The 144,179-nt window shown below is 40.0% G+C and overlaps 4 protein-coding genes and 1 long non-coding RNA gene across 5 annotated transcripts; 3 read left to right on the plus strand and 2 right to left on the minus strand.

The window, feature by feature from the left end:
• Positions 1-6,791: 6,791 nt before the first annotated feature.
• LOC121865656 (ecdysone-induced protein 78C-like) lies at positions 6,792-56,618 on the plus strand. The gene is made up of 9 exons (XM_042365182.1): positions 6,792-7,813; positions 48,233-48,372; positions 48,666-48,807; positions 49,615-49,820; positions 51,078-51,225; positions 51,811-51,974; positions 54,358-54,537; positions 54,989-55,194; positions 56,478-56,618. Exons 1-8 carry the CDS (start codon positions 7,387-7,389, stop codon positions 55,178-55,180), a joined length of 1,599 nt encoding a protein of 532 aa, XP_042221116.1. The 5' UTR covers positions 6,792-7,386; the 3' UTR covers positions 55,181-55,194; positions 56,478-56,618.
• A 5,437-nt stretch (positions 56,619-62,055) lies between these two features.
• LOC121865661 (cubilin-like) lies at positions 62,056-64,765 on the minus strand. Its single transcript, XM_042365186.1, has 5 exons — positions 64,588-64,765; positions 64,128-64,228; positions 63,623-63,758; positions 62,971-63,066; positions 62,056-62,538 (listed from the first exon to the last, which is right to left on the minus strand). The coding sequence occupies exons 1-5, from the start codon at positions 64,735-64,737 to the stop codon at positions 62,296-62,298; spliced, it is 726 nt and encodes a 241-aa protein (XP_042221120.1). The 5' UTR covers positions 64,738-64,765; the 3' UTR covers positions 62,056-62,295.
• Positions 64,766-82,112: 17,347 nt separating this feature from the next.
• LOC121865659 (protein SpAN-like) lies at positions 82,113-94,708 on the plus strand. The gene is made up of 7 exons (XM_042365185.1): positions 82,113-82,181; positions 84,094-84,280; positions 84,730-84,920; positions 85,072-85,275; positions 85,395-85,521; positions 85,745-85,879; positions 94,569-94,708. Exons 1-7 carry the CDS (start codon positions 82,113-82,115, stop codon positions 94,706-94,708), a joined length of 1,053 nt encoding a protein of 350 aa, XP_042221119.1.
• Positions 94,709-95,408: 700 nt separating this feature from the next.
• On the plus strand, positions 95,409-97,357 carry LOC121865658. The gene is made up of 2 exons (XR_006088785.1): positions 95,409-95,482; positions 96,445-97,357. It is a non-coding gene; the product is annotated as an uncharacterized LOC121865658 (long non-coding RNA).
• A 622-nt stretch (positions 97,358-97,979) lies between these two features.
• On the minus strand, positions 97,980-108,275 carry LOC121865657 (Y+L amino acid transporter 2-like). Its single transcript, XM_042365184.1, has 10 exons — positions 107,588-108,275; positions 105,032-105,253; positions 104,326-104,551; positions 103,563-103,607; positions 103,017-103,140; positions 101,961-102,161; positions 101,460-101,609; positions 100,938-101,115; positions 100,547-100,614; positions 97,980-99,798 (listed from the first exon to the last, which is right to left on the minus strand). The coding sequence occupies exons 1-9, from the start codon at positions 108,270-108,272 to the stop codon at positions 100,553-100,555; spliced, it is 1,893 nt and encodes a 630-aa protein (XP_042221118.1). The 5' UTR covers positions 108,273-108,275; the 3' UTR covers positions 97,980-99,798; positions 100,547-100,552.
• Positions 108,276-144,179: the final 35,904 nt, after the last annotated feature.

A 144,179-nucleotide genomic window follows, 5' to 3' on the forward strand; every position in this document is an offset into this window, starting at 1 on the left:
TGTAGAGGACGGTCTGTAGAGGGCGGGTGTAAAGGGCGGGCTGTAGAGGGCGGTCTGTAGAAGGACGGTTTGTATTGAGTATTTATGAGGCGAAAAGAAGTTGTCTCGCTGGGCTATAATTGTCATGTTAGGCCATTTGTTCCCAGATGGAGGGAGGGAGGCAGGTGAAGGAGGGAGGGAGGCAGGTGAAGGAGGGAGGGAGGCAGGTGAAGGAGGGAGGAAGGCAGGTGAAGGAGGGAGGAAGGCAGGTGAAGGAGAGAGGAAGGCAGGTAAAGGAGGGAGGAAGGCAGTGAGGAGCTGGGATGGATGGAGGGGGGGGTGATTGGGGTGGGATGTAGGGAGGGAGAGAAGAGATGGAGGGAGGGAGGGAGGGATGATTGCAGGGATGATTAATAGTTTGAAAGTCTTGGAATGCAGGAGAGGGCGAGGAAGAGGGAGGAAGAATTGCTTTAAGGGTGATATTGGTAGAGGGAGATGGTGGTAGGGGTGAGAGGATGATGGTGGTTACGAGGTTAGAATGGGATGATAGGATGGAACGGGGTGATAGAGAGGGATGATAGGATGGTATGGGGCTTGGGCGGTAAAGGATGGTAGTATGGTAATAGTGATGGATGGTTGTCTTGGGTGATGATATAATATGGCAGGGATAGGCGGGGATAGGAGTGGGGAGGTAGGGATAGGAATAGAAAGGCGGGGAAAGGGGTGTGGAGGTAGGGACATGTGTGGGACAACAGGTAAAGTGGTGGGGAGAGAATTAAGGAGTGTAACAAAAGTGTGGGAAGACCCGTATGGTTGATAAAGAGAAAAAACAAAGGAAGGAGATCACAGACAGATGTAGACAGAGGAGATAAATGATGAACGTAGATAGATGGAGAGAAAGGAGAGATAAACGGGAAATAGAAAAAAGAGGAGAAGTAAGGGAAGAAGAGAGCTAATTAAAGAATGCCTAATAATATTTAAAGGCTATTCTATTACCCTTTTATGTATAGTACAAAATGAACAGGTTCTTATTAAGTATATATCATGCTATTTTTTTCTCCTTATTCTGGGGATTTTATTGTATATTGTGTCTATTAAAATTGAAATTCAACTTCCTCAACCATAGGACCTGAATTTACTGTCTCAAGATTTACCTATATCCCGCCACACACATTATCGGACAGAGAGAGAGAGAGAGTAAATCGACAATTAATATCACCAAAAAACATATCTCAGTCAAATAATTCACACACACACACACACACACACACAGACAGATCACATCCTCCAAGGGTTTGTACTCAAGCGCCTTGAGGCACTCCCCCTCCACACCCAAGTCGAGAGTGACGCCCTTGCCATCAAATCACTGTCAATCATTCAATCGAGTTTATTCCCTCCACGACACGCGTCACTCAGCTCGCTTGGTGACGTCATCGATTTCAAGAATTGCATCTAACTTTCTAAAACTTGTTCTCTGGTTTTCCCGATACACCTGTGACTGTTTTATACACCTGTGACTGTTTTATACACCTGTGACTGTTTTATACACCTGTGAGTCTCTTATACACCTGTGTGGTTCTTTATACTTCTGTGGCTCTTTTATACACCTGTGACTGTTTTATACATCTGTGACTGTTTTATACACCTGTGGCTGTTTTATACACCTTTGTGGTTCTTTATACACCTGTGACTGTTTTATACATCTGTGACTGTTTTATACACCTGTGGTTCTTTTTTATTAGTGTCAATAGGACTGAGATCTATTAGGACTCAAATCCACGAAGTTCCGAATCCTTATTTTAATGATTAGGTTAGTTTAGGTTGGGCTAAATTGAGGTTAGGTTAGGTTAGGTGAGGCTAGGTTGAGTTGGGTGAGGCTAGGTGAGTTAGGTGAGGCTAGGTGAGGTTAGGTGAAACTAGGTTGGGTTAGGTGAGGCTAGGTTGGGTTAGGTGAAGCTGGGTTGGGTTGGGTGAGGCTGAGTTGGGTTAAGTGAGGCTAGGATTGGGTTAGGTGAGGCTAGGTTAGGTTAGGTGAGGCTAGGCTAGGTTAGGTGAGGCTAGGTGAGGTTAGGTGAAGCTAGGTTGGGTTCAGGTGAGGCTAGGTTGGGTTGGTGAGGCTAGGTTAGATTAGGTGAGGCTAGGTGAGGTTAGGTGAGGCTGGAGTTGGGTTAGGTGAGGCTGGGTTGAGTTGGGTGAGGCTAGGTGAGGTTAGGTTAGGTGAGGCTAGGTTAGGTTAGGTGAGGCTAGGTTAGGTTAGGTGAGGCTAGGTGAGGTTAGGTGAAGCTAGGTTAGGTTAGGTGAGGCTAGGCTAGGTTAGGTGAAGCTAAGTGAGGTTAGGTTAGGTTTGGTGACTATACTATGCCATTTTAATTTACTTTATATTACCTCTTCCTCTCCTGCATTATTATCATTTCTCACATTCTATTCTACTATCTTATTTAATCTCCATTGAGTCACTTTGGCTCAATCGTCTCACAAGAGTATGATTCTACAGTTATTTATAGCATGAAACATATTAAACTTCTCTATATTGCTCTGTCACGGCACTTACAGATATTGCAATGGTGTGTGTTGTGTGTGTGTGTGTGTGTGCGTGCGTGCGTGTGTGTGTGTGTGTGTGATTAGCATCTTGTTACAGGTTACCTAAATATTCACTAAAACAATAACACACACACACACACACACACAAACAAACACACACACACACACACACACACACACTATTTTAATATGATTGCAACAAGTTTAGAGCCTTTTGGGATGGAAGTACACCAAGTAGGAGAGTCTAGGAGTCTAAGGATGGATTACTAAAGACTCCCGTTCGCCGGAATATCCATCATGCAGAAAAAACGAAATATCATCACGGGGAAGAACCGAAATATCCATCATGAGGACGAACCGAAATATCCATCATGGGGAAGAACCGAAATATCCAACATGCGGAAGAAACGATATCCGCTTTTAAAAATACCCCCACACGACACGGATGTTTTTTTCCACGGGCGGATTCTCGTATTAACCAGGAAATCAACGGGTCGGTGGATAATTCACGTATTGTTATGTAGATTGACCCTTGACCCGGTAAATACATAATTGAGGAAGTGTACTTAACCCCTGTTGTATTAGTACCCGCAACCACTACCGACCTCTCTATGATGAACAGCTCGCTTCTCTTTTCAGCTTTGTCAGTCCCGTTACTGTGATTCCCTGCAATGATGTCTTACCCACCCACCCACCCAACCCACCCCTCCACCCACCCTCCACCCACCTATACATGATGAACTGCTTAGGACGTTAACCGCGTTATAGCGATTACCCCAGTCACCTTTTGTCACCATGGTTACTGTTTAGATAATAAATAACAATAATACTTTGAAGAAAATGAAGATAATGCAGAATGAAGGAAGTGGAAACTGAAGTAAATAAGAACTTGAAGAAAATGGCAACTCGGGACCAAAGGGTAAGTCTTAAAGAAATGATGAATGGAGAATAGAGCAAAGTGAAGAAAACGAAGTATGAATTATAATATAAAGACTAGAAATATGGAGAATGATGCAAATAGGAGACTAAAAAAAGGAAGAAACTCGAAAGAAAATGGAAACAAGAAACGGAAACTTAGAAGAAAACGGAAATACGCCGATGGGCAAAGGGGAAACTCCTCTATGTCAAGTGGAAGGTCAACAACCCTAGACATAAATGAATTTAAAACAATGGATCACTACCTAACATTATATTCATGTTTCCTTTATGACAGTGATCCTAATATCGTGGAAAATTGCGGCTATTTGGGCCATATGCATTAATAACATTGTGTAAGTGACTAATTATCCGGATGTGTAACCATGAAGTCCTGTTAAACGATTTTTATGTGCGAAATATATTCAGTTAACAGACTTTGTACGTCACTCACACATCCGGTTAGCTACTGATAATTATCCAGTTCCATTATTTAACTGGTGAATTAGTACCTATTAACCGGTTCTACTTATCCATTAAAAACAGTTAAATTTACTTCGGTTGATAATTATCCGTTTAACTGCCACGAATTATTCAACTGGAGACCTGTTCACCGAATTACTAACTACCGTTACCTGGCTCTCTTAACCATAGAATTCTGTTAACCGACTAGTCTTTGTACCGAAAATATTAGTATGTCACTTTGGATTCCACTGATAATGTAAGCTGGATTAGAGTACAGTAATAGTACAGCAGTGGTATTGAATTCCACAAGTTCTATGAGATATTTTTTGGGGATTTCACCGATAATATGAATTAGTTTGGATTCCTCTGATAATTCAGTTATTAATTTGGTTTTTCCCAGCAATATGACCCTTATTTTGGATTCCACTTCCGTTACAAGGTACAATCGTATCGGTTTCAGGTTCTGGTTGGTACTGAGACAGTTTCAAACATCTGAAGCAGACTGTGTAGCAACAGAATTCCATTAAAATATAGCCTTTACTTTGAATACTACCCATACTGACGCTGCTACAGAAAGTTTGGATTCAACAAATACTATACTTTACACTGATAATTAGGCATCCACTCATGATATGGGTTTGTGCCATTGGATTCTACAATATATAGAAGTTGTTTTGAATTCCACTCGTAGTCTTGGAAAACGCCTTCTCTAGTTTAAATGGATTCAGATATTATTATTATTATTATTATTATTATTATTATTATTATTATTATTATTATATGCATTTAGATAAGGTCTTGTTGCATAAAGTGACTTGTAACAAAATTAACATACGATCTTATTGTAGAAGTATTCTTAAGAACATATCACAAAATTAACTTACGATTTTTTTGTTCAATGGATCCTAGGAACAGTGTTGAAAAATTGCATTATGAACATCGTGCACGTTTATGTGGTAGAACAATTTGATGAACATATTGCAAAAGTATCAAATGAAAATATTGCTTAATTATCTTACGTACAGATTGCAGATTTATTTTACGGAGACATTGCATCGTTATAAATATATTTCAAATTATTCTTTATTTAATATAAGTAAATGAAAACAAATTATCAACATCTTGTATAAAATGTAGAATGAAAAAAAAATTACATCTTATTTTATACATAATTTTTACTTTTTTTGTATATATTTTTTTTTCCACTAAAGCTACACTACATATATACATCAGCCGCCCAGGGAGAGAGATCGGATAAATGAAACGCTATAATATTTTTAGCTGAGACTTTTCTCCTTTAGCTTGAGAAAGACTGAAGGTGTTTGATGTTGGGTGTTGTCGCTGAACGCTTTGATAATTTTTTGACAGAAATATAAACTGACAATAAGGAAACAAACATTGTGGGTGGGCACGTTGTTTATAATATTACTGAGGGTTTGGTGAGGTGAGGTGAGGTTAGGTTAGGTTAGGTTAGGTTAGGTTAGGTTAAGTTAGGCCCCGCTCGGCTCAAAAATACTCGTGAAATGGCAATATTCAGAAGGTTGTCTTGCGGTTGGCACAATATTTTGTTAATTATGTCTACGAACACACAGTCAGTAGTTAGTTAAATCTACAAGCATATTGTAACTCGTTCTCCGTATCTACAAGCGTACAGTGACTGGCTCTTTGTCGCCCCACACACACAGCACACATTACCAATACTTGCAATGGCTACAGCACACAGTAACTGGATCATGGTTACAAGCACATAAGGACTGGTTTCGTGGCTACAAGAACTCATTAGCTGGTATTGTGACTTAAAGCACATACTTACAGTACTGGTCGTATGGTCAGAAGCACACTGTGACTAAATACCTTTGGCCACAAGCATCGATTGACTGGTCTCTGTCTACTAGCACTCAGTAACTGGTTCCCTATGGCTGCTAGCACCCAGTAACTGGTTCCCTGTGGCTATTAGCACCCAGTAACTGGTTCCCTTTGGCCTCCAGCGCTCGCTAACTGGAGCCATGGTTACAAGCACATGGTCAGTCATTCAGTTCAGACACAAGCGATATACAGTTATATTCTTATCTAGGACCTAACGGACAACTCTCCCATAGTTTAATGTGTCGGACAAAAATATCTTCCGGCAATTTTTGGTTAAATGTATAAATGGAAAGAAACCGAAAGTGTTGTAACTCCTTGAGGAACTGTGTACCTCCTAACTCGTGGCACAGGTAACGGTGGAGGTGACACGGCGGCGGTCTTTCCTCCTTCAGCAGCAAGCAATGAAGGAACCGTCGTCTAAGTGTTCCTGTGACCCAATTGAGCGTTGTAAGTGTTTTCACTTATGAATTACGGTAGTAGTGCGACAGGCGTGACGTCACTTGAGAAGTGTGTCGTGATTGGCTGAGATGTTGGCTCAGGTGTGGACCCCCCTCTTCCCCTCCCTTCTCCTCCTCTTCCTCCTCCTCCCCACCCCCCTCCTATCTAGTGCCCGTCTCCCCCCTCTCTCCCTCAGCGAACGGGTGTGAGGTGCTGGGAGGGGGTGGGGGGCGGGGGCGGGAGGGAAGGAGGCGATGGGTACCTTCCCGATTTTTAAGATGTATTTAAACATTGTCCAGAGATTAAATCTAAAATATCTATCAATTAATAAACGACACCTGAGACAAGGAAGTAACAGGTGAGGTGCCCCGAGGTGAGAGATCTCCGTGAGTTAGTCCCCCCTCGTCCCGTTCATTGACCCAAGAACTAGGGAGGTGGAGGTAAAAGTGGGAGGGAGGGAGGAGGAGGGTAGGGGGGTGAATCTGCCTCCTTCCCGCCGCCCCTCCTCCTCCTCTACTACCGCCCCCCCAGCCAACGGGACTTGGTAAAAACTTCAGGTGTGTCTCGACGATGCGGATCGTCAGTCGGTAGTGTAGTGTGGACGAGCACGAACGTCCGACGGTGTGTGTGTTGTCGTCGCCGCTGTGGTGAACTTTGTGGCAAGACGCGTCTCTGCTCACGCTGCCGCTGCTGCCCCCCCAACACCCGGCTGGGCATTCTCTTGACGACCTGCCGCGCGGAATACTGAGCAGGCGCTGTAGCAGGACCAACAAAAAGAAACCCATGACGTGTTTGTGTCTCTAAGCTTGTTAAAAAAAAGATACAATTCTCTCGGTTCTGTCTAGTAAAGACTATTTGTTTAGTCGTTGTGCAGTGGATAAAGATGGATACGTCCAGTGGCTAGGGCTTGGTAGACAGACACTGCTGTGGCCCATGTTGTCCGGCTACCTGAGGACGACGCTGAAGGTGGTGTGACCAGTGTTGGCTCTCCGACGACCCAGGACTCAGGCATGACACAAAACACAAGGTGATAATTTTACTGCGGGGGCATTCACACTCCCCACCATCAGGAGGTCATATACTATACTCAGACGCTGAAGGAGACGCTGACGAAGTACAACCAGGAAAGGAAAGGTGAAAAACACACTGAAAGACCCGAGGGCAAACTTCGGCTCCGTCAACATGGATGTCTTCAAGATCGACCAGAGTCTGGGGAATTTAGGTTCAGGCGTTGCCGAGGTTAAGGTCACGAATCCTGAGGTCACTTTCGACACCAACACAGACTTTAACCTCTCGTTCTTTGACGCCTCGACGTCTCCATCTCCCGTAGTCATCAAGAAGGAGGAGTTCGATGAGCGGACATTCGATTCAGTGGCTCCCGACTCCCTCTTCTCTCCGTCGGCTGAGTACTCGCCCTTCACCACCGAGGAGTCCAAGTACACATCTTTCTCAGACACGGCGCAGCCCTACGCCCAGGACTCTACCAGTAGCCTCAGCCCGGCCTCCACGCCCACCCTCATCTCCCCTCTGCCCTCGCCCTCACCCGGCCTCATGCACGCCCACAACACCACCACACAGCTACTCAAGGCACCCATCGTTATAAAGACAGGTACAATTTGTTTCACTGGTGCAGTTTCATCAATCATGGTCCTTCCTGCTTCTTTCTTTATTGTCTTCCAAGAACTGTTATTCATTTCCCTCACTGTTATCACCTCTTACGTCATTCTATCTTTTCTATTGTCTCTCCTTATCTCCCACTTATCATTTCTTTCTCTATGCTTCTTACACCTCTCGCTATCATTTCAATTGCTTATTCTATCTTCAGTAACCATACATCTCCTGACCTTAGACCATTAATATAAGCTTTATATTGTTTTTTTAAGCTGTAGTCCACTAACTCCGGGGCGTCCTGCACACCTGCCTCTTAAAATAGGTTCTCCTTTATGTTGTGTTGTTTACAGATATATAATTACAAAGGAACCTGAGTGTTGTAAGGCATTAGAAAGTAGTAATTACTATCGTGGGTATAAATATATTAATCTAATTACATTGTGTACCTTGACATGGTAATTTTTTTCAATGTATATAAATGCATATGTTGTTATCAGTGTTTCTGTGTTAACATTTCATTACGGCATTTCTTCTGGTAATCATTACAAAGAAAAGATAATGAATGTTTCTTTTTTTCTTTTTCATTTCATGATGAAATTAAACATGAACTGTTAATGCAAAATCAAATTGTTTGTTTGTTCATTATTCCTTCATTAGCAAGGACGTGAAAAAAATTGTTTCGTCAAGAAAAAAAAATGCGAATCATGGTTCCTCACAGTTCCCTCATTTATTTTCTCTCTCTCTCACGGCAATCCACCAAATAGCTTAGAACATGTTTCTGGTCAGAGCTGGTCATAACCCACACGGTAAGTACGAGTGATATCCCCAGCTGATGCCAAGGTCTGTTTCGTCCATAAAGCCTGTCTTAGTTAGGCTATTAATCGCCTCACCTATTAACGTTTGCTTAAGTATGGTACGTGCAGGGGTGTATTTTGGCATTTTTCACTGTTTCAAAATATTTCATGGCATTTCATTGACTATCGTACACATACCTTCTCCCTGTTTCAATCCTCGTCAATATACCCTTTTTTTTAATATACTGTATTATAATCTTGATCGAATACTATTGCAAGTGATTGTTGTGTTTGTGTTCGATTTGGTTTGTTTATGGTAAGTGTTCGGTGTTGTGGGTATTTTTCGAACGCTCATACCAATACCAACCCCCTATGGTTCACTCGTCGGGATGGCTGACTGCATGCTCGACTCTATCCCCCTGTATTTTCGTCTAACATATCTCACTATTGTAATAAAATAAAACAATAAAAAAAAACTACCCCTATAAACTAATCCTCAAAAAATCTAATAAAAAATATAAGAAAAAAATAAGGATAATTCGTATAAAATAAAAGATATATTACATGTAAAAAAAGAAAATAAAAGATATTTAAATCCCCAATTGGCAACTGAACGGTACAGCATTCGAGCACCGACGTACTCAACAAAACACAGGCTTAACGAAACTGAAAGTGACGTCGCTATTTTCACCCCTCTGATTTCGTTACACAAGGGTGGTTCTCGTCTAGCGATTACGTTACACTAGGGTTGCTTCTCGTGTAAATATGTTTCCAGGTGGTAGGAGGGAGGGAGGGATGAAGGGGTAGGAGGGGTAGAGAGGTAGGATGCATTTGTTGTTTCTGAAGATAGTCAGTAAAGGAGGGAAAGGCTTAAGAGAACGTGCATTGTGGTCCCTCCCTAAATCGATAGGTTGTAGATATATCTCCTTCCTGTTCTCTCTTCATTGCTTTTGTGTTTTTTCTTTTACGTATAGAGCGAGCTTCTGCATGAGAAATAGAGAGATATATTTAAAGAGAATGAAATGAGAGAGAGATTACGAGATGATATGTATTTTTTTTAAGATAGATTAATTCAAAGGAGGAAAATGAGAGAGAAAGAGAGATTAACTAACGACAGGAGATGCCAGCTTTTTTTGTTAGTGAGAGAGAGGGAGAGAAAGAGAGAGAGAGAGAGAGTCTCTTGTGTAAGGAGGAGAGATAATATCAAGTTTTTGTCTTGGATGTATTTTACGTGAAGTCAATGGCCCCCACTGCTCTCCCTCCCTGCCCGGCTGACTCGTCCACTCTTAGTACTGTTGCCTGGTAGACTGGTATTAGAGCCTGGTAGACTGGTATTGGAGCCTGGTAGACTGGTCCTTATTAGAGCCTGATAGACTAGTATTAGAGCCTGGTAGACTGGTACTAGAGCCTGGTAGACTGATATTAGAGCCTGGTAGACTGATATTAGAGCCTGGTAGACTGGTCGTATTAGAGCCTGGTGGACTAGTATTAAAGCCTGGTAGACTGGTACTAGAGCCTGGTAGACTGATATTAGAGCCTGGTAGACTGGTAGAATGACAGCATGGTCGACTGGTAGAATGACAACCTGGTCGACCGGTAGAATGACAGCATGGTCGACTGGTAGAATGACAACCTGGTCGACCGGTAGTACTACATCACAAGACACTCATGATTCCCTAGCACTCTGCAACCTCTAGCCAACAGTAGCCCCAAGCACACAGTAGCCCCAAGCACTCAGTAGCCCTTAGCGCTCAGTAACCCCAAGCACTCGGTGTCCCCAAGCATGCGATAACCTCCAGCGCTCAATAGCCCCCAGCACACATTAGCTCCAGCATTCAGTCGCTCCTAATACTATATAGCCCCAAGCTCTAAGTAGCCCCAAGCAATAAGTAACCCCAGCACTCAGTAGCCTCAAACAGTAAGTAACCCCAGCACCTAGTAGCCTCAAGCAGTAAGTAACCCCAGCACTTAGTAGCCCCAAGCAGTAAGTAACCCCTGCACCTAGTAGCCCCAAGCAGTAAGTAACCCCAGCAAACAGTAGCCCCTATCACTCAAGAGCCTCCACCATTTAGTAGTCCTAAGTTCGCAGTAGCCCCCAGAACATCTCATTATTACTGAGTAGCAGCCCTGGGAATGAAGCTTGAATGGTGGTCAAACGGCCCCAAGCCCCTATAGTCCCAAAGTCAGTCCCTAACAGAACTTTATCTACACCGACTCTGCTTTTACTAATCCAACCTAACCTTAACCTAACTTAACCAAATCTAACCGAATCTAGCCTTTGTCAATCTATTCTAACCAACCCTTACCTAACCATGTGCATTTAGGTTCATTATTATGTTGTTTCAGACCTTAGGGGGATTTCAGGTTAAGTTAGGTTAGATTTGGTTACATTAGGTTAGAGTTTTAAGGTATAGTGGGTTAGGTTAGGTTAGGTTAGGTTAAATAAAGTTAGGATTTGAGGTGCTATGTCAGGTCAGGTCAGATCAAGTTGGGATATGTGGATTACGTTATATTAGGAGAGGTTAAGTTTGGAGCCTAATTGAACGTATCCTTAATGGGGTCTAATTGGACGTATTCGTACTGAGGCCCTAGCTGGATGTATTCGTATTGGGACCTATGAAAACTGGGGCCCCATTTGACCATGCAACCCAAACCTTATAAGTTCCCTGGTCATGATGTACCAAGACACTGCTAGCGAGGAAGTGTGGGCATGTCAGGTCAACCCCAGGGGACACGTACCCAACCCTTCTCATCCCATCCCCTACCCCTCACCTCCTCCTGTCCCCTCCCCTTAACCCTCACCTCTCTCCTATTGCCCTCACCACCATCAACCCCCCATCATCCCCCCCCTCCTTAGTCCTCCAATACCCCTTCCCCCAACCTCAAATCCATAAGAAAAGCCTCCCCTACCCCTTCCCCCTATACCTCCATGCCTACCTTTGAATCTTACCTGAGTTTGTGGTCAGGATATGGGATGGAAAGAGCTAGTCGTTGATTGATTAATATCTATTTTCTCTACGTCTTGTTTACGCTGGTGAGGGGGGAGAGTGGCAGCGTGTGTTTATGTCAGTGGTTGATCTTCGTATGTTAATGGCGCAGTGAGGTGATGCTCATCCTGGTGTGTCTGTATGTGAATTGATGTTATGTTTAATTCGGACTACACACACACACACGCACACATACACACACACACACACACACACACACACACACACACACACACACACACACACACACACACACACACACGCTTACAGAGGCCGACACAGTGGCCCGCGACCACACACACACACACACACACACACACACACACTCACGAACACAAACCTTACTTAACAAGACTAGGAACACGACTACTAACATGCACTATATTTACACACACACACACACACACACACACACGACACAATATCTCCTGTATCTCTGCCTAATCAGTCACTCCCATACGTGTGGCTCTGATAAAGGTCTACTTGAACCAACACAACCACCATCACCACAACCCACCTCAGTTCCGGCTTAAAACTTGGACAGGAAAAATAGAACTCTTACCTGTACTCGTTAAAATCAAAACAAGGGCTAAGTTCACTGTTTTCTAAGACCTTCCCTACTTAAAATTCTATCAACGTAAAATAGGCCACATTAATAGAGGAAATAACGCCCAGAATTCCGTATATCTAATAAGCCTCAAAGAAATAGATTTAGCTGTTAATACTATCCCAATATAGCTCATATTACCAGTGCGAATAAGGACTAAAATTAAAACAAAAAGTGTTAAAGCCAAAGAGAAAATATACTAAATTCACCCAAATCAGTGGAGGAAATTAGGGTCAAAATCCTTAATTGTTCTCTAAAGGTGTTCTGAGACTCGACTGGGAGTTCCAACCAGGTGTACCAGATCTGTCGCCGTCTCTGTTATAGGTGAACGTCAGGTAAATGGTCCTCTGGGTATGCGTACGGTGGGGATCTGGCAACACTTTGGGGGAGAAGCAAGGTATTATTAACTGCTGTATTGGCAACTATGTGAGAATAGGATGAATTGGTATGTTTACAAATGTTTTACCATATTTTTTAGTGTTTATAAAGAAATATCTGATGGCATGAATTATCTGATATTGATTCATATAATTAGTTGGGATTTTTGGCAATGATGTTAAGTTCGTATGTTTGCATTTGGTTCCGGTAACACTGAATTATTGAAATAACATAAGGAAAACTAGCGATTAATTTTCAACATTGAGAATAACGAAATAATAAACACAAAATAAAAAGTAATGGAAATATATTTAACGAGTGACAGAGACTAAGATAGATGATGCGATTTAATACGACAGAAATAAGCAACTGGTTCAATGTTTCGTTTATCGTTATATATCGCTCAAATCCATCTTCATTTTGATAATTATATACGTAAGAGTTTAATCACATATATCGTATTATTATATCAATTAAATGTTATAAGTCGGTTCGTATATGCATCTACGGACTTAATTATGAGAGGTAAAGGTGTGTTGAGGTGATGATTTAATTTGCTTTGATATTTATACTGTTTATATGTGTGTCTTGTTCTGGTGTTTAAGACCTAACATTAATTCTGGATTTTTAGTCACACACCATACACACACACACACAAATACACACACACACACACACAAATACACACACACACACACAAATACACACACAAATACACACACACACACACACACACACACACACACACACACACACACACACACACACACACGGGTTCGAAAAACAGTATTGTGGCAACTTCGAACCTCAGATCTGACCTCTGATTGTATTTACATGGTTCAACTACTAGGGCCTTAAAGCACCATTCACTGAGTCAGAGTTACTACACAAAATAAAACCTTTTTAGAATCTTAGGAAAAGTATCATTATTTTTGTGTGTGGTGTATAGAGGTATTTCAACGACTAGAATCTTAAAGTATCGTTCACTGAGTCAAATTTTCTGTACAAGACTAACAACTTTCACAAATTATGAAAGACGTTTCCTACTGTGTTTGTTACGGGGAATCCACTCTTTTTATATCTTGCCATTAGGGAACATTGTACCGTCCCTAGAGGTAAGGAACATCATTCATTGGAGGTATTCACACGGGGTAAATATTTATATATATATATATATATACACATACACACAAGTTTGAGCAATGCAATACTGGTTTGGAAAAGAATTGAGTAATTTTTTCCTTGGGAGGGATTTTGGATAAATGGAATTGTTTATTTTTGTTTAATATTTCATGTTTGTCTTCACAGAGATATAATTACATTCGAGGATTTAGAAAGGTGTGTGTGTGTGTGTGTGTGTGTGTGTGTGTGTGTGTGTGTGTGTGTGTGTGATAGATCAAAAAATTCTAGGAGGAAAATACTCGATAATCTAAAACTCGTGTCAGCATTCCATAACAAATTATATATTTCATCACAAATACACACGTACAACTTTCCCAGATATAGAGAACTAACATCGCTATTCACTACGGTAAAATAATTCACTATCTTCATTGTTATTCACGTAGTAATAAAAACGTGCAAATAAATTACTTTAAAGAGAACTAAAACGAAGATTATAGCACAGATTTCCTATCACTGTAATGGCATATGAATGTGTGTGTCACAAAAAGGGGGAAAATCATTGAAGAAAAAATCAAAAATTTTTCCAAGGACGACAATTTTTGCCATCTCAGGTAAAAACATTTATTGCCCCTCGTATGTGTGAGAAAGGTGGGAGGAGAGACGTGATCGCCGGACAACGATACGGGCGCTAAGTACACGACCACCGGATATATAAACCGACATAATAATACCTGGGTGTTTAGCACCTTCTTGCTCCAGCTCGTTTTACAAATGGCTAGGAAGGGGGTGTCCAACGATGTAATTTATGAATTTTTATTACCTCTGTTTTATGAGTCTGAATTCCAGATTTGCAATGTATTTTAAGAATTAGGAAAAAATTAAGGAAATTTGAGTTTTTCTTCGTTCCTAATCATGGGGAAAATATCTCCTTAAGGTCATAGAAAAGACCTTTGTTTGTTGCAGGTCTTTCAAGAGGTTGGTTGGTCTGTGGGATATTTGGTTGTTGGTAACTGAAGGAGGTAGAGTTTCCAGCTACCTTTTAATCTTCGCCTCAGGGCAGAGCATATCCTCCATGAATACCAAGTGTGTACACCTCCTCTCTCTCTCTCTCTCTCTCTCTCTCTCTCTCGGTCTTTATAAATATGTCTATTATGTTTATCTATGTCTCTTTATTTATCTCCATCCCTCGTTTTCTCTTTCTACCTTAAACTCTTTATCTCTGTCAGTCCGTCTATTTTCCGTCTATTTTAGGACTACCTGTCTCTGTTCGTTTGTTTCTCTGTCTGTTTCTCTCTTATAATATATCTTTATTTCTTTATTTTACGTTACTTTTACTGAAAATAATTTGTCGAAGCAATTTGTTGAGTTTTGTACAAATACTCAGTCGGCATGGAAGATATTGTGTGTGTGTGTGTGTGTGTGTGTGTGTGTGTGTGTGTGTGTGTGTGTGTGTGTGTGTGTGTGTGTGTTATTTTTCCCACTCACTCCATCTTCTATCTATCTATCTATCTATCTATCTATCTATCTAAATACCCTAACGCTACCTGGGGGTTAGATTAGATTAGGTTAAGCTATGTTAGGTTGACGTTTGGATGGTTATTCTTAAGGTGAAATAAGCTGGGTAACTTTATATCCCGAACCGTTCATGTTGTTTTTATTAAAATCCGTAATTGTTTTTCTTTATACATTTTAAACAACTTTTCTGAAACCTGATCCATTCCTTCTAACGCAGTATGGTTCTATTTATTCATTTATAATTCTACTTATTTTATTATTGTTTTAGTTTTCTTTTCACGTATGTATTTGATTATCATTTTTATTTAGATTTCTCTTGATTATTTTTTTTTACTTATATTCTCATTTAATTCGTGGTTATATTTTATTTTATTGTGTACATTTGTGAGATTATTTTTAAAGGATTTTTTGGGTATGTTAATGTATTACAATGGGTAGTATAACGGACAGTACAACAGTAGAACGGACAGTATAACAGTAGAACGGACAGTACAACAGTAGAACGGACAGTATAACAGTAGAACGGACAGTACAACAGTAGAACGGACAGTACAACAGTAGAACGGACAGTACAACAGTAGAACGGACAGTACAACAGTATAACAGACAGTACAACAGTAGAATGGACAGTATAACAGTAGAATGGACAGTATAACGGACAGTACAGTATAACAGTAGAATGGACAGTATAACGGACAGTACAACAGTAGAATGGACAGTATAACGGACAGTACAACAGTAGAATGGACAGTATAACAGAGACTGACAATATCCTAGACGGACGGTTCTCGATAGACGTGGTGAATGACCTCCACAGCTCACACACACACACACACACACATACACACAGACATATACACATACACACACGTTCGCACCTGTACTTATACGTCAAACACACACACACACACACACACACACACACACACGGATATCCATACACAGACTTTACATATTCAAACACGCATGTATACACTTTGGTCTAACAAATACTTTCAATACAGAAATTAACATATACAAACTCTCTCTCTCATACATCACTAAAAATAGTTACCAGAATAGAAGAAAAACAGACATGTGAAGAATCTTATTATTACAACACAAGAAATATGCAACACAGTTTTACATACGAGTTGAAATGCAGTCAGGTGTGTCGGGATAAACGTGTAGAGTCATTTATCACTTAATTTATTCTCTTGTACTCGCACGTAAGGTAAAAAAAAACACCATCTCATTCTGCGTTTTTTTTCCTTCTTCTTTCTGGTCGTGAATATAATGTGAAGAATATTTACTCGTACTTGTTGCTGTAATTTTCATAGAATGTACTCTGAAGAATTATATAGTGGTGCAGTGGTCGATGATATATTGGTACAGTGGTCGATGATATAGTGTTACAGTGGTCGATGATATAGTGTTACAGTGGTCGATGATATAGTGTTACAGTGGTTGGTGATATAGTGGTACAGTGGTCGATGATATAGTGTTACAGTGGTCGATGATATAGTGTTACAGTGATCGATTATATAGTGTTACAGTGGTCGATGATATAGTGGTACAGTGGTCGATGATATAGTGTTACAGTGGTCGATGATATAGTGTTACAGTGGTCGATGATATAGTGTTACAGTGGTCGATGATATAGTGGTACAGTGGTCGATGGTATAGTGTTATATTAGTTGGTGTTACTTTACAATAACTCATTATACAACGGTACATATAATATACACAGAGTATCATATATGTAGGTGTGGGTTTCTGTGATCGTATGTCTATTTCTCTAGATATGTTTGTGTACTTGTGTGCGTATTTATTTGTACGTGTGTCTCTTCAGTAAATAAATGTATGAATGTATTGTGTATGTATATATTTGTCTCGAAATGCCTGTGTCTGTGTGTTCCTGCAGGTACCCAGACACACACACACACACACTATAATAATGGCCCAATTAGACATAGTGTGAAGGAACCCAAAGAGGGATTCTGGCATGGCACTGAGCTGGTCGCCTAGTGGCTGGAGAAGGTCCAGGCAGCCCAGGTGCTTGAGGGCTTCCTGCGCCCCGACTACCATGCTAAAAAGTGGTTTGTCAAGGGTTTATTTTTCCCCTGAGAAAGGAAGTGCAGTGACGGTATCGTTTATTTTAGTCTTATGACGATAGCTTGTGAGGTATGCACACAGTGATTTTTTTTCTCCTCACCCAAACGAAAGTCTCTTGAAAATGCTATTAATTAATTTGTGGGTTTTTTCTCGTGTAAATAGAATGTTTTATTAACATGAAGATAAAGAGAAGTGCGATAATTAGTCCAGCAAGTTTTTTTTATAAACCTCATAACTCACAATATCATACGACAGAATGATCTTGTGTTGACTTATTAAAATAAAGAATAGTACTACAGCAACAACAGCACATCTGGCGTTAAGAAGTAGTGACACTAGAGTCGAGTACACAAGGTGGCTGCAGTGGGACTCACAACCATGAGCTCCTTGACAGTGAAGTCGAGTGTTGGCTGGTGCTGGCTGGTCTCAGGGAACTTCAACTCTCTCAAGTAGTTATCCAGCGCTGAGCAAGACGACATTCTTCACAATCCTCTCCCCTGTGCTTGTTTGTTGACCACAATGAGTCTCTTTAACGTGTGGAATGGTTATCAGCTGTTACTCTTCTGATTTAGCTAGTTCATGCACCGTAGGAATCATTTGAATAAATTACGAAATAGGACTCAGATAGGTCGACATTCCTCGCAGATGAGTCGAGCGTTTGGTGATCATTTTAAGTCTCGGTTATCTCTAGAATGATTAGAATGATTAATAAGCTACACGTGTAAATTGTCAATTAAGTAACATAATCAGGTTTTAAAAAAGTCGACATTCTTCTCAATCCAGTTATTTTTCCTCCCCACACTGACCATTCTACTTACGATGAACTTGAATTCATATTATGTTTTAACAGCAAATGTGGAGTAGGAATACTTACCATAAACATGAATATATGGATAAAAATACCCTGAAAGGCCACTGGAACCATTATCTCAGGGTTCAGTAGCCAGGACCCGGGTACCGAGTAACCTGTGGTACTACTTTATTATAACCTGTAATTATATCACTGAAACCAACCAACACACACTTCGATAATATAAACCTTTTCTAAACAACTGTGATAAACTATATTTTTAAACCTAAACTTAAAATACCTATATCCTTTAGGTATTTCTATAGTATATTATTTATTGACGTTGTGTTGTTAGGTATTGATATATAGTTAGATATATATATAACAGATGTGTTGTACCAGACTTTTAAACGGTATTATCATGCATGGTTAACTAACTCTCTCTCTCTATCTCTCTCTCTCTCTACTGTTGCAGGTATGTGAGTGAGTGGAGCCCAAGGGGTATTTTTTTTTGGCGAGTCTTAATCAGAATCCGGTTTGAGTGAGTATACTTTTGTTTGTTCTCTCTTTCGTAGCTTTTATTTGATTATCATTATTTTCTTTCGTCAAATAATACACCTTTTTTATAGAACATAGATGACAGAACGACCGAGATGACTAAATAGCAGTACATATAAAAAGAAGGAAGTTAAATTTGCATGTATAGAAAAATTATTAAAAGGAACTGTTGAAATTGATAATAATAATACACTTTTGGATTATAATTGAGATAATTTATGTAATCTTAAGAAAATTATATATCATTACATGTAAAAAACAACAACAAAAAAACCGCTCGTTATATGGAAGTAAAAGCAATTCCTCCCAGACAGATTGAATGTGTTTACGATGCTAGTTACTTGAAGTAAATATTATATCACTTGACTGTACCATTAATGAAGTTACATCAAGAACAAGTACCGTTGAAGATAGTCTTTTGTGTGTGTTTTCTCTTCATTATCTTCAACACTTCTATCAGTTAATTCTATTTATTTTTCTTGCGTCACTAAAACGCTCCAAACAAACGGTATTTAATTCTACCTGATGTGAAGCTTGTTGACGTCTTCTATTGCTGTCTTAACATTTTGTTCACACACACACACACACACACACACACACACACACACACACACACACACACACACACACACACACACACACACACACACACACACACACACACACACACACACACACACACACACACACACACACACACACACTAATACACGCTAATACACACAAATGTTAATGATAATTAAAACTACTTAGAATTTACTTATGAAAAAACATATTTTCAGATAGTTTGAAGCACAAAAAGTATATAAACTCGTCAAAAATATGGGTATTAAATATTTTCCAAGATTACCCTACTTAAGTCAAAATACTACTTTGATGACTTTCAATATTACTCCGAACTGCACGATTTTCCCAACAATCTGACTGACAACATTTTCGTATGGGGGAGTTTTTTTTTTTTATCTCACTATGCTCTGCGGGTGTATGACTGGCCCCTTGGTTAAGCTGCTTTGATTTATTGTTTGTCGTCGTTGCTATTTCGATATCTAGAAAAATACCAAGACTTAGTGAACGGTGCTTCATAACCCTGGTAGATGAAGCACTTAAACCGAAGACCTAGTGAACGGTGTTTAATAAACCCTGGTAGATGAAGAATTTAAACCTACGACCTAGTGAACGGTGCTTAATAAACCCTGGTAGATGAAGCACTTAAAACTAAGACCTAGTGAACGGTGCTTAATAAACCCTGGTAGATGAAGCACTTAAAACTAAGACCTAGTGAACGGTGCTTAATAAACCATGGTAGATGAAGCACTTAAAACTAAGACCTAGTGAACGGTGCTTAATAAACCCTGGTAGATGAAGCACTAAATCAATAGACCAAAGCAACTGTGACTATTATTACCCCTTTAAGCCCCTCAGAGCGGATTCTTAGAGCTGTTGTGTTTAACATGATGACATTACAAGCAGATACCAGCATGAGTCAGTCATTCTAAACACAAGGTAAACGAGGCTTATTTTCATTATTACTGAGCACTAGCGCCTCCACGTAGCTCTCAGCTCTCTGCCCTTTTCGAAGTCAATGCACTCAGATTTAGCTGGAACGTAACAGTTATAAAATAGCTTTCATTCATGGTCAGTATATCTAGATTTTAGACTTAGCTGAACCATACGTGTCATAAATTAGACTTTCAATAATTTTTTATATATTTTCCAATCAGTTTATCTAGATTTTAGACTTAGCTGAAACATACGTGTGGTAAATTAAACTTTCGGTGTAATTTTTTTTCTCATAGTTGATGTATATAAAATAGATTATATTATCTCTTCTTAGACCCTCCAAGACATTGCAGTTAACATTTAAGTGTAGATTAGACAACAAATAAAAAATATCACGCTTCATTAAATGTTTCTTATAGGCAGGATATTAAGATTTAGTTGAGGATTTAAAAACATTGATAAATAACCTTTAGATTTCGCTATAATTTGGGTACGACGCTTCCCTTCTCTCCCTTCTCCCTCCCCCCCCCCCTTCTCCGTCTCTCTCTCTCTTGTTGAAGTGCCGGACGTGCAAGAGAGTTGTGCAATGATCCCTGCAATGAATTGTGTTCACATTTACCAATACTCATAGAGAGAGTTAAAGATATATTCATTTTTCTTATTTTTTTTTCTCTCTCTCTCTCTGTATTTCCTCTTTCTCTCTCTCCTAGTTATATTTATTATCATCCATTCTTTTTTTTCCCTTCTTTCCTTAAACAAACAGTACCTTGTGGTAGGTCCCTGTTAGGCAGTGATTCTCTCCTCCTCCTCCTCCTCTTGCTCCTCCCGACACACAAAGGACTTCACTGCCGGGTGTCACTGAACTCCGCTTCAAAGACTTATGACTTGAGGCATCTGGCTCCACAGCCTTGTGTCTAGCCCGAGCGACCCAGGAGGACATACTCAAGTTACTCTCTCTCTCTCTCTCTCTCTCTCTCTCTCTCTCTCGTACATTAATCATTATCTCGATTATCCTAATTACCATTTTTACCTTCATATTTCCATTTTTTTTATTATGGTCTGTACTCTTTTTTTTTCTTTATAAGTTTCCTCTTGAATTTATGGTGCATCTGACCCTTGAGGCGCCACAGGATCTATTCTGGAATCCTGGACAAGAGTTACTGACGCTCATGAGGATATTGGTAGTGATTTATGAACTCTGGATTTTGAGATGAAGGAGGAGATGGATAACGATGGAGGGAGGGAAGAAGGAAGAGGGAGGAGAGAAAGGGAGGGGAGAAGGGAGGCTGGGCGGTGTTGATGGGGTGGAGGAAGGAAGAAGGAGGGGAGAAGGATGGCGATGTGAACGAAGGATGGTGATGGGGAAGGGAAGAAGGAGGGATGGTGCATGAAGATGGATAAAGAAGGAAGAAGGAGGGAGAGAGGAATGGTGACGAGGATGAGGGAAAATGGTGAAGGAAGAGGAGTGACTAAAATAAGGAAGGAAGACTAGAAAACTTTTGAATATTGGGAGAATGAGGAAGGAAGAGAGAGAGAGAGAGAGAGAGTAAAAAAAACTATTTCACCCTCGGAGATTTAACGTTCACTTACATAACGTGTGAGACCAACGGGACACTAAATCAAACGAAAAAAAAAGGGACGGACAGGAAGACGTAAAAAAATAAAGATTAACTTAAGAATTTAATTTAGTAATCCTGAATAGACGACAAGATGGTATAAAGGATAAGATATGATAGGAAGGTTGATAAAATTTGTTGTTGTTGATATATAATAATAATGATGATAATAATAATAATAATAATAATAATAATAATAATAATAATAATAATAATAATAATAGTAATAAAAGAAGAAGAAATATTTATAATGAGAAGAAGAAAAACTCAAGGAAAAACTCATCCACGTCTCGGAAACACACGTGGGCAGTGAGAGTGGATCATTGTCTTCACGATCAAGAATAAATTCCTCAGGTTTTCCCCCCTCAAGCTTTAGAGAGAGAAACAACCAACTCCCCCCAAAAATAAACTTATGCAAAAAGTTTATTCTCATTAAAAAAAATCATCTTAACACACAAATCAACTTAAGGAATAAAAAACAAAAATATTTCAAGTTTAGGTTAGATCAAAAAATCATCTAAGAAATAAGTCAAATTGCGGGAAAAAAATCGTCATTGGAGTTTTATCTTACGCGTAAAAACAACTTTTTTTTCTCACCCACTGCTGACTTGACTAGTAGATGCCTTAACCACAGGATCAATTCTCCTTCACCTTTGTTATAATTTTATGTTACGTTGGTGTTTTTGTGAAAGTCAAAATGTCACTTAATAATAAACAAAATAAATCGATTTATTTTTGTTGGGTTAAAAGGAAATAAATACGAAGACTTTTAATTGGCGAGAAAATGTTTATGAATGTGAAAGTTGATCCGTTGGGTATGACTGATGCTCTTTGGTTATGCTTGGCGCACTTGGTAACACTGCATCACTACCCATGATTTCCTGAGTACTTTGGTAACACTGTAACATTCTACCCTTGATTCCTGAGTACGTTGGTAACACTGCAGCATTCTACCCATGATTTCCTGAGTACTTTGGTAACACTGCAGCATTGTACCGATGATTTCTGAGTACTTTGTTAACGCTGGAGCCTTGTACCCATGATTTCTGAAGACTTTGGTAACACTGCACTATTGTAGTCATGATTCCTGAGTATTCTGGGAACACTGTAAAGCTATGCTCCTTAGTCATTAGTACTTGGTATCACTGCTGATCTCCCAGCTGGCAACACTGTAGTAAGATACCTCTCTCATTTAAGCACTTGATAAAACCACACGTTTGCTAATCCCCGTAACGAGATGAAGTGGTTGGTATTATTGCATTCTTGGTATCACTGCAACGAGATACCAGAGCATTGGGTTTTATTGTCTACTTGGCATTACTGCAACCACATACCACAGAACTAGTTATCATTGCAAATTTGGCACCACTGCAAAGAAATCAAATATTATTGGGTATGTTCCCTACTTGGCATCACTGAAACATTCCCCTGCTTCTTACACATCTGGCATCACTGCAAGAAAAGTACCAAAATACCTGGTTAAAACTGCAACATAATCCTTCTTCTTAAATATCTGGCATCACTGCAAGAAAAGTACTAAAATACCTGGTGTCACTGCAACATAATCCTTCTTCTTAAACATCTGGCATCACTGCAAGAAAAGTACTAAAATACCTGGTGTCACTGCAACATAATCCTTCTACCTTAAACATCTGGCATCACTGCAACAAAACCTTATTTTTCACCGCTGACACACCTGACCTTTTGAGACTTTCACTCTAAGCAGCGATGGAGTAATGAAGGATGTCTTATAATCTTCCTCTTGCTCTTACGTGTACTGCTGATCTTACGTGTTGTATAAAATCTTACTAATCTTACGAGGTGTATTGTATAGAATATTCTTGTATATAGTAGAGTTGTGTGTTGTATGGAATCTGGTTGTATTTGGTATTTTTTTTATATGGTATGAATTCTTGATAATCTTACGAGTTAACTAATCGCATCAAATCTTACTAGTCGTAGGTATATGTAGCAAAGTATATAATATTTTATAACTTTCATTTGTTGATATTTGTATTTTTTTTTACAGAACCTTTCAGATATAAAGCGTTGCACAATACACCTAATCTTACAGGTGTAAAGTGATGGTGTTTGGAATCTTGCAATTTTACATTCGAATATTACATAGACTCTTGCATAGTTTAAGTGCATCGTTCACTGAAAATTCTTGCATACCTGTGGAACTTTGCATAGACCGAGACATAGATAGGAAACTAAAGAGTTGGGTATATGCATAGATAATTTTTTTTTAGATAGACAGCTTGATAGATAAATAGGTAGAACGGTAGTAGATAAACAGGTGGATAGAGAGAGAGAGAGAGAGAGAGAGAGAGAGAGAGAGAGAGAGAGAGAGAGAGAGAGAGGAATTTATCAGAAACGGTCGGTGTCTTGAGTGAATTCTGCTATCAAGACCTACTGAACGGTGCTTAATAAACCTGGGGGCAGTCGACGTCTTCACTTAACCTAACACAACAACAGTTAGTTCAGTGGGTTAGGGCAATGTACGCTTAAGCTACAGTACATTTGAGTGCGTTTAAGAGCGTTCAATTTTGTATTATTAATCTCGGCCTTGTCACTTATGTCAGTATTAGGAGTTAGTATGTGTGTATAAGGGGTTATCACTAAGTCGGGGATTAGGATGTGTGTGTGTGTGTGTGTGTGTGTGTGTATGTGTGTGTGTGTGTGTGTGTGTGTGTGCAAGCGTTCGAATATGTTCATGTTTTAAAAAATTATAATAGAACACACAGTTCAAATTCGTGTATAAGTACAGTAAATATCAGTCACTTGGGGTATTATAAAATCTTGTGTAAGGTATTTTAAGCAGTTCAGATATGCGTATAAGTGAATATCAGCTAGTGTAGGTGTTAGGAATATCAACCTAAGCGAGTATGAGGGAGTGTATAAAATTAAAATATGTGTATAAGTATTAGGAATTTCAGTTTAAGTGAGTATGAGTGAGTGTATCTTTGTTGTGAATACAGGATATATCTTCGTGACCCGTCAACCACAACTGAGTCTCCCCGGATCACCGAACAGTTTTACAATCCTGCGAAAATTATAGTCCCTGAAAGCCATGAACAGACATTTTCTCTTTTATTTCTTGTTACGGACTTGATGTTGGATTCTTAATGATTCGTAAGTTGGGAAGAACCTAACAGTCTGGCTTAGCATTATACCCAAATACAAAATCCATATAAGGAATTCACTTATCAATATACTCAACAAATTCTTCTAATCTTAAGTAAACATATTACAAACAGTATTTTTTCACCCATCTTTGCATATACCTTCTATAACCTTACCTATTATTGACGTACTTTGGAAAAATGTTATGTTAGGATATATTCAGGACGAAATCTCCTTTAAGAGGAATGCTGTATGCTCGAGACGTTTACCTTAGTTACGGCCGCTTTCCTTTTCTCCCCAAATAAAGAATTGGCTTCCCATTTCACAACCTTGCCACGTGTGTGTGTGTGTGTGTGTGTGTGTGTGTGTGTGTGTGTGTGTGTGTGTGTCTGTGTGTGTGTGTGTGTGTGTGTCACCCTTCAGTGGTGCCGATGTTATCACTATCATCCATCCACCTCCTTGATACCAATATATCATTATAATTTATTTGCAGTGTCTCGTGTTGCTGGGTTTGAGAGAGAGAGAGAGAATGTGATTTTTTTTTTGTCTGTGGAGTTGATGATACTTCTGAAGTTGAATTCATTGCCGGGTGTTTCCATGCGTCTAAAAAACGTATCGTCTTTAATGCACAAGCGTATATTTGGCGTCATTATTACGAACATTTAGAAGTTAAGGTTCATATTGCATTGTGTTACTATATTTGACGTATAATTGCAAATTGTTTTCGTGGCTTTTAAGTTGGTTTTGTGCCTGTGTCTTGCATGCAGTTGGTGCTTGAGGGAATTCTACAGAAGTGTACAACTAAATGTAAATAGAAAATTAAGAGTATATTTGACTGGAATATTGCAGTTTGTTTACATAGAAGCGTATTTATATATTATTTCTGAGTATATTGACGATAGGATGCGTAGTAATATAGGCGTTTTATTATATATTATGGCTATATGTCTTAAGATAATTAAAAACCTCACTACTTTTTACGTCTTAGGTGATGAATGACGTATAGCACTTTATATCCACGTAATCATGTTGGTATATCTTATTTCTAAGCATGGAAGGAAGATAAGGAGCGTATTGATGTTTCGTGTGTTGAGTAAAGTATCGTAGTGAAGTTAAGTATCGTAGTGAAGTTAAGTATCGTAGTTCACTTATAAAGAACCGTGTATTGTTATGTGTTATTTCTAAGTGTTTTGAGGTGCTAAGGCGGGTGTTGATGTTCTGTGTGTTGGTGTCGGTGTAATAAATATTTAGTTAGGGTGGTGGTCCAGAACATCTACCTACGTGTGGGTCTGTATAGGTTCGTTGTGTTGTGACAGACGATCCATCTTGAAGGAGGCGGTGAAGGGTGACTCTCTCTCTCTCTCTCTCTCTCTCTCTCACATATTTCTTGCACGTGTGTCTACCACCCAATTTGTTTCTATTTTAATGCTTTCTTTCTTCACCTGTGTGTCTCTCTCTCTCTTTCTCTTTCTCTTCACGCCATCATAGCTTCAAGTTCCACTCTTCCTTCATGATCAACAAAAGGTCGCACTTCAAAGCTCCTACTTGACCAAGATAACTGAGACTTGTCCACTGCTAAGAGCTCACGAACGGCCGAGATAAACACAGGTATCCCTTGAGGAACGTCCAAGACACTCACACACGTTCACAATGGCCACCCACCCTCCCTCCCTCCCAAAAACACACACACGCTCGTCTTTTGTTTATGACGTCACGCTCGTTGAACGCCCGCCCGCCCGACCATTAATTTTCGTATTTTTTTATACCTTTACCTGTCATTAAGCTTAACTCTATTACTTTATGGTCTTACCTGTGAGATGGAATCCGCTAATGGTAAGTGTAAGAGATATTTCATATTATATTTTTGGCGAGAAAGTTTATTTGCGAATTATCTTTCATAACACGTGTGAAGAAAAAACTTGAAGTAAATATTTTATGAAAGTTAGTATAACTTTCAAGTATAATTTGTTAATGGTGTGTTTAAGAGTATATCATTATCTTAAAATCTTATTTAATTATTTTCTCTTGAACATAATTGTAAAATGGGTTTTGCTTATGGTGTATAAATTGATTTTGTTTATATAAATTATCTTTTTTTTATGAAAGTAATGGCTTGTATTTTTTATCTGCTCTCTCTCTCTCTCTCTCTCTCTCTCTCTCTCTCTCTCTCTCTCTCTCTCTCTTCGGTATTCTAATAAGGTTATTCCTGTTACGTACGAAAAATTCCATGGAAACGAAACATTAAAGGGAACCAGTTTTTGCTGAGTATCTATTTTTTTACTTATTTTTTTTACTTCTGTTAGAAAGCCGGAAAGTTCAGCGGTGGTGAATGTTGTCTTATTAACTGATGTCCGGGAAGGTATCCATGTACTCTCTCTCTCTCTCTGTTTTAAGTACAGTAAATAAACTCCAATTTCTTTTTTCATTTATATATTTCATTTACTTTTTTTTTTGGAGGAAGGAAGGGAAAGGGACTTAATGTTACTCCAATTATTTTTGAAGGTTTTTTTTTTTATATGTTTGGGGAGGATTAGGTAGTGTTGTTTTTATTTGTAGGGAAAGGTTAGGTTAGGTTAGGTTTTTTTATATTGTACAGTATTGTATATTTTGGAGAGATGGCTATGTGGTGTTTATATTTTGTAGGTTCATAATTTTTTATTGGAGGAGTGGATTAAAATATTATTATTATTATTATTATTATTATTATTATTATTATTATTATTATTAGTGCTAATCTTTGTAGGTTTCTTATAGTTTTTTGAAGGTTGAATTAAATGTTCTTATTCTTATGTATTTGTTCTTTTAATATTTTTTTTCAGGGGAGAGTAATGGGTTCTATAATTTTTTTTTTAATTCAATCGGTCAAAATTAATATCTAAATTAACAATCAAAAGAGATATCAACTTCAGTATCAAAGTAAAAAAAAGATTAGATAATAAAAATTCGAATTCCATGTTAAAATCAATGTATATTTAATAACCAAAGGCATTCAAAATCAAAGTCAAATTCATTGTTGTAGTTATAGGTATTCAAAGTCTAAATCAAAGTGAAATTCAGTATGAGAGCTAAAGAGAAAGAGAGACAAGAGAAAGAGAGGAAAAATAAGAGAAAAAGAGAAAAAAAGTGATAGAAAAGAAGAGAGAATAAGAAAAGGAATTATGAAGGAAGAGTAACTTTAGACACATGTTGAAACTAACACGTGAAAAAACCGTGAAAAAATAACACCGTTGATGGAATGATATCTGTGGAGTGTGACTGGCTGAATGACTGGCTGACTGGCTGACTGTGTAGTTGCTTGATTGGCTGGCTGTCTGGCTGGCTAAGTGGCTGTATGGTTGAATAGTTGAATGGCTGAGTGACTGTATGATTGGTTGACTGTGTTGGTGACTGACTGGTTAGCTGGCTGGCTGACTGGCTGCTGGTGACCCACTTCTGAGTTACCGTTGGTGCTCTGTCACTCCCCTCCCGTTCCTCACTCCCTCCCTCCCTCCGTTCGTTACTCCCTCTTCTCGCCCCTCCCTATCGCTTGTCACTCCCCAGCAACCTCTCCCATCACCCTCCCTCGCACCATTCCATCCTTCCTTTTCCGGCCTCCTATCACACACATTCACACCTTCATTTACTCACCAGTCCCCTCCCTCTCCCCCTCCCCTTTCTCTCACCCCTGCCTCTCCCCTTTCTCTCACCACTCCCTCTCCCCTTTCTCTCACCCCTGCCTTTCTCCTTCCTTCTCTCTCTCTTCCCTCATCTGTTTCCATTTTCTCATTTACGAGTGGATTTTTGTTTTGTTTTAGTTTCTCAATGCTATGATGATGATGATGATGATGATGATGATGATGATGATGATGATGATGACGATGACGCGGCCTATGTTAGTAATAATAATAATAATAATAATAATAATAATAATAAAATAATAGTACTCATAATCATAAAACTTACGGTTTATTTACGAAAATTGTGTGTGTGTGTGTGTGTGTGTGTGTGTGTGTGTGTGTGTGTGGGTGTGACTGCCAGCAAACAGTCTGGCTAACGTTGTCTACAGCTAGCGGCCGCCAGAAGGTGCGTAATACTTGTGGTTTCAGAAGGGGGAGGAGGAGGAGGAGGAGGAGGAAGCGCGGGGAGGTGAAGTAAAGGGAGGAGGAAGAGAGGAGAGGGAGGCAGGGAGGGAGGGAGGTGACTGCAAGCACAAACTGGCCTACATTTGACTTGGGCGTCATGCATGCATACGTCAACGGCACTACACTTGTTGCATTGTTCCCGACAGAGTTAGAGGTAACCTTGATGTATGTATTATCTATGGTTAGTCATATAAATATATACTAATTACTAATGTTCACTCTACCTGTTTACCTTTTGTTTAGGTAAAATAATTACTTGATATATTGAGTCTAAATATTATGTCATGCAGTAAACAGAATAGTCTGCTGTTGGGACTCGTAATATACAACATGTTCAATTATTATCTTTTTCGTCAACCAAGTTTCAAGTTTATTTTAAAGTGATGAAACTGTTGATTAAATCTTAATGTTAATTATAATGGAGTACCTCAGGGGATTCGTCTGTACATTTCAGCTCTAGTCGTGGTGTTTACATTATCCGCATAGTTGCCAGATTTTCACTTGAATAAATTAACTAAGTAAAGTTTTGAAATATAGTTGAAATTTAAATCGAGTTTCATTTGATTTCTTCTCCATCACAGTTTCTAAACCTTCTTTGGGCCTCTCTAAAGTATCACCTGAAACACGTCTCAGGTTTCTCCCCCCAGTTGGCCGCTTATCAGATGAATCTTTGTCTAAAAACTTGACGAACGTTTGTCCCGGATTTCATTTGTATCTTTTTCTTTTCGTCAAATAAGCCTCTAAAGTGTGTTCTACTATGTTCACATTATTATTGCTGTCAAAACCTGTCTCAAATCTCAATTCAGCCTTGCCCCCAGATCATCTCCTAAAGTTTCGGACCATTTAACAAAAGAAGCTTCGATTCTCGGCATAATACTACACTCACATACCACTTCTGTCTTTTTTAGAATCACCAAAAAACTCGAAATCTTTCCAGGAAGAATATTTTCAAAGTTACTCGGAATCTCACTCGAATCCTTAGAATTTCTTCATGACGTGTGAGTGTGTGTGTGAGTGTGTCTTCCGAGTATTACTTCATGACTCGTGGCTCACATGTTCTCACCGCCTCCTCTCTCTCTCTCTCTTCCTAATCACTCTGAGGATCTCTGGCAAGTTAGAGCTTCGAACCTCCGTGTACAATTAGAGTTGCCAATAACTAGTCGTTTGTGGTCGGCTGGGGCGTGCATGTAGTGATCTTGGGGTGACCGTGACCTAGAAACTCTCCTCCTCCCGGTCCTCCCCCTCCCTCCTCCCGCTCCTCCACCCCCCGTTCATGGCAACACTTCCTACAACCATAAAAAAAATCAAATAATTATCGACTGGCAAACAGAAAATAAAAATAAAAATGACAAAGAAAAATGTATTGAATATTTTAGTTGCCGATGTCATCTTGTGCAATTAATGTTACTTGTTTTTATTCTCAAAATGTTTTAATTGATTTTAAAATTTTTGTTACGTAAGCGTTTTCACCTCACTTAAAGACGCTCTTGCCTCAATAAAATTTTTATGTTCCAAGCGCTTTAAAGTATTGTATGACTTGAAATTACTTAAAATGCTCTACCTTAATTAACATCATACAACAAAAACGTTCAACTTTCTATATGAAAATCATCTATAACATTCAACCTCACTCAAACATTACTCAAAAACATTCTTACCTTCAATAAACATTTCCTCACTTTAAACATTCAATACTACCTCAGATGAAGTCACTCAACTTATACACTACTCTTATAGATTATATCCACCAGCACTCGACACACACACACACACACACACACACACACACACACACACACACACACACACACACACACACACACACACACACACACACACAGACACAGACACACACACACACACACCCACACACACACACACACACACACACACACACACACACACACACACACGTCCATCGCCTGTCCAGAATCTTAAGCCACCGCTAGCTAAAACGGCGATCCTTATCTCACACCTCCGTTACTAAGGAGGGGGAGGAAGAGAAGAGGAGGCGAAGGAGGAGAAGGAGAAAATGCTGCTATTACGTCTCTATCTCTTTTTTTCACATAATCCACAAATTATTCCATATTTTTAATCTCCGCTGTAGAGTCCCGGTATCCATTTGACCTAACCTAACCTAACCTAAAATACACGCGTGATTGATTACCAAGATATACATATGACCTGTAGAACTAACCTGCCTCAAGTTAGGGCAGGTTAGACACCCTCCCCCCCCTCCCTTCCTCTTTGAACCACCATCACCACCAATGCCTCCTCTCCTCCCTTCTTCTCCTCCTCCTCCTCCTCCCAGAGAATTTAACACAGCTGGATAAATATTCGTAATAGCCCCATTAGACCTCGAACATCTTTTAATTTATTTCCCCTAACCTCACCCAACCGTAACTACCCGTATAAGGAAAAGCCATTAAGATAACTTCACAATTTGTCGCATTTCACATAATTCGTCTTATTCAGTGATCAGGCTCAGAGGAACAGGTCGAGGGGTGATTACCTCAGTGGGGAATAAACTTGTAATTGAGCTTTTCACTAGAGTTCACTCAATTATTTTACCTTTGGTGTAGGTCAGAACTTCCTGCCGGCTATAAATTATGATTATGTTGCTGACAAAACAGATTTTTTTTTTTTGGTGCGTGTGTGTGTGATTTTCAGTGAAGTAATCTTGTAAAGAGATTGACTTTTATTTTACTTGATATGTAATGGATATATTTTTTATTATATGTTTATATTTTTCTATATATGATTTTTTTATGTAAGTTCTAATATGTGTACAAATACGAAGATATACAACAACAACAACAACAGCCACAACAACAACAGGAAATATATTTTTTTAGAAACCTAGAAACACACATGTCAGTTTGGTTAAGTTTCCATTATTAAATATGTCGAAAATTTCTTACTTTCGGGGTTTTGGTTTTTAATGACCAAAGAAAACATTGAAAACCTAAACTAACATAACATGACCTAATCTAACCTAACGTAACCCAACCTAAGATAACCTAACCTAACCTAACCTAACCTAACCTAACCAAACCTAACTCATTCCTAACCTAACTGCCTAAAATTCTTTTCTTTTTATTACTTTACTTGTTTTATTACTTTACTTGTGACTGTTTTCGTGTGCCTTTGTTTTTCCCTTGTGGCTATTATCCCGTTCATCACCTTTATACATTCTTATTATTTATTCCACTAAAGGTTACTGTACTGTAGGAATAAATGATTCAATATCTAGCTTTGGGGATTCTTGGAAGACAAACAAAAGACGATCACAAAAACAACAACAACACAACAATATCACCACAACAACAACATCACAACAACATCACCACCACAACAACAACAACAACAACAACAACAACAACAACAACAACAACACCACCAACCACCACCACCACCACAACAACAACAACAACAACAATAACAACAGCTCAGCACTCAACACCACCACAACAACATCTCAGCCTCCACCATCTTAACTGGAACATTTCCCTTACACCGTCTACCTGTCTACCGTCTACCGTCTACCTGTCTGCCGTTACTGTCAGAATTTTCCCTTTTCCTCGGCATGTTTCACCTTCTCGCGTACGATTGTGAACGAAATGTATTGAACTATTTCTTTATTAACCCCTGGACGTGTTTATTCAATCCAGTTTATAAATAGATTTCCATTTTTTCGTGTGTGTGTGTGTGTGTGTGTGTGTGTGTGTGTGTGTGTGTGTCATTGGTCTATTAATATATACTGTGTGAGAGGTGTGTGTGCATGCAGTAACATATTTAAGGAACTAGGAGGAGGTTGAACACTGTCGGACCGATCCCGTTACCTGAGACCGGGAATCAAGAGTTGCCGATAAAGCTGTTTTTAAAGCACATAACCCGTACTCTTAACACATGCCCCTCCCCCTCCCTCCCCCAAAAAAAAAGAATATACCCAGACGCTTTCACATATTTTCCTTTGTTATCATAAAGTACCAACGAGGTGAATGACCCGTTTTGTTTTTACAGGTAATATGTATAGAAATATTAGGTATCTTCTTGAAATACTTAGATGATGCCTTACCTGCTCGTCATCAACCAATGAGAACCCATGGTATTAATGTCTCGTAATTCAGAGTGGTTATGTAGGTATGGTAGAGTATTTAAGAGAGTCTGAGGGAAGGAAGTTCTATCATCACGGTGGAATGTTAATTTTTTTTTTACGATATATTTCCCGCGTTTCACCAATAAGGATCGTTGTAAGCAAGTTTTCCAGGTACTAGTCATCAACAGGTAATGATTAAGATAATTAAACCTGTCGTGGTATTATGATCATTATAATACATAATATATCATGACGCAATATCTCAAAACCAGAAATATCAATAAAAAATAAATAAACACCGATTGGTTCTTCATTAATACTCAAAATTTAAGATGAATAATATAAATGTTTTCTAAGTTCATAGTTATGCTAAACTTATTGTAACAGTGACTGACATGAGTTGTGCTGGTGACGTGAGAGTGATAAAGAGGTGTGGTGTTGCTAGGTAACAACTAATGACACCTTGTACAGTATGATCACTGATAGAGTGAGGAGGAAGGGGTCGATTCAGGAGTGGAGGAAGGAGGGGGTCGATTCAGGAGCGGGGGAGGAGGGGGTCGATTCAGGAGTGGAGGAGGAGGGTCGATTCAGTGGAGGAGGTCGATTCAGGGAGGAAGGAGGTCGATTCAGGGTGGAGAAAGGAGGGTCGATTCAGGAGTGGAGGAAGGAGGGGTCGATTCAGGAGTAGAGGGAGGAGGGTCGATTCAGGAGTGGAGGAAGGAGGGGGTCGATTCAGGAGTGGAGGAAGGAGGGGGTCGATTCAGGAGTGGAAGAGGAAGTGGGTCGATTCAGAAATGGAGGAGGGGCGTCAATTCAGGTAAGATAACTTCTAATTCATGACACCTGGTTTTTGTCTCACTTGTTGCTGTGTTGAGGTAACAGGTGAACCGCTTCCTTAATAAAGTTGCCAAGGTTGGGTTAAGTTAGGTTAATATTTAATTCAAGAGGTCTTCGTTAGATTATGATTCCATAGTGATCATCGTTATAGATCACCTGAAGAATTTCCACTCCAGTTTATTTCACCTGAAGATTAACCACCCTAAAGCTAACCTAACCTAACCTAACCTAACCACCCTAAAGCTAACCTAACCTAACCTAACCTAACCTAACCTCTCGTGACCTCACCGTACCCCACTTGACAGGTCTACTACCCTCGTGATAAATAAACAATGGAATGATTTATCGAATTTAACTTCAGTTTGTGACTTACATCTGATAGTAATAACAACTAAATATAATTATATTTACTGTATATATGATAGTCAATGTTTTCCAGAGTTTTTAATTAAATAAGGAATTAAGTCTTCAACTCTCTAAATAAATACAAGCTTTAGTATTTCGTTTGCAATTATAATATCAGTTTTTGTTGTAATTTAACTTAAGCTTCAACACGTAAATACCAGTAATTACATTCCTTAGACAAAAGACAATTGGTCTTTAAAATTAACACATCTCTCCCTGTTAATGTAATACCAACAATAGTTTTTTAATAGTTAACGGTGCCATCGACGTGATATAGTATTCTGATCTTAATTTCTTTTAACCACAAAGTAGAAACTCGTACAGGGGGTAAAAGAGTGACCTCATTCTTACACACGACAGTTAATACTTCAGACACGGACCAAACATTTCAATACTTGTCACAGGCAATTTTTTCCCGTATTTACTGATACGAGATTTCCTTTTGTGTCTCGCTGACCACCTCACCTAAGCTACGATATAAACTCAAAGACGAAAATTTTCACAGATATCTTAAAGGGACATATTTCTGATGAGACACGTGGGACTAAGAAGAAAAAGATTTACTCTTTATAGAAGTTGTGGTTCTGTACTTCTGACAGTTAATGATCTAGAATTTCCATGTTATACCGTCCTTATTTTTTTTAATGTTTTGTCCAATCTGTCTTATTATGGCAACTGAGACAGACTTTTCATTTCATGTTTTAGAAGTTTATGTTGTTTAAACCTGATAGCTGGACCTCAGTACTGACAAGTGTTGCTCCCAGGTAAAATAAGTTCATAATGGACCTCCAGTACTCACCTGGATATTCGGCACCCCAACTTAACTCACCTGAAAGTTAGCCACCAATATTCACTCAGTTTATTTCTTTAACTGTAGACGAAAGAACATATCTGTTAGTAAGAATGAAGTTCAAATGGTCACAAAATCACACTTTATCGTCAAACATACCGGTCTGAAGGCAGTAGGAGCGGAGGGAGACAGAAAAGAAGACGGGAAGACATTTCACACCAACATGTAAAGGAGACGGGTGTGGAGGAGACGGGAGAGGACGCATAAGACGAGGAACGTGGGGGGAACGTACAGGCAATCCTAAAGCAAGACGGGGGAGGGTGTGGGGGGGGGATGGGGGTGGCGTGAGGTGGGGGCGGGGTAGGTAGGGGCAGCACGCGTCAACAACACAAACAGCAGCACACGGTTCTCCCTCCACTGACCCAATGGACGGATGGAGTTATAACGGTGGTGGCGGCTGCAGCTCCTACTGGCGACAGCTGCCTCCTGACGCCGCCGTCTTAATAGGAAGGTTGACCATTCACACACTCAGGTCTCCACACCGAAGTGTTAGGTCTCGGCGGCCAGATTACTGTCTAAAAAAATATTTCGGATGACCAGAAGATTAGACACCCTATCTTATTTTACCTGATAGTTAAATAAGCTCTCTCTCTCTCTCTCTCTCTCTCTCTCTCTCTCTCTCTCTCTCTCTCTCTCTCTCTCTCTCTCTCTCTCTCCATCATGGTTTAGGATGACTCTGGATGACTTAAGGAAAACTTTAGACTTTAACCTCAGCTAACCAAATGTTGTCAGTCCGAGGTGCACATCATACCAACACCGCCCCTCACCTTTCCCCTCCCCCGTCCCCGCCCTCCTCCCCCGTCCCCGCCCCCCTCCCCTTCCCCCTCCCCCTCACAGTCTGTCATCAATAATCAGCTGGGGGGGGAGTAATCATGCTAGCAGCGGGCCCGTTACTGAGCGTTACTAAGTATTAGGGCTCTGGGAGGGGGGGGGGGGTGGTTGTGACCCGTTATCAAGCGTAACCAAAGAGGTGTGTATTACATACGTGTACAGTTAATATCTAAAGAGCTTCATACGCGTGTGTGTGTGTGTCATGGTTGCTTATACAAAAACAGGAAAAATACTGTATATATATATAAAGGTAGCTGCGTGTCGTGTTGGTGACGTCACGCAGAATGGAGGCACGAAGAGGGTAGCTTTGTATAGTAATTTCACAGTAGATTATTAATTAAAGAAGATGAGCCTTTGATGTTCGCTCCGTGGGAATTAGAGAGTGATGGATGCTGGTCTTACTGTGTGCTAATTAGATAATGATAAATATTTAGCTGCTTCTTCCTGCGGCCGGCGAGTTTAAAGGTGTGTGTGTGTGTGTGTGTGTGTGTGTGTATTTATTAATTTATTTGTTTAATACACCATTAATGCTGTTGGTTTAAAGGGAAACAAGATATTTCTCTCTCTCTCTCTCTCTCTCTCTCTCTCTCTCTCTCTCTCTCTCTCTCTCTCTCTCTCTCTCTCTCTCTCTGCCTCATTCTCTTATCGTGTCTGTCTGTCTTTCAACCTTTCTTCTCTCATCTCCCTATCTCTCCATCACCATTTTCTTATTCATTCTTTCGTATTCCTCTAGTCATCGCCCTTCTCTCATTTTCACTCTGAGTTATCTCCATTTCTACCGATCCTTCCATCTCTCTATCTCCTTATATTTATTATTGCTTGATTACTATTGGTTAACGACAGTTGCGTGACACTCAAAGATAATGACACAAGCATAGAATAAACACTAGCTCATTATGTAACTAATTCTGCATAAATTTGCATATATTAGCATACATAAACCCAATCACACATGCACACACGCAATCACATATACAAACACATACCTGCCTGCCTACCTGCCTGCCTGCCTGCCTACATACATACATACATACATACATACATACATACATACATACATACATACATACGCCACCACTCCAGTGCAAACTCCAGCAGTCACAGTGGGTGCCCATCCTCTCCAGTTAGTGCAGTCTGCCAAACTCCTGGGTGTAACTATAGACCACAAACTGGACTGGAAGGCCTATGTAAACAACACAATCAAGGCAGCCTCGTACCGACTCTACATGCTACGACGACTCAGGTCACTTGGGGCACCCACGCCAGAGTTGATGATTATCTACAACGCCTTTATTCTCCACTAACTAACGTATGCGTCACCAGCCTTGTCGTCTTCTCTCAACTCTACCCAACAACGCCAGCTCGAGAAGGTACAGAAAAGGGCCTGCAGAATCATGCTCGGCGCAGACTACTCTGGCTACAACAACGCTCTCTCCACCCTGGAAATGCCATCCCTCAGTGACCTCCACCACCAAGCACTAGCAAGGTTTGGCAGGGGACTACTGCACCATCCTCGCCATCGCCACCTCCTGCCACCGACAGTCCCCAGTCCACCTCGCACAGCCTGCCACTGCAACAAAATTCAGCCCATAAGAGCCCGCACTGATAGATATAAAAATAGCACCATCCCATCTATTGTTAAAATAATAAACAACTCCTGATTTATGTACGGTACAGCCCTGTAAATGTATTCAACGCATATTATATCATTGTGTCTAAATCAAATGTAAGTTTGTATATTTTCAGCCACCGGCTGCAACTCTATTAATAAACCGTTTATTATTATTATTATTATTATTATTATTATTATTATTATTATTATTATAACCAAAGCTACATTTTATTACATTCCATCCCTTCGTCAGCCCCACCGTCAGTAACACACCCTCCTCCTTCTCTCGATAACACACTTTTGCTTCCCAATGGACGGGCAACGGAACCTCCCAGCACTACCGTTGTCCATTTACGGTCCCTCTTCGCTCAGCTGACCGTCGAATGTATCGTAGTTTTGCGGGTTGGAGCGGATGTGCTTCCCTGAGCTAGACACACACGCACCTGTTGTGTTTGTTAACGGGACGCGCCGAGAACTGGGTGAAGAGGGGGAAGACTGGCTGGCTGGCTCGCGGGGTGTGGCTCTCAGCTCAATTGTATTTCTTAAGAAGTTGTTGACACTGGCATGAACGGATGTGATGAAGAGTAGCTGCGTGAAGTGAATTGAGGAATTTTTTTTTTTATTTCTTTACTGACGTTTCTGGATAACAAACTTGTGTAGATTAATCAAAGTTACGTCGATTTTTTTTTCATTTATTGTTGAGGATTGCATACGTCTGTAAGGCCTGAGTCTCTTCTTCACCATTAAAAGCGTACTGTAGCTGTCATGTATTTCTCAACACCGCCATTCAACGTGTACTCTAGCCGTCATGTATGCCCCAACACTGCCGTTCAACGTGTACTCTAGCCGTCATGTATGCCCCAACACTGCCGTTCAAAGTTTACTCTAGCTGTCATGTATGCCCCAACACTGCTATTCAACGTGTACTCTAGCCGTCATGTATGCCCCAACACTGCTATTCAACGTGTACTCTAGCCGCCATGTATGCCCCAACACTGCCATTCAACGTGTACTCTAGCCGTCATGTATGCCCCAACACTGCCATTCAACGTATACTCTAGCTGTCATGTATGCCCCAACACTGCCATTCAACGTGTACTCTAGCCGCCATGCATGCCTGTACCAGCTTGTCCATGCGGTAAGGATGACGTGTCAGAACTCGTTTGATAATCTTGGCCCTCGAAGACAGGAAAGGAAGAGGGGGGGGGAGGACATCACACCGTCGTTATATGAAAGCCTTCTAAGTTCTCTCTCTCTCTCTCCTCTCTCTCTCTCTCTCTCTCTCTCTCTCTCTCTCTCTCTCTCTCTCTCTCTCTCTCTCTCTCTCTCTCTCTCTTCCCTCTCCTTCCCTTCCCTCCCTCCCTCCCTCCTTCCCCACTCCCTCACACGAGAAGGATGAATTCTGAGGTGAGTAAACGAGCTGGAGATAAACGCCCAGTTACGGAACACAATGTTTTTTTTTACTTCAAAAGTCTTCGTTAACCGCTACGTAACCGCGATGGGACCTTTACAGTGTTGTAAAATTACCATACCATCATTCTTCTTCTTCCCTGAAACAGTTTCCTTCTTATAAAATTGGTTTAATATAAGTCAACCCTTTATTGAATACATAATTTTAATTCCACACTTCATTATTACATTTACAGTCACTTGGTAAAGAATGTTGTTGAACTTTAAAAAGACGACAAGAAATTAACGAAAAATCTATTACGGGCCAATGGAAGAGAGAGAGAGAGAGAGAGAGAGAGAGAGAGAGACGATGTTCTATTAGCTAAGAGAAAATAAATGAACCGAAGGAAAGAAAGTATTTGTGTGGACAAAAACTCGTCGAGCAGAAAACATTAAGTTCTCGCCTTCCTTCTTGTCCTCCTCCCCCCCCTCAGTTACCACACACCACCACGAACAATAAACCTTCGTTATTAGAGACGTACTCAAGATAAACACAGCTTCTTGTACCCTACGAAACAACGACGAGTTTGCCTCTTACTTTTACACCCAACCAAGGGGGGTCTAACCACGCTCAGCGATCTCCTCAAAACCACTCAGGGAAAAAACCCGAATACGTAATTTGTTTTCGCTCCTTCATTGGCTCAACCACGTCCAGGTGTTTCCTTAAATGAAGTGTAAAAATAATATTAGATTTTCATTATTATAAAACTACGTGATTAACTACGTCAACTAACCTATACTCAATTCCATACGAAATCCTAATATTCAACTACGTTTTCAAATACAGGAAGCGTTTTCTTTTTCCTGTAACCACGGCTATAGCGATTTCTTTATTATGCAACTACGTGTTCAATTTCATTCACGGGATGGTTGATATATATATATATTAAACTACGAACCAATGTTTCCTATCCATCCCACTAACAATCTATTTTTTTATTTTTTCTATAATTAACTACGGCTATGATCAACCACGCCCACGTCCTACCCTACCCAAATCCAACAACGTCTACACCCACATCCAAACAAAGCTTACATTAGTTCTCAAATACGCCCACACCCAACCACGCCCATCAGTGACTTTCTCAAACACATAAAAATTGCGATTGAATGTCTAATATATTCCACAGTAAATTGCTTCACAGTTGGTTATCTCTCTCTCTCTCTCTCTCTCTCTCTCTCTCTCTCTCTCTCTCTCTCTCTACCCTCTCTTTTTCTCGTTCTCTAAAATGAACAAAGAATACTTATGGATCAAGGTGTGCAGAGACCTTAACGCAGAGGGGGGGGGGGACAGGTAAAAGGTAAAAGAGAAGATGCCACAGCTACTTAACAAAACAAAACGATAGGGTAATGTTGAGACAAGTTGAGATATATGGCAAATATTATAAGGCAATTATCTATCTATCTTGTTTCTCTCTCTTGTCTATGGATTGGATTAAGGGGTAAGAGAAACATTTAACGATGGAGGGAAACGACAGGAATGGACGGAATATACCTATTATTATTATTAGTAGTAGTAGTAGTAGTAGTAGTATTAGTATGTTACTATTAGTTGTAGTTTAGTATTTCCTTTAATAACGTTACATTTTCGGGGGAGATTTTCCAATTACATAAAACAAAATTAACATACAGTATATCCAAAGTTTACCAAAGTAACGTCAATCTAACATCATTTTCACACAGTGTTTTTCATCGTCAAAGTTTTGTGTATTTATTTTAATGGCTTCTCGTTGCCAAACATTTACCAACTAGTAGAATAATCTGTCGTTTCATTTATGGCAACTGTTTACACTTCTTTAACCGAGGCTTCTGATGTTTACACCGTGATGGTATGATACAGTATTTTATTCCCTAACTGTAAATGAATCTGGTGTGGTGACCAATACAGTACAGGGTGTATCAAGACGCTACGTGTGTTTAGGAAATATTATTATTATTATTAGTGAAACCTACATTACTACAACACACAGCTATTTATGGGTCGTAGTATATTATATTTATTACTAGTTTATGTATATATGGTATACAGAGAATAAAAAATGCATAAATAACTAGGAGACAGGGGAGTGGAAACAGAATCATGCAGAGAACAGAAAAGAACTTAAGGTGCTTTGGCCATATTGAGAGAATGTGAAATGTAAGATTATTTAAAACTGTTTTGTAACTCAGGTGGGCGGTGGGAGTTGGTGCATCTAGTAAGCAGCGGTGTGAGTGATTGAGAAGATAGCTTGATGGCAAGTGATTTATGGGAATGGGCGTGTTGGTATTGGATGGTGCTGGCTTGTGTGTAGAAATGGAGGTAATTACTATGGTTATTTAGGTGTGTGTTTGTACTTGATTCTGGTTACCGTGCATCATCATCATCATCATCATCATCATCATCATCATCATCATTATTATTCACCACCGAATGTGATACAATTTACCATTAAAACGATACTGAAGATATAACTGCTGATATGAATAAGAAATATCTAATAATTATAACAGTAATAGATAATACAGTGAATAACCCAGTCTCTATGTACTGTACGTGTGTACCTTAAGAATGCTGTGTGCGCGCGCGTGTGTGTGTGTGTGTGTGTGTGTACCTCAGCACCTACAGTAGCCTGCCGACCGGTTCCATTCCATGCCACATCAGTACTCTGGGCTGGGATCGGGAGTCGTCTATGGAATTAGGAAAAACCAAGAATCCCAAAGCTATGGCTATGAACCTTTACTAATAACGGCCACCAACCCCTCCTATTAAAAAAAAAAAGCTGTGGCCGAGAATTATTGTGTTTTTTTGCTTTTGTTTTTTTTTAATTGAGAAATGTGTGACTGGTGGGGAGATTAAGACGTGGTGAACGGTACTTTAAACCTCTGGTCTTTGGTCTTTACTTCAATATATCAGTGTTGTTTAGTCTAGAAAGGTATAGTGTTTCAACTGTGTCTGAATTAGTCGTTAAATATGATAAACTTTTACGAAGAATAGGGATGATTTTCAGTTGTTAACCTCGTAGTCGGTAATTAACACAAGCAGGTGAGGTGCGTTTGACGTCATAACTACATAATTAGTGATTAAGTTAAAAGTTGGTAATTAGCAAAGGTGTAAAGACGCTTGTGATTATTTTATGTTTTCTTGAGAATTTCATTAAGGATTTTTTTTCTTACCGGTGGCCGCGTTTACCAGGTGTGGAGGGGGGTGGGGGCAGGTACTGTGTGTGTGTGTAATGTCAGGTTTCTTGATCAAAGTTTCCCTCAATAAAACAATTAATTTATCGAGGTTAGTTGATGTGGGCTGTTTTATAATAAGCCTCAAACGATTTAAGCAATCACGTTCTAAAAAAAAAAATGCAGTACTGAATACACACACACACACACCAGCTTCAGTTCACCTCACAAGATAGTCAGTTAAATATGTACTGAACTTCTTTGGGATCTTTGAACAATATTTACGAATCTGTTTTTCTCTTTTCTTCCTCATGTCTCACCTCCGTCTCGTTGTTTCTCTTGTGTGATATACGTCCATTTAACCCTCAACTACGGTCTGTATCCCGGCCCAATGGTGGATGAGGCAGAACTAATCACAGCATCTTACACCTGGCAGCGACAACCGAGCAACACAGCCCTGCGTGGAAGTTATCATACATGACATTTCCGAAGAAGATTTGATTAACCCACTAGAGGTAGAAACTGCAAGGTCGACACTCCTGTGGTACACGTGGCGACTCTAGCCTTTACGTCTTGCCAATGAAAGTTGAATGACCGGAGGTAACGGGATGCCTGCTCACGTTGCCGGATGTACGAGCGTTGTACAATTCCTATCATCCTTGATTGGTTACACCGATTACTGCAAGATCCTTCCCTAGCGTGCCATTATTATTTTTTTTATTATTTCTCCGACTGACTCGCTCTAAGACTATATAATGAACTGTAAACATTCAGTATATAGACACAATATAATAGAACAGAGAGAGAGATAAGCTAGCTTGGTCAGTGCGTGCGTACATACAGGGGCAATGAGCGGTCGAGTCAGCACCTTCCTCAGGAGTACTACTGAACGTATGAACCAAACCATGGTCAAGAAGTGAACCTTCTCAGCCTCTACTAACACACCATCATAGACCATGAAAGACTCTTGAGTCTATGTTGACAGCCAAAACAGATCAGGTATCCGAACGGTTGAGTAAGGAGGGGGAGGGAGGGTGGTAGGGAGGTTGGGGCGAATGGCACCCTGGATCCGGATTCTTCAAAGATTCTTTCGTTAATTCTTTCCTCATGACTGTGGGTAAGAGAAAGCACACAGTGGAATTTTAAAGTCATTATAATCTCCGTTCTTGTTTCGTAACGTAAATATTCGAATAATTTTTTTTTCTTCATATTTTCAAGTACTTGGAGGGAAATTTTTACTCACGAACTTTTAAAAATCCGGGACCGGGTATCAAAACGGGATAAAAACAAACAACACACCAAATACGGATTCTTCAGTCATTTATAGAGGATTAATTGTACCAACTAGAGTCTCGGAGTGATTTTGACGCCATAATGGTCATCAACTTAAGTGAATGAGCTTAGATGAGAGGTTCCATGTTGACTCAGGATAGGGGACAACTTAAGGCTTTGAGAGTAAGGTGGCCGAGGAATCTTTACTTCAAATAAAAATGACGCAGTGTGAAATTACAGAACGAATTAGAACGATAATTCTCAACTGATTTATTGGATCACCTGAAGATTAGCCCTTCAATTGATTTATCCTGAAGATTCGGTTAGATTAGGATAAGGCTGATCAATCGTCAGGTGAAATAAGCTGGGATGTCTAATCTTCAGGTGAGCCAAGAATCAATTACATGTTGTGCCTTTATTATCATCAAGAGTTAATACAGGTAATTATCATCACTATTTGGCTCACAACTCAAACAGGATATAGTTAAGATATATTACATATATTAAGTATAGGATATAGAACACATATGTAAACATTTTATATATTGTAGTCTCTTACTTACACTTGCGGAGTTAATTGTTGTAATCTCCCAGTAAATCTTTTCACTTTTTTACTCTGATTTCCTGGTCAGATTATGTAAGAGAATGACCTTTATCTCTCTCTCTCTCTCTCTCTCTCTCTCTCTCTCTCTCTCTCTCTCTCTCTCTCTCTCTGTGTCTGTGGCTCTCCCTGGCAGTGTTGCAGCGCCCAGGGTGGGTCTTCTTACTCTGACCTCCAGCCAATTCCCAAGGGCGTTCTCTTTCTCTCTCTTTCACTTGTTTTCTCTCCTCTCATTTGTTTATCCACTCCCCCCCCCCTTTCTGTCTCTTTATTTATGTCTGTCTGTCTGTCTCTTTCTGTTTCTCTCAGTTTATTTCGGGTTCTCTCTCTCTCTCTCTCTCTCTCTCTCTCTCTCTCTCTCTCTCTCTCTAGTTTGCTTCCTTATATATTCTTTATTTCCCTCATCTCCCTCTTCCTGGTTCACATTGTTTATCTTCCTCTTTCACTCGTCTTATCCTCCGTTACATTCTTATCTATCTCATTCGTTCCTCATTTTCTCTGTTGTTTATCCATGTCTTTCTATTGGCTTTCTTATTTTTCTATCCGCTTTCTTTCATCCTCTCTCATCTCTTTCTCTCGCTTTCTCTCCTGCTTATCCACAATGGTCTTACAAAGAGGTGAATAGTACTGGGATTTGGACTAGGATACCATGGTCTCTTTCTCATTCTATCTATCTATTTTCTATCTATCTATCTATCTATCTAACTGTCTAAATCCGACCAATTTTTCACCATACACTACCTGTATATACTACATATACAGTGATACATTGCTGCAGTAACTTGCTGTAAATTCATCAAAAGATTTAATATAATTTAGTACATTGGGGGTATATTAGTGTGGTTTCATTTCTGTTTTAGAAGGGAAGCGTCAAAAGGTTTGGGGTATGAGGAGATATTAACCAAGTCCATGTTGAAACTGTAGAAGAAAACGGGAGTGAAAAAAATGCCCATTTTCTATATTATTGGGTAACTAAAATAATAAGTTTTGTCTTTTTTGCCTTTAGTTTAGATACTCAGTTTTTCCCATTATGCGTAGTGTCTTTGGTAAATCAACTTTTTCCGGATAGATAGATAGATAGGTATAAGATAGATAGATAGATAGATAGATAAATAGATAGATATTCAGTAAAATCCTCACGTAAATTCACAATAGTTCAACATTTACATAGACGGTGTATGCATATTAACAGTGGTGAAAGAGGAACTCGATTCAACCATTTGACATAAAAAAAAATAATCCGCCGGAAGGGTTCACTGCATCTCATCATGAATACTGTATGCCGTAATGCATAACTTCACTCTGCCATCCGTTAACATTCACGGTGTATGTATATCATGCAGCGGTGACCTTTAGCCTCGGGGTATACTGTAAAGTCAACTAATTCTCATTCTGATAACAAAAATAAGAAAATCAGACCAGAAGGAGTAAATATCTCGTTGGAAAACCTTTACATCTATGATGAAGAGGTATAGAAATTCGTTAATCTAATTATAATACGAAGAATGAGATTATAAAGAGGGAATTGAATAGATAATAAAGGAGGTACACAATAACAGGAGGGGAATAAGATGCATTAATAATAGTAGGAGATGAGGCAGAAGGAGACCAGGGAAACAGTAATATCCTGTCCTGTTAACAGATTCACTAGAGGTAGTAACAGCTGTAGCTAACGGGGAAAGGGATAAACATCACGTCGGATGACAACGCGTATCATTATCAACAACAGAACCACCAATGGCAATGACTGAATGTTAATAGGGATGACAGTGAGACACAGAGAGACTCCAGCTGAATCAGAGGCGACAAGGAGGTAAAAATCCCACCATTGGTCAACAGTTGTGTCGATGGAAATACTCACAGCCAATGAAAAGCACTAATAACATCACCATATAAAGACAATATTGAAACAGGTGATGACAACCATAGAGGAGCACCATCCCCTCCCCTCCCTTCCCTTCCCTTCCCTCCCCTCCCTCCTCCTCCCTTCCTTCCCTTCCCTTCCCCTTCCCCTCCCTCCCTCCCTCCCTCCCCTCCCCCTCCTCTCCTCGTCAAGAACAAGACCACCAGCTGGCAACGTTCCTCCTTCAGGTAAAAACAAAACAAAAAACAAACGATATAATGTTACGTAGGCTGAGGTGTTATCAAACGTTCCTCGACAGCTGTCTGCTACCAGCCAGGATCACATTTATATCCTTCCCTCCCACCCATTGTATTGTAATCTCCCTGGAGAGTGTTGTGAGGGAGGGAAGGTGTCGAGAGGAAAGGAAGGTGGTGTTGAGATCTCGCTGAAGGAACAGTGTTTAGAAGGGGGGGGAGGGGATAAACGTTGCACCACGACCCAACTCTTCGGCTCAATGCACCTTAGTATATACCACACACACTGGGACCGCAACGTGGGTATTGTGCAGTTCCCCGCTTTGGTTCATGAGGATTTTTGGAGACGCTTTACACAACTATGCTACACCTGGACATTTTTTTTTATTTGGGCATATGACATAATCTTACGGTTAGGGAAATATATTGTTTTCTCCTGTGTGTGTGCGTGTGCGTATATGTGTGTGTGTGTGTGTGTGTGTGTGTACGTGTGTGCGTGTGGTCGGGGTGGGGGGGTGAGTTACACAGTATACCATTAGAAAGTTGTATAGACGTAAGGGTCTTTGTTTCAGGCCTTTTCACCTGTTCTATATCAGTCTTAAGCAACACCTCATCTTCACACACTTGTTTTAGCGACTCAAGTATCCCGACTAACACAAATTCGTCCAGTAGTATTTCCTTCTCTGGAACTGTGAATAAGAACATATGTATTGACAACGATAAAGTCTCAATTTCGACGTGATTTGAAAGGCTATATTCGTGTCTTAGAGTGAACCAGCCAGATGTGTTTTTATGTCTTCATTTAATAGGAAATCCTATCAGGGCCAGGTCAGGTCAAATCTGCCTGGTCAGCATTTTAATCAGGGCACTTACTGAGATACATGCTTTGTGCTGAATATATATATATATATATATATATATATATATATATATATATATATATATATATATATATATATATATATATATATATATATATATATATATATATATAGGTTTTTTTCATATTTTCGCAATTTTTGCCTTTTTTGTAAGAAGTAAAAAGAGAAAAATTTAGGAAAGCGAAGAAATGAGGGTTGGGGAGAGAAGGAGAGGGAGAGAGAGAGAGAGGCAGGGGTAGAGAATGTTGCAAGACCAGTGTAGAAAGCGACAGGAAAAAGTTAGTATAGCTGAAACAACAAGTGTAGAAATGCTTACACACACACACACATACACACACACACGCACACACACACTGAGAGTACCAACATGACTACGATGACTTAACTCACTGAATGCCTTGTCAGTTTATTTGAGGAAATAGGTCATTGTACTCAATGGGTGAAGACATCACTCAAAAGATTAGATCGTACTCAGAGGGTTGACATCGTATAGAAGGTTAAGATATGGTACACAAGGGGTTAAGATATTGTACACAAGGGGTTAAGATATGATACACAAGGGGTTAAGATATGGTACACAAGGGGTTAAGATATTGTACACAAGGGGTTAAGATATGATACACAAGGGGTTAAGATATCGTACACAAGGAGTTAAGATATCGTACACAAGGGGTTAAGATATCGTACACAAGGGGTTAAGATATCGTACACAAGGGGTTAAGATATTGTACACAAGGGGTTAAGATATCCAGTGGCACAACTCTTTCCTATCGTGATATCTAATAATCGCGGCATAGAGCTCAGGATATCTCCTCCTCCTCTTCGTCTTGGTTGGCTGGTTGTCTCCAATCAACCAGTTTTCACCTGCGGTCCTTTAATATATTTCAGCATATTCAAAGTTCACAAGACACATTGGAGGAGAATTATCTTCCACCACCACGAGAGAGAGAGAGAGAGAGAGAGAGAGAGAGAGAGCTCTTACATTACTTTTATTATTATTATTATTTATTATTATTATTATTATTATTATTATTATTATTATTATTATTATTATTACTACAGAACTTTTCATTCACTCAGTAACAATGAACCACCTAACTGTGTCGTCTTACCTTACAGAACAGAGTTACCAGGCAGCGGATAGCACGCCCACACCCACCACAGCCACGCCCACCAACAAGAACTTTGTCCCGTGTAAAGTATGTGGTGACAAGGCCTCAGGGTACCACTACGGCGTCACGTCTTGCGAGGGGTGTAAGGTAGGTGAGAGAGAGAGAGAGAGAGAGAGAGCCTTAATAAGTGTAGTATTTGTGTATGCTCGTAGCTCCATACTTTATGCCAATGTAATTAAAGAAAATATTGTATTACTTCTTTTCGTTTTACAAAAAAAAATATTTATGATATAGTTTTTTGTTATAATCTGCAATGTATATATAATAATTAGATAACTAATTACTGGTTATATATGATATCAATTTATTTGTGATTTTTCTGATATTGGTGACTAATAATAATCATTCTGTAATAATACTAATACAAAACATCTTCACAGGGGTTCTTCCGGCGGAGTATTCAGAAACAGATCGAGTACAGATGCCTAAGGGACGGAAAGTGTTTGGTGATCAGACTGAATAGGAACAGGTGTCAGTACTGTCGATTCAAGAAGTGTTTGGCTGTCGGCATGTCCAGAGATTGTAAGTACCGGGATGTTTTAAGTTAATGGTGACTAACATAGAGGATTGTATTACATTATTCATTATTGTAATTTTAATTGTTGATAGAAAATAATGCCGTGATGTTTGGGGAATATATACTTATTATTGATGTTTAAATGCATCGATAATTTAATAAGTAATGTAGTTAGAGTTTAGAAAAATGAAATGAGAAAATAGACAGATTTTGCTAAATGTTAGAATGGCTTAAGGGGAATGATGGTATCGTTGGTTTGTGGGTTTTAAATTAAGGGGTTTGGAGGTTCATAGAAATTTATTTTATATTTTTTGTGGATTTTGAAGAAGGATTTGACTGATACCGTGAATCATCTCCTCTGACCTGACACTCCATATGACCTGCCCTGACTTGAAGCCTTACATAACCTTCCTGACCTGTCACTCACCCATGACCTGATACCTAAACCCTCCTGACCTGACGCTCCCCATGACCTGATACCTACCTAACCCTCCTGAGCTGATACTCCACATGACCTGCCCTGACCTGATACTTTACGTGACCTTCCTTGACTTGACACTCCACATGATCTGCCCTGACCTGATACCTTATATAACCTTCCTTGACCTGACACTCCACATGACCTGACCTGAAACCCTATATTCCCTTCTGACCTGACACGCCATATGACCTGTCCTGACCTGGTAACTTACACAACCCTATTTTACCCAACACTCTACATGACCTACCCTGACCTGAAACCTCACAAATAACTTTACTCTGACCTGATCTCCAAATGAAATTTCCCTAATGATGACCTCATTTACCAACAGCTGTACGGTATGGTCGAGTTCCGAAACGGTCTCGAGAACGAGAGGGAGATGGACGGGGCGAGGGATCTGAGGTGGTGTCGAGGGAGGTGGAGAACAAACAGCTCGCCATTTACGACATCATACTCACCATCTCACAGGCTCACCACGCCAACTGCGCCTTTACTGAGGAGAAAACTCGAGCACTTGTCAGGAAACCCATAATTTTTGTGAGTAGGATGAACGTGTGTGTGTGTGTGTGTGTGCGTGTGCGTGTGCGTGTGCGTGCGTGCGTGCATGCGTGCGTGTGTGTGTCCTGCTTACCCAGCAGGTCCCTCAGTATTCAGAGCTGACCCATTTCAGCTATCCTCCATTTCTGGATGAGTTAGCTACTGCCATCAAACAGATGGAAAATAACAAAGCCTCAAGGCCTGATGATATCCTAGCCGAAGTGTTTAAAGCAGGAGGACTTCTGTTTACCAGCCGTCTCCACTCTCTCCTGGATAATATATGGAAATAGGAGGAAGTCTCCCAAGCTCCTAAAGACGCCTCCATTGTCAATATTTATAAGAACACAAGGGAAGATAAACGGGGAACGGCTCCCACCTGTCCATCACCGCGGACATCGACGAAGATATTCAACATTGGATCAGATGTGCATCTCGAGCCTTTGGTAGACTCCATACCCACGTATATCGAGCAGTGGTCCTCCCCACCCTGCTATATGGTAGCGAGACATGGGTCACATACAGGAGGTACCTCTAGGCACTTGAAAACTTTCACCAACGTAGTCTATATTTCATCCTCCGAGTTCGCTGGGAAGACAAGAGAACATGCCAGTATTCTCTCTGACACCAACTGTAGGAGCATCGAGGCTACCATTATCCATGATCAACTACGTTGGACAGGCCAGTGGCCATGTTACCCATATGGACGATAGTAGACTGCCAAAGCAGCTAGTTTACAGTCACCTAACGAATAGTAAACATAACGCTGGGAGACGATTACTCCACACTGTAACACTTGGAGGAGCACCACACGAGAAGGTGTCAATACTTTTGCGTTAGCCCAACTGAAAACAGAGGCAAACAAGCACCAACGCCGGAAAGACGCTGCCGCCGCCCCTCCCGCACTAGATGTAGCCCTCCACATGTGCAACATCTGTGAACTACTCTGCTGGTCCAGTATCGGCCTCTCTAGTCACCTCAGAACTCACCAAGGAAGGTGACATCCATAATAACTCATATAATTTTATCATAGCCATATGATCGTCATACTCGATTCTGAGTGACAGCAAAGTAGTGTGTGTACTGTTGTATCTCTGTGTGTGTTTCATGTATTCTGGTACAGATGATGTATGGATGAGTGGAATATTAAAGTATGATCTATATGGATGCTAGTGAAAAAATTATGAAGATATGACAAATCACATTTTCTCCCTTAACTACCACTTGACCTGAATTGACCTCTTCCTTGACCCTCGGCAGAATACGTCCGAGGTGACCAGTGACCCTGAGGCGGCCTCCTCAACTATGGATGCGTTGGAGCAGCAGAAGATCAGTATGTGGCAGACCTTCGCTGTGTTCATGACACCTTCAATACAACGCGTCGTCGAGTTTGCTAAGAGAGTTCCAGGTGAGAGAGAGAGAGAAAGAGAGAGGTGACGCTAATCTAACCTAGCTTAACCAACTCCTTAGTATACATATAAAGTATAGATCTATCTCAACCTGTTTAAGATATATGACACCAAAAGACCCACAAGGCTGTTGGCATCATGGCTTGACTTGTAAATATTCCCCTGTATATTAGGAGAGGCTAACTTGTTAAGAGAAGAATAGGTCACACTGTCAAGCTTCACTGTTTTGTATTATATCCCTTCTGTGGTCTATTTTCATGTATAAAAAAATAACTGGTTTTTACTTATTGTATTTTTGCATCACTTATCTCATGTGTCACTGTAATCTTTGCTTCACTGACCTCATGTACTCCTGTATTCTTGCAGCACTGATTTCATGTATACTATTTTATCCTTGTATCATTGACCTTTTGTATACTTGTACTCTTGCAATACTGAATTTGTGTACTCATGTATCTTCTCATCAGTGATATCATGCACTGCTGTATCTTTGCATCACTGACTTTATATATATCACCCCCTCAATATCCTCACTCACCACCTTGCATAAACCAGTATCTTTACATTGGTGTTCACCTTTCCAGGATTCTCGGAGCTGTCGCAGGATGACCAACTAATCCTGATCAAGGTGGGATTCCTGGAGCTTTGGCTGACCCACGTGAGCAGGATGGTCAGCTCCTTAGACAACACCCTGACCTTCAGCGATGGCTCCTACGTCACCAGGACACAGATGGAGATGATGTTCGATGTGAGTGCTGGGCTAAAGTCTCCCTGGCTACTTCGGGTGTGAAGGGGAATTGAATTTGAATTTTGCCACAGACAGCAGCTAGTTTATTGTGCACCCCATACTCACCCTGTGAGCGGTAGCACGAAAAGGATTACAGAGTACAGGCCACAAAGGGATGTTTATCAGACCCCAGTGATTTTGATATCATGACAATGAATGTTACAGAGAATTTCCTGTACATTGTTTGTTTAAACTGGTACATAGAATTTTGATTAGGTACTAGATGCGAAGTGTGGATACAGCCTTAGTATATCAGCTATATTGTCATCAAAGATAAAGTGCTGTGCCATTGCATACACAGCGTGCTTGGATCTATCTCTATAAGGTTTTATTTTTTCACAGTCTAAGACATAGTGTTGGAGTGCGTGGCCATATGTCTGGCCACATATTTTACATTTAGTTTTGTTCACATCTGCCTGTGGGGCATACTGCTAGAGGTACTTATATCCTAACCTTAGTCTCGCAGCAACAACGTTTTATAATCTAGTGATCTTGTTACTTGCTCCATATACATGTTTTATTTAATACATTTCATCATGATAAACAATGGATTGGCTAGTGCCTGTTTGCACTGTCTATGGGCTTGGAGCGAGCACGTGTTGTTGCCAACTTGAGCCCGCTGCCAGTGCAGCAACCCACGCCTCCAGTCTCTCAGGAGGCGTGGGTTCGAATCCCACCGCTGCCACCAATGTGAGGGCGCGTGTTTCCACTGTATCTACGCCACCCTCATACTTACTTACTTCTCTTGGTTCTGTCACCTATTCTTTTGGTAGCATGGACATTCTTTTGGTAGCATGGTCGAGGGTCTAGGCACATGGGTATGGTAATTCTGGTATCAAGTCACTTGGACAGAAAGAAAGGTAAAATACTGTGGGAGAAATGAATACTCCTAAAATACTCTAAGAACAAATTTATTAATATGAAATCAAAGGGGAAAAGATATAGTATTATTCATATAACTACCAGGCTCAATTCCTGGGCTTATTGCAGACTCAGTACTTTCTTCTTTACTTATTTTCTTATTTACTTATTTTCTTATTTCTTTACTCAACAGTAATTACTCAGATCTTACATTCTTAATGCACACAACATTACTGGTGTTACATTACCTGGCATAATAGGACCAGTTCCTTGGCCCTACACACAATACATAGTACATGGCACTCATTGTAGATTACTTTACTCAACATCCTCGTTAATAATGACACTAGCATATGCAGGGGTCCACTACCCAACATGAGATAATCATTTCCAACTAATTATCCCTAACATACATGTTACAACCCTCTCTGTGGACATATACTTCCAAGGAATAACCCAGGGTAGAGCACTAGGGCTCACGACGGTTGTGTGGTCGGTAGTAGCCAGACACATGGCGAGTCTGGGGTCTGACCCAACGAGGCAGTGAAGCACATTAATCAGGCCGCATCGGTGCCATGGTTTCATATATGGTCCCTGCTGGGTATCTACTACATCCGGGGCCGTTGTTGAACGATGCAAGAATCACAATGGGATCTGGAGAAACATTGGAGCAGCGTCAGGGAACGGACTGGGAAGCATGACAACACAAACAACTCTCTTGTCTAGACGACAGACATGTTTACGTTATATTACCTCTTACACTGGGTGAATGACAATTCAACTGTCAAAGCATGAACACTGATGAACACTGATATTCACTACAATTGACCGAATTAACTGAATGGCTACACATAAACAGACCTGGAGAAACATTGGAGCAGCGTCAGGGAACGCTTTCCCTGGCGATGCACGGGTATAAATACCCCCGAGTTGCCAGTGATCGCTACTCACGCAATGACAATAATTACAAACAAACTAACTGTTACTCATTCAAAGATGACCCTCGGTTGACAAAGGTCTGGCGAATTACTTGAGTTGATTACACAGACTAATTCAAGATTGAGCTTCCCAGGAGAAAGTGGAATAACAACACATTGATAACTGTCTTCACAAAGGCGGGACTCTGGGAGGGAACACAAGTGTAGCGTCTATGGGGAAAAACACGTCTTCTCAGGGATCGCTAACTCACTCATGTTTTGCAGTCGTGGAGTTTAATAAGAATCATTGGTTAATTAGATCAGCAGTCAGCGTGACCATGACAGTGACTCTGATTGCAGCCATCCTTCTCAAACTCCTCCTAGTCCCTTTCACCCCCTCCAAGTACCTCCAAAACAAATATTTTCTCAACACCTGTTTCCTCCCCACCTCCAACAATCCCCCAAGTCTTAAGTCAGGTTTAACTCTCACCCCTTATTTCCCCAACACTTGTACTTTCCCCAACTCCCCAATCTCTCATGTTCCTCCTCGTCTCTCCCCATAACAGCAAGACTTCGTGTCCACTATATTCAACTTCGCGCTGACATTTAACAACCTAAACCTCAACGACACGGAGCTGGCACTCTTCACGGCGGTGGTGCTACTGACGGCTGACAGACCGGGTATTACCGACAGCAAGGTCATTGAACAGCAGCAAGATAAGATAATTGAAGCTCTCAGGGTTCAGGTGAGGTCGACTGTTATCATGTAAAAAGTAGCAGAGTTGGTAAAGTAGAAATAAAAGATTGTTGAATATACCTATAAAAAAGCAGCAATGTTGGTATAGAGAAAGTATCATCCATAAAAAGTAGCAATGTTGGTATAGAGAAAGTATCATCCATAAAAAGTAGCAATGTTGGTATTGAGAAAGTATCATCCTTAAAAAAAGTAGTAATGTTGGTATAGAGAAAGTATCATCCTTCCTGATTTTCCCTTTGCCAATGTTTACATTATTTTTCTCCTTGACAACCAATAATCTCTCTCTCTTTTCTAAATACAGGTAATTATATCCCATTTTCTCCCTGATAAAACAAAAATGCTTACACCTTTCTCCCTTTTGAATAGTTACTTCACCTTTTTCCCTTAATTAGGATCTATTACTTCACCAATCACTAATATTCTCTTTCCTTCCCCTGCAGGTGGGACGAAACCACGCCAGCGAGACTCACCTCTTCCCCAATGTGGTGATGAAGATGCCAGAGCTGCGACAGATTGGCGCCAAACACCACGAACACCTCAACTGGTTCCGCTCAAACTGGTCCAGACTTAAGCTGCCGCCGCTCTTTGCTGAAATCTTCGACATTCCCAAGTGTGAAGAGGATCTTTTATGAGCAGTGTATAGTAGGTGAGTGAGTGGGTGAGGGAGGGAGAGAAGGAGGTGGGTGAGAAGGGGAGGGAAGGAGGTGTGTGGGTAGGAGCGAGGGAGGGCGAGAAGGGGAGGGAAGGAAGTGGGTGAGGAGGAGCGAGGGAGGGCGAGAAGGGGAGGGAAGGAGGTGGGTGAGAATGGGAGGGAAGGAGGTGGGTGAAAAGGGGAGGGAAGGAGGTGAGTGAGGAGGAGCGAGGGAGGGAAAGAGGTGGGTGAGAAGGGGATGGAAGGAAGTGGTTGAGAAAGGGAGGGAAGGATGTGAGTGAGGAGAAGTAAGGTGAGGGAAGGGCATGAGGATTGGAAAGAGGGGGAGAGAGAGAGAGAGGTAACTAACTTTGGGAGGGTAGAAGAAGGGCAATGGTAGTAGAAAAGGGTAAGAATAGAGCATTGGAAGAAAGTAGGGAAGATAGGTGAGGGGGTTAGGAGAGTAGGTGGGAAAGAAAGTAAGAGGAGAAAGTAGCAGAGGGAGGAAGAATACATGACTTCTCTAGTTTATTGGTGTGTTGCTGCCTTTCCATTTTCTATCTTTCTTTTATGTCTTTTTCTGATATTATTCTCATTCTCTATAAGTGATCTTTCCAACTCTTTTTTATTTGTAGTCTTTCTCTTTTCAGTTTATTGGTCTCTTTCTCCATATTCTCAACCTATATATGTAGTATTTTCTCTCTAATTTTCTACTTTATATCCCTGTCTCTCTTTTTCCCCTTTTTTACTCTTGTTATGTTTTTCCTTATTCCTTCTCTCTTCTCTTACTTTATGGCCTTGTTCCCTCTCCCCTCTTTTTTTTCTCTCTGGTTCAAGGTTGGTTTAAATACTTTTCTCCTCATAATGAATTTGTAACATGACTAATTTTTTTCTCTTCTCTGCTAAATAATCAAAAAACTAATTTTATCAATATTTAAACATTTATATTTAGTTTTCCTGTAAACGTTCAATTAAATTAGTTTATTTCTTCCTTCTATTGCTGTTTATTCCTTAATGGGAGTAGAAATTCAATTAAATATATTACAAAACAAACTAATAAATGCTTCGTTGATAATTTTTTTTGGGGGGGGCCATAGATACTGTCCCAAACTTTAAATGTATTTGTTTTGTGTATCTGAAAAATCTCATTTCTATTGACTATTCATTTGGTAATCTTAGAAAATAAATTAATTATTAAAAACTAGATAGATAAATTGGTAAATGACTAATGCATAATTTGTATTTACTAGAAAATGAAAACATTCCCACGTACTATAATTTATGTTTTCATCTTTCAGGAGAGTAAATTATTCGCGGTAGTGTGACAGACCCCCATTCCGGTGGACCAAGTGTGTGGACCCCCAGCCTCATCTTAGCTATGCTCACAGCCACCGCCAAGCACTACAGTCGCCACTCAGTCAGCAGCTGCCTCTCACAAGTAGCAGCAGCAGCTCATCGTAACCTAGAAACTGCATCTCACAACTAGGGACTGTTTGTCATAGCCAGCAGTTGCAGTACATAAGCAAACATTGCCACTCACAACCAGCAAACCAGTAGCTGCCACTCACAACACGCAGCAGGAATTCACAATAGCGGCTGGAACTTTAACAACATCACACCAACACATATAACCAGGCTGTGACCAGGAGACTCTCAAGTGACCTGGGTCAGAGGTAAAGCAGTTCTGTGTCATCAGGAGCACTGCAAGTCTTCACCTTTAAGGACCTTTGTAGTTCTCTGTCGTCTGTGGTTCTGCAGTTCTGATTCTGTCACTTGGAGTTCTACAGAGCTGTGTCATTCGGTGAAGCGCAACTGTGTCATGTCACCAGACTCTTTGATGTCACCTGGACTTATCTGCATGGCCAGTGACAAATCTCGACACATCTACATCCAGACACTAGCCTCCTTCATCCACCTCCCCAATGACTGCCAAATGGTTTATGGAAGTCTACAGGACTCAAAACTTCAAGAGTTGAAGTTTTGGATTTCCAGGGACTTTGGTGAGTACGTAGTTAATAACTTTAATGGACTGCATTAAGCTTCAGACGGATTCAAGAGGAGACGTAGATGACGAAAGTTGGTCCTCAAGTGACTTCCAAATAAAACTGAAGACCAGGAGATAAACTCTGAACCTCACCAATGGGCCAAGATATTTCAAGGTGGAGCCTGAAATGTTTCGGCAGACCTGATCATTCAGAATGGATCTTTGTTGCACCTGGAGAGTTTCTGAGTCTTACGGTTACCTCTAGTGCCGCCAGAGGGAAAAAACTGGGTTTCGATTGAATCCCTTCTGGCTCTGTGGTCGAGGGAGTTCTCCTGAAAACGGAGTTTCCACTGCTATGCTGCTCCACGCCTCATCTTCCTGGAAGAGGATGTAATTTTCACCCATTTGATTGTGTTACCAATATTCATTGTATTTTTTGTGTTCTTGGTGGCGTCTAGTGTGTATCTAGATACCAAGACAAGTGGCAAGACGGAGTGGGATGGCGATAAAGCAAAGTCAAGCCAGGATAAATTGTCCTCTTTATTAGTTTTGACGACAAAGTCAGTAAGGAGATGGTTGAATTTTTCAAGGACCATCAAAGTTTGCGCTTTAATGGTGGTATATGAGAAATTATCATACATCCCCTCAATATTTTAGCTTTTATCCTCACAGTCAGTCAGCAAGACTGCAGCTGATGAAGACTATCACAGGATGCCTCTAGAGGTTCACAAAACACTATGGTTCATATAAAAATTTTTACGATGGTGGTGCTGGACACTATATGAGGCTTGGTGTGTAGTGGCGTAGTGAAGAAGCTCAGAATGTTACCGCAGCTGCTACTGGTACTTTTGTTGATAGTGTTATTGCTCCTAATACTAGCTCTGTTGCCACTCGTGCTAATGTCTCATTAGCCATCCTGACGCTAAGTTAACGTGCTACTTTATTCTCTATACCTCCCGTTCTCGCTGCCTCACGTCTGGAAAATGATAACTGTTTACAAGGGTTCTTGCGGGCAACTTACCTCAAGCAGCAGTTCAGCACAAATGTCTACAAGGACGCCCAACAAATTATGAATACTTTCACCACCATGCTCTGTGTTCCATTTCCATTCAGTGAGGTTAAGAATTTTTTTTTATTTTTTGTGAATACTATATATATATATATATATATATATATATATATATATATATATATATATATATACACGCACACACACTTTGCCTTTGTTATCAAGAGTAGTACCAGACAGCCGAGGAAGCGTAGAGAAGCACTCACCCTGTGGAGTATATTGTGTAGGTGCACAGGTTAGTGATGAATTCTAAAACCTCAACTAAGGTCTTAGTCACACTCGTTCACCACTTAAGGGCTTTCTCGAATGTCCAAGTTTGGCAGATAAACCAAACCTATGTATGTAACAGGCCTTTTTCTTGAGAGCATTTAGAGAATATTGCTTAAACATGAATATTACCCGCAGTACAAGGCAACACAAGAGCACATACAGTAGACAGGTTAGCTTACCACCTGCCCCAAGGGTGCGGGTGTCCATGTCGCAAAGACACAGTTCTCATGACTCCTACAGTTCGTGGTCTATCCTTGTGTCCCCTCACATGCAATTGTCTTATGCCACTCAGGTAACGTTCATGTTACGAGGCATGTACAGTAGTTCAGCTCCTGAGTACTGTGATGTAACATATGTGAACAAAGTGGATGGTCCGAGTCCCATGATGGCTAGGAAGAGTGACATCATCCCTGCATCAAAGGCTCATGATTGGTGTCGATAAAATGACGTCATACAGGTGAAGAAAAGAGTGAATGCTGCTGATCCTCATGATTGGCCAAGAGGACATGACGTGAGAGACCTCTTGACTGGCTGACAGAAGCCCTGTAGTAGGTCAGTCTCCGAGTGCCGTCACAGATACCTTCAAGTGTACCTTGTTAGAGTACTTCCACTGGTTCTTTCAGTACTGTTATTTAGATGAGTGCAAGGGTCTCTCCACTGTAAACATTTCATAAAAACCATTGTAAACATTCCCCCAAGCCAACAACACTACCGAGATAGATTATTTTGTTAACGATAAAAAAGGGTAAAGGGTATTAGGTTGGACTGCAGGTGATGTGGCCAAGGGGCGTTGCCTCTCAGATGATCGCTAATGGGAAATGGATTTTTTTTATATTGTGTATATTCCTTGGTAGTGTTTTAGAATTGCTGATGAATCCTCCAAGGATGCTGCTGCCCGTCGCCACAGTCTGGCCAAGTACCTGCATGTTTCATATTTGTTAAGAGTTGGTGAGTGGTGACCTCCGAATTCTGAGTTTCCGCTTGAGATTGAATTAGCAGGACTTTAAAATAACCCAGACACCACAACTTCCTCATGATCCTTCAGTGAACCAATCAGCGGTGACTTCAGACTTCAGGCACAGGTCTAATACACACCCTAAGGGTGAAGGACTGTGGACGGTGTTCCCAAGTTGTACCTGGCTCCAGCTCTGGACTTCGATGCTATCTACCGTAGTATAGATAGACTAACATCGCGTCTATTACTCGGTTCACACTGTAATGCATTAGAATTAAGCATATGCAAAGATAAATGTTTAGGCTCAGAGGTGGTGTTGGTTCAAGGTGTTAGGACCGGGTACATCTTGAGGGGGTGGTCCACTCTCCCACGTACTGCCAGAGTTTGCAGTCTTCCCTTCAATTAATTGATGGCCACAGAAAATGGGATGCAGTCCAGAAAACGTGCCCTTGTTTTGGATTTCCCACTGGATAATTTTTCTCTCTGTAATATAATGGATTTTTGGTTATAACATAAAAGTTTAATACTGAAAACTATTAAATATTAAATAAGATCATACTAAAGATATGGATAGTCGGAATTAGTAAGGAGTGTGAACCACATTTTCTACTATTCGTTTTCAAAACATCGGTGTCATTTTACATTTGTTTGAGGGACAGTACAAGAAATCATCACCCAAATTAAGAATAATAAACACGTTCCAGTTATAATGACATTTTTACCCCAGCAGTTCAGGTGAAAATGCATAATTTTTTTTTAATGTCTTTATGGACACTATGATGGGCATTAAAAACCATGAATTAACTTGTGGCATTATGAAAAGGCATCGAAAAATTTTAGGATGTAAAATAAATATTAAATATAAGTTAACAGGGACGCTGCAATCTTCTGTCTTCGGAGTAGCTCAAGTGGATTATAAATATTATATGACTAGCTGTTATGTTGTTACCATGTGTACATATTGACTCCCTTAGGTTCCCCTCCATACAAATAAATAAGAGAAAAATAATATAAAATAAAAAAAATACTCTCGTTTTCTTCTCACTCTCAGCGGATACTCTCCTATCTCTGAGGGTAAGCAGAAGGTAGTGGTAGACAACACACACACAATACACACACATACACTCCTTTATGGTCGACCAGCGATAGTGATGACCCGGGATATTCGACCACAAGCCACTGTGTTGGATACCTCTACCTTCTGTGATCTATGGAGCTTTACCAGATGGCATGCGTTCGCTAGTGTCGGCAGATTTAGAACAAGCTTCTAGACTCTAATAATGATAGCCATTAGTTGTTAGCCTCAGACCAGGTGAGACGGTTTTATTTATCCTTGATTTAATCAGGTTAATAATAATATGCAAATTAAGGTGATTAAAAAAATACTTCAATAAAGGGCTGATTACCTCATATCACAAGTCTAATGAGAAGCGAAATTTGTGAAACGATGTGGACGCGGCCATTACTTTTGTTATTGTTAATATGACTTCAATTTTCCCCCACTGATATTATGTTCTTTGTAACCTTGTAAGCAATGTGAAGACCTAAGTTATATTTTAATAAATAGATATAATCATCTTTTGTTTCTTTATTATTTCCTTGACATAGAGGAGCTTGTGGGGAACAGGTTGTTTGGTTCACACTCAGGATGGGATGGAGAAAGAAAACTCACAATGTGCCCTCTGTATACATGTTGTATTGGATGTACAATGCAGCTTGGTGCTGGGAAGGCAGCATGGTTACAAGCGTGATGTAGAGAGAGCTGGTTGGTGAGGGTGCTCAGAGAAGGACAGCTTGTGGGTCGCCATGCTCGCCGGCGGGAGCGAGGACCGCCAGGCAGTGGCGGAGGAGGTGGTGTAGCTTGCTGCGGCTGTAGCTAGAAGAAGAGAGTTGGTTGGTGAGGATGCTCAGAGGAGGACCAGCCTGTGGGTCGCCATGTTCGCCGGCGGGAGCGAGGGCCGCCAGGCAGGCGGAGGAGGAGGAGGTGTTGCTGGCTGGTTGGTGTAGGTAGAAAAGAGAGAGATCACCACGAGGCCAGGTCTTAAATAGCGGGGGTTGGCATGGCTTAGTAGTTGACCCCCGCTCCGTGGGCGGCGCTGGTTGACCTAGACCACGAGGCATACACGGGGGAATTCGTGGGGTCGGCTATGCAGCGACAAACAGCGTTTGTAGGGGAGAAATCCACTACAAGCTGTTGGCTGTAAAATTAACATTAAACAGTTGTCATAATGCTTATAGTGACAAGGACAAAAAATGGAAGATTTCCTCTCTCTCTCTCATGTGATTTGGCCAGAACCTTGTCAGTAATCCCCATGTAATCAAGAGAGAGAGAGATGGGCTGGACTGCACAGTGCATTTGTGGAAGAAAATAGGCAGGCAGCCATATATTGTGGAGCCGAATTTGCAAGTCTTTACACAAACGTACACACTTCCTGAGATTGAGTGAACGAGATAATATAATGCGAAAGAGAGAGGCAAAATATTGGTTATAGCTTGTTAAGGGTAAAGTTGGGGAGGAGAGGACGAGTTACAAAGGCTCTTGACCGTGTTTCTGCCTAAGTGCCTGGCAGATGTATCAGTGAAACAAACAAAACAAGATGCTGTAGACTATTTATTCGAAAGACAAATTCCATTATATTTCTGTAGCATTTCTTTTTCAGAAGGGAGGAAATTTAATTACAACAATAAATTTTCTAAGTATATAAATAGTCTATGGATAAGATAAATTTATAATCAAATTAAACAAAAAATCAATAAATGAATCTAGATACAAAAAAATGTATTGGTCCAGTTTCCTTCCACAAGTTATCCATTAGGGATCCAGTTAGTTCTGTGACATTACACAATGAAATATTTGAAAGACAAGCCTCGACTCCTATTTCTCTTGCCCTGGTATGCTATATACACTTGATTACTAGAAGACGTGAAGGTTTCTCTGCCATAACGACAGTATATCCTGCTGGAGTCTCTGGGATAGTTTTTCGCTCCTTTGTCGTTCAGTAACACATAGTCGTGGACACAGTCATAACTCCGGTGTATTCTCATGACCAATATAACTTTGATTCGTTTGCCCTTTGGAGCCTAGAGTAAAAAAAAAATAGATCAAGAGATTAGTTAGTAAGTGTTCTAATGTATGATAATATACAGTATATGAAATATAATTGATGCGAATGATGGTGTATAGCAAAACAGAAACGTGTATCTCCTATCCAAAAGTTCTTAAGGCTTATAGTTTCTGACGGAATATATACTTTTCTCTCGGAATTAGAATTTAAGGGGCTTAACTATTTAAGTACTTCTAGAATAACACAGAAACACTAAAAATCACTATGAAACCCATACGTGACGAGTAATTACATTGAAAAAATATCATTAAAATCTTCCAAGCGTCATTACGACCACTAATTACCCCAGCATCAGCATGCTCAGGAGTACCTATACTGATATTTTTAAGAAAATCGATATATTGGGCTGACACGGCCCTAACCCAACTAGTGAGATGGAGTAACTTACAGTGATCCACCATTCACACAGTGTCACTTGTTTGTCCGTTTTCGTTCTCTTCGGTGTTTTCTCTTTGCCTTTTTCTCCAGCACCGGCATTGATTACCTACAATAACAACAACAGTAAAAAATGACATATTTAAACAGTTATAACAATGGTAATATAATAGAAAGTAGCGAATCTAATAAATCATAACAGAGTCTATCTCTCAGTTGATAAATCTGAGAATGGTGAATAAGCTGTTGAAATGCAATATAGATGGAAGATGCAGTGCCAGTAGTAATTAAAATAGGATGTTTTTTGACTGTGTAAGGTGAATTTCATTATCTTCTTCACTCCTTCTTGACTTTGGTGACACTGGCAACCTGTTCTGTCTTAGTTTTTATGACAGGGTATACTGAAGCCTCACCTTATGACAAGGTATTCTGAAGCCTCACTTTATGACAGGGTATTATGAAACCTCACTTTATGACAGGGTGTACTGAAACCTTATTTTAAGACAGGGTGTACTGAAGCCTCACTTTATGACAGGGTGTACGGAAGCCTCACTTTATAACAGGGTATTCTGAAGCCTCACTTTATGACAGGGTATTCTGAAGCCTCACTTTATGACAGGGTATTCTGAAGCCTTACCTTATGATAGGGTGTACTGAAGCCTCACCTTATGACAGGGTGTTATCTTTGGACAGATGGCGATTTTGAAGCCTTTGCTGTTGTGTTGACCGTCTGAGATGAAAGTCATGTTAAAACTGAAGCTCGGGGAAGAGAGCTGCCATGTGTTCGTCTCAGATGAAAAACTGGAGGAGAATATGTAAAGGAGATGCCATAAGTGAGTGTATGTAGTGCATAGATCACCCTCACGAGGTACAGTAAACCAAGCAAAATACTTAGCCTCAGAAGGTAACCTATTGCTAATATTGCCTTTCGCTTTCCCAAGACTTTATTTCTTTATCCTCTTCACCACTAATCAGCTACCTAATGGTAAACTTTTACTAACGAGGAATTATACATGACTTCTGGACCTGAATTAGTTTAGAATTTTACCTGTAATAGTTGAATAGTCATACACACACATTCAGACGTTTTAATCTATAGAAGCACAGGTTATTTTAGAACTGACGACACAGAATCATAAATGAGAATATCTATGTTTCTAGTTCACTCACGTCAAAGTCCTGTTGTAAGGCCTGGTAACAGTGACGGTATCATTAGCGCGAAGGTTGAAGGGGTAAGCCAGGAAGAACGCAGCATATGGTTGTTGGTGGCTCTGGTGAAGGAAATACGTCATTATGTGATGTTTAGTTACCAGAGATGACTATAGTTAGGTGATACTGAGCTAACGATATCATTATTAATCTTCACCTGGACATACAAATCAAATGGCTGGACGTGATAACCTGGAGTCTTCGTTTAATATTATAGGAACTTCTATCATTCTATTCCACATATTTACTCTAATCACGAGATAATTTTGAACTCTTATCATCAATATCGCAGAAGAAACTGAACTTACATCAAGAAATAAAACTTTAACTTCTTATGTGACGTAATTCCTACATTATATTTATATGACGCTCAAGGAACTCGTATGTTTATGAAGAGTAAAGGTTCATCATCATTATTTACCGGGCTTCCAACCAGCGAACACTTGGAGTTATCGGGGTAGTTTCTGCTCCCGAAGAATGGCGACGTCCAGTAGTAACAGTTATTAATGTATTGTAATTTACATGTGGTGATAGTAGTGGTGATAGTAGTGGTAGTACTAGCGTGGGTCATAGTAGTAGTAGTAGCAGTAGCAGCAGTAGCAGTATTATTATCATTATTAGTAGTAGTAGTGGTAGTAGTGGTTGTGGTAGTAGTAGTAGTAGTAGTAGTAATAGTAGTCGTAGTAGTAGTAGTAGTAGTGGTCGTAGTCGTAGTAGTAGTAGTCGTAGTAGTAGTCGTAGTCGTAGTTGCAGTAGTAGTGGTGGTGGCAGTGGAAGTAGTAGTGGTGGTGGCAGTGGAAGTAGTAGTGGTGGTGGCAGTGGAAGTAGTAGTGGTGGTGGCAGTGGAAGTAGTAGTGGTAGCAGTATCTTTACTGATAATCCTGAAAAGCAAACCAAAAATCAAATGGGGCACATGAAATAGCCTGCAATTATTCCCATGGCGGCTACGTAACAAAACTTCAGCTTAGATATTCACCATTGGGGATTCTTTCTATATACTATTTTTTTTTATCTATATCCTACAACTTTTAAACAGCTTGTTGGAAGGTGTTGTGATTATATTTAATTTTCTCCTTTCTCTCTATCTTCTTTTCTTCTTTACTTTATTTCTTAACTGGTTCTCTCTTCAAACCTCCTTTCTTTCAATTTCTTACCTTAATTAATTCCCGATGTTAGCTATTTCTTAGTCACTTTACTTCTCATAAATACCCCCTAACCTCTTAATTGTGGTAGCATGACTCGAGGGTTTGGACATGGGGGTTTACTGCAATTACTGGTACCAAGTCATGGTTAGAAACAACGTACTATAGTAACAAACTGTCTTGAGTTGCCAGCTGTCTCCAGCAGTGTTCAAAGAATTCTGAACGAGACTGTATATCGAATTCAATTCCATTTTCTATATATGAGAATAACTATCTCTTTCTCTCTCTCGCTCTCTGAAAGTCATAGATTCCGGACTATTAGTAATATACTCACCAGCATCCATCAATAGGTACAAAGGTTACGTTGGCTGACCATCCATTATATAAACGCGTTCTGGTGGAGAAGTACAGACTCATCTCATCCACCGTAGACGTGAAACTAACTCCGGGAGATATCTGCGAGCCACAGTACCTACAAGAGGGTCAAATATGTATTAAGAATATCATAAATTGGTGAACAAAGTAAATTCTATACTGTTTTCATACTAATTTATTGTGTCTTATAATTAATGTATTAGATGTGGCTTACTTCTGGTGTGTTTTAGCCAATTTATATATTGACACACGTTAACTATATCATATGTTCCAATTCATGTTTTATTTTGATTATTTCGGATACTTCTGAATTACCATTTCCTCTCTCTTACTCACATTTCCCCGGCGGAGAGGTTGAAGGTTCTGATCAACAGGAAATCCCAGTAACATTGACCATTAGACAGAGGGCCATATATGAGGAAGTTATTGAAGGTGACGACAGGTAAGAAACACACAGGTGCCTTGATAACTTTGGTACATCTTAACCCTGTGGACAAGGTATTATAGTTAGTGTTCTTTTTACTAATGATAACCTTGGTAGTTATCATTTATAACTACTATATATGTACTGTAATAATAATAATAATAATAATAATAATAATAATAATAAACGGTTTATTAATAGAGTTGCAGCCGGTGGCTGAAAATATACAGACTTACATTTGATTTAGACATAATGATATAATATGCATTGAATACGTTTACAGGGCTGTACAGTACATAAATAAGGAGTTGTTTATTATTTTAACAATAGATGGGATGGTGCTGTTCTTATTTCTATCGGTGCTGGCTCTTATGGGCTGAATTTTGTTGTAGTGGCGGACTGAGCGAGTTGGGTGGGGGGCTGCAGGTGGCAGGAGGTGGCGATGGCGAGGGTGGTGCAGTAGTCCACGGCCAAACCTTTCCAGTGCTTGGTGGTGGAGGTCACTGAGGGATGGCATTTCCAGGGTGGAGAGAGCGTTGGTGTAGCCTGAGTATTCTGCGCCGAGCATGATTCTGCAGGCCCTTTTCTGTATGTATGTATGTATGCATGTATGTATGGTCTAACTGTATACGTATGTCAATTAATCTATTTTATTAAAAAAAAATATACAGTCCAGCATCAAGGGATCCATTGCAAAAGAAGAAAAACCATAATACCTGCTTCGTAATTGTCAGGGTAGTCAGGATGTGAGGTAATAGTGCCAGGCTGAGTGATGACTTCTGTACAGCTGGAGAATTTATCATCTGTCACGAGAATGATTCCTTTATTAGTATGTTATTTATAATCTATAGGTGGAGTTTATTGTTTAGTGCATTTTAATAGGTCGTGGGTAGTTGTGTCAGTTTTAAATAGGCTAATGAGAGGTATTATATTCAGGTGTTGTGGTTAATGGGTTATTTGATAGTTTGTAGTTAATGGGATGAAGTTGATAGGTTCTGGTTAATGGGTTAATGGGATAATACTTCTTAAAGACAAGTTTAGCCTTTAAAATAGAGAAATTACCTGTAATTACTAAAAAAAAAACTAATACAACATAAAGCTAAGTATTAATGCCAAGTCGTCAACAGCATAATACTGTCGAGGGTTTGGTGATCTTACCATAGTAGTCGCTGGTCACGAGTGTACAATTGTCTCCTGAAGTGCCGGAAGGACAAACACACCTACAGTCAGCACCGATGTAGCCGTAGTTCTCACACGGGTCTGAACGAAGCCCACAATTGCTCATCCACATGTCTACGGACAGAAGAACAGGTTACATACGAGTATACATAAAGTACCTGTCTATAGTTATAATTATTGATAAAATCTACCCGTCTCTTATTTATTTGGAGTCATGACAATTATTAGAGGTTTTTAATGATCCTCTTATCTCTCTGTCGTGGACCAGAAGCTGGAGTCATCATTATACTCCACAGAGACTTAAAGTACAACGACACTTTTAAGATGCTGAGATGCTGGAGACGTAACAGCATCGCCAGCAGTCATACACGTGTGAGAAGAGGCCGTAACAAACACAGCAATACGCACCATAACACAGTAATACACATAGGTACACACACACCAGTACAGTTGTATATTAGGTTGGCCAGCAGCTTATCATAGTGAGAGAGGCCGCCCCGTTGTCCTATAAGTTCCTGGTAGAGTGGATTGGTAGTAGCAATGGTGAGGTTCCCGTTCTTTGTGAAATACTGCGAGGGTATACAGGTGGAGGTAATAAAGCGTCTATGGTTTACACAAGGCTATGCATTGAAAATATATATGTAGTTCTTCATACACATTACACCATGATGACAATGTTGCTAGGAGTAATCATGAAGTTCTTACCGTATCGCCGTAATGCATGACCGATGTATAATCATACGGTACACCATAGGCGTTGGCGTTGTTAAGTTTATTGAAGTTACTCTGTCTGGTCTCTAAGATATTGTCTAAAATAACGAGGACATGATTATCTCGGTCGAGGCGGGACTGCTCGTGCCAGAAGCCAATAGCGTGACCAATCTCGTGAACAACAACGCCGAACTGAGGGAAAGACAACAAGTACCAAGACAGGAATGTTGTTGATACACACGAGTGACCATAGATGACTCGGTGACCCAATGATGAGTACATAAATTAATAAAGCCATTCTATAGAGTTATGATCTTCTGATATATCAACGAAATCATTCTCATTATCATTTAGACGTTTTTAGGAAAATATACTGTATCATCGTTCTCACCCCTGTACAGGAAGGAGGCAAAGATAAATCTTGGCCATTCCAGTAATAAACACGCCCGACGTAAGACCAACACCCAGAGCCCTGTATAAGTTGCAGGTGTGGCTGGTTGGTGTTGAAGGTCTCCTCAAAGGTGATGCAGGTGTGTTCCATCCAGTGCTTGATTCCATCCTCAACTGCCTGCCTGTTCACTATAAAGACAAAAAAATAAAACCCACATTAAATGATCGCGTTTATATGAGATTTAACGAGAGAGAGAGAGAGAGAGAGAGAGAGAGAGAGAGAGAGAGAGAGAGAGAGAGAGAGATGTGCCTATGGGTTGTCTCATTGTAATTCCTCATATGCCATGATTAGCATTGGTATTATTATGGACTGTGTGTCTCACAAGTAAGAAAAATGCTTCAACTGTAGGAAAAATCAACGTATTCACAGACTACTTCACTCACCTGTTAAATGTCAAGACACATTATCATATTACTTAAAAAAATATTATGAAGGATTTGTTTCATAAATGGGTAAAAGACTGTGACTATAAACTGAAAATATCGTAAGGTGGACGTGACGATAAACTGCTTCACTGTCCATGTTAAATGTCTATGCCTGGTTTAGAACAATATCGTAACATCACCAGAAAGCTGAAGAGTGACGATGATGATGATGATGATGATGATGATGATGATGAATTGTTGATGATGGTGAATTTACGATGATGATGATGATGATGATGATGATGATGATGATGATGATGATGATGATGATGATGATGATGTAACCTTAAATTTTCTCTCCATGGCACTTGAGAAAACAAGCAAAGTAGCCCATGTTAGTTGCGTTACAGAAATGGCGGCTGAGGTGCATTGATAATATTTTGAAATTGAGAAAAAGACGATGATAAATATGTTCTGGGAGTAATAGTAACATAAGGACCAATGTACCGTGACGTGAAGAGGTCAATGATGCCTTAGAAGTTTATATTACGCACCTGGATCGACGAAGCGGTAAGGAATGAGGGGATAGCCATTGGGTCCAGGTGGCCAGCGAAATATTACATTTGAAATGGCTTTCCTCTCACGTATAGCATGCCACTGTTCAGGCGTCAACATCAAGTCCTTTTCGAAGAGTTCCTTTCCGTTCACGGTGTCAGGATTAGTAAACTCGAACCCTATGTTCTGTAGTGAGGAAGATGGCGTGAATTAATCTCTTTCTCTCTCTTTCTGTTTGTCTGTCCGTCTGTTTGCCTCTCTCTGTCTGTCTGATTCTGTCTTTGATTCTGTCATTGTCTGTCTTCTTCTCTCACCTCTTTCTTTCACCTTTTGATCTGAGACATACAATAGAGTTAACTTATCATTCTGAGGATTGACCTTACTACCTTTTGAGACCTGGAATCCCTGGGCATAAACTTGTGGTCCATAGAGGAATAAGCCTACGACTATAAGACTATAATTTCGACTCCAACAGAGAAAGAACGAATCTGAAAGTAAACTTACAGCGTTCATCTTCAGAGCCGGTGATACTTCCTCTTGGTCCTGGTAAAGAGACATAGGGAGATGGTCAATAGGTGTTTTGTGATGAATACCTTAATGTTTTATTTTTTAATAATGGAACTTTGCTCACTTGTGTGTTGTGTGAGTAGAGAGCACACACAGACACAACAAGTTCTCGCCAGAGGTTACAATTTCATTTAGGGAAGGAATGGTACCAGTGTTGAACAGTGGTGAACAGTGCTTAAGCCAACGAAAACAATGCAACGGTAACAGGTGAGAGTAGTACCCAAGATAACCTTCACACAGTGTGGTCCCAGATACCTAGTAATAACTGCCCGTGAGACCCAACAACAAGCAGCGATGTGTTAATCCGTCCACGATAGGGAGGTCTAGGACGCACCACTTGAGCGAGTGAGGTCCTGTGACACCAGATAACGTGTCCCTACGATGCTACGACACCATGAAGTGAATGAGTTGCTACAGCATCGTGTGAGATTCCTCATAACACCATCTGTGAGGGAATTACTACACCACGTCAGGCCCCTCATAACACAATCTGTGAGGGAGCTACTACACTACTTGTCTGCTATTCAACACCTCAGCGCACATGATCTACGTGACCTCCACTGTAAACTTTATTCTATACGTTCACTGTATGTTCCTTTACCTTTCTCTAATGAAGGCTTTTGTTAAACCACCAATGTCAAAGTATGTAATAAGTCATTTATGTTCAATATATATTTTCATCCTTCAGGCTGCAGAGCTTTTTCAATAAACCATTAATTATTATTGTTATTATTAATACACACACACACACACACACACACACACACACACACACACACCCACACACACACACACACACACACAAAGAAGGATATGAGAGTTTATCTATTTACATTCACTCGACATTAATTTCTAAAACAAAATCATTACTATCGACTAGAACTTAAGAGACACACAGTACACGGAAGTTGTTTATAGCCAAAATAACATGGCCTATTACCATGTACTTAACATCTGCAATACTGAAAGAAGATGATGTACTCGATTACATTTAATAAAATTATTTCTTTTTTTTTTGTTCTGGAAGTGTCATGGTCTCTGATCGATCGTGGTTATATAGGTTAGTGCAGCACTTACCGTCTTGTATAACAACGAGAAGTGGCCAGACTTTATTTAGCTTCAGGGTTGACTTACCTCGCTCTGAGTGACGGCGATAGGGGTAGTCTCCAGGTTAAGAGTGACGGCGATAGGGGTAGTCTCCAGGTTAAGAGTGACGGCGATAGGGGTAGTCTCCAGGTTAAGAGTGATGGCGATAGGGGTGGTCTCCTCATTCTGAAAGACGTGAGTGAAGGGGGGAAGTCATGATTACTGTCAATGCTGGCAGGAGGTCGAAATCGCTTGTCTGAGGTTAATTAAATATTCTAAATATTTTTAATTATTTCAAAGGTCATTAATTAATACTTATTGCTCGAATTTTTAGATTTTTAGATTAGTTCGGATGTAAAGTATTATCTTTTATGAAATTTAAACAAAATCCATTTTATGATCCCAAGTGCCGAAAATCAAGGTATTAGGCGCATTTTTCACATCAAGCGATATTTTTTGGGGAAAGTGAAAACTAACGTGTTTATATAGTAAATATAGTCTATATTTATAAGAAAATGTATATAAAGGTGATATAAGACTTACGGGCACAGTGTTTGACTTTTTAAAACAAAGTATTTTTTTAAGTGTTTATATCTGGGAAGACGTATACAGTGTAGTGCCACGACAGTATAGTGCCACGATAGTGTAGTGCCACGATAGTATAGTGCCACTACAGTATAGTGCCACGACAGTGTAGTGCCACGACAGTGTAGTGCCACGACAGTATAGTGCCACTACAGTATAGAGCCACGACTGTGTAGTGCCACGACAGTGTAGTGCCACGACAGTGTAGTGCCACGACAGTATAGTGCCACTACAGTATAGAGCCACGACTGTGTAGTGCCACGACAGTGTAGTGCCACGACAGTGTAGTGCCACGACGGTATAGTGCCACGACGGTATGGTGCCACGACGGTAGGTGCCACGACGGTAGACAGTATGGTGCCACCGGTGTAGTGCCACGACGGTGTAGTACGACGGTATAGTGCCACGACGGTATAGTGCCACGACGGTATAGTGCCACGACAGTATAGTGCCACGACGGTATAGTGCCACGACAGTGCCATGTGCCACGACGGTATGGTGCCACGACGGTGGTGCCACGACAGTGCGACGGTATGTGCCACGACGGTATAGTGCCACGACAGTAGTGCCACGACAGTGTAGTGCCGCGACAGTGCCAGTGCCACGACGGTGTAGTGCCACGACAGTATAGTGCCACGACGGTATAGTATAGTGCCACGACGGTATAGTGCCACGACGGTATAGTGCCACGAGTGTAGTGCCACGACGGTGTGTGCCACGACGGTGTAGTGCCACGACAGTAGTGCCACGATAGTAAAAGTGCCACGACGTGTAGTGCCACGACGGTGGTGCCACGATACGCAGTATGTGCCACGACGGTAGTGCCACGACAGTATAGTGCCACGACAGTAGTGCCGACAGTATAGTGCCACGACAGTAGTGCCACGACAGTATAGTGCCACGACGGTGTGCGTGCCACGACAGCATAGTGCCACGACGGTATAGTGCCACGACAGTACTAGAATTATCAGCTCTCTCATTCATTACTGGGCAACTGAGGGTAAGGTCAAACACCGACTCATATTTTTTCACCCGTCATTCATAACTGACTTAAACACCTGCCACATTGGTCTCTTGGTTCTACCATTCATCACAAACCTGACATATATCTTCCCCTATATCACTCATTACTGGCAGGTATACTAGCAGGTGTTTACAATGATCGATGAGGCACCTGTGTTGGACCCATTTTGAACAGTGTGGATATATATATATATATATATATATATATATATATATATATATATATATATATATATATATATATATATATATATATATCATTAGCCCAGTCACACATAAGATCGTGGGTTCGAGGTCCTGGCAGGGGGTGAGGTTGTTGATTATATATATATATATATATATATATATATATATATATATATATATATATATATATATATATATATATATATATATATATATATTACGTGACTATAAACCTTGCCTGACTTATGGATATTATTGACTGTTGTCTAGGTGCTCCATTTATTTAAAGAAGAGTTTGTGATAAGCAAATCATCTCAGTCAACGTCATTAAAGAACAAGTATTTGTAGCTCGTAGAGAGACTTTATGAATTACTTAGTTTTATTAACCAAGGAAAATCCAGTAGGCCTAAGGGGTAGAGAAATTTAAGGTAGAGGTTTGTATAAAATTATATTAACATAAAATCACATGGGAGAAAACAACTAAATGAAAATGAACACTGCTTTAATAAAATATAAATCCCCACAACAAAACATAAATGAAACAAACAGACAATGGTAACAAACTAAATGACAAGATTATGGTGACCCAAAGAATAACCAGACTAGACTTAGCTGTCAACTCGGCTGAACCTGCGACAGAAGGGGTCTTTGTGTAAGACCAGGAACACGACTCACATGAGCCGGTGAGTTTGGAGCAGAGGTAGGCTATAGTGTGTAAACCTGCCGGCTCAAGACAACTAAAGGTGGAACATAAAAGAAATGTACATTACGTCGTCCTTGTGGGCTGATTCTACATGGCTTGATGTGTTGCGTCCACCATTGATCACAAGTAATATGGTTTCATTATATTCGCTTTATTTAAAAACAAAATTATCGTATTCGTTGCTCATAAAAGCTATTGTTATAATGACATAGTCTCATTATGAATACGATGATGTAACTGATGTCTTTCAGTACCTGTTGATCTCGACGAAATAACGTTATAGAAGTCTTTCAACTTAGCAGGAATTTTCTTATACTATAAAGAAAATGAAAACAGACACATAGAGGATATTAGTTTCCATATTCTTAAGAGAATGACAATTTGCATCATGAAAGTTAAAAGTTTCTAAGAGACAGTAGTGAGGTCAGTGGCCAGAGCATTTAATAGGGGCGACTCAGATAATTATTTCTCTTTCCCCAACAGAAAACTACTTGGTTGAAAAACTAGAAATTTAAGATGAAGATAAAGCGAAAATATTGTGGATGAAAAAGGTCAAAGTTATTTCAAAATCATGATGAGTGAATTCATCATCAAAGCTGGAAATCTTAAAAAAAAATGGTGACATTTCGGGCAAAATTTATAGAGCCAAATGTCGATTGAGAGATGAAGTCATTTGATACATTCTCAGATCTTCATGTGGGGGAAATATTAATGTACTTACCTTTGAGCATCTAAATCCAAAACTATTTTCACAACTCTTTTAGATGTTGAGAAATACTTTTAGTTTACGATAATAATTTACTGATAATTACATAGTGAGGATAACTTACTTTATATCTCATCAATTGCGCTGAAAAAAAACATCTGCGGATTAATATATTTCGCTCATATAACATCTGGTGTAGAGAAATTCTTGGTTCTCGTTGTGGCTGGAAATGTAAGGAGGTTGCCTTGAGGATGAAGACTTGGCTATACTTGTGACTGAGAGTATGGGGATAGTCAGGCGGATGGAGGCTAACCTGAGTATGACATATATCTCTGAGTATGAGGTTGACCATGAACATACCTGAGCAACAACGCCAGCGACCATTGCCAGAAGGCTTGCCTCGACCAGGTACCACCACGCCAGCGTCACCATGTTGACTCGACCACAGCTGCACAACATCTGTCGCTGCCGCCCTCTACTTCTACTTTATATTCTCTTACCTTAAGTCACCACCATCCGCTACCACGACTCAAAAATTTACCTTATAGGATGACAGCACCTTGATAAGGCGAGGTAAATAATTTCTTCAGGGACCATTTCTTCGTCCGTGACAAATAAAGGAGTCTTGCATTTGCTATTGCTGGCAAAGTTAGCCAGACTACATTAACGAGGTTAATCTCATCAACCAAGTTTCAGAACTGATGTAAATTAAGTATGAAGCACGTGAAGCTTACGTTCATTTTCTTATTTGCTCAAAGTCGAATTTCAACCTTTTGGGGGAAGTACAGTGATTGGTATATTCCTCACTGATATATATATATATATATATATATATATATATATATATATATATATATATATATATATATATATATATATATATATATATATATATATATATATATATATATATATATATATATATATATATATATATATATATATATATATATATATATATATATATATATATAATTTTGAATTAATCATTATATTTCAGATATAATCTGTAATCTAAGATAGCCGCCAAGGGAAAATTGGAATATTTTAATTTTATTATATCAATACATCTGAGGGTTTACTGCGATTTTTATTTAAAAATTGACTCCTAGTTGTATATAATCCAAGGTGGTAGACTATGAGCTATCATACCCGCCACAATATTCCACAAGTACAGTAGTTCAGTAAATCACCTTTCCTGGATATTCCCAACACTGCGACCGTCTCACAACCTCTTTATCTAAGAGATATAACGTATACTGTACTCTGTTTGGTGTCCCATTTTTTTGTATTAGCATCACTTTGCTCTTCTCTACTGACTTTGTTTTTTGGGTGACTAGAAGTTCATGTCTACAATGAAGAGATATAACAATTATTACTCCTGCGTGTACAGTAAGTGTTCATGGATTAAAGGTATAGTATATGCAAGTTATATATTACGTGCATAAGTTTTTACTGATGTGATTAATCCATAAGGTTGGATCGTGGTGGTCACATGAGTAATCAAGACGCTGATGTTATAGCGTTATTACTGTGCTTCAACAACTAAGGTGTTTAAGCGTGAATTGCTGTCGTCCTCACCTTAGCAATATCTCCGACTAAGAAGTGTCTGGGAACTTAACGCCCATGTATAATTTTCTCCTTTTTATTTTAATATGATTTGAAAATGCGATACTAGCGCACCACGTCAATGAATTTGTTATTTTTATTATTCACGTCTCACTCGTTCAAGAAGCAACACAAAGTACAAGAAAACGTCGAAAAACAAAGTAGAAATATCTACCTATTTAAAATTCAGCGGAGTCTTCCATATTCATCAAGGAATAACTTTCTTATTTAAGTATAACATGTATCGGTTCGAGTCTTTGATGTAAGTGTTCCGATAAGTTATAGAAATCCACTTAATGTGACTCTTGAGGAGTTATAGGTGAAAGTGCTAACACTTAACTTAAAAATAGATTAAGCGAGATAGTAGTGACTAGTAACGATGTTAGTAAGAAAATAGACAAACTAAAGCCTAATAAGTCACCAGGTCCTGATGAGGTATTTGCCAGAGTATTACAGGAATGTAAGGGAGAGCTTAGTATGCCTTTAGCAAAGTTGTTAAACATATCCTTAAAAACGGGTGTAGTACCAGAATCCTGGAGGATAGCGAATGTAATACCGATTTTAAAGAAGGGAGATAGATCACTATCCTCAAAAGCCCGTCCAATCAGTTTAACATCAATTGAAGGCAAATTGCTGGAAGCAATAATTTCAAACTCCATTCGAAATCACCTGGAGAAACACAAGTTGATCAATGATTCCCAACATGGCTTCACAAGCGGGCGTTCATGTCTAACTAATCTATTAACATTCTTTTCAGCTCTTTTCAAATCAGTGGACGAGGGGCACAAATATGATGTGGTATATCTCGACTTAAGCAAAGACTTCGACAGAGTCCCCCACGAAAGACTAATAAGAAAAGTGGAAGCTCATGGCATTGGAGGAGATATTCTAAAATGGATTAGGGCGTGGTTACAGGACAGGAAACAGCGAGTGAGCATTAACGGCACTAAATCCGAATGGAGCAACGTCACTAGTGGAGTACACCAAGACTCAGTACTTGGACCATTATTATTTGTTATATACATAAACGACATAGGTATCGGCGTAGACAGCAACATAAGTAAATTTGCTGATGACACTAAAATAGGGCCTGTAATTAAATCTGAAGAGGACTCCGCAAAACTACAGGAAGATCTAAACTAATTTTTCGATTGGTCTGAAAAATGGCAGATGAAATTCAATGTGGACAAATGTAAAGTACTCAGTTTAGGAGATGTAAACAGAGAAGTCAGATACCAGCTGAACAACGTTGTAATAGAGAAATCCGACTGTGAGAAAGATTTAGGAGTAATGATAAGTAGGAATCTTAAGCCAAGTAAACAATGTGTATTTGCTCGAAACGAGGCTAATAAAGTACTTGGGTTCATACAAAGGAGTGTTAGCAACAAGACTAGCGAGGTCATCCTAAAACTATATATTGCGCTTGTGAGACCTCACTTAGATTACGTAGTTCAATTCTAGTCACCGTATTACAGAATGGATAAAGAATCTTTAGAAATTATTCGGAGGAGAATTACAAGACTAATCCCGGGCATTCGGAACCTTGAGTACAGAGACAGGTTAAAGCATCTTAATTTGTACTTCCTAGAGAGACGTAGAGTGAGGGGCGATATGATAGAGGTATATAAATGGAAGTCACGGCTATATATAAGTGATACAACAAAGGTACTCAAACTATCCAACTAGGAGCAAGCTCGTAACAATGGTTTTTAATTCGACAAATTTAGATTTAAGCGCGAAATAGTTGAACATTGGTTTGAAAATAGAGTAGTGGACGAGTGGAACAAGTTATCAAACATCATCATTAACTCGAAAACGCTGGATACCTTCAAACATTGATTGGATGGATATATGAGCAATAGTGGTTGGGACTACCTAATATAGGCCAATAGGCCCGCTGCAGTTATCTCCATTCTTATGTTCTTTTGCTCTTACGTATGAATTAATCTTGGACCACATGATGATCAACTTCAACTCAGCAAATTCTGTCGTCAAAATCACTCAATACGCTTTTTATATTTTTGTATTAAATGAACCACCATACTAGAGGGAGGAGAGATGTGGTGGAAAATTATTACCAAACACTTAAATTACATAAAAAGCAAACGATATTTACGGAAAAATAAAATAATGAGCAATAGAAAAAAGCAATATGCACGTGATATTATATTGTTATTAAATTCACTGTGCAGGAGCGCGATCCGGCTATTGAAAGTTCCGCACTCACTTGAAACCCGTGACAAACAAATCTTTTACACAGTAGTATTTTTCTTTAGTCTAGATTAATAGTCATTACCTAAGCTATTTTTTCTGGGCCGATTAGAAATCTTACTGCACCTATCGTGAGTCATCAGGAAATTCACTTTCTTGATTGAAATCATAACATCTGACCACTGTGTTGTGTATTGTGATGCCCCCTGTCGCTACTTCACTGCTTAGTACGCAACAAAAAGCGCTAAAAATAATATATGAATATAGTTTAGAATTTAATAAATCTGGGCAGGTTATTTCTGGATAATACTGCAATGGAAAAAGTTATCAAGCAGTAAAAGTACTAACAAGTAGAATAAATGTAACAGCATGGTATTCCCTTAAATATTGCATTAATAACGTTTTCTGAAACGTGTTCAGACTTTGAGAAAATTTCAGGAATGGACGCAGTAACCATAGCTTTTAGTGTATATATGCATGCTTGTTCCTTACGCCTAAACTTAAGATTTTATCCTGAGAACAACAGGAGGGCTACAACTTTCAGCGAATGATAAGAACAGTGGGATCACTGGGTTGTTATTGTGAAAACTCCAGTAAACGATTTAGGCAAGAAAAACATCTATAATGCAGGTATTCATGCTAATAATGGTGATATTGAGCGTTTGAGGAAAAGTTGTGACCCTTTCTACTCCGTCAATATTTACCCCAACAATGGTGGGCAGGGCGTAGGAGCAGAAGGAAAATGCGGGGATAAAAATGTAACGAAAGAACCAAACCTAACGTAAGAAAACCTAAACTGTAGTCATGGGTGCACGGGATAAAGTAGTCTCTTGGAGTCCAGGTGGTTGGACCCGACAAGAAAGATGGAAAGATGTCGCTCAGAGTCTCAGAACCAACATTTCCATAACTTAAAATTATTGAAGAGCATATTCTCGCATGTTGGAATTTTATTTTTTAGGGTATAGCTGAGAGAAAATCAAAGGATCTATCCATAAAAAAATGGTGATAGAAGCCTGGAGAGTGTGGAGTGGTAAAAATGCTGACTTCCACTTTGTGGTAGTAATTTTCCTCCTTTCTTTTAACTTTTCTCTCATTGATACGATGCGATGGACTCGACAAAGTGAGGTAACGTGGTGTTATTGGCAGTCATGGTACTCACCGACTGGGAAGGAGGACAGGCACGAGCGATCTCCTTGAGGAAGTTGTGTAGGACTACTCACCTGACGAGTAAAACACTGACATTACACAGTGAGACTCAAAGAACATAAACAATTATCGTTATCATCTAAATATTTTTAATAATTTTCACTTCACTGAATGGACACCGTCACATACCATTACTGAGAACATCATAAGAGGAATGGACGCTGCAAAAGGACACACGCAGCAAAAATATAAATTATGTTTGAAAGGAAGGCGCTGATTGAGTGACAAATGAAAACTCAATGGTAATTGGCTGAAACAAAGGAATTTCCGTGACTTTATGAATTTATGAACCATAATTGGCTGCATAGTAACTGATACCAACTCTCTATGTCGTCATTACCAGGAAAAATGCTAAACCACATTATATGATTGTATTAAGTTATATATATATATATATATATATATATATATATATATATATATATATATATATATATATATATATATATATATATATATATATATATATATATATATATATTCTGTTGATAAAGTCTCATGATATTCGCAGTTCATAATGTAACATTGCTGTGCAGTATATACGTTCCTATCATATTTGCTAAAATATTGTAAAATTTTCGTGAAATGAATTATTCTAATTTATCTTTCGCGCGAAACTGTCTAACAAGATGTACAGCGATGAGTAATTGGTAATTTTGTAAATGTTGCTCTGTGCTAAACCTAGCTTATTTATTGTCAGACCTTACGACGGGGAAGTTGGCCGCCGGGACATGGAGGTAACAGTGCTCCTCAGTCTTGCCACACTCAGCAGTGACAGTGTCCTTGAAGGCTAATGATATACCAACCTTATGTTAATTTCTAATAGAGGAAAAATGTCCTTGTTGTTTATTATCTTTACAGTAATTATGAGTTATGTGTCTAGTTATTGTGGTGTTGGGTGAAGTGTTTACCTAGAGAAACTAAGTCGGGTTCAAAAACTAGACGACGACTATTAATAAGTACAAGTGATGTATCGTTACTTCCTAATTACTGTTGAGTGATTATAATATCTTACAGAAGACGACTCTCTCTCTCTCTCTCTCTCTCTCTCTCTCTCTCTCTCTCTCTCTCTCTCTCTTTGATTTTGGGGTAGGAAGTTGAGCCAGAAAAGTCAATACTAATATCAACATTAAATCGTTTTACTAACACCTTAATGAAACGTATTAGCTGTGAACGCTTTATTTAAACTTAACAAGAAATTAAATTATCAGTAATAGAAAAAAACGTAAAACATAATTAAATCATCTATATTAATTAAGAATTGCCAAAGAAATTTCTGAAATAATTTACGACTTTTGCATATTTCAACGATTGAATTTTTTCTCTATGATTTATGAATTTCTTCCTCTTCCCCTGACAGTTCTTCCTCATTATCATTTCAAGAGGAATTTTTGAATGAGTTGTTGACAGTTAGTTTAGGTATAACCAATATAAAATGTTAATTATCTTTATCATAGTCCTCGTCTTCTACGGGCAGGTGGGGTGAATCTTGTAAATATCTTTGAGTAGTTATTATCGCACGTATAATGTTGTCAATCTTTATTTCTTGTAACAGGACAACACAACCGGGGTACAGTGGCTTCTTCTTTTGATTGTTGGGGTAATTCCTATGCATCTTGGCGTGACTAATCGATATTTATACATCGCAAGACCAGACCGCATCACTATAAGATTTTTTTCCAAGATTCCTTTACTAGCGAAAACATAAAATTATAAATGCCTTTATCTATGTATAAAGGTTTTAGTTATACAGTATTCATTGATATTAAATCCGTTGTGGTTATTATTCCATAGATAATAAACCGTACAATGTTAATCGTATTATGTTACACAGTTTATACCGAGAGTAGTCCATTAAATGTTGAGGAAATTGTGCAACTCATCCACTACAATAACACCTGTACTGTACCTGCTGTAATAGTCTTTCTTGTACCCAATCTCTTATTAATTCCTGACAACTATTCGTAATGGATGGATGGAAGTTATCTATTTTATCCTCAAAATATTTCTTTCCTTCAGGACTTAAAAGTCATGAAGTGTGATCAAAGATTCGCCACATTTTTTCAACGTCATGAGTCTTGAGGGAGGGCAGGGTAGATTTTACTAACGTCAATACATGTCTGGTTGTAGCTTTAAGAGGTCAATGTCTTTAAAACTTCATTAATAACGTGTCTAACGTAAACAGTGAGTCTCATGTGCGACAGATGAAGAACTTACTACGGTCAGTATACGGCATATACATGTGCCCTACACCTAGCTCGATCGTTCATCCAGTCATAATATTGTCACGAGTTTTTTACACCACCCAGATAAACCCTCGCAGCAGGTCTCCGTAGTTGAGACATCCTGTCATTTTATATGTAATTACCTTTTGGTACACTAGTACGTAACGCTGTTTTATAAGTGATCCTTGCAGGTCATCCATCTCGAGTTTTTTTTTTGTATTATCAAGTTAATGATTTCAGAACAGAATCACATTTGTCTGCTTCACTACATTGTTTAGTGATATTTTTGCTTCCACAGCCTAATCGAGTGTTGCAACATGTACAAATAATGATGTATAATGTTAATCTATACGTTTTGTTTAAATCAAGTTTAGCAACATCTCACAAACGATAACAATCATGATAACAATTTTGGTATAAAGGATCATCACTTTAGAATTGTCAGGTGATACTAGACAGGTAAAAAGAAACGTATCTGATTGTCTTTAACTCACCATTAGTCATGTTATTGAATAAGGTGTGTTGGGTTAGTTGCTTAGGCATGTGTAGGTGTTAAGGGTAAGTAAGGGTTTGCATGAGTATTGGAGGGGAGGAGAGAGTGGCAGCGGCAGACGTCGACCAGCTGTGAGCAAGTCAACATGGCGACGCTAACGTGGTGGTGTGTGGCTGCTGCAAGTTTCCTCAGTGTGGTGAAATGTGCGCCGCAGGTATGTTCCTCCCCACCTGATCTACCTCACACTTCTATTAGGTATGTCTCCGTTTACATGGCCAACCTCACACTCTTTCCACTTGGTCAACACCAAATTGTCCACCTGGCCAACCTTACACTGTCCACTTGGCCAACCTCACATTATCCACCTGGCCAACCTCATGCTGTCCACTGGGCCAACCTCACATTATCCACCTGGCCAACCTCATACTGTCCACCTGGCCAGCCTGACACCCTCAGTCAGTAACTTATTTAAGCAAATCCCTCCTCCGTTTAGCTCACCTCACATTTAGTTTCTACCTTCACTCACAAAAAACCTCTACTTATTCCCCGTTATACAGTTACTATGGAGTGGCTCAGCATCAATGGTCCGCTGGAGTTAATATATACGTCACATCAGCTTCACCAGGATATAGTTACAACTGATACACAATACACCAAGGCTTCAAGTCGATGGATTGTTTTCAGCAGTTTTGTGTGTTAGTGTTATCGTGTTACTCATTTCCCTTTCCCCCTTTGTGCTCTGCTTGTTGACGTTGGCGATGGAACTTATCTTCACACACATATAAGATTTTGTTTACGTCATTGTTTGGAATAACAAAAGTATAGAGCAGTTAGAAACGACACTGAAGATGCTTTGAGGAAAAAAAGCCTTATATAAATGAACTTATATGATATAGTTTATATCTCTTCAATGATCGAAATATTTTTGTGGCTTTATTTTGCAAGGTAATTTGCTTCTGAATAATATATGAGAAAATCTGATGATTACTCGCACATTCACTATTTACATTTTCTGCCTATATATCATGTACCAGACAGCAGGTGAAGCTCCACAACTTTTATGAATATGGGAAGATGATTATTCTTACCCATTAACGAGTGGGTGGACGATTACCTTCGTCCAGAGCTCTGTGTCTGCTTGGCGAGGGTAAAGTCCTGGTAATAGAATTGTTTTGCTGGCGTTAATCTGTATCTTAGTATGAGAAGAATATGTATGAATCAGAATAGTTGCATATTTTTCCATACTGTGCGTGTGTGTTCACATAAAACATTTGTTGGTGACAGTCATAACTATTTTAAAAGGACGCTGGAGTGTTGTTGTACTTTAACGCTGCGTTACTGAACACATTACGAGTCTCTGCTTCGGAGAAGGTAAAGTCACTTTTGTAAGGGACCTCGTAATGAGACCGTAAGATATTTTGGTGACCAGTGAATATTTATAAAGGAATCACGAAAATAAAGCTCAGGAAAAATATTGTGTTACTATACTGTATACACAACTTCCTTAGTAAAAACAGTAAAAGCACGAGGGATGGAGATCGATTCGAATCTTCCTTGCGAGTTGTGAGTCTTGCTCGGTTGGTGAAGTTGGCAATCAGGTGTTTAGCAAACGATCCGTCAGTCATCTAACATGACGCTGAGTTTATTATGAGAAGTAGATTACTGTGAAATTTTCGTTTTACAAAATACTAAATATTGGTTACATTATTCTGCACTATAAATTCCAAGCGTAGTTTTGTGGCAGCAGCTACATAATCCTCTATAGATTTCACTGATATCCCGCTGTAGGAGAAGAAAAAAAACACACACACACACACACACACACACACACACACACACACACACACACGAAGCACTGTATATTTCGACCTTAATCTACAGTTTTCTTCGACACTGCTAAGAGGACTGTACAGTAGGTTACTGTAGAAATAGACAGTGCTGTTGTCTGTCTGTAGTTTATCTTCTGCAGCGGGATTTCATTGTTATGATTTATAAGTTATTGTAACAAAGTCATCCCCCCAAAAAATACAACAGAACTATCCATGTGACATACATACATACATACATACATACATACATATATACATACCGAGAACTGAAAATATACATGCTCGCTCTCTGTTCAGGTGGGTGGCCTCGAGCATACCCACCGTGAAGCTGCCACATCGAGGGACATCTCCGAGGAGGACGCAATGTTGACGTCCGAGCAGCAGCGACCTGTTGAGGAGAGGAAGGCCATAGCTGGTACAAGACACCACTGGCCACCTGGCCCTGATGGCTGGCCACTCGTCCCTTACATCTTTGTCAATATAAGTAAGTATCACGTTGACTATTTATGGGGAGGTACAGGTAGTAGTAGTAGTAGACATAAGGCCGGAAAATAAATGGTTGTAATATGTAAATTTGATGGCGAGTGTCGTGTGGAAGGACATAGAGATACCCCGTTTTCTATTATGGTCTTCCGCTCTACCATTAATTGTATTATCTTTGGAAGGTATTTTCTACCAGGTAGCTCGGACGTTAGTGACAGTGATATTATACTTAAATAAAAACAAAACAAGGGAGAGAGTTTCCACTTTTCTTAAATAAAATAATAATAGTAATAATAATAATAAAAAAAAAATACCAATAGGTGAGTGTATGATAATGTTGTACTGTATCTGTCGACTAGATTGGTAATATAAACAAATCATAATGAATCAAATGAAGAAAAAAAATAAAATAAACCGGAATAAATTAATTCATGGATGTATTTATTGCAGGTTTGTCCAGGAGGAAGTTAATCAGTGAAGGTCTAAACCACTGGATGAAACACACCTGCATTAAGTTTAAGGAGACGACCAATACTTCCGGTCCACACCTGAGGTTCATAGATGGACCTAAGTGTTGGTCCCACGTCGGCCTAGTCTCGCGCACCGGCCAGGATATCTCTCTAGGATCTTGCTGCCAGGAAGTAAGTGAATATTTTATTTACTGTTTTCTTCTTCTCTTAAAAAACGAAATAAGATAATGTAAATAAAGGTAAGGTATTGAAAAAATAAAGCATATCATTTAATTGTTTCCTATCGGCTTTTGTGGTTACTTTATCACCTCTTTTCCTTTAGCTTGGCACCGTCATACAGCAGGTCGGTCACGCCCTCGGCTTGAACCATGAACACTCCCGACCAGACCGAGACGATCACATCCACGTTAACACTGAGAACATCATCCCCGATAAACTAGGACGATTTAAGAAGTTGACTGAGAAAGTGATCAACACCTACGGCGTCCCTTACGACTTCACCTCCATCATGCACTACGCCTCTAGGGTAAGATCTTCTTCATGTAGTCAAGATCCTTATGTGATATTTGTATACGCGGGAAACAAATACAATCTGAGTGAGTATTTTATTTTAGTTATTGCTTAACTTTATTTTATATTTGACAGGCATTTTCACGCAAAGGGAGACTGACCATTGCCACCAAAAATCTTCTTTACCAAGGACTGCTAGGTCAGCGAGACGGTCTGTCGCATCGTGATAAGTTGTTGGTCAACCGCATGTATAACTGTACTGGTAGGTGGCGGTGACATTGTTGTGGTACTCTGGTAATGTACGTTTGTCATGATGTACTTTGTATATGTGTGTGTGTGTGTGATACTATTTTACTACGTCTCCTGGTATTTGTATGTGACAGAGATTTCAGCTGCTGTATTGACGCAGTGTCGAATGGGCCAATGTTAAGTGCTTAGCTATAAATGGGTGCCTTATGTACTGTAAGCTGTATCTCTGTCCACAGGCAAGTGGTTGAAGAACTATGGGCTGTGCATAGACCCCTGTGAGAACGAAGGTTACACCGGTGCCAACAGTACCTGTATCTGTCGTCACGGTACTTCTGGTGAACACTGTGAACTTGTCACCGGCGGCTACTACGGTAAGACGTCCACCCACTACTGTTGTTGTATTGACCTGAAACAAGAAGGTGAGAAACTTCAGTAATGCCGCTAACTCCTTGTCTTGTAGATGTGCAACTCTCCAACTGCAGTGAAGTTATAACGGCGGCCGGGAACGTGGCGTCTCCTAACTTCCCACACAACTATGATAGAGGTAAAGTACAATAATAAAATTCGTCATTGTAACGACATTCTTCCCCCCCTGAGAACTTCAATAACATGCCATCTTCACCTGGAAAGAGAGAGAGCGAGAGAGAGAGAGAGAGAGAGAGAGAGAGAGAGAGAGAGAGAGAGAGAGAGAGAGAGACTCCGGTTGTTGATTGTTGTACATGGTGAAGCTAAAATATAATACTAATACTAATACTTGTAGCTTTAGGAATTGTATTAAAGATGAACTTGACTATATTATCGCTTTCCCCCACAGACACGAGGTGCTCCAAGGTGATCCGGGCTCCGGCGTGTCACTACCCTCGAATTATCTTTCACAACTTTTCCTTATACGGCCGAAACCTTTACTTCGGTGACGTACCCAAGTGTTACTTAGACTTCCTCGAGATCAGGACTAGCAACCCCTACAGTGGTGAAGTGTAAGTAAGAAATGAGACTGGAAGGAAATTAAAAAAAAAAAAAAATCTGTCATTCTTTCCAATAAAACAACATAGAATAGGAATATTTTTTGGGAGTTTGGTTTGATAAGTTAGTCGAAAAGTTTCTCGTTTTGATTAAAAAGTCCTTTCAGGTTATGTGAGTGGGTAATTGGTAGTGATATTATGTCAAATCTAAGCCATTCACAAGTAACCATGAGTCCTTCTCCCTCCTTCAGGTACTGCGACAAGGATATTATGCCTGGTCAGGAGTTTACGTCCACTACAGGTGTTATGGTCCTATATTTTAAAACACAGACAAATTTCTTCCCTGGATGGTCAGCAACTTTGTCATTTGTTCCTATACCTGACTGCACGACCACCACCACGACCACCATAACGACTACCACTTCTTCTACCACTAGAAGAACGACGACGACTATTATTACTACTACTACTACTACTACTACTACTACAACTACGCCTAAAACCATCACTACTACGACAACCACTATTACTACGACTACTATAACAAACATTATCACTACTACTACGACCACCACCATCACTCCTAAAACAACCACCACCAATATTCCTAAAACAACCACCACCATCACTACTACTACGACCACCACCATCACTCCTAAAACAACCACCACCATCACTCCTAAAACAACAACCACCATCACTCCAAAAACAACCACCACCATCACTCCTAAAACTACCACCACCATAACTCCTATAACAACCACCACCATCACTCCAAAAACAACCACCACAATTACTCCAAAAACAACCACTACCATCACTCCTAAAACAACCACCACCATTGCTCCTAAAACAGCCACCACCACCATCACTCTCCTAAGACAACCCTGCCATACTCCCGAAACAACAAGCCGCAATTGCTCCCAAAAACCGTCACCATTGCTTCCAAAAGCTACCACCACCATCATTCCTAAAACAACCACCGCCATTGCTCCCAAAAACAACCACCACCATTGCTCCCAAAACAACCACCACCATCACTCTAAAGCAACCTGTCATTACTCGAAGCAACCACCACCATTTGCTCCTAAAACAACCACCACCATCACTCCTAAAAGATAGCCACCATCACTCCTAAAGCAACCATCACCATTATAAAACAACAACCACCATCACTCCAAAACAGCCATCACCATTGCTCCTAAAACAGCCACCATCACTCTAAGACAACCACCATCACTCCTAAGACAACCACCACCATCACTCCTAAAACAACCACCACCATCACTCCTATAACAACCACCACCATCACTCCTATAACAACCACCACCATCACTCCTATAACAACCACCACCATCACTCCTATAACAACCACCACCATCACTCCTATAACAACCACCACCATCACCCCTAAAACAACCACCACCCTCACTCCTAAAATAACCACCACCGTCACACCTAAAACAACTACCACCATCATTCCTAAAACAACTATCATTAGTACTCCTTCAACTACCACTTTTGTCACTACTTCAACCAACACTTCGTCTTCTCCCACTACCACCATCAAGACTTCTACGACCACTACCACCACCAAGACTTCTCCTACAACCACTACCACCATCAAGATTCCTCCTACGACCACTACCACCACCAAGACTTCTCCTACAACCACTACCACCATCAAGACTCCTCCTACAACCACTACCACCACCAAGACTTCTCCTACAACCACTACCACCATCAAGACTCCTCCTACAACCACTACCACCATCAAGACTTCTACGACCACTACCACCACCAAGACTTCTCCTACAACCACTACCACCATCAAGATTCCTCCTACGACCACTACCACCACCAAGACTTCTCCTACAACCACTACCACCATCAAGACTCCTCCTACAACCACTACCACCACCAAGACTTCTCCTACAACCACTACCACCATCAAGACTCCTCCTACAACCACTACCACCATCAAGACTCCTCCTACAACCACTACCACCACCATGACTTCTCCTACAACCACCACCACCACCACCACTCCAAAAACAATCACCACCACCTCTACCACTCTCACCACCACCTCCACTATATTCACCACCACCACCACCATCAACACTACTACCGGCCCCGGCTGTCGACTTCGCGAGGTGGATCGGCTTTACCTTTGGACATCTTCAGGTTTCCCTCACCAGAATTATCCCGACAACTTCAAGTGTACTGTCATCGGCCGGTCGGTAAGTCCTTAATGCCTTAACCACTTCCCGTAAAGTTATCCTGTCTGTTTCATTCTCTAGTTGATGTCACTCTGTCTGTTTCTGTTTGTGTATCCGGTTCTCACTGTTCCTCTCTGTGTGTGCATGCGTGTGTATGTGTGTGTGTGTGTTCATGTGTATGCGTGTGTTTGTGTGTATGTATTCATGTGTGTATGTGTTCATGTGTGTGTTTATGTGTCTGTATACTCGTTTATATTAATGTGTTTAGGCCTGTATGGGTAAAACTGCTCTACATGTATTTAACACCTTAACCTATTCAACAGACCAGACCCTACCAGGCAGTCATCAAGTTCCTCACCTTTAAACTCCAGCCAGGATGTCGTGATAACGTGAGCCTCACTCTTCCCTACAGCAGAGTCGAGACGTGAGTGTGTATGTCTGAAAGAAGAATCACAACGGGGATTATTTTTATGTGTCTTGATTGGTGGGCTGTTTAGTACAAGGGCGGGTAAACATAGTGAATGATCTCTCCTATATGGACAGTCGAGATATATGGACATATATCTTTGAAGGTTTGGTTCGCGGTAGAGATATATAGTAATGTCATGAATGTCTTATGTACTTTGATTTATTCAGTTTGAGACGAACCTCGTAATGCTGGGTATATTTTTCAAGACTTTAATACTCAGTACTGATACACTTATACACTTATCATAAACATCTCCTTAGTTCTTCATCACTACCAGGCACACAGAGATTTTTCTTTTGCTATACAACCAGAGAAATGTTTGATCTCATCTAGAAAATAAACGTAGAGATCTTAGTCGGTGAAGACTTGTGATATATCCTAGCACCAATGGTAATTTCTCCCCAATAGTTTCTGTGGTGAGAGAAGCGGGGAATATCTCCTCCCGAATTTCAACTTTCGGTCGACGTTCAAGACAGACAGTGAGATCAACAACGTGGGCTTCAACATCAGTGTCAAAGGCACCAAGTCCAGCTGCCACAAGGTACACTAACAACGATGATCTCAAGTTTTTGTTGCTTCTCTTTGACTACAAGGATAAACTTAAGCCCTCATAGTGTTGATCAAAGTCCCCAGAATCTGTAACCACAAACTGTTTCCCATAAATCAGTTGTTTCTGTTTAGTAATGCCAGTTAATTCTAAACAAGTGAGTGGAGTTCAGGGCAGGTGTGTAGAGGTAAAGACAAGTGTGAGGAACTAAGGACAGGTATGTAGGCATAAAAACAGGTGTGTGGAGGTAATTGTCCTTTACTTTACAGCGTTTACAACTCAGAAATTCAACAACACGCAGCAACATCAGCATTCGACCTAAGGGTGAAGAGAGACGATTGTACCAGTGTGAGTGGTGGATTGAGGTAAATGTTTTGATGCATTTATTGATTTTATAGTTAGCCTTTTTGGGGGGAAGAGGAAGGGAGGGAGGGGAGAGAAGGGGAGGGAAATGGAAGGAAAGGGGGAAAATGGGAGGGAAAGAGAAAGGAAAGGGGGAGAGATAGGGATAATGGATGATTAAATTACTATAACATAAATAACATTTTTCTTCACCTAATCATCGAGAAAATTACATAATACAGGATTTAACAATTTCACATATAAAGAAACATAAATATCTGCTTCATGACTAACAGTAATGTCTCAGTTAACGATGGTAACACAGCTGAAATAATGAGCCGACTACAAGCGGGATGTTCGTTGATTCACTAACCCAGTTCATCACGTGTTTCTCCCCGTCAGGCTCCCGTGGGTAAACGAATTCAAGTCACTCGTCTAAGAACCTTCATCGCCTCGACTCCGAACTGCATAAAAGATTATCTTGTACTGAACGGTGAAGGGATGAAGAACTACCCAGCATCCTCAAGTCTTATTTTCTGTGAGAGGAAGGTCACTCTCCAACCTATCATCACCAAAGACAACTTACTCTACGTGGTGTATCATGGATGGACGCCAGACAGCAGCGGGTTCGTCCTTAGATATAAAGTTGTGTGAGCTGTATGTTACGGAGCTGGAGGATAGATTCTGACATTGTGTTTCTTTTGTATTTGGAAGTATTTGTGTGTCCTCTCAATTAAGAATCTCGATCTAAAACACGTTTCTGAATCTTCTGTTTTGTCCTTTCACTTATGTACTGTTACTTTAATGTTAAATAATTAAAACTGTGATTATATTAAGACTCATATTGGATAATAACTTGTGAACGTAATTATCGAATGAAATATCATTATGTTGATGTTAGATGTTCCTGAATAAATGACGTTGAGGAAGTATTAGCTAAAAAGTATACAAGAAACTGAGTTTGTTATTGTGCTAAATGTATTATTTGAAAATAAACTTTTTTCGAAATATTCAAAAGTTTTAAACATGTACACGATGAAGAACAAGAATACTCTTATGTAGTTTCTGTTCATGACCTGTTCTGACCTTGATACTGTTAAGTGGTCGAGTGTGAACAAAATATTAAACCTATATTCCTTAGCACAGATAACTTAACCCAACTTATGCTCCACCATGTAGATACTAAACTCACTATGTACTCACACACAGACTTGAGAAAAACCTAGAATGGATTTTACACTTTTCTTGTCATGCTGATTGTCACGTTTCTACCTGAAGCTGAGTGACTATTCTGAAACTAAATGAATATAAGGTTGTTGTTTTTTTGCTCTGCTTGGTGTCTTCACTACCCATTGATGATTAAAAACACACATGAAATATTGAGTAAAATTCAAGAAGAAAATAAACTCAGATATAGTGTTGTTTTTAACGATGATATATTTCCTTTACTTAATCCACACACACACACACACACACACACACACACACACACACACACACACACACACACACACACACACACACACACACACACACACACACACACACTCACTCACACCCACACACTTATAATCAGGTTAATAACAGGTGGATTAGGGTGAACAGGGATTGGTACCAAGAGAAAAGTTATCAGCGCTGGAATAAAAACTGGTCAGGAGTGTTAACGTGAATGAAGGCCAGGCACTACAGCCACCCACGGCATCACCGTAGGAGCTCTCAGTGCCCGAATTTGCCCTGGAGGAAGGTAAGATGTCAAGGCTAATATTTTCTCCACTCAGGTCCAGTCATTATGAGGTTAAAAGTGACTGGTATTGATGGTGACTTGTGATTCGGGGCTCAAAAGGCTGTACGAGGGGGGAGTGGGGGTTAAATGGTCTTAGAGAAGGGGTGAAACATTGATTCTGATTGGTAATAGTGATGATATATCCCTTAGGTAAAATTTAACGAGAGAGAATCCAACAATTTGATTGGTTGTTGTGAGTGGATTCTTGGTTTTTATTGGTTCAGAGAAAGCCGACCCGAGTTATGATTGGTTCTAGTGTGGAGGAATCCTTGGGTGATGATGCTGTGAGGAGAATTCTTTCCTGGGCATCACTGAAACTTAGTAAGAAGTTACACTGGAAGTTACGGGACTTAAAAGGGCTGTGTCAAATGTGGTGTGTGGTCAGGGAGGGGAGACGAGTCAGTACTGGGATTGTTAATAAGTTTCTTCTTGGCGAAGATGAGAGTAAGTGCATTACCTGGCGGCCTCCTCCTCCTCCTCCTCCTCCTCCTCCTCCTCCTCCTCCTTCTTCTTCTTCTTGTTCTTGTTCTTCTTCTTCTTCATTTCTTTTCTCCTTTTCCTGTTTTTATTTTTCTTCTTTTACTGTCATCTTCTTCTTTTTCTCCTTAATTATATTTATCCAGAACATTTCACTGGAACTGACTGACCCTCGTAAAGTGTCTCAGTGAAAGTTTTTGTTTTTGCTCACAATATGAAGCAACTTTTTTATTTCCCAACATATATGATTTTTTTTAATTAAACTCTATTATAGCTCTAACCATTGAGTACATAGTGTCGTTGAGTATGAGGCATTGATTAACACGTGAAATCTGCTGTGTCATGGTGACGTGGCAAAAATTTACTCCCAGGTACGTGAATGAATAAGTCACTAGGTTATTTTCCCTTCTAATAGTCAGGATTAACATTCATAGAGCTACCAGACTCATTAAAAAAAATCCCCCCAAAACATACTAAACTAATAAACAATGAAAACAAAAGCTAGGGAGGGTTTTTTTTTTGGGTCCGGAAATAGGTAAAGGTACGTCCGTAAACAAAGTCCTAAGGTTGGGGAACTACGCAGGTGAAAGCCGAGGACCTTGCTCAATTAATCTCCTCCTGTGTACCTTCAGCTTGACCCAGAGACCGCTTGTTCTTTTCCCAGGGTGATCGTGGACAGCTGAGGCTAAGTTGTCTGATTTCAATGTATTGTTTTCATTTTGTATTTAATTTTATCTATTTATATACTTGAATATTTATTTGTCTTTTATTTAGTATATTTAATTCATCTTTTGTTTTGTGATGTTTATTTTATTATTTATTAGTTTTATTTAATCATCTCCTCCATCTAATTATCTCTATCTTTTATTTAGTCATATTCATCCATTTTATATCACTCCTTTATTTTATTTTATATTGATCTCTTATCAACAATCTATTGCAAATAATTTTTTTTTAACTAATTTCACACCACCAATTAAGTTTCTTCAGCTGGGCAGAGAAAACTTTAATCTGTTCTAGCATATATATACAAGAGGTCTCCCTCCCCCCACACCTACATATATCCACAGTCATGAAATTATTCCTACAGATACCAATTAGCTCTAAGCTGACACCAATACGAGGATTAACGTGCACTTGACTCAAGGATAAGCACAGACTTGTTAGTAAGAGATGTGATATCGATTTATACCTCTAAGAGCAACCATCAACCTTGATATAGTTTGTATATCGAGGTGTATGTAATTATAGCATTTATAAAGTATAGCAAAATTATAACGTGTATATATTGTTATGTTCTCAGACGGTAATTCGACCAGCCAGACATAATATTCTTTCAAACTCTAAATTAATAATAAATAAATAAATCAGTGATTCCCGTATAAAAAAATAAACACTAAATACAAGAACAAATTACTTCGTTAATAACACCTAAAATAAACTTTAAGGGTATACGTAATCAAGTAGTAAGAGTATACAATAACTTGAAAATATACTTAAGATTCTGGAGGTAGTAGACACAAGGTACTCTCCTGGTCACCCGTCTCGCCACCACCACCAAACACATACAGTACTTTCATACTAGTGCGGTCAAATGCTATTACATTCTATATTCATCAACTTTGACGGTCAACGCCACTTAAGAAGAACTCAGAAAAATAATTCTTCATAACAAGACATTAAAAATTACATATTATTATCCTTAAAAAAATACCAAACCTAAAATACACTAATATAGGTTTATTTTATATACTTCCTAATAAGATGGAGCATTCGTATTAGAGGCCAGGATGGATATATGGTTGTGGAGGTGGAGCATATTGTATATGGATAATATAGAGGTGATGGAACAAAGTGTAACTGAAGAGCATGACATCAATGTAAATAATTAGGAAATGTTATTAGTGTAAATTATTAAGAAGTTTCATATATGTAAATGATTCTCGTACAGTTTGTTGAGTATGGTCGAAACGAAACAAAAGGCTTCATCACTGTAAACGACTTAGCTGATCTGGAGGCTTCATTAACACAAAGAAATATAGAGACTTCATCAAGGCAAACTTATCAAGAGGCTTTATCAACGTAAACTCATCAAGAGGCTTCATTAACACATACAATTATAGAGGCTTCATAAACAAACAATTATAGAGGCTTCATCAACGTAAACTCACCAAGAGGCTTCATCAACGTAAACATATCAAGAGTCTTCATTAACACAAACAATTATAGAGGCTTCATCAACGTAAACTCACCAAGAGGCTTCATCAACACAACCAATTATAGAGGCTTCATCAGCGTAAACACACCAAGAGGCTTCATCAACAAAGACTCATTAACAGGCTCCAAGAGCGCTGTGAGTCATGAGGAGTCGGGCGGGCTCCGTGCAATACACAAGTGAGCGTGGGATTACCCCCTAGCCTGACACCAGCCTGCCCTTGACCACTTCTCTTCCTTCTCCTTCCTCGCCCACCTACGCCGGCACCCCCAGGAGACGGAAGAGATAGCTAATAGAAGTTTTTTTTCTTATTTATGTTTATTGCAGTGTCGTTAGGTTAGGTTAGGTGAGAGAGAGAGAGAGAGAGAGAGAGAGAGAGAGAGAGGGGGGGGGGGGGTGAGATGTAAACGTAGGGAAGTATTGAAGAGGAGGAGGAGGAGGAGGAAAAAGAAAGTGCTCTACCTTGAAATAAATCAGTTAACTTATAGAGGAAAAACAAAACAAAAACAGAAATATAGAAAGACAGTAGGATGATATACGGAATAGATCAGACACATAGAGAAGATAAGAGACAGAGAGATAATAATACATATGATACATGGAGACGAGAAGAGTACTGGGTACGTAATCGAGAGAGAGAGATAGACACACACACACACACACACACACACACATATACAAAGAAATGCGGAAGAATCCCAATTATGGCAGTAGGGAGGGGGAGATAGGTAAGGGAGGGGCACTGGAGGGAAGGAGGGAGGTGAGGGGTAGGGCGAGGGAGGTTGGTCAGGAAGGGGCAGTGGGGGGGTAGGGGGTAGGGACGCAAGTGGGTAAGCGGAAGTAACCAGGGTGGGGCAGTGGGCGGTGGGTAGGTGTATATATACCACAGACCTGCCTCACCTCCACATCAATCGACTAACACCTTCCAACCGTACCACACCTCTGTAAACACATCTTGTAAGTATTCTTGAAGACTCCTCTGATATTATAAGTGTATGTGTACACCCACTAAAAAATTATTTTGCACCCTTACGGCGTGATACGATATAACACGGGTGCCGAATAATTTTTTAGTGGGTGTACATCTGGTCATATTACTACAGTTGAGAAAAGTATAAGTGTTTTTTTTTGTCGTTTAAGTGACAAGAATCGAGACATAACCATATTGGGATAATATTTGTCTCTCTGTCTTCAGTATTTATGAAGTCAATTGCTCTTGTCCTTTTCATAATGTTCATAAGTTTACAAATGAGTATGAATGCATGTTCGTGTGTGTATAATAATAATAATAATAATAATAATAATAATAATAATAATAATAATAATAATGAAAATAATAATAATTATTATTCTTATTAATATTAAAGGTTTATTGAAAGACTATGGCAGCCGTAAGGCTGAAAATATACAGCTACATTATTGTGGAATGGGCCACTTGTGTGTGTTTGTGTGTATGTGTGTGTGTGTGTGTGTGTGTGTGTGTGTGTGTGTGTGTGTGTGTGTGTGTGTGTGTGTGTGTGTAACTTTAGATATCTCAATTTGATTATGGATATATTTCTATAACTCTGTCTGTCTGTCTGTCTGTCTGTACAGTATTTTCTTTCCTTGATATATCTCTTCCATCCTGCGTAGATGAAAATGGTATCTTTCTCACAGACAGACAGACAGACAGACAGATGCATATTACTTTTGTGTCTCTCTACCTGATGAATATATGATCGTCACACTTCTCTCAAAGTCATTTCTTTCACAAAATTTCACCCTGATGAACTAGCACCAGTTACTTCACGTACCCTGACCCCGAGGTTTTGCTCAGTATTCCTTCCTCCCTTCCTTCACATAACCTATGATCTTCCTTTCTCAATACCACATCCGTCACTATGATATTCCTCTCATCAGCATTTCTTTTGCCCCAACAGGCTGACCATGAAGCTGACAATCCTCATAATGCTGGTGGGTCTCGCCCTGGTAGCGGCTGACACCCCTGGCACCCCTAACAAGCGTTTCCTCTCTGGGGGCTTTAACTTGAACTTCCACAAACCAGGCATTGGTTTTCCATACCCTGGTGCATACGGTGGTCACTATGGATATCCCGGCGGATATCCCGGGGGATTCGGCGGATATCCCGGGGGATTCGGCGGACATCCCGGGGGATTCGGCGGACATCCCGGGGGATTCGGCGGGGGATTCGGCGGAGGATTCGGCGGGGGATTCGGCGGATATCACGGATATCCCGGGGGATATGGGCACTTTGGTTAGATCTTAAGCTCACAGACTTACTGACACCGATCACCTACAACAACGTGTGATTTCCATTGATCTCACAGCAACTTCCCTCTCGCCCTCTCCCCTGCCTCTTAGTCATCATATTTAATATTCACTATTCAACACACAGTCATTGTTATTACCAAGTTTGTTTTCAGATCATAGAAAAAATAAATTGCTATTTAACCATGTATTAACACAAAGCAATACTCCTTTTTCATCGTATTTGCCTTTAAACTATGCAAAAAACAAATTAGTTAACTACGGCCCACACAGAAGTACTCAAATTCTTTTTATATTTACTAAATTGGTCGCCAGTTCATGCATAATTAATCTACTAAACCTATATGTTTGGGGGGGCATGTATGTGTTCTTCCCTTGGGTGGTGAGGCAGATCCGATTATGAGGTGAACATCAGGTTGACAGACGCAATCATCACTTGATCTCTCACTCCAACCAATATTGCCATTCATGTCTAGTCAAGACGTCTCAAACTCCCTCATTATGCAGCTGTGACTCCAATGTTCATCTAGTGTAATAATATTTATAAATACATCCTTACTCTTACCTGTGTGTTTTTTTTACATTGTGTATATTGCACTAGTGTAAATTTCAATATGTATATACAGTATGTGTCATATATGCAACTAAGGTTAGGATATACGTTGTCAGTACTAAAGATGCTTGTATGTTCAATATTTGTGTTGTGTTAAAGAATAAGAGGAACTGAAACGTCACTAGTGTACCTGTAGGTTATTATTATTATTATTACTACCTATTTTTGCGACCTAATTTCTGCATAAAATATCTACCTTTTCCACATTATCACCTCTAAATACATCAATCGATCGGAAATACTCTAATCCCACTTCAAAATGGACTTACTACAAGAAGACAAATAAATGTTTCGATATTAATCATTCTTACGTTGATGTTGACGACTGTATATATTATTATACGAACTTGACTTAACATCAGACACTAAGAACTCATAGTTATTTTACGGCAAACTGAACTATTTTTAATTGTCCATATTGAGGAAATCTGTAGTGTATAAACTTCCAAATGGTGTTTATTACTTCGCGCCTCCAAACTTAGGTTGAGTTACCCATAAAGTTCGTTTTCTTTAAATTTATATCCTCACGTTTTCTTTCAGCACCTATATTGAATGAAAAAGTAAATATATATGAAGATTTAACAGCGTTTATTCTTACGGTTTATAATACGTTATAGCAGCAGTGTATCTCATATAATCTGATTTATAATAAGTCAGTAGATAGATATAAATGGTCTATAAGAGTTAGTAGATGGGTAGAATTGGTCTATAGGAGTTAGTAAATAGGTAGACTTGGTCAATGAGAGTTAGTAAATAGGTAGACTTGGTCAATGAGAGTTAGTAAATAGGTAGACTTGGTCAATGAGAGTTAGTAAATAGGTAGAATTAAAGTATAAAAGTTAGTAGATAGGTTGAACTGGTCTACCATTTGATTTAAGAATAGAGTGAAAAGTAAAAAAATTATTCAACATTGTCTTTCAAGGTATTCACTGGGACATTAATAACAATTAAAAAAATCTAGTATTATATAACACCCAACAGAAATATACAGCATATCATGAAATACAAACATATCAATAACAATAAAACCCAATTAAACATTAAATATACTGTATGGTAAAATGTATATACCCTGTATATCACAGTACAACACAGTTCATGATAATATTAAGATAAACATATATATATATTTTTTTTTTGCATTTTCCATCATCTCTTTCAGTTATAGTTTTCATTATGCAGGTCAGTCATTCCCATAGACTTCCTTGTCACGATATACTTTCACTGTCTTGTAACAGTTGAGGAAACAATATACCTGGTGTAATGTTAGAAGAGTACCATGATGCTTGTTAATGGTCACTGGAGAGTTTTAACAACGACGACTCTACTTTGAGAAATATCTTGGAGTTTTTTTATGAGTGGTAGGAGTGTTTTATGAGTGGCAAGAGTGTTTAATGAGTGGCAAGAGTGTTTTATGAGTGGCAAGAGTGTTTAATGAGTGGCAAGAGTGTTTTATGAGTGGCAAGAGTGTTTTATGAGTGTCAAGAATATATTTTGAGTGGCAGGTGTGTTTTATGAGTGACAGTGTTTTAACATCTGCGCTCTCCACGAACATCTCATGAAGGAATATTAAGTGGGACTTCTGATTCCACATAAGTGAAATACATTTCCAAATACAGAAAGTCTGCGTTGGGAACCATGCAAGGTTATTCTGACACAATTCTGGGCATTAGCGATGATGAATTTCGGATTTCATTTTGTACTTTTAAATAATAGTTAAATATGAATTCATTTTACGTTAAAATTTATATCTCGAATATTCTTGACTAAAGTAAAGAATAAAAAAAATATCCATGTCTTTTGTCTATTTCTCATAATTTCCTGAGAGTTCACAGCGCTCCTAGTTGTACGGGAGGAAAGTGCGGCTCTGAGTCAGCTGGAATACGTATCGTAATGGACGGAAGTGTTGGATGACTACATTCACTGAGGTAGGTTCTTGTACCTACTAAGGACAGCTCCTGCATCAAATGTAGAGATCCGTATTTACTGTCAAAGTTCCTGCGTTCCTTCTGGAGAACTTCCTAGTCTCCTGTGATGAGTCTTCTTTATCCTGTGGGTCTGTGGAATGATTGTGCACAGACTGGGGAAATTTCTTGTCCACAGTTAACCCATACTGCAGATCTCCTGTGTCCACTGTCAGCAGGAGGCTCATAAACAGTATTTTAAAAAACTCTCTATTGTGAACTGTTCCACAACCTCCACTCCATTTTAGTCTCATGCAGTACATTCAGATAGGCCGCGACATGATGTTGTGCTTAAACATCGCGCGTAATGATGATGTTCTTATTAGATGCTGATGTTTATAGTTCTAATCCTATTCCTCAGTCAGACATCAGTCACTTCAAAGTTCCACAGTCATTCTCTTGTTCTTCGGTAAAACGAGATGCTGTGTCTGTAAGGAACCCCCAGATAAAGTTAATAAACTTCATCGACTCTTAGAATGTGTGTACGCTTTTATATGTCTGATAAATTTACAATATATGAACTAACATTTATTTGTAACAGGTAGTTTGATCTAACTAGGATAAACATAAGGTCTCTCAGAAACTTAATCACATTCAGCTTTAAAATTATATGTTCTTGTAAGCAACAGGTGTTTCAGAACATTCTAATTTTATCCCGTTCTTCAGGATATAGAAAGGAAGAACAACTGGTGACCTTTTCAAAGCTATTCCTTTCTTGACATGGAACCGCCATTTGATCTTGCTTCTTTAATGAATCAGGTATAAGTATTTAGATCACTAGAAGATTAGATACCCAAACTTATTTCACCTGAAGATTGACTCCCCTAACGCTACCTGGAAGTGTTATCTTAGGTTAGGTAAGGTTGAGTTAGATTAGGTTAATGTTAGGGTGGTTAAACCTGAAGTGAAATAAGTTAGGATGCCTAATCTTCGAGTGACCCAAATATCTTAAATTTAAAAAAAATATTAAAGTAAGGAAGATCTTTCATTATATAAAGAATATAAATGTTAACTACAACATAAAAACAATTAAAAGAACAGAAATATTAAGACAAATATTGAAGAAAACCAAGAGGAAGATTACGATCAAAGAACAGAAAATTTAACTTTGTTATTTTATTCTTCAACATAACCCTTACATCTTACACAACAACAACAACACCTGTAACATCTCACCTGGCCTCAACTCGTCTTTTCTTCCGGCACAACCAGGAACAACATCTGACACACGTACGTCAGTTTGTCTGTAAAGATAGGCAAAGTCATCAACACCTTGAAGGACTCTTGGACATGATCAATTCCTATTATATGTTTACAAGAATAGCTATCGTTCTGCTAGTACTACTTCAAATGTTATATGACGTTTTAATAAGAATATTTCGAAGATTTTTGACTTGATGCTCAATAATCCTAAAGTATAAGTTATTGCTCCGGATTTTTAAAGATTTTTTAAGATGCCTCGTCCATGAAAGATAAAAAAAGGTCTATGTACAACTTTGTCTAACATCTCTCACTCCCTCTTATCTTAGTATTCTGTGACAGGTAAAACACAATGTAAGGTACTAACCCATAGTCCGCATGAGTCTCTTGGGTTTTTTCTCCCGGTAGATGGCCAAGTAATACACGACAATACCTGTCCCGAAGACGACTAAGGCCACCAATACCTCCAGCGGCTGACGTATGATCGGAAACACAGTCAGGAACAACGAAATGAAGAAGAAAACGATAGGGAAGCCAATCCATACCTGTGTGTATTAAGTAAAAGGTATAGCCAACATTATGAGACAGAGATTATTACAAACGACAATAACACTGTAGGTACAAGTACAGGTATGTTATAATTGTCATATGTGATGAACTGTATAGAACTGTCAAATGAAATCAGGTCAATATGGGAATCGTACTTGAGAGACTGTTCGAAAGTAAGGGAGGGATGACTGATTGAAGCCATTTTTCCAACAACACAACCAAGAGTGTATCGTGAGCCTCTGAACTACAGTGATGAGGGCATGGCTGTTTCTGCTCCACTTCATAACCTGAAGTTACATTTCTTTCCACACTGCTGTTGCCATTTTATAATTATTCTCACCTTAATGGGCCTGGGGCGATCTGGTTGTTTTATTCTGAACCAGAAGAAAGCAGCGATGCAGCCAAGCCCGAGCAGGTTATGGGCGAAGGAGAGGTAATTGATGAGAACTCGCACGTCAGAGGTCACGTACATCAACATAGAGATGCAGGCCTGAGGGAGAGGAAGAGAAAAGGATGGGTTACTGCTGGAGACACCTGGCCAACCTGCGGCTGGTAGTGGTAAATGATTATTAAGCATCAGTCAGGAAGAAACATAAATAGAAAAGTCATCAACAGGACACTGATCACCGATATATTCCTAGAAGATGTGGAACTTCTACCAACTCACATATCAATCTCTTGAAAAATAATGGGTTTTGGCCGTGCGCTCCGTTTGTTTGAGAGGGAGTCCCGGACAGATAAGTGAAGTACGTTGTTGTGACCAAGTGTATAAAAGGGAGTATAAAGAATCTGTCCCTTGAGACTCTTGAGTACTACTTAATAGAAACTTAGATTAAATTACCGAAAATACGAGGGCGATGACTGGGGTGTAGTGCTCGGTGTGCACGAAGGATAGAGCCCTTGGGAGGTGACCGCGTCTGGAGCTGACAAAGAGTAACCGGGAGCTTGCGAAGATACTCCCGTTGAGTCCCCCGCCTGTCGAACACGCCACGAAGATCGGAATCGTCCAGGCCATGACACCCAAGGTCAGATTTCCGAAAACCTGGGGAAGTAAGAGGCATTATATGCGTTCTGAAGGAGATTACTACAGTTTTTCTTCTTGGTTATGTCTTTTAGTTGTATCTTATGGCTATGTCTTGGTGTCTTTCCATGAGTCTCTGAAAGTCGAATATTTACTATGTTACCTGAGAGTCACTCTACTTGAACTATCAGATGTTACTGAGAGTTGGTGATACTGTGTGTAGCTCACGATGACAACAGGAAACACTGATGCAAGTCAATTCTTATTAAATCCTTCTTGAGGAATATCGTAAATGGATAAGATGCCTCCAAGAGTAATCATATTTTAGCTGATTATTAATATATGCAATACTGATCTAATTAAAATGCACTTAAATGAGATGTTTAATAAGAGTCATTAAATAAATTATTCTCAGTCTGGACTCTAGGGTATATAAACATTGTTATTTTTGTTTATATTAAAATAATGAATCTAATGTCCCCAGGTAGTGAGTTTAATATCAACAATATTTAGAGAGTTTTATCTTTCATAAAACCTAATTGTTAATATTAGCGTGTAATTACTAACCTAATCACCCACTTCAAGACCTTAGTTGTTGAAGCGCAGTAATAACATTATAACAACAACAGGAATACAAAATCATAGGAAGGTTAAATCGTGATTGGAGTTAAGCGATTTTTATTACTTAATTAATACGGAAATTTGAAGGAAGAGGAATGTGAAGTTATTCTATACATGAGGTTATCAGGTGTTAAATGGACAGACAGACAGACAGACAGACAGACAGACAGACAGACAGACAGACAGACAAGAGAGAGATACTGTATAAAGCTAGAAAATAGGTGGGTGAAAGACTGGGTGTGGTTGAGAACCTACCACCGCCACGGCAGTTGAGGAGAGGATTTCATGTGGCGTGAGGACGGCGAAGTAGGCGACGTTGGTGAGGATGTAGATGACCATGACAGAGCAGAGGGAGATGGCGATAGCTCTGGGCATGTTTCTGTAACAACACGATCATGAGATATCCATCAGTGTGTGTGTGTGTGTGTGTGTATGTGATTAGGTTATATAATTTTCAGATAAGCTTTAAAGTATATGTAAAACAGGGCTGTTATACCTATTACAGCCTTAGGTATATAAGGAGGTATTGTGGTCGGCACAGCATTTGACCACATTCAGTTCCCCAGCTGTTAAGTTAGGTACAGTCCCCTTCACTAGTGCGTTTACAAGGGCTCGTCATATAAACATTCCAAAAATCATTATTTTTGAGATATTTGTTTTAATATTGTCTTAATTTGATTCCATAGTTTACTATTGCGAATTTCCTTCTGTCGAATGTAAACAAACACAGCTCTGCCACACTGCACAAAACCTGACGAACTCCCGTAAACGCACGAGTGAAGGGGACGACTCCTGACGTACCTGAAGGGATCCTTGAGCTCCTCCATGATCATGTTAAGGCTGTCCCTGCAAGGTGAAGTACTATTTAAAACACACATAGTAACACATTTACCTGTGTACACCTGCCTCCTATAAATAATAAGTCATGTAGGTATCACGTTCTCATCAACAAATACCTATATTTTATAACATGTACCTCAATAACTGTTCATTAGTGTTTTCATCGTCCTTAACATTCTATACAAATAAGTTCACTGGCAAGAATCATATTTTACGTTGAAAATGACAGCAATGTTATGGGTTCATTGATACCTATATTCTTTAACAACTCTCTTAAATGACAGTTATCTCCCATAGGCTCCATTACAACGACCTATTCAGTGTTATAGCCCATCACGGCAATGTAATACACTTTTTGTGGCTCTGTCCATATTTAATAGCCTTTATAACTAAGTATTCCTTGGTACACATCATCATCATCATCATCATCATCATCATTATCATCATCATCACTAACTATCTCAAAGATCTATTCAACGTTGTAATGCATCTTCTTTACCAACTATATGTAACTCCTTGTTCACCAACATCTATCATCTATTTCAATCATTATAATCTACTTCACTGAAATATATAATTTTCCTTGGCATCTAAATCCAGCTTAGAGATTTTGTAGGACAAGTTTTCAGACAGACAACATGACCGGATACAGTTTGAAGTCTTAAGTGATGGATATATGAGCTCTCTATCTCTAATATATCAATGGTATATCTTTTACACTTACCAACCACTGTAGGCGTAGAGTGTGTGGTAGAACGCCGTAGCAATAAAAGCCGGGTTCCAGTTAGTGTTAGCCATAGGGTCAGCGAAATTATCGGATCGTCCTCTGGCAAGGTGATTGATTCCTACGACGATGATCATAATGAGAGCCAACACCTTCGTCAGCGCCAGCACATCCTGCACCGTTGTCGCCCACTTCACCTTCCTTGAGTTGATATACGTCAGCGTAACTGGAGAGACGTGTGTATAGTGCAGCTGTAGTGTAGGTAATTACAGATGTGGTGTACTGTAGGTATCATACAGACTCTCTGATTCTCAAACATTAAAAAAAAATATGCTAGTGTTATTGGTAAGCGAATGTAATATCCGTTGAGTTTTTATACTATGTTGGTGTCGTTTGAGAACTCGGGTCATGTACAGCACGATGTAGCATTGGCAAGAGAATAATTAATACAATTGTGTATTGCAATCGAGTACAGGTCTGGATTCATTGTTGTTTAACTCTGTATAATGACTACTAACATGAAATTAATTCAAAATATCTTCGCTACACATACATCAATATAGGTTAAATTTCCATAGCGACACACAGTAATAGTTTCCTCACAGTCAATGATATGACCATAGGCCTACCACTGACATAGACCTATAGTTACACCACAGATTATCACCATTAACACCAAAATCACCGACATGTAACTCCTACTCACCTATAAGAAGAGCTCCCACGATCCTAAGAGCAGAATCGGGAGGACCCTGGCAGCTCGGGAAGAAGGGTTGCAGGACGTAATTAGCGAAGGTGAGTGACCCAATCGCTCTGTTTCCTGGTATACCGATCATAACCGATATCCAAACCTGAAGGAAAGCAGGTAGAGGTCCAAAGGCTTCATGTAGATAGGTGTACTCCGCCCCACTCTGAGGGATCATTGCACCTGAGGAGGAAGATAACGATTTACCTGTTGTCATTTGGGAAAGATTAAGAGGATGTGATGTTCCCTGTTGGCTGAGTTACCTTTAAAAGAGTCATGGGAGGTTAAGAATAATAAAATAATAAGAACAAGATAATGCTGTATATTTGTATTGTGGGCGTCGCCTGGGAAGATATTGGAAGCATAATGTATTGTCTAATGCTAGACCCTGCTGCCATATGGCATCACGAAAATTGTGACCAAGTCCCAGGTTGCTCATCTGACTTTCTGCCTCATTTACACACAATTGCAGGGTCTCAATCGTTTCTCTTACACTTGACAATAAAACATACATATATTATTTCTCACAATTGATATTTTTTTCATTTTTGTATTTCTTTATGGTTCTTTATTATTATTATTATTACAGTGTTGTTATTATTATTATTATTATCATTATTATTTTATTATTTTATACTACTTTTTTTTTTTATTATAAATTTAATTTACTATGAATTATTATTATTATTATTATTATTATTATTATTATTATTATTATTATTATTATTATTATTATTATTGTTATTATTATTACCCTGTGCCCGGGTGGACTAATCCCCGTAAAAAGAGAGAGAGAGAGAGAAAATAAAAGGTGTATCTGTGTTGGTGGTAACTTGTGAATGTTAATGTATATGAAGGCCATGAATATTGTTTGTTAGTTTAGAGACATGCAGCTAAAAGGTGTGCTTGTGTTGGGTTATGTACTCAAGGGGTGTGTGAGAATGAGTGGTTGTTCTTGGTTAAACAGATTGTAAGGTTGTGGGTGATGAAGCGCGGTGTTGCTGCATGTGGATAGATTTGAAGAAACGGGATATAAGTTAATTCTGTCAAGGAGCTTTAATATCGGCACGAATCGGTAATATCAATACAAATCGGCAAAATCGGCCAAAAACAGGCAAATTAGTATAGGACTTGGTAATATCCCTTCGTAATCTGGGACTTCAGATTTCTGTTGCTTGTAGAAAGGAAAAAAAAACGGATAACTAAATTGCAGCCGGTGTTTCCCTTCCTTGAGTCTAATGACGCTGAGTACAATGTTTCTGTTGACATCCTCCCATTAAGTAATCATGAATATCTTTGTTGAATTGTATCATAATAGGGAAGGCAATTTCCTCATGGATCCTATAACGTCAAGAGATACAGTATAGCGTGTGTATATGTGTGTCTGTGTGTTTATCCTATACACAGGAGACAACAAACACAGACAGTAGATTGGCCTTGACCCTAAGCTTAGCTCCCCCCCCCCCCCTTTCCCAGCTGCTTGAAAGTATAGAAGGGGGGGGGGGAGGATAAGGGCAAGCTAGTGGGTAACCTTGTGCTGGATTCACACTTTTCGCTCCACTCGAGTGTAAAGGTAGAGTTGACAGCATATCTTAAGAGATTAATTTTGAGAACCGAGAGAAAATGGTCAACAAGAGATTCAACTCTAAATTTCTCGTAATCGCCTCCGCCTTTACCCTTGAGTGAAGACTGTGTTCTATTCTGTGAGTTTTGAGTATGAGCCCAAAAAATGACAGTCAAATCAGGGTTACTGAAGTTATAATTGAGAATCTACCGTAGTAGGTAGTAGGCAGCTATCAAACAGGGAGGTATTACCGCCTGGGAAGACATTAGAAGCATTATGTATTGTTTAATGGTAGACCCTGCTGCCATATGGCATCACAAAAATTGTGACCAAGTCCCAGGTTGCTGATTTGACTTTCTGCCTCATTTACACACAATTGTAGGGTCTCAAATATTTCTCTTACTTTGACAACACAACATACCTACAGTATATCGTTTCTCACTATTGGTCTTTTTTCATTTTTGTTTTTCTTTATGGCTCTTTATTATTATTATTATTATTATTATTATTATTATTATTATTATTATTATTATTATTATTATTATTATTATCAATGTTGTTATTATTATTGTTGTTATTATATTTTTAATTTTGTATTTTGTATTATAAATTTTATTTACTATGAACTAATTATTATTATTAGTGTTATTATTATTACATTTTCGCCCCCGGGTCCCGATGTGGGTCAGTTACCTGTGCCCGGGTTGGCTAATCCCGGAAAAAAATGGAATACTAAACAAGGTACGAGTTTACTTGATCTCGTGTCGTGTGGGATCGTGTAGTAGAAGTAACTTGTGATGGTGTCCAAGGTGAATAACAACGACCAATAAATACACCCGTGAGATTTTCTACACCATCTGGGAGGTCGCACCATTGCATGACTTGGTATTATTGTATACAAGTTCCATATTTATGATATATTTTTTTATGGTTTTAATTGCATAAATACTCACCCATTTCGGCGTAGCAGAGAGCCCCTACCATGGACACGAACCCAGAAGCGACCCACACAGCCAGGGACATGCCAACGCTGCCCGAGTAGTGCAGCACACCTCCGGGGGAAACAAAGATGCCAGAACCAATAATGTTGCCGACGATGAGACCAACACAGTCAACCAAGCCCAGTTCCTTCCTGAGCTTTACACCGGAGTCTTTCTCACCACTCATGTCTACTACTTTGTCCTTTTCGGGTTTATCATCAAGATTCTTTGGTGGTTTATCATCGGGATCTTTCTGATTTTGCGGTAGTGATTTTATTGCATTTTTCTCAAGGATTTTGTTGTCATTCACTTCGGGTTGTTGTGTGGAGAGGCTTCGTTTCTTGGTTCTCGGCGGCTTACAGGGAGGTTCAGCAGGGGAAATACTATTTTCCTTTACTAAATTGGGTGCCATAGTGCTCTTGGGTTCAGATAGTGGCTCTACGTTATCTATGTCACACTTCACCTTGCACTCGTCATCACTTGTCACGCTGGAGCTGGGCTGGTCAGGTATAGGGGGGAGATCACGGTCATGCCCACTATCGCTGTCAACTTCCGGGTTTGTTTGGATACCTCCGTCATCGTTCTCTGCCGGAGTGAGGGAGTTACCTGACGTGGCGGTGGACGGCGACAGACCGCAAGCACCTGTTGTAATGTCCATGGTTGAGTTGTAACTGGCAACACGACGCTGTGTCCCCCCCCGTCCCTCTCACTTCTACCCCTACCCTCCCACTTTCACACTCACCAATCCACATTCATCCCTTCCTCCCTATTCCACCCTCCTCTTTCCTTATTCCACACCCACTCCCTCATTTCACCCCTTCCTTCCTCATTCCACCCCTTCCCTTCCCATTCTATCACCTCTCCCTCCTGATTTCACCCCCTTGCCTCCCCAATCCACCCTCTCCCTCTCCCCCTTACTGCCATCAGCCAATCCTAGAAGGTCAGCTGGTTGGATTCTCCGCACTGAGCTGAAACAGATCCCACACAATATCAATGTTTCCAGAACTATTAATGAAAACTCTGTATCCGGTTTCTTTGATATATCCAGTACCCTTATAAACCAAAGTAAAGAAATGTGATTGATAACTTAAGGGAATATAAATACAATTGGTGTTATTATCGGAGGAAAAAATGGTGTTGTTGTTGACAGGAATACTGTACGATAACACATACAACTGGTGAATGTTGACGAACTTAATCTCTATGGCGCGTTGAACCTGGATCCAGTATTGAGGTCGCACGCGGTTAAAATGCACCCATGTGTTGGTTGACTCTAAAACTTAAAGAGCAGTTATAGACAGTATAGGCGGTATAGACAGATGATATTATGAGAAACAGAATTTTCAGAACGATAATATTTCTAAGTAAAAGATACCTGTCAGTTTATCGTTGTGGCTTCTCAGTTATCTTTATTAACTGCTCATGTTGAGTGTGTGTTTACATTCAACAGGTGGGCGTACCGGTCATCAACCGACACTCCTCCTCGATTAGCAGTGAAAGTCCCGCTGATCTGGATATTAGATGAAAATACTACATGTATTAGTTCAGGGTTACATATCGATAAACATGAGATACATAACCATGATCTATTATAGCTCATACATATAAATATTAACAATATATTCTTTTAGGGTTTAACGATGACTAAAGGAGGAGTAACAGCTTAAGAAGAAATGCTGACTGAGAATAGAAAGTTTGGGAAAGCAGAAGTAAAGATTTGACTGGATGAAAGAACTCTCGCCTCTCTTCAAGTAAGGATGGATAAACATTAAAACATTACAGTAAACACTACTGTATATAGGCGATATTAACATCAAATAAACAGGTGACTTAAATATTCATCTAATAATTGCATTAGGTAAAAGAAGATAAATATATTATGAACACAGATAAGTATCTTGATATAATTATGAGGTCAAGGTAACGAGGTTAATGTTAACATATTAATCAACGATACTCGGTTGAATGTCATATAATTCCTAACCTTACTATGTTATGCGCTTAAAAGATTTAGTTGTTGAAGCAGAGTCATATGCACTTAGGGACCTTGAATATCTAGGCGAAGTAACTCATTACAACATTAATAATCCGATCTCGCCTTAAGGAAGGAAATGCATGTGTTGTAATCTGTAGGTATTCTGTTATTACTGCTGTGAGTTGTAAATAGAACCACAGGCAATAGACTTAAGTATTGATGATCTTAGTTTACACAGAGTGATACACCCCCTTAAAACACAAGCAAGTGGGCGTGTGGGCGTGAATCTTACTGTAATGATCATAGCACAACGAACCTAACTCATATTAAATCAAATTGCCGAGATCATTATAATTACTTTACTGTAAGAATTCTTCAGCTGTTATCCATAAACACGATATTATTTTACCCCATTACAAAACCCTTTAGGCAACTAGAAAATTAACTGATACAACACGGAATAAATTGTTGCGGTCATATAAGGTGTAGTATGGAAAAGAGAGAGTGGAGAGAGGGGAGTGGAGAGAGGGAAGGTGAGAGAGAGGGAAGGTGAGAGAGAGGGAAGGTGAGAGAGAGGTCGACGGAGGAATGTGGATGAGGGAAGGGGTGTGTAGAATGCGGATGTGTGGGAGGTGATGGAGGGACCGAATAGAGTAAGTGAGAGGGGTGAGAGGGATGAGAGGGGTGAGAGGGATGTTTGATATAAAGCAGCGAATGCAGGAGGGAGAGTGACAGCATAGGATGAGAAGGAAAGTGTGAGGGAGAGCAGCAAGACTGGAGAGGGAGCAAGACTGGAGCGGGGTCAGAACGGGAGAGGGAGCAAGAAAGGAGAGGGAGCAAGACTGGAGAGGGAGCAAAACTGGAGCGGGGTCAGAACGGGAGAGGGAGCAAGAAAGGAGAGGGAGCAAGACTGGAGAGGGAGCAAGACTGGAGAGGGAGCAAGACTGGAGAGTGAGCAAGACGAGATGAAGCAAGACTGGAGAAATAGCAAGATTGTACAGGCCAGTTACACGAGAGGGAATATAATGGTTACCCTAAGCTCCGCCTCCTGTACCTAACCATTATACACACAAAAGGTAAATACCAAGTCATCACACCTGCTGACTCGATGCTCAATACATTCCTTAAATAAATATTCTCATAATTTCCTCACCGGTAAGGCAAATGGGGAATAGAAAGGCCACAACGAAACAAGTCTGGCTGTTTTGTATGTGAGTTGGTAATCATGTGTGTACAGTATATGTGTGTATTTGTGACTAACGTAAACTTACCTACAGTGTTTACTCATCAGTCAAGAGATAAATTCTTGTGGCTTGTTCAGGGTAGTTTCTCTTTCCTCCTATATGGATATATCTGTTGATTTTGGTCAGTCTTATAGTAAAAATAATTTATTTTTTCGCTTTTATATCTTCAAAGCGTAGAATATTCAGTTAGACTATTACTGTTTAGGAGTATAATACTTACTAGCGTTCAATCAGTCTTGTCATTGAGCAAGGTTAAATTTAGTCTTTGTTTTTAGGTTATATCTGGCAGCTCATAAATTTCATATGTTTACGATTTTGCATGTGTGTATGAGATGAGATTCTTTCTTTTCTTGAATCTGGACAGTTGTCAGCCTTAAAGCCTTTAGCCAAACATGATATGCAAAGTTAATTATTTCGAGGAGAGATTAATGAGCCAGTTAGTGTTAGAGTTTCTCCAGTGATGTTCCTTATATCCGAGAGGTTGAGTCGAGTAAGCGTGTTTTTAACCTTGTATTTATGTATACATGGAATCCTAGTTTTTTTTCTTGCTCACAGTTTCTTTTTATTTCGTTATTTTTACTCACTGGTCGGCTGTTTTAATACTCAGATCTCTCCATACCCCCCCAAAAAAATTACCAACTAAATAACTGTATTGTAGATTGTAATGTCTAACGTAAAGCGTCTTAAGAGTAATGTACCCTAAACAAACCTTCACCAGCCATAACACACAATGAAAAGTATTTACTGATAATTATATTTGAAAGGAAGTTGATAATGACCAGAAACATCCGCCAGTCACCGCACCGTAACATCAAGTAAGAGATTGGGAAGCTAGTTCATGCCTAATACGGTCAAGACGCTGTTAGTAAACACTCATTTATACATTCCTAGTTATTAAGAATTAATATTTTCCAGTTATAGTGAAGATGGTTAGTCAAATATTAACGTGAAGCAGATTTTATTGGCGAGTATAGAACTAAGCCAACCACCATTCAGAGTATTGGTTGGAACTAAATAGCTTTGTCGCTTCTTACAGCGTGACGTACTCAAGGCCATAATGTATGTATGTATGTATGTATGTATGTATGTATGTATGTATGTATCCCTAACGCTTCTATATTAACAACTAACTGTGATCAGGTGTGTTATCGTACTGTATATGTGTGTGTTATAACTCAGGGTTGTGTTCTGTGTAAGACCCCGATGTTCACGGTACCGCAGATCCTTTGTGGTGATATGGTGTTGTCGTTTGAAGGACAGACTCTCTCTCTCTCTCTCTCTCTAGCTGTGTTCGGCTGGTACTGGTTTATAAACGGGTATGTCTTTTCTGTCTACCTGTGTGTTTCTGTGTATACCTGTCTTTCTCTGTCTAACGTGTGTGTTTCTGTGTATACCTTTGTTTCTCTGTCTAACGTGTGTGTTTCTTTGTATACCTTTGTTTCTCTGTCTAACGTGTGTGTTTCTTTGTATACCTGTCTTTCTCTGTCTGCCCGTGTCTCTGTATACCTGTGTTCCTCTCTGTATAACTGTGTTTCTCTGTCTACCTGTACTTATCTGTCTACCTGTGTTTCTCTGTCTACCTGCCTCTCTCTGTCTACCTGTCTACCCGTGTCTCTGTATACCTGTGTTTTTCTTGTTCACCTGCTCTTTCTCTATCATCTACCTGTGTTTCTGTCTACCCGTGTTCTGCATACCAAGTTTTCTCTGTCTGCCCGTGTCTCTGTATACCTGTGTTCCTCTCTGTATAACTGTGTTTCTCTGTCTACCTGTACTTATCTGTCTACCTGTGTTTCTCTGTCTACCTGCCTCTCTCTGTCTACCTGTGTTTCTCTGTCTACTTGTTTCTCTCTGTCTACTTGTATTTCTCTGTCTACCTGCATTTCTCTGTGTACTGACCTCACTAGAGGAAAGGTCACGGCAGGCTGAGCTCCCGGGGATTAACTGTCAGTAATGGCTTAGTTCTACTAGTGAACAGGGCTGTGCTCCTCAGAGGGCACAGTACTGAGTACTTTACATTTGTCCACATTGAATCTCATCTACCATTTTCTAGGCCATCAAAGGCTGATTTAAGGTCTATGCAGGCTGTTTGTGTCTTATCTTTTGAGTGAACACGATATCTGCAAAGCATTTCTGTGTGGTAAGCCCGGGCATTAACCATACAGATTAGGGGCCAGTTTGTCTTTGACTTGAAACATGAGACGGTTGAGAACAACTTTTCAAGGACTTTACACATATCGGATGAGAGTGAAATTGGCCTGAAGTTTGGAGAGTTAGCTTTAGGGATTGGTACTATGTTTCCTTGAGTCCAAGTCTTAGGCAGAATACCTTGTGTGAGGCTCATTTGATACAGATCAAGCAGTGGATGGTTAGGGATCTCATTTAGAACATAAGAAAATAAGGAGTCTGCAATAGGCCGGTTGGCCTGTGCATGGCAGCTCCTGTCGAGAGTTACTACCACTCTCTATCATCCATGAATCTATCTAGCATCTTTTTAAAACTTTCCAGCGTTCCAGCACTTACTACAAAGTTGCTAAGCTTGTTCCACTCGTCCACCACCCTATTTGTGAACCAGTTCCTTCCTATCTCCCTCCTAAACCTAAACTTATCCAACTTAAATCCGTTGCTACGAGTCCTATCCTGCTCGGATATTATAAGAACTTTATCTATATCCCCTTTATTGATTCCTTTCACCCACTTAAATACTTCTATCATATCTCCCCGCACTCTTCGTCTTTCTATAACAATCTCAGGGAGTTTATAGGTTATGCCATCAGAGAAGGAGGTAGAGAGGTGGAGCGAAGAGATAATAGCCGACTAAGCAACCGTAATAAAAAAAAAAAAAACACGTTGTCCCGATGGGCCCACAGCTGCCCATGAGACAGCCTGAGGGCAGACTGTGGAGGAAACATCTTGATTCTCGCTAGCCAACATTTCTCCTGTAGGACATCGTCTTGGTCCTCGTTGGTCTACCCATAGATCCGTAACACGCGAGTGTGATTGTGAACTGCTGAATTCTCTGAGATCACTAAACGACTTGAATAATCATAGTTATGTACTGTACATTGATCATATTGTTCAAACTGTGTGTCCTGATGTCTCAGCAGTTGTTACATGTAAAATGTATTCAACAGGTTTTGAACGAATTATATTCTTGACGTCAGCGTAGAGGGTCTTATTTTCCTGTGCAGTCACAATCGCTCCAACGAGCGGTTACATACGTGTTCATCTCTATGGCACAAATACGAAGATGAACCTGTATATGAACATTTTAGCGTAGTTTAGCCACATTTAATACACGTTTTCTTTTGAACACTCAGTGACATCCACCCTCTTCAAATATTAAAGGATAACTATTTCATAATAATATACTGTCCTAAGTATTCCTTATTATGGTATGAGAGTTGAGCATTAGCAGTACTTGACACAGTCCACTAGAATAAAAGAGAGAGGATAAGATTTTAAACAAAGAGTAATGCTCATTATCATTATTTTAATTCTGTCTTATTTATTGTTACTGTCATTAAGTTCCTATAGTTTGTTATATAATTTATGACACAGGCAGATAGGCAGCAAATATTATAGATCAATTTTAAAAGATACTTAAAAATCTATGGTCAGAGAAGCGCATAAATACGTAATAATAACTCATAAAAACATATCTTATAAATATTTCTTTCAGTAATCGTCTGTAGAGCCTCTTATGATGAACAATATAATTCATAACCCTAATCTGTGAAGCACCTGAGAAATAATAACAGATTATAGGCCCCACAAGACTCCTCCGCTTCGGGTGGGAGACGGAGAAGGGCGGTATGTAGATGGAATTCCAAAGGGCTTATATCCCGGTACTACAAAGCCACCCTGACGGTCCTCAAACCTGGAGAAGAAGATTTGACATTCTTGCCTTTGTATAGAGTTTCTGGGGGCTCCTGTGTTTACTCCTTGAGAGAGAGAGAGAGAGAGAGAGAGAGAGAGAGAGAGAGAGAGAGAGAGAGAGAGAGAGTGTGTGGTCGCGTGGAATTAGTGCGGTGGAGCTTTTCTGTTGGCTCAAGAACTGGATGATTAGTTGGGTGGAGAGGAGGAGGAGGCGGACGATATTGAGGAACATGGTCAAAGTTTTAGCGGTAGATTAAGAGAGATTCGGTGGAGAGATGCGGAAAGGGCCGATTGGTTTGTGATGGGGAAGATGTTATTCGACTTTGGGTGTGTTAGAGTCAATTACTGGAACAGATGGCAATTATATTTTACATACGTGTATTGTGTTTTATTGTGGGAAAAAAATAATTCAATTCACCTGAGAAACTTGTAAATACTATAGATGCTTCTATTGTACTTGTCTCTTATATACACTGATCACTATACGGGAATTGAATCATCAGATACAATTAGTGAATAAATACTGATATAAGAATTAACAAAATAATCTTAGACTTGACTTCATTACTTTTTTTAGTAGTGAACAATAATTAAAATTTAGGAGCAAAAGTTCATCACCACAACCGGTCATTACATTAGAACTATACACCATCTTGGTCACTCATCACACACCCTCCCTCAATGACACCACCGCTCTCTGCCGCCTCTCTCTCTCTCTCTCTCTTTCTCCCCAACTATTTTCTAGTGGCACCACCCTGAGCTGGATTCAATAAACTACCTCACCACAATCCAGGCAAAACTTAGCTTAAGCCACCTCTAAATCGCTTAATATAACTTCTTGGAGGAGGCTCACTCGTGGGTGTATTTATGTTGGTGCGGAGAAGGAGAATAATTGACAGAACTCGTGTAGCCTGGGTGGTGTTAGTTGGACCCAGATGTGTAGTGTTAGTTATAGGATTTGTGGTGACTGGTTTGTTATGCTTACTTACTGATGTTTTTTTTTTTTGTTCTTCTTCTCTGTTTCATATCCTTGACTTATGTTCTTTTTCAGGTTTAGTTTCAGGAGATCACAACCATATAAACTTTTGAGACTCCTAGTTCAGGTTCTCACTGTGTAAATGCTATTTTACACACGCACGCACGCTTGCACACACACACACACACCCACACTTTGCTCGCGTCTCGGGCGCAAATTGGCTCACAATTCACTCTCCGTCACCCAACCATTAAGTCTGCTGTGACAAGCTGCCTGTCACACGCCCAATACCTTGTACTGTGTGAGCTCTAAGCTACGCTAGTTGATGAATGAGGTGCCGGTGTGAGTGTGTGTGGGACCAGGGGGCGCTGGAACCACGCCTGGACCTTTGTTAAAAGCTCTGGAATGGTCCTGGGTTACGACAGAGAGTTTGGAATGATCCTTATGCACGAGATAGACCTATGGAATGAACCACAAGCACGATGACGACCACTGGAATGACTTAAATGACACAAAAACCATAGGAATTTTCCTCTTCTACACATGATATCAGTTACTGGAATGATCTTCATGAACGAGAAAGATAACTGGAAACAACTTAGAACACGATAACGACCACAGAATATTGTATAATTTCAACTACTATTTATTTTTCATAATTTATTTATTTTAACAACGATCCGATTTTCTCCTCTTCTCTATAAAGTTACTGTAATTTGATTAATATTGATGGAAGAGAGACACGTGTGCTCAAATCCCTCATTCCGTTGTCCACTCGTACAAATTTTCTTGATGTCTCTCGTCACACTTATAAAAGAGTGATTGATGAAGACACTTTCTTTAGAATTTCCCCCAAAATCTTCTGCTGGACAAATATTAACTCACAAAGGTGTTAAAAGAGATTGGATTACTTTTCAACTACGATAAATTTATCATTGAGGAGAATAATCATAAGAAGTTGTTATCAGATATGTGTGTTATCTCTCCCTGAACTGTTATCTGTCTCCTTATCTGTAATGTTATATCCGAATCGATAAAAATAAAACGAAATGGTTATAGCTTATAATTAGATTTTATTAACGTACTACTATTTGCGGTGAACAGGTAATTCAATACTAATGATTATGTCACAGGTGTTCGTTCTGATCGCGTGAATAATCGAAAATGAAAATGAGACGATAAACCCCAGACAGTTAGTTGCTTAGATGGCGTATTGGTAAAGCTTCTTCTCTCATAATTATCTCTTTTGTGTTTGTGTTCTTCTGTTGTTTTTATTTTGGAAGGAATATGAAGTTGATATACAGATAAAATAGAAACGTAGTTCTATATCTCATTTTTTTTTAATGTTGGTGGACCAGTGTAGTTAGTACTATTGTTATGTACTCAAAGATCTTAGTTGTTGAAGGTTGTTGGATATGGGAAATAATTTACTATTCTGTTTAAGTTATTATATATAAATCCCTATCTTGAATGAATCTGATTTTGCTGACAACTAGTATACAAGATGCCTGAACATAGAAATAATTGCCTTTACAACAAGTAGGAGCTTATCCATGTTTGACTTTAGAAATGTAATTACATACTACACACAGCAAATCAATAAATTCTGTTCTTGAAAGAATTTACGGCTAGGTTACCTGAGTGCACTTGATTATAATCAATTCAAAGAAATATTTTGCCCATTTCCTCTATACCTGTGTGAAGAGGTTGCCGAGATCTGCGGAAATACAGCGTAGGAGATTGTTAGTATTTAAAACGTGGTATTCAATGTCCTCAATTCCTGATATGTTTTGGAGTTCGTGTCGTTTTGGGTCACTCTTTTACTGTGAGATTTAGATGAAGGTAAGCCTGTAATAGTGGTGTGCTTACCAAAATGAAAAACTCTCAACAGAAAATGAGGGACTGAAGGACGTCCAGTATTTGATGAGCCTTCAAAGGGCAAGAGAAACCTGTAGGGGATAAGAGTCTTCAAAGAGAAAGAGAAACCTTGAGAACTAACGCGTCTATACAAAATTGGGGGAGAGTTGAAGATTAGAATTATCACAGAGAAGGGTGAACACTTATGAATGGAAACAGAAAAAAGGAGAGAACGTGGGAATATAATAAACCTTCTCAAATAAATATAAAGCTCCATAAAGCATAAAGGAACAGGAGAATGTATAAGCCTCCAGTCCAGTTATGAGGTCCTTGAAAATAAAAACAGAAAAAAACAAGAAAATTCACAAAAAACACGAAAATACACACACACACACACACACACACACACACACACACACACACACACACACACACACACAGAAAACCATCTGGTGTGTTTTCCGTAACGTTCCTCCAACACCATCAAGATGCAGGGGGTGACTCTCGGCCGTGTGTTACAGTATGCACGGCAGCAACGTGTGTTTAATGTCACAGCAAGATCTTCATGAGTGTCTTCTGAGGACCAACTTTGCTCTCATATGCAGATAGAGCGTGACTGCCCGGGCAAAGATTCACCCCGTTTTTACACCCGGGGAAATGTCTCAAACTTGGTGGAAATAAACTTAAAAAAAAAAAGAGTATTCTGTTCAAAATAACAAAAATAAAAATAAAAGAAAAGCGTATTAGTTATGTTTACTTTAGTTAGACTTAAACTTGATGTTACAATAACTAAACTAAGCCGTCTTTTATCCTTCTTCAACGCGAGGAGAAATTTTACGTATGAATTCCTACACATGTATATATATTTATATATATAACACAAATGGTCATAATACAGACACAAAGGGGGGCAGGGACGAAGCGGCACAACAAGGTTTTCTTTAGGTGTAGCTTGACTATATCTCAGGTACACTCTTAAGGCAGTTTAGTGACGTCCAAGGAATATACATTTCATGATGCTGAGGAAAACTGGCAGCAAGGATTCACACACACTAAAGGTAGAGCCTCATAGCCTCTCTCTCTCTTTCTCTGGTATAAACATTCTCTGGTTTTATTTAACTCTTTACCTATCTATTTTATCTTTTTTCTCACTTTCTCTTCATAACCAGTGAGTTCCCTGCCCTTAGTTGTGTCTTTGTATTATCTAAAAGCCAGACTTATATCCCCACGTCGCCTGAGCCAGTTTATGTATATTTTTAGTGAGTAGGTTAAACGATATAGACAACTTTCTTATACAACAACCAGATGAACCATAACTTAATGTTATCTTTTGGTGATCTTAATGGACGTGCTTGACAAAATGAATGTAACTTACTATAGTAATTGAAAACCTCAGTTGGCTGGATGTCTATATTAAACAAGCTCTCTAACTCGGTATTATTTTTCCATGAGTCATAACTGGTAGTATAGATTTGCGCTTCGGTGGCTCATATTGGCTCGTGGTATCAGCTGACTACTTGATCTGGCCAAGTGGGAGGCAGACGTGGGTATACATCCATTGCTTGCTATATAAAGTGCAAGTGAACCGGCAAGCAGAGCAATCATCGTATCGTTTGGGTGACATATTACCTCCTCGAGAATGCATTTGGGAGATCAGAGCCCAATACTGCCGAGGACTCCCATTTCCCTCGGGACAATCTTGTTCATGTTTCTTGACTTTTTTCATCCCTTGGAGGAAATGCAATTTCGTGCAGTATAGTCCATTCACGGTGCAAATTGCTTATTATGGCCGGTTTCTGCCTATTATTGCAGCGTTTTGGAGGCAGTTGCCGTGACACACTCGTCCTGCTTGCTATAGACACATGTGTGTGTGTGTGTGTGTCAGAGGATGCACATATACAGTGGGCAAAAATGACATACAGTATTAGGTATAGTAACATTGGGGAGTACTGTAGATTGTTTAACAAAAGCTTTCAATACAAAATAGAGATATGGAGTGAAATACAAGTTATATATAAATTACTGATAATTAATTTGGTGCTACAGAGGATCTTGTGTGGGTGAGTGTCTGTCTCCTTCTGTCCCTCCCTCTGTCTATCCCCCTCCCTCTCTCCCTCCCCTTCTCTTCCCTCCCTCTCTCTCTCCCCCTCTCTTCCCTCCCATTCCCTCCTTTACCATCCCTAAAAATTTTCCTATTGTGAGTAACTGCTTTTATCGACGTAACCTGAAGGCTTGAGTGTCGGGTGTGGGTTAATATAAATTCCTGTTAGCCCCATATATCAGGCCATTACGGTAGATATGGTCGCCCTGGGAGGCTCCATGTATCACCGGGGGAGCACCTCATTCTCACGGCTTGGGAGGTCACCTGAATCACCTGAGTTAGTAGTATCGGACACGCTATATCGCCCCCCTGGCTGTGTCTTACTCTCTATCTACTATACCTGTCAGATTTAATTGGTGTTATGTATTGGCTCTTATCACCTGTTGTTTATTATGTGTTATGTCTTCTGTCTGTTGGTATCTCGATTGTCTGCTGTCTGTCTGTCTGTTGTCTGCTGTACTAACGTATCTCTGCTCTCCTTCCATCTGTCTCCTGTCTGCTTATTATCCACCTGTATTATTTCTTTACCTGTGTCTTAAATTAATGTTTCGTTTGGCTCTTATAACCTGTTTATTATCTCCTACCTGGTCTCTCATTTACCTACTATCTTCTCTCCTTCCATCTCTCTGTTATCTCCTCCTCCCTTGACTGGCTTATCGATTTCCCACCTGTCTGTGTATATGTGTATATTAATCACTCACCTGAGGCTATTCCAAAACACAACAATATTCCCAAACTGTTTACCAAATCCCCGAATGAAAAAGTGAAAGAGGGATGACAGGCAGACAGTTTAATATCAAGGTTCTGTAAATACAACAAGAATCAGTCACTTCTAATTACCCTGAGGTGAACGCTTACCTGTCACTTCCTTCCTCTTGCTCATTTGTACCGGGAGCCTGATTTAGCTGGGATGACGCTCTGTCTACTGCCTGCAACAAACAACGCATTAGCTTATCACTGTCTCTCAGGAGCTAGTGGTGTGTGTGTGTGTGTGTGTGCGTGTGTGTGTGTGTGTGTGTGTGTGGGTGTGTGTGTGTGTGTGTGTGTGTGTGTGTGTGTGTGGGTGTGTGGGTGTGTGTGTGTGTGGGTGTGTATAACTTTATACCTACAGAGACTTAGAGAGAGAGAGAGAGAGAGAGCATTTCTCTTTCAACAACATCAAGAACATTATTAAGAGCTCCAGAATAAACGAATCTTAAGTAGATGATAAATATTACCTCCTCATCATCACTATTACATGACAACACAACACAACTAACAGGATATACAAAACATAAATATACTTTAGCGTCCTGGTTTATACAGCATCATACAGCATCATACACTGAACACAGAGAGCTTTGTGTTGACCGGATATACATAAAGATGACATAAGCTAGCTGGAAGTTAAGATGAAATGAATACATGCAATAGTTTTCAGAAGGCGAGATTTTTTATTACAATGCCAAACTGACGCTGTTATTAAACCCCAACGAAAACAAATTACAAAACGTAGACAAGTTCTTGAGAATTATAAAAAGAAATTGGCTATGTTAAATGGACGACATATTTGTTGAATTATTGGAATCGCTGAAAAAACTTTAATCTGAAATTAGTTAGGAATATATTATAGGTGTTGAATAATACGAAATTGAATACAAAATTTGACATGGTTAAATTGCTGTCAAATGTCCATAAATTTTTGTAGAATTTGTTTGGGTAAAAAATTGTTGGGTAGAGATCAAAGGTGTCCAATAAACGAATCTAAAAGCCAAATATTCCATTCTTGAACTAACACCAAACGTTCAGAAATTTCAGAAATTACTGCAGAGTTTTCGTACCTAAAATTGGCAGTATACACACAAATAACCAAGCGGCTGTCTAGTGCAGAGGCAGACCCTGGTGGTAGAGCGAACAGGAAACACTATGAATCTGTAAAAGCAATTGTATTTTCCGGGGCCTTCAATATTCAAACGTTTGTCCTGGGCTGGGATTGCATGTGGGGATGGCTTCACCCCTTCGCTGCCGCCGGCCAACTTTGGTGCATACACAACAGAAGGCTTCAGGGTCGCTCGTATCGGATTGACCAGACCTACAGATGGGAAGGTGGGTGGGAGGAAATTCCTTTTTTTATATTTAGGTTATGGAGTTATGTGTATCCTTGGTGTTGTAGTTCTATTAGACCTTCATGTTATGATGTAGAAATTCACCGGACGTTTTTTAAGTGTTTAGTTAAAATATACCTGCCGTTATATGGAACATTGTTTAGACTGAGTTCATGAGATTTTTTATTTTGTTTTGCTTTTTACGGGATTAGCTCACCAGGGCACAGGTCAATGACACACATCAGGGCCTGGGACCAAAATATAATAATAATAATAATAATAAGAATAAGAATAATAATAATAATAATAATAATAATAATAATAAAAATTCATAATATAAAAATATATGCAGGGCATTATGCGCACACACACACACACACACACACACACACACACACACACACACACTTCCTCTCCTGTAGCGAAAAATGGCCAGTAAGTGGACAAACAGAAAGTTGAGCCCAATTCTCTCCCTACGCCTCTACCGCCTGCTGAGGAAAACCCTCAAACTTAGCCATTACTCACCGTGTCCACAGCCGAGGGGGCGAGCATTGTTGCCAGGTCCTAGTGATGCACGGTGCGGGGAGGGCAACCCGACCTACAGCATGTAAGGGACTGGTAACTTGTCAGGGAGAAATAGGTTTCATTTGTCGCTGGCTTGGTAATACTGTAGGCTGGTGCGGGGAAAGAGGTCGTCGAAGTGGTTGGTTGGTTGGTTGATCATTTTGGCTATGAGTTTTAGCAGCAATATTTGTGTGTGTGTGTGTGTGTGTGTGTTACCCAAACACAAGGATTTCTATATATTGAGGTCTAATTTAAGCGTATACAAACACAATCATATTTCTATTTTCTGGCAAAGAAAGAACAAACCTTCGCTGTCTTATTCACACAGGTAAACACACACTGAGTCTGTACACACACACACACACACACACACACACACGCACACACACACACACACACACACACACACACGAGTCTATCAGGTGAACGAGATAACCCTGTAAGTTAAGCACAGCGATCAAGAGTGGAATACCCAGCGAGGCAATGAACACGAATCCTCCTAATTAGCTCTCAGGTGAATGACAGCTCACAGTAGCACACCTTTACCTGCGCCAGTTCCATTTTAACACAGGTTTACGTATTGTATGTTAACATTATTAAACACTCCCATGCTTCGTGCGATAAAGGTTAGGAGATTCATAAAGCTTGATATTTTTCTAAACAAGAACCTCCATAATCTGTAACTTCACTTAGACTTAAAAGAACTGATTAAGATATATCAAGGGCAGAGTTGTCTAAAGTGATTTGTTATTAAAAACTTGTGTGATCGTAAAAAGTAAACTTGATATATTTGATGTTTTGAGAAACATCATAACACAGTAATGTATTAATAAACTTTCTCATAAACTTCGATTTATCTCTTGATCTGATGCAATAATATTTACACAGGAACAACTGCTTAACTGTTAACAGTTTAATTTTGGCTTTGAAGCTGAAGTGATCGAAGCAAAAGACTCAGTAATGTCTATGTACTGAAATTTTCACGATGAGAGGAATAATTACCGCAAGTAACTTTGAGGCAAAGTACCTCTTAAACCTGTTATTGTTATGTTTTAGGTAAATATCTAAATATTTACAACTTAACAACTTATTATTTTCTGAAACACAAAGAAAATGTCTAATATTTACTACATAATCACCATGTGTGTGTGTGTGTGTGTGTGTGTGTGTGTGTGTATGTGTGTGTGTGTGTGTGCGTGTGTGTGTGTGCGTGTGTGCGTGTGTGTGTGCGTGTGTGCGTGTGTGTGTGTGTGTACCTCAGCATCAATATACAGACCTGCACCTACAGTAGCCTGCCGACCGGTTCCATTCCGAGCCACATCAGTACTCTGGGCTGGGAGCAGTGGCGTCCCATAAAGAGGCCTGGGGAGAGCCACCGCCACTGGAAGGGCCCTTGAAGGCGCCGCCGAGTCTGTGAGGGTCCCTAGGAGCGTTGTCGTCCCTGAGAGGCCCATGGAAGCTCGGCTGTCCCTGGGGGAGCCCCTGAAGTTGCAGCCTTCCCTGAGAAGGCCCCTAGGATCGCCGTTGTCTCTAAAAGCGCCCCTGGTGGCGCCAACGCCCTTGACAGGTCTCCTGGGGCACGGCAGATCGTGAGAGGGCCCTGGGGGCGCCTCCGTGCCTGGCATGGCCAAGTGACCCTCACAGCGATAGTGGCGACCCCAGCTTCCCTTACAGGGACGGGGGCACCTTCAGGGGTATTCCCAGGGACGGCGGCGCCCCCAGGGGCCCTACCAAAACATTGGCGCCTTCAGGAGCCCTTCCAGAGGCGGTGTCTCCCCCAGGGTCCCTCTATGGGGCGCCACTGCCCCCAAGGACCCAGCCAGGGGCTGTGGCGCCCCTATGGGCTTTCCTAGGGCCTGCGGCGCTGTTATGGGCCCTCATAGTCGCAGTGGGTGCCTTTCCAGCGGCGACAGGGTCTCTGCCAGGGGCGACGGCGCCCCCAGGGGCCCTTCCACATGCGGCATCGCCCCAAAAGCTTCATAGTTTTGTCGTACATTTTGCATTCGTCCAGTAATCCCTTACTTAACTGTGATTGGTGGAGTAAGATGTAACGTCATCAAATTACAGCCAATAGGAGAAAAGAGCAAACAGTCAGCACAACACCCCAACTTATGCTTTGCTGTTGGATATTTATTCTCGTTTCACTATTTAAACTCTGAGAGATATGACGTTTAATAAATACGCCGCCCCTCGCATTTTCAGTATTATCGCAACCTGAACAATAAAAAGTTGAATAAATATCCAACAGCAAAACATAAGTTGGGGTGTTGTGCTAATTGATTGCACTGTTTTCCTATTGGCTGTAATTTGATGACGTTACCTCTTATTCCACCAATCACAGTTAAGTAAGAGATTACTGGAAGAATGCAATATGTACGACACCACTATCCATTGTTTTGGGGCGCCGCCTCCCCTAGGAGGACCTATTGTGAGCCACAGGCCTTGGCAGGGTGACTGGGAAGAGTGGCGCCCCATAAAGAAGCCTGGGGGGAGCCACCGCCTCTGGAGAGGGCCCCTGAATGCGCCACGCCGCTGGAAGGGCCTCTGGGAGGGCTTCTGGGAGCACCACGGTCACTAGGAACGTACCTGGAGGCGCCCCCGTCCCTGGAAAAATCCCTGGGGTCACCCCTGGCTCTGTGAGGGCCCCTCGAGTTGCCAGCGCCCCTAGCAGGGCCCATGGGGGCGCCACCGTGTCTGTGAGGGTCCCTAGGAGCGTTGCCGTCCCTGAGTGGCCCATGGAAACTCGGCTGTTTCTGGAGGAGCCCCTGAGAACGCCGCCTTCTCTGAGAAAGCCCCAAGGATTGCCGTTGTCCCTAAGAGTGCCCCTGGTGAATTAAGAGTCCCTGGTGGATCCAGCGCCCCTGACAGGTCCCCTGGGGGCACCGCCGACCCTGAGAGGGCCCTGGGGGCGCCTCCGTGCCTGGCATGGCCAAGTGACCCTCATAGTGATAGCGACGATCCCAGCTACCCTTACAAGGACGGGGGCGCCTTCAGGGGTGTTCCCAGGGACGGCAACGCCCCCAGGGGCCCTGCCACAGCGGTGGCGCCTTCAGGGGCCCTTCCAGAGGCGGTGTCTCCCCCAGGGTCCCTCTATGGGGCGCCACTGCCCCCAAGGACCCTGCCAGGGGCTGTGGCGCCCCTATTGGCCCTCCTAGTCGCAGTGGGTGCCTTTCCAGGGGCGACGGCGCGAGGGGCAAGCATAAGGAGTTAAGGTCTTATTGTATGACACATCTGCGTGTGGGTGTGACTGCATTGTAGAGAGTTAAATATCAGCTGTTGAGGAGCGCTTGGCAACACTCATTTCCACCCCATCTCTCTAATCACCCACACCTTTCTGCTTTCTCACTCATATTTTAAAATGTTATGTTATGTAATGTTGAAGGGATACAACTTTTCTAATTTATACTTACATCTGTACTTACCACAAACTCTAAAAATACTTTAGGTTTCGTGTTTATTCAAGACATCTTTAGGTCATTAGACCCACTTATCCTCCACAAAAGAAAGGGTGACCTGACATTCCATCAGGTCAGTAATATGAGACCACTAATCCCCCACCCTACCTCTACCTGGCATTGCATCAGGTCAGGTCAGTTACAGGAGACCCACTAATCCCCCATAGGTTTAGGGGGGAGATAGGAAGAAACTGTTTCACAAATAGGGGGGTGGACGAGTGGAACAAGCTTAGCAACTTTGTAGTAAGTGCTGGAACTCTGGAAAGTTTCAAAAGGAGGCTTCACCCGTACGGAGCCAACCTTTGAGTTGTGTTGTTATTTTTCAGCTCGCAATTTTCGAGTAGATACATTATAAGTATTTTTCTTCAATTTATTTTACTCTGTTACATGCACACACAATTGATCATACAGAATGTGAAAAAAAAATAAATAAAAAAAAAATTATCATATCGTCATCCTCATGCAGTCGAAAACACAATTATAATCACAGATCAAAACAAAAACAAACTATACAACCTCTTATGGTTGTTGCATGGAATGTCAGGGCACTTTTGGATACTGGCACAAATGTACGTCCTGAAAGAAGACCCATCCATGTGGTAAAAGAGCTGGCTAGATATAACATCGACATAGCAGCCATTAGTGAGTCCCGGCTCCCAGACGAGGGTCGACTCACAGAACGGAGATCTGGTTGTACCTTCTTCTGGAAGGGTAAGCCTGCTGAGGAGAGAAACAGCATTCATGGAGTTAGCTCTGCCATCCGCCAACGCATCCTGCACGGGCTAACTGAAATGCCTATTACGATCAACGAGCGCCTCATGACGCTGAGAGTCCCACTGAATCACTCACGTCATGCCTTTTTCATCAGTGCATGCGCCCCAACACTGGATGCAGAGGATGACATCAAGGAGGCCTTTTATGCTGACCTTGACAGAGTGCTAACGTCTATCCCTAGAGAAGATAGGTTTGCGCTCCTTGATGACTTAATGACAGAGTTGGTAGAGATGCTGACATTTGGCAGGAACCATACGGACAAATGGACTAGGCAAGTGTGCTGCACACTACCTCACAATCACCAATACCTTGTTTAGAGAGGCCGACAAGTTCAAGGGTTCGTGGCAACACTATTAAGGCTGACTTGGTTAAGATACTGAGGCGACATTTTGAAGCTGTGTGTTGAAGAATTCCATGAATCTATAATTATCCTGTTTACATATTTATAAAGCCGTCCATCACTTTGATACGACGAAGTACTTTATTTTTAGGGGGGGGGGGGACTACTCTAGGATGTCATTGTGTATGTGTGTTATATTATTTTTGTACATGTTACTGTAAACTACACGTAGAAGGAACTTTATCCAATCTAGTTTATGATATTGGAAGCAAAGAGAAGCCGAGAATATACTCGAGTCATCATAATGTGATATAACATTAATGAGACTGTGTGTATTTCAACAATATTTCCCTCCCTTGAAATACAATATGTTTCACAATACACAATAGTCTCTGCCAGGGCGCGGGTAAAATATGATGATACACAGTGGCAACATGCAAAAGCTGGCGTAGTGGAACGAGAATTCACAGCGGGACGACGATGATGCCAATATGTAGTGCTTCGGGTCTCGGGGCGGGCTGTGTGTGTGGGTGAAATGCAGATCTTAGTGTTGATATATAGTAAATATTTACATACCTTCTCTTTCTGTCTTTATATATATACACTACTATACGCAGAACAAACATGGTGATTTAATGTATCTATCTGGAAGAGGCGATTTGTTGCTGAATGTATAATGGATGTATCTTATATTAAACACGCACACACACACACACACACACACACACACACACATACAGTCTTCATCAATCGCCTTAACCCATCTCTCTACCACAACAAAAGACAATTATCAGCGAGACGAATAACCCTAAATGACAAAAACTCATGAACACAAAACACTAATATACAATGACATCCTCGAGTAGTCCCCCCTAAAAAAATAAAGTACTTCATCGTATTAAAGTGATGGACGGCTTTATAAATATGTAAACAGGATAATTATAGATTCATGGAATTCTTCAACACACAGCTTCAAAATGTCGGCTCAGTATCTTAACCAAGTCAGCTTTAATAGTGTGTTGCAGAGGTTATATGAAGAGGTAGATATATGGATATAGATAAATGAATAAATTACTAGATATATGTGTGTGTAAAGGTATAATTTCTCATATATATAAGATGAAAGAAACACATTACGTTACTAAGCTTTATAATAATTCGTTTCCCGTCATTAAGATAAACATTAATTAGGACATAAGTCGTTACAGAGATTTATTATACAAGACCAATCTAATAAACTCAAACCAGCACTAAAACACAGAATGACAATTAAGTAGTAGTAGTAGTAGTAATAGTGTGTGTGTGTGTGTGTGTGTGTGTGTGTGTGTGTGTGTGCGTGCCATTTCACAGACAAAGAGAACGCATATGTGATTCAGTAGTCCCACTTAGTTAAGAGTACTCACATTCATGCTTTAAATTTTTTGCTTTCTTTTCATAATCTCTTCTCTGTTCCTGAAAAAAAACAGAATTCCCTCGTCATTTGTATTCATTTCCGGCGAAAATTTAAAGACTTATGTATAGTGTAGCAGTCTTAGCTCAATATCATCACCAAGAAGAGAAGAGAATAACGTCTTGAGAGTAACATTTAAAATTTAAATAATTTTCAAGGCAAGAATGGGTCACCACTTTACGACACTCGGCCTATTACGACGACCCGAGCTTAACTACCCAGACCATGTGCTGTTATATTACAATTAACTTTTTTATTTACTTCTGAATAGTGGATTTTTTTCTTCTTTGATATTATCTTCTTTAATTGGGATATTTTTGTATGAGACTAAGGGGGGGGGGGGTAAGTAGTTAAGCGGAGGTCTCTTAAAAACTATAAGATTTTCAGGTCACTGCGTCGGAGAACTGTGCAGGAGAGCTGAATGGTGGAACCTCATTATACTTGAATGAATCTAGTGCTCCTACATGTCGATAGGGAACGAAGTTAAAATATCCGAGACGACAGCTGGTAAACGTTCCCTTAGAGATTATTGTAAACGCAGACACACAGATGGTGGAGCAGCAGCTGAGGCTTCGATAAACGCTGCAACAGAAATAGATGCTTGACCTTCACGCGAAACAGCGAAGCCTTTTTATCTGACTCAAAATTAGATAAGTTATTCTTTGGTCGCCAGACAGACAGACAGAGAGTACAGACAACCCACACGTAAGGTATCACTCCTATGTTTAACGAAGCAGCGGAATCTGACCAAACGACAACTAACAAAAGAAAAAAAACTCATCGTTAAATGGTAAAAAAAACATGAACAGGTAAATAATAATAATAATAACATTAATAATAATGATAATAATAATAATAATAATAATGATAATAATAATAATAATAATAATAATAATAATAATAATAATAATAATAATAATAATAATAATAATAATAATAATAATAATAATAATAATAATAATAATAATAATAATAATAATAATAATAATAATAATAATAATAATCCTCTTGCAGATCCACCAACATTGGATTCAAGGATCACTGAACCATGGCGAGCGAAGATTCATATTTCAAGGTATCAAATATCAACAAAGCGAAACGTGAATTCAACCTCAGTTTTCAATATTAAAAACAAGTAAAATATTATAATTACACTCCTTCACAAACTCCACTTATATAAAACTGTATAACAAATAATTACAGATATAACGATACAAGAGAGAGAGAGAGAGAGAGAGAGAGAGGTCGGGCTCGGCAAAACGAGAAATCACCAGTGTTATATGCACCATGTGTTTCGTAAGTCGGAATCACCTAACTGTTGGACACAAGCTGCCAATTATATGTGGATTGCGAGAGGCGAGGAAAGCTCAGTTCTTGATGGACAGCGAGAGAGAATACACCGCTTCTCTCCCTCTCTCTCTGTCTCTCTCTCTCTCTCTCTCTCTCTCTCTCTCTCTCTCTCTCTCTGTCTCTCTGTATCTCTCTCTGTTAACAAGGAGAAGATAGCCCGTCTGTCATGTGTGTGTGGAGATGAGGTGGTATTAGTGTAATATATAGCTCGTCATGGAAGCAGGTACTCAGAGAGGGAGAGCCAGATGAGCATTTCAGTGAAAGATATGTGAATTAGATAACACATAACATATACCTAATCACACACACACACACACACACACACACACACTAACGCACACACACACACACACATTATTAAGACAAACAGTTAAGATGTCAAACTTAGGTTATATAGAAGGTGATTTTGATGACTAATACATTATTATTATTATTATTATTATTATTATTATTATTATTATTATTATTATTATTATTATTATTATTATTATTATTATTATTATTGTTATTATTATTATTATTATTATTATTATTATTACTGTTATTTTTAGTGTTATTATTATTGTCGTTGTTGTTGATGCTGTTGTTGTTGTCGTTGTCGTTATCATCAATACTAAAAACAAACACTGAAATTATTACTCTATATTTGCTACACATCAAGAGCAACCCATTGCACCAGTTCCCACACACTGCTGAACGCAAAGCGAGGGAATGAGAGCAGTGGTGGGAGCTGTCATGAAAATTAAACGTTGGTGGTGGTCAAACAACAAGGTTAACAGGAACGGTGAGATCAAAGCGCTTATCGGGAGAAAAATAGGTCGGAATAGGTCACAGCTTTGGAGGAGTGTGGGTGCTTTTGATATTAGGCGATCAAGGGGCTAAAATCACATTTAAATTCAGGCCAGAATGGGTGCTTGGTTATAAGTGTAATGTGAATCTCTCTCTCTCTCTCTCTCTCTCTCTCTCTCTCTCTCTCTCTCTCTCTCTCTCTCTCTCTCTCATATTCTTTTGTCATATTTTTTCTTTATCATTTTTTATTCCTCCCAAAACAACAACGCTAAGTGAAGTAAACAGACTCAAAAGAATGTTGGTGAAATTTATGAAATATAAATTTGCATGATAAGAAACTGACATATCACACTACGAATTTTGTTTTGTATATAAGAAATAAAAACTAGAATTCAAGTGTGTATGTGATGTATCTGTGTGTGTGTGTGTTTGTGTGTGTGTGTGTGTGTGTGTGTGTGTGTGTAAGCAGTTGTAAGCATGTGTATGTAAGTGTGTATGTGTTTGTGGACGTATATGTGTATATATAATCACGTATAATTCCATCTGATCGTCCTTATACAAATATCCCGGATATCTGTGGATATATGCATATTTATATTAACAGTAACGGGACTAAACCTGGATTTTGGGTTTAACAAAATAGAAAAGAATTCCCTCATCCTCAGGAGCTTATCTCTACACCATTGAGGGTCTTTTTGATATATTGGTCCGAGACATGTCACGAGTCAACTAACCTAACCTAACTAACCTAACCTAACTAACCTAACCTAACTAACCTAACCTAACTAACCTAACCTAACTAACCTAACCTAACTAACCTAACCTAACTAACCTAACCTAACTTATGCTTTGTCAGAGTGATAACTAAATTCATACATCTGTAAACAATGACCTTTACTGAGCTATAAGTAAGAGAGAGAGAGAGAGAGAGAGAGAGAGAGAGAGAGAGAGAGAGAGAGAGAGAGAGATATTTCTCTCAATAAGATCCGATCTAATATTTTACAGCCTTGATTAAGTCCTTTGCAATTGCAGCTTCATGTTTGTAGGCGTGTTCTGCAACTAATGAACTTACCTTTAGAAATGTTACCTGATTTTTGGCTCCGGTGAACTCTACTTTGACAAGTTTTACAAAGGACACATTTTATTTCACTTTTAGTTGACCTCTTGACCCTTTTCCTCGAGTCAAACGACCTAATTCATTAAGGAACATAGAACACTGAGAGAGAGAGAGAGAGAATTATGTATAATAACTAACATATGTTGCTTACAATGGCATGTATAATAATACATGAACATAAATCAAGGTCACTCGTTATTCAACTAATGAGAAAGGACAGTCAGGTACTGAGAACACACACACACACACACACACACACACACACACACACACACACACACACACACACACAGGATGATGATGTACTAGGCGTTGTCCCACTGATGCGGCCATGGTCCCAGTTTTTATCACCATCCTCCCCCCAACAATACAGTGCAAAAATGGATGATCAACCCACAACTCAAGTGTTAGACAAGTTGATGCCCCGCAGTCAGTGGTCATGGCCCATATCAGCCATCAGTTAAAAAAAATATATAAGTATATATATTTCATTTCGATAAATTCGTTAAGCTCATACACAACAGTACAGACCCAATTTCAAATACAAATATAGGTTCAGTACAGGTACATGTCCATGTACAGATCCAGTATAAGTGCAGGTACAGAGACCTCATGACAGCAGCACACAGACACTACTGAAGCCACACCATAGTAACGAGCTCCTCACCTGCAACACCATGGTGAGTGAGTAAGTTGATGGATCACTGAGGGTGGTGATGGGCGGTGGGTGGGTCTGGGTGGGAAATGGTGGCTCAGTAAGAGAAGGTAGGGAGAGGGGTCGGGTCGGGTCAGGGGTCAGCCAATCGTGATTGTGACGGCCCGCTCCACCAACGACCCTAGACACTTTAATGGCAAAAGTTGGATTGATATCCTCGAGGAAAACCCCCAAAAAAGAAGAAAGAAGAAAAATTTCTTCCAGAACTTTATCTTATGGGTCCCCAGGGTGATGTGGTCTAGCCCTTATTTGGAGGTTTGTTTTCGATAAACCACATTAGTGGACTGTAGGCGAGGAGACACTGTGTTGACAGAGATATCACGAAAGATGGAAGGGTTCAGTGTTTAAGACTGCCCACACTCTCAAGGCTTACAGAACCCGCTGGGGATCACTCGCTTAACCTCAGCCGTAGCTGCTCCCTGAATTATAGCAAGATTTCCTCAGAGAACTCAGGAAATGGAAGCTATTGATCACTTTGGCTTCGGTGGGTCGACGTCAGTGGTGAGCTGGGAATGGTCGCTCGTTACGGCGGGTTTCCTCCATTCACTTGGTTGCTCTTTATCCCCTTTGCTGGTGTTCATGGGCACTCGCCCGCCACCCGGGAATATTACCCGGGTAAGGGCCTCAGTGACGACCTTCTGGGCACGGTGAAATGATAACCTCAACAGAGAAATCTTCATGAACCGACCCACCATTTGACATCAGATATGAAAAGTCTCGAATTGCAGTCAAACTCGACTGAGAACGTATGTGGTGCCAATAAGAGTTCCAGTGAGGCACATTATGGGTTATTTCGATGGTTTAATGATATGGCTTCGACAGTTACGACGAAAACTCAGGCTACGACGGGGGAGGCAGGGCGGGAAGGAATAAGTTGGGGTTGGGGTAAGGGTCAATCCGTATTCCGAAGGAGCGGGAGGCGGCACCAAGCTGTTTGAGTGAGTTGTTATGATGGCTGTTGTTATTGTTCCTGTTATTGTGAATCTGTCTATATTGTCAGTGATCCTTGTTTTCATCTGTGTGTGCGTTTGTGTGTGTGTGTGTATGTGTGTGTGTGTGTATCTAGTTCAACCCTACCACAATTCTATTTTCGATTTCGTCCTGTGCTTGACTATAAATATTCAAAAGAGATAAAGTTTTCTTTCTGGTGTGTTCCTCAGCGGAGTTAGAAGCTGAAAATATGGTGATTCAAAGACAAAGTTTGGGATGGGGCACCTAAGTCTACGGTGAGAGAGAGAGAGAGAGAGAGAGAGAGAGAGAGAGAGAGAGAGAGAGAGAGAGAGAGAGAGAGAGAGAGAGAAAACAAAATCAGATGAAGAAAATTAAGTGAACCTAAAAAGGGGAAAGAAAACCGAGATAGGAAAATAATAATAACAGTTGGGCTGAAAGACATAAAATTAAATTGCTTGAATTGTAAATCAAAAGATAGAGAAAGATAAAACTATTAATAGAAATACCGAGAACAAAAATGAAATGATAGAATGAGAACAATAAATGGAGTGAGAGAGAGAGGACGGGACTATAAGATAAACCTCAGCACAGAAGAACGAGGGAGAACGAGGGAGAACGAGGACGAACGAGTGAAAACGAGAGAAAACGAGAGAGAACGGACCGTCAGCCCCCAGTAACAGAGAACGAAAGAGAACGGGGGTATACTCGACGGGGATGAAATTAATTTGTTATCTCATGGCTTAAGGCTTCTTCCTCATTACTCTGCTAAATATATCTTCAGTACCTGAGTCATAAATCCCTGACACAAGCAACCACTTTAAAAGGCTTCACATGACTTCAGAAACCATTTGGCTTTCTGTTTTGAATATAAGAAGGATACATATATGGTTCCGGGAAATTCACGTGAATATAACCAAACTTATTTCCATTGATGATTGAACACACTAACGCTATCTGAGGTTAGTTTTGAATGTGGTTATTGTTAAGGTAAAATGAGAAGGGAGGATAATCTTCACGTCATCCGTTGAAGGTTGTCTGTTTCTCGGATAGAAATTGTTAAGGGATTTCCAGTCGTCATGAAATTGGACTCCAAGCTTCCTTTATAGTAGCCAGTATACACGACTCTTTGAGATCGTCAACTTCCAGGCCTCTCGGAGATCGCCAGCTTCCAGGATTCTTTGAGGTCGCCAGTTTCAAGGTTTCTGAGAGGTCATCGACTTCCAGATCTATGTGTGGTCGTCAGCTTCCAGGTCACTAGCTGCCACGCCATTCTGTCAGATAGCCAACTTAAGTGTCACTGACTTCCGGGCCTTTTTTTCAAGTCGTCAGCTTCCAGTTCAATAGGTTAAGGGTCTCTCTGAGTTAGCCAGCTTCCAGACCACTAACTTTAAGGCGTCTTCCAGGTCGCCAGCTCCCTGAACGTTAGTCTTCCAGGACGACAGTTCCAGTGTAACCAGTCTTCAAACTTTTACATTATATTCTGTCCAATAACTATTTACACCGAGATGCATTATGGAGATCTACTCTAATTCATTATTGTTTGATGCAACTCGATGAATATTTTGAATGATTTACACTTAAGCCAATCCTATAAGGTTATAGTTCTTGGTTAATACATGTCTGGATCAAAGGTCTTTCACTGTCTACCCTTTTCTCTGTCTGTGGCTTTCTGTCTGTTTGTCTGTCTGTCTCCCCTGCTCTCTCTCTTTCGGTTTGTTTTTCTGTCTGTCTGTCTGTCTGTCTGTCTCTCTCTCTCTCTCTGTCTGTCTGTCTGTCTGTCTGTCTGTCTGTCTGTCTGTCTCTTTTCTCTGTCTCTCTCTCAACCCCACTATGAGACTGAAGGAAACGACCTCCTCAGAGAACACCGGGCGAGATGACTGATACACCTCTTCCATCCAGGAAACATTGCAATTGTTGTCTATTTCTCTTGCCAGACCCAACCAGTCCCATCTCTGTGCTGCCTTATACCGCCTTATAGCAAGATGGTGGGCACGACCGAGGACTAGAATCTCATGGATACGTAAGTTAATATTTTTTTTCTTATCCTGTGAGAGAAGAAACCTGGTTGTAGATAAAAGGAAGAAAATATTCGGGTAATGTCAGATGATTTTGTTGAGCTCAGAGACAAGCAACCCAGTACACACGGGGTTAAGTACAGACTTGACCGATGGTTCTTGGCTGTTTACTTTCACTCTATCGTCTCTGGTAAGATGTGGGTTTTAAACTACGACCGTTTGGCAGTTCGATAGGATATTTTTAAGATCAGCTGTACTTTTACCCTTCAAATGATCTATCATTCTTAACTTTCATTCCTCCAAAGTCTCAGGCGATGGTCAAGAAAAGGTTCATATTATTGATGTGGAATTGTAAGAGTCTATGGCCGGTGATGATGACAAATACGAGAAAATATGTAAATTCACATGTACATATTTTCTCGTATTTGATTCGTGGCTTTGGAATTTGCTAACTAAAAAATCATAATAGATTAAATTTTCCATATATGAAATTTTTATAATATTTTAAGTTGAGTTTGTAGTTATCAGAAGGACCGACTGTCTTTTGTCATTCACGTAAGTTTTTGTTTTTTCATTTGTATATTTTCATCATGTCCGTACCTGTGAAGGGCAGAAGAAGACAAAGAAGACAAAGAAGGAAATGACAGAACTGAGAATAACAAGAGAGGAAGGAAAGATTCGATGATCGTGGAGAGAGAGAGAGACGAAGAACAAGATTGAAAGATGCAGCAGAGAGGAACATGACAAGACCGGGGTAGATGAAGCAAAAGAGAAATAAATGGGGAGAGAGAACCGCACAACGAACGAGGGAATAATGAGAAGAAGAAGACGAGGAGTAGGAAGAGGAGGAGGAGGAAATCAAACTATAGTACACGCCACAGCATAATAAAACTTTTCCCACCTGAGGGTATTGAAACTGTACGCTATTGAGGTTTGAAAATCTTCCCACGTTTCCCTTTCAGTTCCTGTTGCCTTGTGAGCCACGTCAAGTCATTTCCTATTAAGCTCTTATTCCGCGAGGAAGCCAAGTCTGGTGATATGCAAATTGTTTCAACATTCTCCCGCTGACTCGAGGGAAGACTCTACTTGCCAGGCCGGTGAGCGAAGTTCGCCAAGCACCAGACCTCACTACTCACTGTGCGTGTGTGTGTGTGTGTGAGGGAGGATGGAACAGCGTGTGTACGTATGGGTGTATGAAATAGATGCTCGTGAGTGTCTTCATACACATTTGTGTGCGTGTGAACATGTGCATATAAAATGCAAATGTGTGCTTGAATGTTTGTTGATATGAAAAAACCCTGTAATGATGACATAAATATACTAATGGTATTCCCAGACCTCTAATTTCACGTAATAATTTGTTAAAAAAACAAATACAATTTTCCAACGAACTCTAAAACGTCATATTACACATAATGATACTGAAAATACTGTTAATATTACTACTACTAATATAAAAAATAAAATATAATAACAATAATAATAAAAATACAATAGGTATTAATATCAACAATAACAATAACAATAACAACACAAACAAACACGATTAAAAAATATATAAATTCCCAACAACAGTAAATTTCCCACACGGCAAAAAATTCCCATTCTCTCCCCCACATAAGAGATGAGCTTCCCGTTCCTGATAAATACTAGAGTGGTGTAGGAGGGAGTGGGGAGAGTCAGGGGAGTCAGGAGCCAGGGGAGTCAGGAGTCAGGGGAGCCAGGGGAGAGTCAGGGGAGTCGAGAGTCAGGGAGCCTGGAGCCAAGAGTCAGGGGGAGTCAGGGAGAGTCAGGGGAGTCAGGGGAGTCAGGGGAGAGTCAGGGGGAGTTGGGACAGTCAGGAGGGAGTCAGGGGAGCTGGGAGAGTCAGGGGAGTCAGGGGAGAGTCAGGGAGTCAGGAGGAGTCAGGAGGGAGTCAGGAGGGGAGTCAGAAGTCAGGGGAGTCAGGGAGGGAGTCAGGGGAGAGTCGAAAGGAGTCGGGGTGAGTCAGGGGAGAGTCAGGGGGTGGAGAGAGGAAACAACGAGGGTAGGAGCCAAATATTAGCAATACTCCCACCAGCCTCGCTCACTCCCACCGCCACTACACCACCTTAATTGGTAAATCAACAAGGTAACGTAAATATCCCTCCTGTTAAGCGAGGCACCAGATGATACTTGTTCGTCCAGAAATTTTCTAAAAGAAGAGATGAAAAAAAAAATTGGGTTTCTTTTTCGTTAAATAAGATTGTGATTGGTTTGGATATAATAAATTATATCTTTCTCTCTCTCTCTTTTTACTTGTCCAGAGAGAGAGAGAGAGAGAGAGAGAGAGAGAGAGAGAGAGAGAGACTCGGCTAATTTCTCTTCGTTTCCACTTGTCACCGTCTTGTCTTAATAAAGGATTTTGGGGAAGACGAATAACATCAAAATATCATGAATATGTTTGCATACCCAGGTGTGTGTGTGTTTGTCTATGTGTATGGACAGCAAGTGCTCGGTGATAACTAGTGTATATGTGTATTAAGGATAATATCACTCTTTAGATATTAATTAATACACTGTACCTGTACTTTACACCTAGAATGACTATCGTCCTATTTGTGAATTCTCAATATACCTAAACCAATACTTATTCTAATATTTAATCACCTTTACTTTAAACCTCTACTAATGGCCTAAATCACCTGTACTTTATAATTAGTCTGTTTTATAATAGACTTTCTAAGGCCAAATAATCTCAGTAGATGCGACAGGAAGGACGGTATCGCTCTGGGCTCCTCCTGGCTGCTGCTGGTGAATTGGATATACTGTACAGGCAAGGAGAGATTGGACATCGTGATTCTAGGTTTGTGTATCCCCAGACTCAAGCAATCCAGGTGGTGATGCGCTGTGGGGGGTGAGATAGTGAAGGTGGTGAGATACTGTAGGTGGTGAGAGACGCTGTAGGTGGTGAGGCACTGGAGGTGGTGAGATAATGGGTGAGGGATTGGAGGTGGTGAGATACTGTGTGGTGAGAGAAGCTGCAAGTGGTGAGGTACTGGAGGTGGTGAGAGAAGCTGCAGGTGGTGAGAGACTGGAGGTGGTGACAGACACTGCAGATTTGAAAAGGTAAAAAAAAATACATTATACACAAACAGGTATATACTGTACATACATGACTTAGGAATTTCCAGGTCGTGCAGAGAGGAACACAGACACATACATATTCAGAGAGCAGGAGGTTCTTCCCCTGGCCGGATCATGAGAGGGGGAGGCGCTATAGTCCTCCTGCTGGAGTCATCTGCCATCGTCACTGGTGGAGGGAAGGTTTATGCTCCCCACCATAACACTGTGCAGCCCTTCACACGATTTAACCAACTTCCACTATATCCTGACAGCTGGCGGCGTCTGGTCAAGGCAGAGTGAGTGAGTCGTAGGTGGATGAGTTCCCCCTCTCTTTCCACTGACGTTAGAAAGTGCTTTTTCTGCCTCTCTATCTTCCTTTGTGTCTTTATCTCTGTTTCTATCCGCCTATCTTCTTTTTTTCTCTGCCTGTTTCCCATTCCCTGCGTGTTTGTCGCTTTCACTTTCTATTTGTCTCTGTCTTTGTATATCTCCCTGTGATTGTTTTTCCGTATTCTTTATGTAACTCTCCATCCTCTATTATATTTCTGCCTGCCTGTCTGTCTCTCTCTCTTCCCCTCCACCCTTACCCAGTCTCTCTCTCTCTCTCTCTCTCTCTCTCTCTCTCTCTCTCTCTCTCTCTCTCTGTAAGCCTTACAAGGATAGCCAGGGGAATGACCTCCTGAGGGAAGGAAGTCAGGCAATATGACTGATGCTTCTCCTCCTCTCAGGGAAGACTCCGAGTGCTCTTGATTTTTCTCCCCTGGTCCGCCTTGCCTCATATTGTGGTGCGTGTATATTACAGCTGTGGTCTCTAGGCCCAACGTGACTTGAAAATAAGAAAACCTGTATAAATAAATCTAGAGGGTTCATGGTAAAGCAGAAACGCAATTGGGATAAGGAGTATACCATTGAGGCGATGCTGGTGGCCCTTCAGTCTCGATTTGAGGATCAAGATATTATTAAATTATTTTACATTCGCTGACGTGTAAGAGTGGAAGAAAAAATAAAAGTTTATCATATTCAGACGGAGAGATATTTTCACCAATGATTAATTCAGGAAATATTCTGAGCAAAGTTAGAGTTTTGCAAGAAAGCCAGTCCTTGTCAAAACGTTCAAGTGGTGATATGTCTGACCACTATTTATAACAATTCAACAATTATTTAAGAGAATAGATAAATGTATCTTATTCTTCTCTAACATATCTCCAACTATAAAAATGTAAACATTGTTAAAGGCAAAATGTTTTCACCACCACTGAAACATCCAATAGTTGACCCCAACACAAAAGTCGAACTAAACACTTGCACTTTCCATTGGTTCTCTTGCCCTCTGGGTCGCCTGACGTCAATTCCCATCAAGATCTTATTCCAGGAAGAGGCGAAGTCTTGCGATATGCAAATTGTTTCACTTCTAGCTGGGGCCAGGCGGGAGTATTACAGTGGGGTGGCTGGCAAGTTCTCCCCCGCACCTCTTAACATGTAAAGTGGTGTTACCTTGACACAGTTATATGTACTCGGGTAGCGTGTACAGCTTTATCCAGGCGGAGTTAGTTTACAGTTAGTGATACACAGGTAGCCATCATCACTCACAGGGACTCTCTCGTCTCTCGTGAAAAACAACTTTAGACATAATTTTTTCCCACAGCTAAACACACAGAAGAGTTTAAGGACGTCGAAATCATAAACTGTATTCAGGTCTCGCCATAAGTCTTAACTATGATAAACTATACTACATCTTAAGGTATATATATATATCTACACTGGTTTAGTTAAAGTATTTAGCCCCGTTATACGTAATGTGAACTTATGCTGAACTTTATCAAGACTGACTATATCCCCAGCAAAATATATACAGTTAAAATGAAAAAGTTAAGACAGGTATATTCACTCTAGTCTTACACCCAAGCAGAGTTATTGTCAAGTGAGGAGCACACTGTTAAATATTACCAAAGTTTATTACGGTTAAATAGCTCTCGGCACTTGTAAAAAGCTTCATCAAGGAAGACTTATATGACACCCGCACACACGCAAGCGAATATAATTAGAACATTTACTTCGTTATATACACTTTGACCTTTTACAAGCCTTTATCCAGCTAGAGTTACTGTACAGCCACAGAGGTGGATATTACTGGAGCCAATACCTTCTGAACAAGTACTCCTATATTTATATATATTCATATATGTATGTAAATGTCATTTTTCTGAATATATATATATATATATATATATATATATATATATATATATATATATATATATATATATATATATATATATATATATATATAGTATATATAAATATATATTCTTTAGAAGTGGACCACCACGTTGAAAATGCAAACACATATTTTACTGTTAGAAAATGAAACTCGTTGAATGATAAGGTTTTAGTAGTATAATGAACATGTTATATTTTTGAGAGATGAAGTAAATGAGAAAATAACAGAAAAACATTTTGAGTTGCCAAGTTAGTGGTGACATACACACACCTGCCTTGGGCACATCTGTTAGTTGGTGTACCCACGCAGCTAACTTTTCCTCAGGCATTCATCCTTTCTTGGGTAGAGAAAAATTTGCTGATCTTGAGAAAATTAAGACGCATCCTTGACTCATCTAAGTGACTCTGTGTTTCGCAAATAAAGGAAGAACGAAAAGAATTTGTTGACCTCCAGAAAACTAAGACGTGCACTTACTTCAACAAACACTAAGTCTTACAGAAAAATACTTTCTTCCATGTATTTTTAGTTTATTATTGAATGATACGACAAGCAAGAGAGAGATAGCCATACTGGTGGATCCCATTGAGAGTTTTATCAGAGCTATAACAAAAGCCTTGGTTTTTATTCCCAGGCGCTGCGTGACCTTCTCCATTCCAAGTTTATGAAGAGTTTTGTTGTGTTCCTGAAAATCGCTTCCAAGAGTCGAGTTCCGTCATATCTGCTGCAGCACCTGGCTAAGGAAATTTAATAATGCCTCCAGGTGACGTTAGTCGAAAGTCTGCCAGGTTAAAACGTCTCTTCCTTTCATGCATGGTAGTGGTGGTGGTGATGCTGGTGGTGGTGGTGGTGGTGGTGGTGGTGGTGGTGGTGGTGGTGGTGGTGGTGGTGGTGATGCTAGTGGTGGGTGGTGGTGGTGGTGGTGGTGGTGGTGGTGGTGGTGGTGGGGTGGTGGTGGTGGTGGTAGTGGTGGGTGGTGGTGGTAGTAGTGGTAGTGGTGGTGGTGTGTGGGATGCGGTGGTGGTGGTGGTGGTGGTGGTAGTGGTGGTGGTGATGGTAGTGGCTGGTGGTGGTGATGGTGGTGGTGGTGTGTGGTAGTGGTAGTGGTGGTGGTGGTGGTGGTGGCAGTAGTGGTAGTGGTAGTGGTGGTGGCGGTGGTGGTGGTAGTGGTGGTGATGTAGATGAGAGTGTTGGTAATGGTGGTGGTGGCTTTCTCCTCCTCCCACCCTCTCTCTCATCCCTCTCTCCATTTCTCCCTCTTTCTCCTCTCCCTTCCTCCCTTTCCCCACCTTCTCTCTCTCTCTTCTTCTCATACTTTTTCATCATCTTCATTTTCCTTTCACTTATAAAGACGTCCTCCTCCTCACATACACACACACACACACACAGGCACCGGCTTCTTTAACACGGGGAAGGTATTCGAGATGGCCTGTACGTGTGCAAGTCCGGGTGTGTGTGTGTGTGTGTGTGTGTGTGTGTGTGTGTGTGTGTGTGTGTGTGTGTGTGTGTGTGTGTTGATCTGTGTTTTTTTTAATTCGTTTATTTTTGTGTGATATGTTTGCCTTTGTTAGTTGTTGTTGTTGATGTTATTGTAGAAAAAATATTATTATCAATCTTCTTTATTTTCTTGTTTTTTTAGTTTTGTGAATATTGATATAGATAAATAAGTGACTTTATTGATTTATGATTATTATTTCACGGCCAATAAAAAAAATCGTTTAATATTCTAACACTAAATCTTGTCTTTAAGTTTATGAATATTTGACAAAGAAATCCATTATTGGTGATTTTATTGAGATGACTTGAATAATTTTTCATCTCCGCTACAGGTAACTCTCGCTACAGGTAACTCTCGCTACAGGTAACTCTCGCTACAGGTAACTCTGTCATAATAAAAAATTCATCCATGGAAACAAGAATCGTCTTTGTGTGTATCTTTTTTGGTCTTTTACGACGAGAAACTTTATCCCAGTGTATTAGTTTCAAGAATTTTGATAGACAGGTCCAATAACAGAGACTTTGGGACTTTAAGCTTGATACCGTAACAACAAAGGACCGATTATTGTATATCGCCTTCAAATAGCGATATATTATCCTCTTGGTTTATCGGTATATCGGCTCAGTTCCAGTGATGGATATTTTAAAGGAGAATTATCTTACCGGGTATCTTTAGGTATAATTAACAGTAAGTTTAGCATCATATTCACCCTAGACAATGAGCTGCATCCTAGAACTGAATCTATAATGAACTTGAGCTTTGTTATATGAACATAGCAATTATACTAAATTACTTCACTTGATGGGAGTATTATATAGGCAGTACTTTTAACATAAATAGTAATACAAATGCACCTTAAAATTAATTAACCTGGACGTATAGATATTTTAATGGAATCCCCTCTACGGTTTAATGATCTTCAACACCAAGTATAAATACAAAGGTAAATTAATCTCTGCAGAAGCTAGATTATACAGGAGGTAAACCAGGTAATTTTCTACCTGTTGAACACTCGACAGGAAGAGAGACTGGCACAGGGTCACGTCAATGCTCTTCCATGTATTTCTCCATCTTGACTATGTATGAACCCGGGGGCGCCATCAAGCGTGTACACCAAACATGCAAACGATCAACAGTAGTGTTTCAAGCAGACATATTCACAGTTCAACATATACAAGCAGTTTCTCTGTCTCTGTCTCTTTCTCTCTCTTTCTCTGTCGCTCTCTCTCCTTCATTCGCTATTATCTCTTGTTTTATCTCTCTCTCTACACTCACACACAGTTTCTCTCGTTTACTTTATCAATACTTTTTCTCTCTTCTCTCGCCTTCACACTTCTTCTCCCTCCATCATTCTATCTCCCTCTCTCTCTCCCTCATCTCACTCCCCTATCACCGTCTTTCTTTCCCTCCTTCCCTCACACACACACAGAGAAGCAGAGGGGAGACACGTGTACCATATCATGACCCCCTTACAATGAATAAACATACGCTACTCCCCACACCATTTAAGCCTTTAAGTACAACTCCCTGACACTAATGGGTAGCGAGGGTAAAGGGGCAGTGGGCCACAATTAAGGGGTTGCCTCGCTCCACTATACCTTCTCCCCCCTTCTACATTAAACGCCTCAAAATTAAAGGCGTAGGAAATTTGCTGCTTTAGAGGGTATTATTAAGTAATTTCGACCAGGTCCTTATTAGCAGGATAACTTTGTTGTTTTTTTACTGGCGGCACCAAACATTGAAGAAAATGTTGCCAGAGACCGTGTAGGATTATACTGTGTTCCTGTGATTATCTGACTTTATGTTGCATGTATATATATATATGTATTTATAGATACATTATGTTTATATATAATACATGTAATATATACTATATCATACGTTTGTTTATTTTTATAGTGTGTGTGTGTGTGTGTGTGTGTGTGTGTGTGTGTGCGTGTGTGCGTGTGTGTGTGTGTCCATATTATCTCAGTTTCAGCCAGGCAGATAATGTCTTTTAATATCCATTCTCAGTGAAATACTTCCCATATATTATTAAGGGCCCATTAATAAACGTCAATGAATATTCTATTGAACAATTGGATAACAACTTGAATATAAGTGATGTATTATATCCAAAATATATTAAATCC

This window comes from Homarus americanus, unplaced genomic scaffold (genome assembly GCF_018991925.1).
Source record: "Homarus americanus isolate GMGI-L3 unplaced genomic scaffold, GMGI_Hamer_2.0 scaffold38595, whole genome shotgun sequence".
NCBI classification, from domain to species: domain Eukaryota; kingdom Metazoa; phylum Arthropoda; class Malacostraca; order Decapoda; family Nephropidae; genus Homarus; species Homarus americanus.

What these genes read in the sequence shown, in the direction of transcription:
- LOC121865661 (XM_042365186.1), bottom strand. Translation starts at nt 64,737, where the DNA reads ATGACCCACGCTAGTACTACCACTACTATCACCACTACTATCACCACA. An exon ending in CCTTACAACAGGACTTTGAC is followed by an intron (nt 63,759 to 64,127) that starts GTGAGTGAACTA and finishes ATTCTCCTCCAG; the next exon opens with TTTTTCATCTGAGACGAACA. An exon ending in TGTGTGAATGGTGGATCACT is followed by an intron (nt 62,539 to 62,970) that starts GTAAGTTACTCC and finishes TTTTTACTCTAG; the next exon opens with GCTCCAAAGGGCAAACGAAT.
- LOC121865657 (XM_042365184.1), bottom strand. Translation starts at nt 108,272, where the DNA reads ATGGACATTACAACAGGTGCTTGCGGTCTGTCGCCGTCCACCGCCACG. An exon ending in TCTCTGCTACGCCGAAATGG is followed by an intron (nt 105,254 to 107,587) that starts GTGAGTATTTAT and finishes CTTCCTCCTCAG; the next exon opens with GTGCAATGATCCCTCAGAGT. An exon ending in ATCGCCCCAGGCCCATTAAG is followed by an intron (nt 101,116 to 101,459) that starts GTGAGAATAATT and finishes TAATACACACAG; the next exon opens with GTATGGATTGGCTTCCCTAT.
- LOC121865659 (XM_042365185.1), top strand. Translation starts at nt 82,113, where the DNA reads ATGGCGACGCTAACGTGGTGGTGTGTGGCTGCTGCAAGTTTCCTCAGT. An exon ending in TAGGATCTTGCTGCCAGGAA is followed by an intron (nt 84,921 to 85,071) that starts GTAAGTGAATAT and finishes CTTTTCCTTTAG; the next exon opens with CTTGGCACCGTCATACAGCA. An exon ending in CCGCATGTATAACTGTACTG is followed by an intron (nt 85,522 to 85,744) that starts GTAGGTGGCGGT and finishes CTCTGTCCACAG; the next exon opens with GCAAGTGGTTGAAGAACTAT.
- LOC121865656 (XM_042365182.1), top strand. Translation starts at nt 7,387, where the DNA reads ATGGATGTCTTCAAGATCGACCAGAGTCTGGGGAATTTAGGTTCAGGC. An exon ending in AGATGGAGATGATGTTCGAT is followed by an intron (nt 51,975 to 54,357) that starts GTGAGTGCTGGG and finishes TCCCCATAACAG; the next exon opens with CAAGACTTCGTGTCCACTAT. An exon ending in TTGAAGCTCTCAGGGTTCAG is followed by an intron (nt 54,538 to 54,988) that starts GTGAGGTCGACT and finishes CTTCCCCTGCAG; the next exon opens with GTGGGACGAAACCACGCCAG.